Source organism: Panicum virgatum, chromosome 1N (genome assembly GCF_016808335.1).
Source record: "Panicum virgatum strain AP13 chromosome 1N, P.virgatum_v5, whole genome shotgun sequence".
NCBI lineage: Eukaryota > Viridiplantae > Streptophyta > Magnoliopsida > Poales > Poaceae > Panicum > Panicum virgatum.
In genome coordinates, this window is record NC_053145.1 from 52,458,993 (window position 1) to 52,598,023 (window position 139,031).

Sequence of the window (139,031 nt, forward strand, 5' to 3'; positions counted from 1 at the left end):
GGCGAAGGTGCAAGCTTAGGGTACGGAACCAACCTAAGCAGCTGCACGGACCTCGAACTGCCCAGGGAGCATGCACCACTTCCCTGTACCTGGCCCCAGGTGACCGTGGCGAGCGGTCTCCGCCGGAGCGGGCCACCGGAGTGGACTTGAGCCGACCGTGGCGAGCAGTCTCCGCCGGAGCGGGCCACTGGAGTGGACTTTGAGTCGACCGTGGCGAGCGGTCTCCGCCGGAGCCGGCCACTGGAGTGGACTTTGAGTCGACCGTGGCGAGCGGTCTCCGCCGGAGCGGGCCACCGGAGTGGACTTTGAGTCGACCGTGGCGAGCGGTCTCCGCCGGAGCGGGCCACCGGAGTGGACTTTGAGTGTTGCTGATGATCCCATGAATTACGCCACCGGGCCTTGCAGCAAGGTGTAGGAAACCAGACCTTATACTAGAAAGGAGCCCGGGACCTCTAGGGACAACAGTCTCGGATACTAGGGGACTCGTAACAGGGCAGTGAAGTACGTAGGCTTAGGGTACATTACCAAGCTAAGCTACGCGGGGCTTCTCTACCCCAAGATACGGGCACCACTTCTCCTGAGCAGGTCCCTAGGGGTCCGAAGTGCCTTCCAGCTAGAAGGGGTGTCCCCACCTGACCACAAGGCAGAAACTCAACTTGGATCGTTAGTAACTAAAGAAAAGACTCCGTTTGGGAGAAGGACACAATAAAACCAAAACGGATAAGAGTAATCACTGTAAAGTTTAGATAAGAATGAGAAAGCTATTCTCCTTTATTGCGGTTATCGTGGTGTACATCAGAGGTCGGGATTACGAGGCCGGACCTCTACCGCTCTGGACCACTTCCTGGTGTTGCCTGTTTGTGCGATGAAGCCAGAGGTCGGGTTTACAAGGGCGGACCTTTACCGCTCCGGACCACACGTAGGCACCATGTTATTACAAGGATGTACCCTCTTAGTCCTATCTAGGGGTAACCTTTGGCCGCCCTTCGTAAGGCATGCGCATTCCCTGCCGGAGTGGAATTGCCACCTTTGAGTTCTCCATAGTCATCGGAGGCGAAGGCATCCTGGACGTGCCTGAACTGCATCATCCAGTACCACCTCGGGAGCTCGGGGGGCCCTTCCCTGCCTAAGAACTGTCATATGCCTAGGTAGCATGGAGACGAATTCTTTGGCTTTGAATGGGAGTGGCCCAGCCGCCGCCGTTTGCCGCCGGAAGCCAGCCCGATGATCGCTCATCACGAGCTGGGTGCTCATTTGGATGAGCACGGAGCGTGGAGAAGGGCGGTCGTTCGCCGGCTCGACCTTGGTGCTGGCATTAGGCCCCCGCGCCTGGTGGTAGGATCCTGTCTGCAGCAGCACCGAGAGAGACTCGGTCCTGGCGAGGGAGGAGACGGCGGTAGACTTCCCCCGGGCCACAGCGGTCGGCTCCAGGCTTCACATTGAGAGAAAGCCTTGAGCCAACGCCATGTCACCACAGGGGAGTCCTGGTGGTTGCTTGATAGAAAACCTTGAGCCGACGCAGAGGTGTTGTAGGGTGACGTACAGCGGGCGTCTCCTCTGCTCGCCACCGTGCCGGCTCTGAGGTGTCGCAGTGGCGACGCACAGCAGGCACCGCTGCCTCGGCGCTGTGGCATGCGGCGTAGGTGCCGCCATGCCTCTCTTCTTCTTATCGTCGCCGTTGCAGATGATGAGCTCAGCCTCAGAAGCCTGGAGATCTAGCCAACGCTTGCACCTCCCCACGGACAGCGCCAAATGCCGTGGGCTTTTTGTGGGTACCCACAGCCGGGTGGCGGAAAGGACCCGCCTAATCCCAGAGGGAAAGTACTCGGGAAAGTGCTGAGCGATTAGGCCAATCTAGCTTGGGGGCAAGAACACAAGAACACTCAGGTTTTTGAGTGGTTCGGGCCGCCGGAGCGTAATACCCTACGTCCACTGTGAGGTGTATTGCTCTTGGTGTGAACGAGTCTATCATCTGCCCCGGGGGGGCCTTGAATTGCCCTTTCTCTAGCGAGCGTCTCCCTTTTATAGACCAAGGGGATGCGTACACAGGCATTCAGACCCTGACAGGTGGGTCAAACGTGGATGTATAGTATATTGCGCAGAAAGCTTTAATGGAGCTACAGCGGTTGAGAATCTCTTCTTGGATACGCTTCATCGCCCTGTCGACTATCTTGACCGAAGGGAGTCTTTATTTGTCCCATCAGATAGGCGCCCATTGAGGCAATGTAGCATGCGGCGTAGTCTGTCGAGGCTACCATGTAGGCGTCATAATAGGCGAAGTCGACCCGTCATGCCCAACTGGCATAGTAGACTGACATACGCGGCGTGGGCTTCGTCACCGACTGCATTGTGCGCCTTGGTAACACGCGACCAATAGTGCAACCTGGCAAAAGCCGCCTCGGACTCTGCTGTGGCAGTGCGCACTTCCGCCTACCGCTTAGAATGCGGTAGGTAGGCGTGGCTTCCAGTGGAAGCCACGCGGCTCCACGCGCGCGCCCATACCTGTGGACACGTGGCGGCTCCGGACCAGCCCATGCGGGGTGTCGGATAGTATATGGGGATCCGGGACCCGGCGGGGGTCCGGTACTCCTTAGGAGGTCCGGGGCTCCCAGCTGTTTTGGTTGAGGGCTACCTTCCCCGGTACACGCGGAGCCACCGGACCTTCACCAAGCAGGGAGCAGGTCTGGGCCATTTGCCAGGAGAGTAGGGCTCCGGACCACAGGGGTCTGGCTGCTCGGCCGTCAGTGCGTAGTTAACGATAACTACGAGACTCTTGCCTAGACACAGCAAGAGGGGGTATCCCAGTCCTGGGGTACCGACACCATCCACGGCAACTCCGGCGATCCCGCCGCCGCACGTCGCCGACTGCCGGCGCACCGCGCCACCCGCCCGCCCGGAGCCGCCCCTGAGCTACGCGCCGAGCCGCCCACTCGTGTCTAGAGCCGTCGAGCCGAACGCCCGCTAAGCCGCAGCCGCGCCTGAGCCGAGTCGATCAGCCTCAACCCTCGGATCTTGATCCAATGGCCTAGATCAGATTTAGACCGAGCCAACCAGAGTCGTCCCTGGTGCTTTTGCAAAAGAGACCCTATGTTTCTTTAGAATCAACCCGCAGTCCACACTAGTTCAAAAGTAATTCCAGGAAGGTCCTTTTCTTTCTGTTTTAGCCCCTGAGCTTTTTGAAAATAGAACCCGCCATCCAAGACCCTCCTTTTCGCTATCTAGCCCCTGGATCTAACCTTTATTTATGTTCTAGCCCCTCGTTTCTTCAGATCCAGCCCCTGGAAGCTCTGTTTTCTCACAATCAAGTCCCCAGAACCTTGTTTTAGCCATATCTTCCTTGTTTTAGCCCCGTTTAAGCTAGTTCTTGTTGCGTTAGTTTTGTTTTAGCGTAAGCCATCTTTTAGTAGTGCAGTTGTGTCATGGTTCCTGTTTTTAAAATTAAATATAGATTTAATTTGACTAATATTCTCTCATCTAGTTTTTCTAATTACAAGTTAATTAGATGTTTACTTTGGTTGTCATAACTAGTGTTAATATGCTTAATGCTAATTTAAATGTGTTGTCTAATACTTTGTCTAGTTCCTAACTATAGTTTTCTTTTATATTGTTAGGTAAATCCTTTTTCTGCATGTGCACTTTTCAGAAATATATTTTGTTCAGTTGTAGATTATTCCAACTCTGTTATGATCAGTTCGTAGGTTGCTTTTGTTGGGCTTGCTAAAGTTAATTGCTAATAAAATAAATTGTTCTATTTGTTCTTTCTTGCTTTATATCCTTGCTTAGCTTTTTCTAAGCAAGCTAGTAATGCTTTTTAGTAGGAAACACTTCAGGCTAAAATAAATTGAACCTGAACTCTCGTATTGTAGCAACAACTCCTTTGCCTTTTGAATTTGGTTGTTGTATTCACTCGATAAATGATTGCCCAGTCATGTCTTTCCTTTAATTGCATTGTATTTGCATCATTGCGTATCATTTAGGTACACTAGATGTGCGACACGTGGAACCGGAGGGCAATGTTGAAGCCGAGCTAGAAGATGTTGCACGGGTGGACCAATCCAGAAGACGGAAGGACCGACTGGAGTGCTTGCTTGGACTGGGATGATGTCAAACCGGTGCAAGACTACAAGCTAACTAACTGACTTTGTATCAAACCCAGGCAAGCCCCGGAGCATAACCCTTAATTTCGGTATTCAATGTTTATTATATAATTATTGTGCATTTCCATTTCTAGGAGTTGATTGAAATCATAGATGCATGATCCTTAGGTTTCCTCAGTTACTCTACTAGTGTGCAGATCGTTAGTACTGCCATGCTTAATTAGGAATCGGTAGAAGTCGAGTGATTCCTATCACTCGCGAGCTATAGGTCCTTGTTACTTATGGCAAAATGGTTTGAGAATGAATCTGTGAGAAAAGAAGAATGGAGACCAGGCGGAGAGGAATTGGATTATGGATATGGAATGTATGGAAAGTGGACCTCCGCCTGTGTCGATTGAGGACCGTACCGTTGTTGGCACATTGATCTAGGATTGAACAGTACTAATCACATGCCGGAAGTATGAGGTAGTCGAAACCGGTAAGCTGTAGACCTGAATTACAACGATAGCTCGAACTGCGACCTGCTACTCTGGGAGTGGAATGATGGCGGGTGTTGGAGTGTATGTCCTCTCCGGGTACTCCGGGAGTTCACCGAGATGGGCCCTTCACCTGGGTTTTGGCAGGCGTGGTTTAGGTGTCGTGGTAATAACGAGAACAGTTGACGCGTGTGGCCCGGCATGGTTTGCTTGTGTCGTGTGAGTTAGGTCCATCTTGCGAGGTTAAATCGGATCGATTCGCCGTGACTCGCGGTTATGAAAGCCTTCATCTCTCTATCACATCGTAGTAAACCAGTGGAACGAAAATGACAATGTGATGAGATATGTTTGGGTTACTCTTGAGAAAAATATAAGGTGATACACCATGTTTGCTCTAATTGTTATACAAACCTAGTTGATATTTGTACATTAAATTTGAGCTAAAATATTGAAAGTAAGGATCCACTATTAGTAGCTTTCGAGCAAAAATAAACTCCAGAGCCAAAAAGCTTTGCATGTCTAGATAGTGGGCTAAGTATACCCGTGTTGGGTAAGTCTTGCTGAGTATTAGTATACTCAGGGTTTGTTGTTACCCTATTTTCAGGTAGCTGCTGCTGGTTGGAGCTAACCAGGGTTCACATTGGTGGGCTCGATGTGACATCCTCACGTCTTCGTAGTATCGTGATTTTTGAATCAAACTTCTATTTAAATTCCGTTGCTTTTTGAACTCTGATATTTTTAGATAAATTCATTTTTGTTAAGCTCTATTTTGTAATTTAAATTTGAGAAACATCTGTTTGCATGTAATCATCTGTGCTCGCGTTCGGGTGAGACTTCTGGTGTTTTTCGATCCTTAAACCGACAGACGTCCGGATTACACCGTTTTAAGTGCACAATAACTTGATTAACCATTAAGATGATAGATAGCGCACTTAAACCAGTTTAATTTGGGCAGTTCTGCTACAGTTAGTTGCAAAAGGCTTCAGCCAGATTTCTGGTGTTGATTATAATGATGTGTTCTCTCCAGTTGTGAAGTATAGTTCAATTCGAACTTTCTTTAATATTGTTGCTATGCATGATCTTGAATTTGAGCAGTTAGATGTGAAGACTGCATTTTTGCATGGAGAGCTTGAGGAGAAAATATACATGGATCAGCCAGAAGGATTCATAGTGCCAGACAAGGAGAATTATGTTTGTTAATTGAAGAAGTCCTTATATGGTTTGAAACAGTCTCCTCGTTAGTGGTATAAAAGGTTTGATTCATTTATGTTGTTATATGGTTTTAAAAGATCTGAATATGATAGTTGTGTCGGGTACCACGATTAGGGACACCCTAATCGGGGTACTAAGATCATTCTAAAAAATGCAAACACGTGTTAAGGCAACTGGGCCCACGAAAGCCCACGACCTCCTTCCAACCTGGAAGAAAGGAAAAGACTCAAAGAAGCCCAGCATACGGCCCATTCGCACCCCTCTCGGGCCCGCGGGACGATCTCCGCCTCGCTCGAGGGCTCCTATCGGGACCCTCGACTGCGCCCTGCATCTCTGCCTCGCTCGAGGGTAGCGAATCTACCCTCGAGCGGGCAAATCATCTCCGCCTTGCTCGAGGGCAGCGAACCTCCCTCGAGCAGGTAACACATCTCCGCCTCACTCGAGGCCACCCCTCGGCGTAAAGGACAAGCGGCCCCACTGCTCAACCGCCCGCCGTACGGAGGCATTGAATGCCAACCACTCCTCCCCAGTGCTCAGGACAGACGGCGTCAGGCCTCCATTCCCCACAGTGGCCGTGGCCGGAGTCCCATCCGCCAACTCCGGTCACTGCTCCACCATCCCGGATGCTGTGGCAGTACTGTGAGACCTGCGACGCGGGACGCAGCGTGCTCGGTACTGCTCCCGTACCATTCTGCCAACTCCGGCCGTCCGGACTCCGCTCATCACACGTATGGTCCCGGACTCGCCTCCTGCTTGGGAAGGGGTCCGGCGACGCCACGTGCCCCTCCAGGAGGGACACTCAGCACATGCAGTTGTGGTCCCGGACCTGCCCCTCGAAGGGGTCCGGGACCTCCACGCAACCCTCCGACCTCCTTAGTGCGCGTATCGGCACTTTATCCAGGGAGGTCCGGGACCGCCGCGTGCCCCGCCACCATTGGAGCACGCAGGACCCTGACCTGCAGGGCCCACGGAATGCCACATCCGGGGGACTGAACATCCTACAGCGATGACCACGCCGCCTGTTGGGGTTGGCAGGATGCCGGCGCGATCTCCGCAAGACCACGGACGACATCCAGGACGACTGCCACGCCCGACGCCATGCCCTACAGTGTACTTTGTACAGTATTCGACCACTGCACCCCCGCGATTCGGGGGAGGACGACGACTTCCACATTCCCCCACTCGTGTACACCGCTCCTCCTTATGACTATAAAAGGAGGAGGCGGGCTTCCTTTAAGGGGGATGATCATCCACACTCGCGATCATCGTCACAATTTTAGCACCACTGAGCACTCAACTCAACCGACTCCTCTTCTAGCAGAGACTTGGGAGCCTCCCTCCCTCTCTCGCCTCGCTTGTATCCCCTACTACAAGCACTCCGGGTGCAAGATAATACAGTGGCCTCGCACACCCCTTTGCTGGACGTACGGCACCGTGGCCGGAACCAGGATAAACCCGTGCGGTACTGTGTTGCCTCTCGCATCAACATCTGGGACGAGGAAACACGCAGCATTTACTAGTTGGAACCCGGACCCCCGGGTGAGGGCACCGACAAGTTGTGTTTACATTAAGATTGTTGATGGATCACATATATACTTGTTGTTATATGTTGATGACATGATTATTGCAGCCAAGAGCAGAAAAGAAATCACTACACTAAAGAAATTATTGAGTAGTGAATTTGATATGAAGGATCTTAGTGCTGTTAAGAAAAATTTTTGGTACGGAGATTACTAGAAACAGAAAATCTGGTTTACTATTTTTTAGTCAGCATAATTACATTAACGAGATTCTTCAGTGTTTCAATATGCATGATGCAAAACTAGTTAGTACTCCTATTGCATCTCACTTTAAATTGTCAGCCGCTCAGTTTCCTAGTTTTGATGAGGATGTTGAATACATGTCAAAAGTCATATATTCTAGTGTTGTTGGTTTTTTGAAGTATGTCATGGTTTACTCTCGCCTAGATTTATCATATGCTATGAGTTTGGTTAGCAGATACATGTCTAATCCTGGAAAAAAAACACAGGAAGACAGTTCAGTGGATCTTCAGATACCTCAGAGGGACAGCCGATTCTTGTTTGAAGTTTGGGAGAACTGATCAGGGACTCATTGGTTATGTGGATTCAGATTATGCTGCTGATTTGGATAGGCGCAGGTCACTCACAGGATATGTGTTCACAGTTGGCAGTTATACTGTGAGTTTGAAGGCTACTTTGCAGCCTGTTGTTGCTATGCCTACCACAGAAGCAGAATATATAGCTATTCCTGAAGCGTGCAAGGAGTCAGTTTGGCTGAAAGGTTTGTTTGCTGAGCTGTGTGGAGTTGATTCTTGCATTGATATATTCTGTGATAGTCAAAGTGCTATTTGCCTCACAAAAGATCAGATATTTCATGAGAGGACAAAATATATTGATGTCAAGTACCATTATGTTCGTGATGTTATTTCACAAGATAAACTAAAAACATGCAAGATCAGTACTCATAATAATCCAGCTGATATGATGACTAAAACAGTTCCTGTAGCTAAGTTTGAGTTATGCTCAAGCTTAGTTGGTTTGACAGCATAGCCCAAGAGACTATTTGGCGCTGGAAGTTCTGTTCTTTATTGTGTTCAGACGATGATGTGATATGCTACAAAATGAAATTTGTCTCAAGGTAGAATATATTATATTGTGATCCAAATTTTGTACAAGAAAAAAACCAACTTCTAATAAAACGGAGGCCCATCGCTAGGAGGCTTGAGCCAGATTAGAATTTGCTCCACAGTTTATTATTTCTCTTATAAGCCGCCGCTTGATGTTGTAAATACACACCCGATATAGTGAAGTTTCGTCGTCGCTTCTAACATCCGCTGCAGCTCATCCAGGCCGCCGGCGCTCACCAGGCCGCCGCCAGGCTCGAGCCCCCGTGGCCGCAGCGCCCTACCTCGCGCTGCTTGCTCCTCCTTCCTGGTTCGAGCTGCACGTGCGTCCTTCCTGGTTCGAGCTTGCTCCATCTCGGGACGCTCCGTGGAAGCACATGATTCAAACATCAAGCAAACGTCAAACTTTCTAACAAATAATACTCTCTCAATACTCCACCGATTCAAACAAAATTTGAGCCATAGATGCACTGTCACAAGATCTAATAGATCCAGGAAAAAGATCGCGAAACAATCAAGAAACCAATGTGAATCGAGTGAAATTCCGAACGTCTATTCTAAGAACGTGATTTGGGGAAAACTCAAAATCCAAGCCGATTTGTGAGAGATTCGAGGTGGGATTAAATCAAAGATGCACACAAGAATCCTAGCAACAAAAGCCCTCAAAAAATTTCATGAATCCGCACTGAAATCACCAGCTTCAGCGTGCTCAGCGCAGCCACGCACTCACCGGCGACCCAGGCAAGCTCACAGCGGGGTCGCGCGTGCCTGTACCCACCCGCCGCCGTTGAAGCTCCGCGCGGGCCGGGCCCCCTGCCTCCTGCATGTGGCCGCCGGCTCACAGGAGAGGAGAGTTCGGGAGAGAGAGAGTTTCGGTGAAAGGAGACGCAGATATTTCGAGAGTAAGGTGAGAAGATAAAGGCCAGCTCTGACAAGGCGCGTGTGCTGGGTTCGAAATTTTTAATGCGCGCCGACTGAGTTTTCCCGGGCCGGCCGGTGGCATCACCCGTCCCTGAAAATCAGTTCTTTAGAGACGGATGGAGGCATCACTCGCTCCTGAAAATAAGTTCTATTTTCGGGGGGCGGGTGGTGCTGTCACCTTCCCCTGAAGATGCATTTTCAGGGGCGGACGATATGCTACAGTATCCAGATTTTTTTGTAGGAACAGGGTACATTTGCACCCATTCTTGGAAAAAAAATGAGACATCTCTAGAAATCGTTTCTGTAGTAGTGTGGTAAATGTCTAAAGGTTCAAAACATATATGATTAAGTTATATATCTGTTTGGCAAAATATATTTAGGGTCTGTTTAGATGAAACGCAAAAACTTTTTGTGTTAGAATCTTGTTAATTTGAAGTACTAAATGAAGTCTATTTACAAAACTTTTTACACAGATGGGTTGTAAATCGCGAGACGAATCTAATGATGCTAATTAATCCATAATTAATCAATAATTAACGGATGGTTACTGTAGCACTACTGTTGCAAAACATGGATTAAGTAAGCTCATTAGATTCGTCTCGCGATTTACAGCCCATCTATACAAAAAGTTTTGTAAATAGACTTCATTTTGTACTCCATGCATGTGTCGAAACATTCGATGTGACGGCTTTTTTGTGTTTACGGGGTTTATGGGGTGGGAACTAAACAGGGCCTTAGGTGGGTGTGGGTTCGATTGTTGGGTTTGGCTATCAGTGCCCTTAATTGTCCGTGGGCCAAGTAGACAGAGTCGATGTCAGTGGGTAATTTTCCAACAAGTTTTGTGAGTAGTTGTGTAGAGGTAAATGTGATCATGATACAATGAACTGGGTAGCGTTGAGCTTCTTCAGAACGCCGCTGCTCCAGTTTCGTTTCTTCGTGGCACGACGCTTGGCTATATATCACTCGCAGATCAAACCATCAAACCTTACGTTAGGGAGCTTGAGATAAACAACCATCAGGCCCATTGTGAGGGCGTGCGAGGTGAGGCTGTCTGCACTCATCATACTCTGAATCTATCCTCTAAAAGTAATATTATATCCTGGTCATCAATATTCTCTTCTCTATATTTAGTTTCCCTGCATACATTCATCATCTATATTCATCATCTATACCAACTACTATCTGCGGGGTCCACACGACATAATTATTTTCTCTTTTCTCTCCCTCCCACCCCAATCTCTCTCCTCACTCCCGGCCTCCTCTCTCTCCCACCCGCCCCCTCCCCTGTTGCGGCCTGCGGCCGTCCTCCAGCGGAGGCGCCCCCCCCCCCCCGGCGACTCCGCTCCCCTCCCGGTGCCGGGCAGTGAGGCTCCGCGGCGACGGGCGAGCGGGCGGCCGGCACGGATGGCCGACCCTCCTTGCGGCTCGGCGGCCTGCGCGCGCGCCATGGCGGCCGGCGAGCGCGAGGCGAATGCACCATGGCGGCCGGCTACCCTCCTCCCTCCCCATCGCCTCCCTCCCTCTTCTCCATGCCGGCAAGCTCGGCCACGATGGTGAAGACCATGGCCGCAGCGGTGGAGGCCGCGCGAGATCCGGCCTCCCTATCGCGCCGGCCGTGCTGAGAGGAACGGCCACGGCGGGCCGACCGCGGCGCGGCGCAGCGGAGAGGAGCGGCCGCGGTTGGCCGACCACGGTACGGCGCGGCGGAAAGGAGCGGCCTCGGCGGGCCAAGCGCGACGATGGGCGGAGCACGCGGCGGCCAAGCGCGACGGCAGGCGGAGCACGCGGCGGCCAAGCGCGACGGCAGGCGGAGTGCACGGCAGGCCAAGCGGCGGCGAGGCAGGACGCAGAGGTGCGCGCACGGGCGGCCGGCCGGAGCGCCGCGGGCGTTGCGGAGGTGATGGCGGCTCGCCCTTGTAAGGAACATGGCACCATTTATGCCATTTTGAGTGATTTTGGTGATCGAATGACAACACAACACTTAGACTAAAATGATTGTTAAGATGACCATTCTCAGGCTTTTAGGTTCAAGTGATGACAAAGAGAAAGAAAAGATAGGCACAACAAGCTCTTCGGTCTGAAGCACCGGAAGAACCGACGCATGAAGCATCGGTGCATCCGATGGTTGTCGGAAGAACCGACGCCATGGCAGAAGGGAATCAAAGCCAAGTCAGCTTATGGGCACCGGATGAACCGACGGGTCAAAAAGGGGCATCGGTGCATTGGGCGTCCTATGTTCCAGAGACGATGTCAAGAGCCCAGGAGAAGATTCTTCATCACCGGTTCAACCGACAGTGCATCAGAGTATTGCGTCGGTGCAATGACGTCAGCGCCCAGGAGAAGATTCTTAAGCACCAGATGAACCGGTGATGCATCGGTACAAAGCATCGGTTCAACCGGTGATCACTGCGTCAGTTGTTAGGAGTTCAACGGCTACTTCGGGTTATGAGTGACCGGAAGAACCGACGCTACATCAGCCAGAGGCATCGGTTCATCCGATGATACACAGATTTTCAGCTAACCGTTGGTGCAACGGCTACAAGACTTGGTGGCCTATATATACGCCTCACCCCGGCCATTTGAAGATTGTTGGAGAGTGCTGGAGACCAAGGAAGTATACAAGAGCCAAAGATCATCTCCAACCACCATAGAGCTTCATTGTACATCATATAGGCTTAAGCACACTTGTGAGAGTGCTTAGTGCTTGTAATAGGGATTAGTTCTTGCGAGAGCTCCCTTGAGAGAAGTCTTGCTGCGGCAAGCAACTTGTGATCCGTCGTGTGACCCTACGTCTTGGTGTGGAGTGGCAACGACACTTTGTGCGGGGGAAGAGGAGGCCCCCTCCTTGGTGGAGAAGCTCCGTAGTGGATTACGGCCGGGTGACCGAGAGAGACGGTGGCGGTGCACGAGACTCGGTGTCTTAGGGGCACTTGCCTTTGCTTGCCGGCATCGCCTTGGTGGCGTAGTGCAAGACGGTGATCTTTAGAGCCTCGGTGTCCCGTGGACGTAGGCGTTTGTGCCGAACCACGTTACATGACCGTGTCTACTCGGGAGTTTGCATCCCTCTTGCACTTACCTCTTTACTTACCGTATTACGCTTCCACGTTTACTCTATCTTGCATGCCTTTACCTTCCTAGTTAGTTTGATTAGGATTGGCTATAGGTTGCAAGTTTTTAGGGGTAAGTAGAGAGTAGCATAGATAAACCTTAGTCATAACTAGCATGTGTAGGACGTGTTAGGTTTATCTTATGCAAGTAGTTTGAGCCCTAGGTTAAAAAGCGATTAGCGACCCTATTCACCCCCTCCCCCTCTAGGGTTGGACACCCCGGTGATCCTTACAGCCCTTCCCCTGCTTCAGCGGTGTCGACGTCGGGCGCGCGACGGGCGGTGCGACGCGTGGAGCTCGTGCTCACACGCGCGGCGTGCGTCGGCGGCGGTGGCCGCGGCGGCAGCAGACGCGGATGCCATGGCCGCAGCTCTACACCGGGCGAGGAGCTCGCGGGCGCGGATGAGGACGGCGGGGCGGCCGTCCAGCGGCATCCGGGCGTGGGAAGAGGCAGGGAGGAACTGCCGTAGGCGGGCCCCTCCTCCCTCACCGGCGCCGGCCTCGTCCCTCGTTGAGCTCCGCCGGCCTCGTCCCTCTTCCTCCGTCGGGCTCCGGCGGGGCCTCCTCCCTCACGCGCGGCGGAGGCCATGGTTGAAGCTTGGGCTCGGATCTGCGCACGCCGGCCGAGCTCCGCAGAGGCCTCGAGCGCGGTTCCATGGCGGCGGCCTCGAGCGCGTGGACCATGGCGGTGGCCTCCTCGAGCTACGGCGCGAGGCGGGGCGGGGCGGAGGAGTGCAGGTGCGGCGGTTGGGGAGGGCGCGGGAAGGACGAAGGGACCCGCCTCTAGCAGGATACCGGGTCGTCCGTATTGCGCTCTATTCCCCGTTCGAGCGGCCGTCCGAGACGAGTTGTGAAATTTTCAGTGATATAAATTGCTCTTAGATTTACTATATGAATGACGTCTTTTAGTAGAACACTAGAAAAACTCGCGGCTTTGCCGCGCGGGACCCGTATTCCGTGACGTAGTATAGTAGTTGATGCAAACTATAGTTGATGCATCTAGCAGTTCCCGTCGCTTTGTTATTTTCGTATAGATGTTGCGGTATATATTTTAGGCATTTTGTATTTATTGTGGTAAAAGAAGGGGTGAAATAATTAAATACGGAGGGCGGTGGTGCGGAGCATATGTAGTTGTGAAAACATGACCTAATTAATAGGTGTGATGTTTTTTGAAGATTTTGTGGTTATATTAAAATATATTGCGCTATTATAGAGGTCGCATGAGAAGCTATAGAGAAACAGTAGTATAATATTATATTTTAATAAAATAAGATATTATGTTGATCAAATTATGAAAGTAATTGTGGTGAAAGGAGTGGTAAGATAATTTATTAGGGTGGGCGGAGCACAATTAGTCAGATACTTAATGTATTATTCAAATCATTTTGCAATTAATACTGTGTTATTTTAATAATGAAGCGGTGGATATACTAACTATATGCGTTATTGTAGAGTTAGCATGAAAAGCTATAGAACAACGGTGGCAATATTATATTATTAGCAATTTAAAATGTTATGTTTGGGTCGACCATTGCATAACTTCGCTTCAACTACCATCTCCTATCTTCTCATTTTTTTATTTTTTCTATGTGCGCCATTCTTTGTCTGTCTTCTTTTTTTATTTTTTCCCATCTATTTTTTCCTTTACTTTTTTCTTTTTCCATGTTTTCTTTTATTCCTCTCTCTATTTTCCTCTTTTCCCCACCATCGGCGCCTCCGGCTCTCTCTCGATCTCTCTCGCAGCTCCTCTCTCTCTCTCCCCTACTCCCGCGCCGCCCTTTCCGCTGGCCCGCCTCCCCTATTGCCGCCGCCGACCTCGGCTCCCCTACTCCCGCCTCCTCTGCGCGAGGGCGCGGCGGCGTTGGGCGCGAGGGCGAGGACGAGCAGGCGGCGTTGGGCCATCTCGGCGGCGGGATCGGGCCCTCCGGCTCCCTCCATCGCAAACCCCTGCGCGGCGGTCTGGCGGCCGGCAGGAGGGGAGGCAGCGGCGGCGGCGCGCGCACGGCGGGGCTTGGGCGGTGTCGGAGCGGGTCCGCGGGCCGCGCGGCGGCGGCCGGCGCGGTCGAGGGCTGCGTGCGCTGCCATTGTGCCATGCGCCCCTCCCTTCCCTCGGACCCTCCCCGTTCTCCCCCCCCCCCCCCCCCTCCCGGGCTCGGCCGCGGCGGCAGTGGCCGCGAGGGCGAGGACGGCGAGGATGAGTAGGCAGCGGCGGGCCATCTCGCTGCCTTGTTGGGTCCTCCTGCTCCCTCCACCCCAATCCCCTGCGCGGTGGGCGGAGCGAAGGCAGAAGCAGCGGCACGCGCACGTCGGGTCTCTGGCGGCAGCCCTCGGCCTCGCCGCGTCCAGCCGCGTTCCCATCTCTGCTCTCTATTTCCAGCCGGAGGCTGCGCGCAGCCGCTGCCTCCTTCTCTAGGGGCGCGAGAAGGCTCGGGCCGGCGCTGCGAGGAGCTGGCAGGGAGGAGGGGCTCGGCCAGCCACCGACTGTTGATCGCCGGATCAACGGCGACGATTTTTTTCGATGGCGTGGCCTGCTTCTCCGCTCACCTTTTGGTCCAGGAATCGTAGTTAGAGATGAGATCGGTACAATATTTATTTTTCTTAACTTTAATATCATATATACTTATAAATATAGTATGGAATAATATAAATTGAAGTTACGTAATTATCTTGATAAAATTATTTTAGGGCCTATTTTAATTTCGCACTGGGCTCAAATTTCTAGAGACGGCCCTGACACCCATCAACGGGAGCCAACGTAGCTAAATATCTCCTCCAAATCCTTATAAGCAATCAAGTACATGGTAATAACATAATTATATCTCCTCAAAATCTTAATGAGCAATTACTGGTAATAACACAATTAACTAGAGTACTTAATCAGCCATTATCCCATGCTTACATAAAGAGTGAGGTCAGTTGGCAACTGGCCCTTTCATTTCATGGGCTCGTCGCTCTCCGCCGGCGCCGAAACTTGTTTCTCCGTCCGACGTGTCCGCCTTCCCCGAACTTACAATGCTGGTTGACCGCGGCACGGAACAGACCGTACGCTTGGCTCGTTGCATGTCTGGCGGAGCCACGGAGGGGAGGGTACTGAAAAAGGCTTGCGCTCAGCCATTCTATGCAGCATATGACTGATAAATTACAAAGGTAAAATACACCTGAACTCCGATCAAGTAAAGAATGGCGGGCTTGCCTAGTAAAGAATTGCGGGCTTGCGTCTCTATAGAGAAGTTACCAATTCCAAGCATCGTTGCTCACGACACCACGATTCTATGCACGGGACTAGCTCAGACAGACGTTGCTCACTCCCTACCTATAAATAGGCAGGATCTCAGGATCAATGCCCACAGCTCACACACAAGTCACAACAATACAATCACAAAAATGACTTCAACAGCCAGCCTCCTTGTGCTTGCTCTCGCAGGCCTCCTGCTCGTCACCTTCCCAAGCCTCTGCGCCGGCACCGTCGCAGCTCATCACCGCTTCACCAAGTGCCACCCGAGCGGCTCGTTGGAGGGGCCGAGCACGGGCCACATCTGCGGGGAGTGTTGCAAGCCCAGGCACGTCTACCCAACGTACCAGTGCTCGCCGCCGGTCAACAGAAACACTAAAGCCGTCATGACGCTCAACAACTTTGAGGAGGGTGGTGATGGTGGTGGCCCGTCGGAGTGCGACAACAAGTACCACCTGAACACAGCACGTGGTGGCGCTCTCCACGGGGTGGTACGCCAAGGGCAAGCGTTGCGGCAAAAACATACGGATCAGCGCCAAGGGCAGATCCGTGCTCGCCAAGGTAGTAGACGAGTGTGACAGCCTGCACGGCTGCGACAAGCCGCACGCCTTCCAACCGCCGTGTGAGCCCAACATTGTCGACGCATCCCAGTCCGTGTGGGACGCGCTGGACATCGCAGCCGCACGCCTTCCAACCGCCGTGTGAGCCCAACATTGTCGACGCATCCCAGTCCGTGTGGGACGCGCTGGACATCACAGGTGATGAGGTTGGCGACTACCCTATCACTTGGTCGGATGTATGATGAGTACTTGGTCTCTGGCTAGATTGCATCCTGGCTTTCTATGAAGTACCGTGTATGGCGGTTTTTCTCAGTTCTTCACGAGTGTTTTGAGTGTTCTGTGTCTCCTGAATGTTGTGTCGTCCCAAATTTGTTTTAATGAGTAAACAAAGCGATGGGAAAAACTATTGTTGGCGCAGAACTAGGGCCAACACACGAAAACGCTTGAACGCGCAGCGAGCGACGGCACAATGCAGCGCCGATGCTCAGACCGGTCGGATATACCGGTCAGACCGGTTGTCGCCGAGCAGGCCGGCGGTGAGACCAACGAACGTCGCCCGGGAAGGACCCGTCGGGGCAGGCGCACGTAGGGTTGTTCTAGGATCGGCAGGCCACCTAGAATGCCCTCAATCGACGTAGAGACGACAGAGGAACAGCAAATAGTAGATTGGAAAATCTAGGGCAAGAGAAAAGTAAAAAGATAAAAGTTGTATTGATTTTATCGATTGGATACCCTAATCGGCCGTGACCCTTTATATTTATAGGGTGGGGTGGACTTATCCCGCAAGAAATCCTATTACAAGATCTAAATCTATTAAAATCCCTAGTTGTACTCGGATTCCACTTAGACCGGTCAGACCGGTCGACCCTACCGGTCAGACCGGTCGGCTGCTGTCGGACGGACTACAGCGTCGGACCGGTCAGACCGCTAGAGCGTACCGGTCAGATCGGTCGGTATTGTCGAATGCCAATTTTGGTTGTCAACATATGCCCCCCAGCGGAGTCGCCAAAAATATGTTGGCGCAAAACTAGGGCCAACACACGAAAATGCTTGAACGCGCAGCGAGCGACGGCACAATGCAGCGCCGATGCTCAGACCGGTCAGACCGGTCGGGTATACCGGTCAGACCAGTTGTCGCCGAGCAGGCCGGTGGTGAGACCAACGAACGTCGCCCGGGAAGGACCCGTCGGGGCAGGCGCACGTAGGGTTGTTCTAGGATCGGCAGGCCACCTAGAACGCCCTCAATCGACGTAGAGACGACGGAGGAACAGCAAATAGTAGATTGGAAAAGCTAGGGCAAGAGAAAAGTAAAAAAGATAAAAGTTGTATTGATTTGATCGATTGGATACCCTAATCGGCCGTGACCCTTTATATTTATAGGGTGGGGTGGACTTATCCCGCAAGAAATCCTATTACAAGATCTAAATCTATTAAAATCTCTAGTTGTACTCGGATTCCACTTAGACCGGTCAGACCGGTCGACCCTACCTGTCAGACCGCTAGAGCGTACCGGTCAGACCGGCCGGTATTGTCGAATGCCAATTTTGGTTGTCAACATATGCCCCCCTGTTCTTTGGTAAAACTTGCGTGCCAAAGAACACTCTTCTGAACCAAAATTGTCTAAGGGCGATAACGATTTATCGGCCGTATCTTGCTTCTTCCTCAAGTTGATGATGAAACAACTTGCTTGGGCTTCCATACCTGCTTCATGGTCGCCGACCTTGTTGGTATAACCTCTGCTTGCTGTTCCATGGACTCTTTCTTGCGCATCCTTTGCAGCCTCCTCTTTTGGGTGTGAGACAAACCTGAAGGACACCACTCCGGCTGTAGATATTTTGAATCTTGTTTTATGTTCTTCTTACACTCCTTGCTGCAATCAATGTTCTTTTTAACCAGATTATCGCTAATCGGTCTTTGTGAAGCAAAGCTCGGATATATAGGAGGATAATGAATATAATATGACTGCATGTGCATACTACTGTAATCCAAAGGCATATAACAAGGATACCAGCAATACCATGGAGCAATCGGTCCATTAAATGAATTACCTTGGCTCAAACTCGATTGCTCTTGAGACGATGACGGATTTGTATCCTTGACTTTGTCCGGCCATTCCCTCTGCCTCTGGACGACTCCTTTCTTCTCATATTTGGCCAAGAGTTCTTTAAAACTCGGTCTTTCTTTTTCTTTCTTGTTTCTGGAATTCTTTCCAGAAATTCCAGATCGACCGGTCAGACCGGTCTCCAGATCGATCAGACCGGTCTGAGCAGACCTGGCGCCCTTCTTCTGTTCTTGCCCCCCGAGCGTTGAATTCTTCAATGAATCTTCAGGGACCTTCTTTGCTGGAGCTTCCTGATAAGATTTCGAAGGCTCAGACCTTTCTTCACCAATGATTATATTTTTCCCTTTTATTGATTCGGCTTGATTTGGCCGAATTAACACTTTAGGATTACTCAATTCAAGCACATGTGTATGTGCAGGGAAAGGATTCTGATCCACCTTCATTTGTGGAACAATTATTCGGCCTTCATTAACAATCGATTGAATTTGTCTCCGAAGCACATTACAATCATTAGTCGCATGAGAGAAAGTATTATGAAATTTGCAATAAGCTCGCCGCTTTAATTCTTCAAGCGGCGGTATGACATACGACATCTTGATGTAACCATTCTTATTTAATTCATCAAATATCCTCTCACATTTGGATACATCAAAAGTAAATCTTTCTTGCCGATCTTTAGGAATCGGCTTAAGAGAACCGCAAGCGCAAGGTTTATCATTAGAGGACCAAACAAATTCAGCGGTATAAACATCTTTACCTTCATCGTCCGAACAATTGGAATCACACCCGAGCACATAAACAGGACGATTAGGTTTTTCATTGGACTTCTGAGAATCTCTAGCTTCTTTAGCTCGGTTTTCATTAGCCAGAGCCTTTTGTAAGGCTTGACTAACATCTAGAAATTCTTGTCCCTCTAGCTTTGCTTTATGAAAATCAAGTAAACCAGCAAAAGCTAGATCAGCTAAATCTCTATCAGAAATTGTCAAACTATAACATCGGTTTCTAGTATATCTAAATCTTCTAATATACTCAGAAACACCTTCATGTATCTTTTGCTTAACCGATGTGAGATGTGAAAATTTCAATTCAGTTTCACCACTAAAGAAATAATCATGAAATTTTTGCTCTAAATCAGCAAAAGTGAAAACTGAATTAGGTGGCAATGAAATAAACCATGTAAATGCAGCACCCGATAGAGACAAAGGAAATAACCTCAATTTGTAAATATCATTAGTGCTAGCTTCACCACATTGTATAATAAATTGACATATATGCTCCAATGTAGTTCTACTATCATCACCAGTGAATTTAACAAACTCAGGAATTTTAAACCCTTGAGGATATGCAACATAATCGTAATTCTCAGGGTATGGCCTTTGATAAGATCGGCATTTGGCTTTAGGCTCTATACCAAAAGTTTGCCGAAATATCTTAATCACCTCCTCTTTGATACTACCTGATCCAACATCATCGGCGTTAAGCCGATTTGTAATCGGTGTACTACCAAGTTGAGCAAAGTTCGGCGGTCTGGAATGTCGCAACGAACTTGCTGCCCCATATGGCACATTGGCATGAGGTGATGCATTATAATTAATTCGGCTTTGCTGATTATCCGAATTAGTCACAACAGCATTATTAGTTGGAATTGCCGAACCACGAATTGCCTTATCGGTATTAGATGTAGATGCATTATTACCGACAGACTTCATACCAAGATGTATTTCAATTCGGCTAAAGCGATCATCAAACATATCATGCATATTTTGACCAATAAATTCCAACTTATTATTCACATGAGAAGAAACAGCATCATCTATAGCATTAGCTATTTCAGAATTAAGAACGGGCTATTCGCTCTCATCGAATTTTACCTCAAACTGTGAAGCATCAAAGCCGGCATCCGTCATGACCTTCCCTTGTCGGTCGATGGAGAAGTGTGAGATGTACTGCTTCATGGCTTCTTCCTCCAGTTTCTGGATCTCCTTCTCCTTCTCCTCTCTGATCTTCTTCTGGATGTCATCAAGAGCCTTCTGTTGTTCGGCCGAAAGTTGCTAAACAGTCGGCCTTTGGATGTTGGCGGCATCAACATTACTAGGTTTAGGAATTTTACCGGCCATGGCAGCCGATTGATTCTTTTCCCCAGCGGAGTCGCCAAAAATATGTTGGCGCAGAACTAGGGCCAACACACGAAAACGCTTGAACGCGCAGCGAGCGACGGCACAATGCAGCACCGATGCTCAGACCGGTCAGACCGGTCGGGTATACCGGTCAGACCGGTTGTCGCCGAGCAGGCCGGCGGTGAGACCAACGAACGTCGCCCGGGAAGGACCCGTCGGGGCAGGCGCACGTAGGGTTGTTCTAGGATCGGCAGGCCACCTAGAACTCCCTCAATCGACGCAGAGACGACGGAGAAACAGCAAATAGTAGATTGGAAAAGCTAGGGCAAGAGAAAAGTAAAAAGATAAAAGTTGTATTGATTTGATCGATTGGATACCCTAATCGGTCGTGACCCTTTATATTTATAGGGTGGGGTGGACTTATCCCGCAAGAAATCCTATTACAAGATCTAAATCTATTAAAATCCCTAGTTGTACTCGGATTCCACTTAGACCGGTCAGACCGGTCGACCCTACCGGTCAGACCGGTCGGCTGCTGCCGGACGGACTACAGCGTCTGACCGGTCAGACCGCTAGAGCGTACCGGTCAGACCGGTCGGTATTGTCGAATGCCAATTTTGGTTGTCAACAACTATGTTCACTGAACTTGATAAACTGTGAGATTCTTCTTCTTGATGCTTTTTTAGTTGGCACCGTATCCTATGAAAACCAAGGTACTTATGCAAACTTTCGAAACTCCAACGAAGGCTACCGGATTCCCATCCGAGGGCGCTGGATAGAGGTGGGTAAAATTTACATCCAGGCGCCCGCCCTCACCCCACCGGTGCCTGGTTCTTTTGCACGTGCCCCCTCCATTCCGTTCCGTCTCCGTTTCCTCCACGCGACTAGGCGAGCGCATCTGCCCGGCCTAGGTCTTGCGCCAGCGGACTCGACAGCATCTCCGGCCTCCAACGCCTCCCTCGGCTCGCCGCCTCCCTCGGCTCGCCGCCTCCCTCGGGCCACCGCCGCCTCCTCCCTTGAGCCGCCGCCGCCGGCGTCGGGCCGCAGCGCGCCTTCTCTCTCGAGTCGCCGCCTCCCTCGAGCCGACGCCGTGTCTGCTTTTCTTGGTCGAAGCGAACCTCAACGCAAGGTGTACTAGCAATTATTTCCAACGGGAAGGTGTACTAGCAATTGAACAGCATCAGATGTCTCCACCAAATGTGTTCTGCCATTTGAAATAATTTAAATTGAATTGTGTTCAGTCCATTTGTAAAAGAAGAATTGATGAGATTTAATTGTGTTGTGTCATTTGAAGTGATTTGGATTGAATTGTATTCTGTCTTCCAACGCTCACCTTCAGCTTCCAAATTCTTCAGAGAAGTCTAATGTCTATCTGCAGTTCTGCACTACTTGCACTACGCATCATCTAATCAGCTCAGCTTAACATAAGATTTTGGAGGAAACAAGTCTTGCCTCGCTTTCGCAAACAAGATTTGGTTCCATCCAATTCTCAAATTCAACCGCCCAAGTTTTGGCTCTGAATACCGATGCTACCTACGCTAAGTCACCGTACCAATTTGATTCTGCAATGGCCCATGCCTACTGATAGAGGCACTGGAGATAAAGATGTTGGAGAAAACTGAACTGCTCAAACTGTCTGTCGTAGACAAAGGAAGAGTTCAGTTTCCTATAAGCTCATGCCCTGCCCTTTTATACACGTAGTTCAACCTGAGGATTATGTTCTGCACCATTATGATATTCCCTGTCATGAGTAGTGCATGTCCAGAAAAAAGCTCTTAAAGCAGTTCGGCACATTATAGTGCATGTCCAGAATAATAAATAGAGATAGAGACAAATTAGCAGGACAAATAAAGAATGAGTGTGCATGTGTATTCTGCATCCACAGGTGGTATTGTTATTGCAGAATCATATAGTCATCGTCAGAGAGTTGTATGGCAATGGCCTGTATGAATTGCTTAAAAAGCAGCAACGAACTGCAATGACCAGTGATTACATTCAGTATGACATTTTTTCTGAATCTTTACATGTCCATGTTTGCAGTGAGTTGTATGGCAATAGCCTGATCGGTCCAATACCAGCAATACTAGGCAACCTGACTAGTCTAAAAGTACACACGAGTGATGTTTATTATTCTCTAGGGCAGTTTGGACTTTTGACTCTTCTTTGCACAGGAAGTTGAACGAGAATATGCTGACTAGCACTGTTCCAATCGAAGTCCTCTCCCTTGCCATTGTTGGGAACTTGACAGAGCTGTGAGTAATAAAGCAATTTGAACACATCATTATCACTTCAGCATGGGTACATTGTATCACGGTATTATGTTCCAGTTCCATTAACTTGCACTGACACAAGAACAATTACCTGCATTTAGAAATATTGCAAGCAACAACCTGGATGGCACAGTGAGATCATCAGAACTAAGAGGTACTTTGTATAGTGTGCGTTTCTGTCAGCTCAATTGTAAATCTATTTAAGAAATCAATTGTCAGCTCTGCAGATTAGACAAAATATTGGTTCTACCAGAAGTCACATATTTATTTCCTTAAAGGATAAATGGTTGATTAGTACTGAATATTTTGAACATTTTGCACTGAACATTTTGCACTGAACATTCTGAACACTTCTGTACATCCCAAAAAGAAGAATTGAGCAAAGCAAAACCATTTGAATCATTTGATCTCAAGTCTGAATCAGGGGCACAGCAGAATCGAACTACACAACAGAGAGGTTCAGGGGCACAGCAGAATCGGCCGGGGGGCGGCCAGAGCAGGCAGCGCCAAATCACGGCCGGGGGCGCCAGGGCCATGGCCTCGAAGACGGCCCCGTTCTCCATGGCGGACGCCTGGTCCATGGCGGCGGCGCTGTAGGGCAATCGGAGGGCGGCGCCGTTGATGGAGATGGAGACCGGCGGCGCTTGTGTTGTTGCTGGAGGCCGGCGGATCCCTAGGGCCGGCATCTAGGGGGCGAGACCTCCTGGGCATCGATGGGGGCCGACGGGGGCGAGAAGCAAAGGACGTGACGAATGGAGGGGCTGACGGACGGAACGGAGGGGCTGACGGCGCCGTGGGGTAGCGGATGGAGGGATTTTTTTTGCAAAAAAAACGCAGGCCAGGTGGGGGTGAGGCGGGCGCCTAGATGTAAATTTACCCCAGATCTATCTAGCGCCTTTGGATGGGAATCCAGCGATCTGCGTTGGAGTTTCCAAAGTTTACACAAGGACCCTGGTTTTCATAGGATACTGTGCCTTTTTAGTTATGTCATCTAGAGGTTTAGTCATCAGCCCTAGCGTTGTTCAACGCTGTTTGATTATTTCCTTTTTAGTTTATGTCATGAGCCCTAGCACTGTTCATTTCATCAATTTGGACCATTGGTCCAATCGAAGCATATCAACTTTTTCAAAAAAAATCGAAGCATATCGGACTCGCGGGACTGAGGCATAATGGTCAAATGGACTTTCTTGAAGAAAAAAAACAAAGCAAATTGGTGGATTGCCAGCCCACGAATTTCCTCTCTAGCTGTTGGCCCATTCACCTCCGACCCATTATCTATCATTGTCATGCTCAAAAACTCAAATCCTTATTTTGGCTTCAGCTTCACCTATTTCGCGGAAATCAAGATAATATAGTGTGAAATCATTTTATATGTCTGTGCTAAAATGAAATAGAAGCCTGGTGTGACTAGGATTTTTTTTTGTACTTCACCAGTGAACCTGTTTTGGTATAAGCCACGCTAAGCAACCCCTTTGTCATACCCTCCTGCAAAAGCTTCACGAGTCTCTCGCATGTGTTATAATCAATCATTGTATATATGTATCTGCTCGCGCTAATCTACTTCATTAGTAACAATAAATTATTGCGTCTGAAACGCCTATCCATGTTTTGATTCTTTAGTCCCAACCATTTCTATTTGGAATCAGATATTAAAAGGGATTAAAAATCATTAAATAAATAGTATAAAAAACCATGTTACTTTTACATGAGTGAGGGTGGAGATGGTGGGGTAGCCGTTGGAAAAGTAGACCTTCCGTAGGTTTTTAGTCCAAATAAGCACCTCCAAAAGGGACATTTAGATTTTAGTCCCAACTTGCACTTTTAATCCCTTTTATTTTCTTCTGTTTGGATTCTTAGGGACTAAAGTGCAGAAACTTATGCATAAGTCCCATGAACCAAAAAAAAACTTAACGCTCTCCATTAGAAAAAGAAAAGAATCCGGTGATAGCTCAACACCGTCGCTTTTGGCTTTGGACGAAAAGAATCTACTTCCACTGGACTGGACACTGGACCACACCTGATGCCTCCTCCCGCCTGATGGCTGGGTCTCCTCAGTCCTCACTTTCTCTGCAACTAACAACTGCGCGTCCTGTCCTACTCCCTCTTCTTCCTTGCTTCCAAGGAATTGCGTCTGCTCCTGCTTTTATATATCATAAAAGAAGAAACTCGAAAGATGTGAATCGTGACGCGTCAGTCATCACCCTATCAACTTCCGCTCTCATGTGAAAACTGGAAAACCATCGGCTCATTTCAGACCAGCTTTGCTTTACCGATCTTCATTCCCATCTCCGTGACTGCATTTGTCGCGTTCTCCTCCCATTCCAGGATTGCCCGCTCTAACAGACTAGGGATTACCTTTTGCTTGTTCCTAACAAATGCTTGATCCTTCGCACACAAGTTCTCTTCTTTTTGGACGCAAAACAAACTCGCCCGAGAAAAGAAAAAAAGTAGTGCAAGTGTACCCGTGTGAGTTCTAAATCTGGTTCTAACTAGACTGCCAGTAACCTAAATGATCCAAAACGTTTTTCTTTTCTTTTCACCAAATGCGGTTCTAACCATCCTCTGGAGCAGAGTGAAGGTCACCAAGCAATTGTTTTCCTTTCTTCCACTGATAACAGTTCAATTCAGGCACTGCAGACACATCTAGCTTCAACGCGATTGCTGTTGCTCAGCTGAAAGAAACCTTCATGCATAGCGCGATCATCTTAACAATTGTAGCATGAACCGCAAGATGAAAAAAGGATCAGATAGCACAAGCAAGAAATCGAGCAAAGAAGCACCCTGAAAATCATGGTGTTAGAACTTGGAAGTACTAGGAAGAACGCTCCGCATCGCGGAGGCAATGGAGGATTTGCTTTCCCAACCCAACCACCGAAAGCCGCAGCATCTCCTAACAGTTAGTAGGCAACAAGATTCAAGAATCGCAGAACGCGAGGCCACACCATCCCCTACCATCTTCCACTACACAATCCTCTAGCAAGAAGCAAAACCGCAGGAGAGCCGCGCGCGGCGTCCGAACCCCCGCAGCAAGAAGCCCATGGGTTCCCGGCGAAATCGATCACCGGAGCGCGTCGCTGGGGGCGAGGACGAGGTCGGCGGCGGAGGCGGCAAGGCCGTCGTCGAAGTTGAGCGCGTAGCTGAGCGCGTCGTAGTGGAAGCTGAACCTCCGGCCGCGCCTGGCCCGCTCCGAGCGCAGGCGCCGCAGCACCGCGCGCAGGCGCCAGTAGAGGCCCCGCACCAGGCGGGAGCTGCAGCCCCTCCCGCTGGCCACCGCCACCACCCCCGCCTCCACCGCCGCCACCACGGCCGCCATCTCCCCCTCCCTCTCGCCTCTTTTCCCTCCTGTCCGCGCGCGCGCTCTCGCCTAGGGCTCTACTCCTCGGCTCCGCTCTGTACGGCTGCTGCTGCTGCTGCTGATGCTACTACTGTGCAGTGACCAGGGGTAGCCCGGCTGGCGCACGGGGCGAGGAGGAAGATGGCAAAGCGGGGAAAGCGTGGTCCTATATAACGACGTCTCGGCGCGTCGCCTTTTTCAACGCCTCCGCTGTCCGCTCGGCTCCGGTGACTAGGAATGACAACGGGTACCCGAAACCCGATGGATTTTTACTCTATTAGGGCAAGGATTTGGATCAATTTCTTGACCCGCGGGTCTGCTAATGGGCAAAATGTTAGACCCATCGGGTTTGCGGGCATGGGTCTGGGAATAGAAAACCCGAACCCGCGAACCCATGGGTTTATTATACCCGGTCCAATAGATAAATTGGCCCATGCCTCACCCCAAACCAATCCAGTTGGCCCAGCCCAATTAATTGAAACAAGTATAAAGCCCGAAAGCCAGCCCCAAACCCTAACCTCAACACCTCGTCCATTCACACTCGACCACTCCCTACCCTTGGCGGCGGCGCATCTAGGCGCTGCGCCCCTCCCTTGCCGCTCCGTCGCTCCGAGGCCCGACTCCGAGCAGCGCCCACCTCCGTCCGCCGCTGTCTGCCCCTCACCATCGCGCAGCTCCACCAGTAGCCGCCTGGCCCTCGCCATCGCACCTTCAGTCCTCTCCTCCGCCCAGCTCACCCGCCCTAGCAGTAGCGGCCGAGTGCCCCCTTCCTAGTCGCAGGTTCGCGGCATGGCACTGCTGCTGCCTGCCACGTTTTTGTCTCTGGCTCCAATGCCGATGACCGGTGAGAAGAACGAGCAGCCTGCTGCCTGCTACTTTTTGTCTCATCTCCTGCTACTCATGGTGGAACTAAGCAGGTTTAGGAATTCATTTCTTCAAGAAGTCCAATACTGAACACCGAACCTGGTAGTGCTATCTATTGTGCTTGATTATCACCCTGTTCGGCTGGTGGACAGCCTCCAGCCTCTACAGTATTTTCCTCTCACACAACTCCAGCTCCAGCCTCCAGCCACCAGCCAGACAACAGTGTTTTTCTCTCACACAACTCCAGCTCCAGCCTCCAGCTCCAACCTGCCGAACGGGGTGTATGTGTGCCATGAATGATCTGTATATGTATTGAACTGTTGAACTATTGACTTGTCTGTTGAGCTTTTGTGCAATACCGCACTGTATGTGTTGACGGGCACGGGCGACCCGTGGGTGCCCGTTAACCCGACGGGCACGGGTTTGGGAAAGATATTAAACCCGTGACGGGTCATGGGTTTTTTAACGGGCGGGTTTTTTATTCGCGGGCACGGGTTTGGACAGTCAAAACCCAGCGGGTTTGTGCCCGTTGCCAACCCTACCGGTGACCCTGCCGCGAGCCCGCGAGCCACACTCCCACTCCACTCTCCCGTGAGGCAAGCTGTGCCGTTGCACGGCGCGTAGGCTGGGCGCAGGAACATGCCTAGGGTGGGGCCGTGAGACGGGCGGGCGGCGAGGCTGTGGGTGGGTCACATGGGCGCGCAGCCGCTGCGCTCCGGCGGGGAGGGACAGAGCGTGGCTGGCCGGCCGCTGTGGATTGGCGAGAATTTCTTAGGCTGTCCACAATGGCAAGAGCAAGAGCAAATTTGCTCTTGCCTCGTTTCCCACGCCCTCTCTGTCTACAGTGCCAAACAGTACATCTATAGTGCCAAACAGTAGATTTACTCCTCCATTTCCTCCTATCGCTGTGGACGGTCTTAAGCTCCGCGGCGTGGATCCTCGGGCCAGGGCGCTTGGATTTTCATGTCCCCTCCAGGCAGGCTCCAGGCCCGGCGCAGTGCAGAGTGGACTCGCGATTTTCATGTCCCCTCCAGGCAGGCTCCAGGCCCGGCGCAGTGCAGAGTGGACTCGCGTGTCGTGCCCCTCGTCTCGTCGGCATCCGGCGCGGTACCAGGAAAAGGGGACTTTTACCGGAACCAACCAGGGCCGCCAGCGATGGCGACGGAGGCCCGCCTCGGTGAACACTGTAGCCTCTCGTGTCTCTCGGGAGCGGCGGGACCCCGGGGGCGCAGCGCACGGCAGGGTTGGCCGGTTGGGTTGGCAGCTGCGGTCTGCCGTCTGCGTCTGCGCCTGCACGGCGAATTGGGGATTAGGGGAGGGCCAGGAAGGAACAGTTACCGAATTCAAGGACGGGCAGAGAAATGGAATGGTGTGTGTCCTCCGCAGAAGCACCTGCCCCGTGCATTCACTCGCGGGGCAGCCTTGCCCGCGCTCCGGCAATTGGTGGGGTGGTGGTGGGATCAGCGACGCCTGACGCGGTCACGGGGCGCAGTTGTTGCGCTTGCGCTGCCCGGTGAGGTTTCAACGCCAGATCGACCGAGAACTTGAGGCGCCAGGGACACCACAAAATGAGTAGGGAATTGCGGTAAAAACAATGGTAGAAAGTGGAAACCGGCGACGGCGCTAGCAGCCAACGGTGCTCCCTGGGCAGTGTCGTGTCCGCTTACGCCCTGTTTAGTTCCCACTCTATAAACCCCTCAACGCAAAAAAACAGTCACATCAAATATTTCGACACATGCATGAAGTATTAAATGAAATTTATTTATAAAACTTTTTGCATAGATGGGGTGTAAATCGCGAGACGAATCTAATGAGCCTACTTAATTCATGATTTGCAACATTGATGCTACAGTAACCATCCGCTAATTATTAATTAATCATAGATTAATTAGTATTATTAGATTCGTCTCGCGATTTACAACTCATCTGTGCAAAAAGTTTTGTAAATAGACTTCATTTAGTACTTCAAATTAGTAAGATTCCAATAACAAAAAAAATTGCGCTGAACAAACAGGGCATTAATCTGTGGGGCGCTGAGATCAGGCACCGACAGGCAACCTCGATCGTGTGATCCTGCTTGACGGAACCCTGCCTCTCTCCTTTTTTCTTTTTTTTTTGACCCAACGCAATGCATGGATTTTCCGTTGGATCGACCCTCCAAAGGAATTTAGAAGTTATTGGGAGCTGCTGAATTGAAAATCAGACCGAGGCTGTGTTTAGATACACCAAAAACCCCCACAAAAACATCATTTTCTATCACATATCCATTACATCGAAACATTAAATGTAGCAAATGACCCATGCATGGAGTACTAAATGTAGGTAAATAAAAAAACTAATTGCATAGTTTTGATGTACGTTGCGAGATGAATTTTTTGAGCCTAGGTCATGGTAGGATAATATCTACCATAAACAAACGAAAAGTGCTACAGTGCGCTGCAGTGTTTTTCCCTAGCGCTACAGTGAATTTCAAGGGACTAAACACACCCCGAGACGTCGACTGTAGCCTGTCGTGATCACAAGTTCAACACCTTCCCTGGCTCCTTGAGTGGACAGGTGAGGTTGACGTTTCAGTGGTGTCAACTCGAGCGAATGGTCTGACCTCTGTGTAATACTCCGAGAACCGATGGCTGAAAGTGTGAAGTACGAACGAGAAATGGATAGTAGATATCTAAATTATTTGATATCTATATTTCTTTAAATATCAATATAGATATTCGTATTTGTATTCGAATTTAATGTTGTAGTAAAATGAATATATCTTAATTCAATTTTTATTGATTTTCTCTATTCGATTCTACGTCCATATTCGACAATATCCGATACTATTTGTATTTGTTTTCATTTAAAAACTATTTAGAAAATTATATTTATTTATCACCACCCATATTATTAATTTTTATAATAAAGGTGTAAAAAAGATTAAATTTACTTAATAAAGATATAAAAAATTTAAATTTACTTTTAAATATTCTTGTTTTATCTTAAAATTACTTCTATATTTTTTATTTATATTAATAAAAATTATTTATATGTTTGTTGCAATATATTTTTATTTCTAATTTTATTTTTATTTATTTATCAACATATTTATTGATAAAAAAGTTATTTTTAACTAGCTATCTTTATTACTTTAGTTACATGTATAACGATTTTATAATCTAAAACTACTAATAAAGAAAATAGCTAAACATTAGCTCATATATCAAATTAATATCTGAATTAGAATCTGAATCCGAGATATTCATTTTGCATTCGTATCCGAGAATATCTGAATCCATATCCGTATTCGATTTAAAATATAATAAATTGTGTTATCCGACTCCGATTACATACAAATCCGATCCGTTTCTATTAGTCTGAGGCATCCAACGTTCCATCGGGAGGCCCATCACGACTGTTGCAAAGCCAACACCGCGAGCGTATGTAAAATAACTACTGCATCGGGAAGCCACATGAAAATTATCTAGTACAAGTACTATCAAATGAATCACACCAAAAAGCAACAAGAGCAGTCGAATGAATCACATCAAATGTAGCGAAAATATCTTCGGATAAACAGAAAATCAGTCGAAAGATCTGCCAAATCAACAAGATCAAAAGCAAGTTGAGCACAAAAGCAGCAATGGCTTCCCGAGTAGACTTCACTAGTCGATTCGGATCAACTCCAGCGGAAATTTTTTATTTTATTCTGACTGCAAATTGAGGGGGGAATGTTCTTCACCTCCCACGCACGGGAAGAAGATTCTCACATCTATGGGCCAAATCTCTCGACCTGCACTGCTATTTACGCATGCCAAGCAACTGTACGCAAGTGGGCTGCTGCTATATGCTTTCTCAGGTCATTACGAGGTCGCACAGCGCGTACCTTTCTTCACCATGTTTTTTTTTTTGCCCCCGCATAGGCCTGACCTTTTTCCTTTTGAGCTCGGTCGTTTGGAAAATAAAAAGGGCACTGATCAATGGATGTGCTTTTTCGGGAAACACGTACATGAACATGATGATCTTATCCTGGTGGGATCGAAACTTTAGGTGGTGGAACGTAGGATCGGTTCATGTCCTCCAGATGGGATAAGGTGTGGGTGGACTCGAGAAAAGAAATGAAAAAAAGAAGAATATATCGGCAATGAAAAAGAAATGAAAGCATGAACGATGCAGCTAGTTGGACCACGAGAAAGAGAAAGCAGCAACAGAAATTGCTTTTGTTACAAACTCAACAGTGGTCAGTGGAAATCTGAAACAACGGTATTAGGTTTAGGCTAGATCAAACACCGCAAAACCCTTTTCTAAACAGCGTGGCATTTATCGCCAACCGCCCAAATAAAAAGTTCTGCGCCTCTGCTGGAGCCCAGGAGCTTTGATGGAGGAAGGACATGCACCGGTGGAGGTCAGATCAGCAGCAGGTGGAACACGACGACGCTCGCCTGGCACCGGATGGAGGATGGGTGTCAGGCTCCGGCAACGGCAACAGCCAACCTGAAAGAAGCCACGCCTTTTGAGGGCGGGGCGTGGGGCTGCCCGTGACACTGTGTGCTGTTGTGCTGCGCTGTGTGGTGGGCGCGCCCCCGGCCGGCGGCGAGGCGACGGCCACTTCGGCGTGCCGGAAGCCGGGCCCGACGGATGCATGGCGCCACCGTCCAGATCCTGCTCTAGATCTGTCCCCGTCCCTCCCCAACACGCCCAAACATGCCTCTACCGCGATGTACGCTACAGCCTGTGCGGGTCTCTACCGTAGCAGGATACGTTCAGACTGAAACTTTGTGCAGAACTACGCCGAGAGCCCGAGACCGGGCGACCTAAAAACCCAGCTCATTCGGTCCTTTTTTTTTCTAGGACGGAAAAGATTCAGGAAAGGAACGTTCTGTTTTCAGGACGGACAGGTAAGGTGATATAGCAAAGGTTAGCGTACGTGACAGCGATGTGCCCGAGCGAGAAGAGGTCCCGTGGTCCGGTCGGGACGTACGCGGGTAGGCGCGTAGCGTAACCAGCTTATTCTTCTCGTCGTCGTTCTCCCTTTTGTCATCTCCAGACTTCAGACTGTTCTACCTGGGCTCACGTTCTCGAAAAAAAGAAAGGGAGAACATGCTTGTTCCCAGCAACGTGACAAATGCTCGTGTGATCGTGTCTCGTTTTCTTTTTCTTCCTTTTTTGTTCCTCGTGTCGTGTTCGTGTCTCGGTGCGTTTGCCTGGCTCCCGTGGCTCCACGGTTCCACCGTTCATACTCATCTTCTACCTGAAAGGTGTGCGATTCCACGGGCAGGACCCGATTCACGTCGCACGTTAACCCGCCAGCCGTTGGATCTGGCCATGGAGCAATATCGGGCGTCGCATTGGGTACAATTTAACGGGCCGAGTGGATCGGGTCCGGCTTAACGGGCTGGTTGGATCGGGCGTCCCACCCGGGCACCATACGGCAGGAAGGTTCGAGAAGTACCGGCCCGTGCCGCCGAGATGCCCACCACCGCAGAGAGGAAGAGGAGCTGCAGCGACGCCGTGGAAGAGGAGCCGCCGCAACGCCGCGGAAGAGCTGCCGCGCACGGCCTGTGCCATCGTGAGCCGGTCCGCCCGAGCCCGCCATGCCTTGCCGTCGCGTCGCGCCGATCTGGCTGCCGGGCCACCGCGGGGGAAGGAGCCGCCACATCACGTTGCCGCGGAGGCGGAGTCCTCCGCCGGATGCCGCACCGCTGACGGGGTGTCAGCCCACCCCCGCGCGGCTGGCCGCCGGGGCCGGCCGCACCCGCCTGGCCACCCTGCGCTGCCACCGGAGCCGGACGCGCCGCCGCGAGCCGGAATCAATCCATCAAGCGCAGCATCCGGGGCCACCCGCGCCCTCTAGGCCTTGCCACCGCGTCAGGCATCACCCGTGTCGGGAGAGAGAGGGCTCTCGAGAGTGAGCGAGAGAGAGAACGCACTGCGATGGGATAGGGAAAGGAGATGAGGAGAGGAAGAGATAAGATACGACCGGCTGTGACCTTTCCGATTTTTTTAAGCATTGCAGTAAAAGGATCTGACCAGCTGCAGCTGCAGCTCCTCATCGTGGTGAAAAAGAGAGAGTGGACACTAGCCTTGTTTGGTTTCAAAGCGCTAGCTAGCGCTGTAAAGAGAATCTCGCATGTATGGTGTGCTAAATGAAGTCTATTTATAAAACTTTTTTAAACATGGGTTTAACTTTTCGCTACTGTGATGCTACAGTAACCATCCTCTAATCGTGTGTCAAATGCCTCATTAGATTCTTCAGGGTCATTAGCGCGGAGGTTCTGAAGTTGGTTTTGTAAACTGACTTTGTTTGACATCGTAATAAGCGGTTAAAATATCACTATTCACTAGCACGCTACAAACCAAACGGTGCCACTATGTGCACCACAGTATTTAACTTATTTCTTTCCGCTGAGTGAAATGTTATGTAGGGGCTGAACAAATTTGTGCAGGTAATAAAAAAAGAAATATAGGTTCATTATTATGATATTGACATCGTCTACAATATATAATTTAAACTAATCATATTTTACATAAATTATTCTGATCATATTTTTTATAATATTTTATCTGTGAATGTGACTACTCTAATTTTGTTTTCAATCTATATAATTCCTTCTTACGATTCCAGACGAGATCTAAGGCCAGCAAAGCAGGCCACGTAGCGGGCAACCCCTGTCCATTGGATGGGAAGACGGCTTAGATCGTGCGAACCCTTGTTTTCTGAAAAAAGAAAGCACTCGAACTTTAATCAAATCAACTCGCACTGCGAAGACTATTTCATATTAACATTTTTAAAAAAGAACCTCAATCTGTACCAAAATGAATCCGGCATCCAAACCTCCTCTCAGAAATTTTTCCGAAATTTCCCCTACATTTATCAAAATTAACCCACACTCCATTCTGTCTCAGCCCTTTTTTTTCTATAATAACCTCATAGTTTTATAGAATATAAACACAATATGTTGGATCAATTATATCATATAGGATCTGTTGAATTTAGAACTTGAACATCGAAGCAACTTCAAATTAAAATGTATCGAATATAAAAGATGATTAAAATTTCTAAAACTATAACCTCACTACATAACAAAAATTTGAAATTCAAAACTCTTTTATATTCACTTGCATAAAATTTTACATTAAAACAGAATATACACTTACAACTAGAACACCAAAATATCTTTAATTAGAATATAAATTATTTTAATCATATTTATAATAATGTTTTATCTATGAATGTGACTACTCTAATTTTGTTTTCAATCTATATAATTCCTTCTTATGATTCTAGGCGAGATCTAAAGCCAGCAAAGCAGGCCACGTAGCGGGCAACCCCTGGCCATTGGACGGGATGATGACTTAGATCGTGCAAGCCCCTGTATTTTGAAAAAAGAAAGGACTCAAATTTTAGTCAAATCAGCTTGCACTTTGAAGACTATTTCATATTAACAGTTAAAAAAACTCAATCTTTACCAAAATGAATCCAGCATCCAAGCCTCCTCTTCGAAAATTTTCGAAAATCCCCCCATATTTACCAAAATTAACCCACTTTCTATTCTCTCTTAGTTTATAGGCTCAATAATATCATATAGGATCTGTTGAACCTAGAACTCGAACACCGAAACAATTTCAAATTAAAATGTACCGAATATAAAAGTTGATTAAAATATCTAAAACTATAGTTTCACTACATAACTAAATTTGAAATTCAAAGCTCTTTTATAATTCACTTGCATAAAATTTTACATTAGAACAGAATATACACTTATAATTAGAACACCAAAATATCATCATATTAAAAAAAACGTTGCAAACGAAAGCTGCGGAATATTTCTAAATCTAAAACTTTTTAGTGGACAAAGCTTTCATATATATATATATATATATATATATATATATATATATATATATATATATATATATATATATATATATATATATATATATATATAACTACAACATGTTATTCTAGCAGGGAAATAGCAAAGGCAACAATAACTTGGGAATAAAACAAACTATACAGATTTCTAAATCTAAAACTTTTTAGTGGAGACAGCTTTCATATATATATATATATATATATATATATATATATATATATATATATATATATATATAGTAGGTCTATTGGGTACCTGGGTATGAAATAAGATACTACATGCCCGACCCAGCCAGCACCACCCAGGCGCACCGAGCATCCGATTGCCCCCGCGTTGCCCTGTTTTTCCCTCACGGTTTTGTTCCGCGTCAGCCCCATCCCCACCCGGCCACCCCACGACCCCCCGAAGCGGTTTCTCCTCCCAGCTCGTGGTTAGTTTTCCCGACACTACTCCACCGGCCTGCTCGCGATCTGTCCGCCCTTCCTCCCGGAGATGACCCCGGGACTGGCACCGCCGGTGAATCTCTGCGTACCCCCGCGGTCAAGGCGATGCCCTCCCGTTCCCGTCGCTGCTCACTCCTCCCATCGCCAGTTTTCCCGACGCCACTCCGCCGCCCAGCTCACGGTACGTCTGCTGTTCCTCCCATCGCCGATCCGGGGACTGGCGCCGCCAGCCAGCTCCTGTATGTCCCCGCAGCCAAGGCGATGCCCTCTCTTTCCGACGCGGCTCACTCCTCCCGTTGTTGTTCCGTGAGACCGCTCAATTCTCTGCATCGGCGGCGACGGCAACAGAAGCGTTGGACGGACAGTAGGGATCCAATCTTCTCCGCGACAGCTTGATATTCCTCCCGTGTAGATGCTCCAGCGAGTCATGTGCCCCATCGAGCTCCTCGCCCTGCGCAAGTTGCTCCTTGATCTACCTCACCCTGAATCCCCAAGGTGCGCAGATCAATCCAAGTATGCCCTGCGAGCATGTTTTCCATTCTAATTTCCTCTTTGCGAGCAGATAAAAGATTCTTGGAGAGGAGGATCTTAACTAGTTCTAGTTTATTTGGACCATGGCGGATGTGATTTCTGGATGGATATTGGTTGAGATTTTTTTTTTTCAATCGGCTGCTGTTTTACTCCCCGCTTGGTGCGATGGTGCCACCGCTGCCTGCTGGGATGACTGGATCTACCCTGGTGCCAACGACTATTCGACAATATGCTGAATGCCAAGACCTCCTTGCGAAACTATCAGGTGATGCTTGCCAGTGCTGGTTCAGTCTCGTTCCCCATTGTCATCAGTTTGTACTTCAGCTCCTGCATATTTTGTTCTGGCTCCTGCATGAGATGGGTCCAGGAAACTTCAGTCTTCTCTGCATTTATGTTTTTTGTTAATAGTTCAAGTTATGCAGTAAAGGTTAGATCAGGGTGCCAATTACATGATTTTCTTACAGAAATACCTTTTTGTTTCCTGAAATCCTATCAGTATGTCTTCTTAGATTGCACTGCACCTATTAAACTTTGGGCATAATATGCAGTATCGATCAATCTATACTTATCTATATATAGGTGTTGATCGTTCAGATTTGTGGTTTCTGATTGTTACACTTTATGGCATGCTTAGTAGAACTTCTTGTGTGACAAAGAGGTGCTCATATGCTCATAAATCTTATATCTAATGAACATTGTTGTCCATATGCATGCTTATGTATTCTCAACGGGTATTATATTTGGACAACCTACATCAGACACTCTCCCAGATGATTGGATTTCCACACTCCGTGTGAGATTCTATCATAAGTCCCTGATTGAGTGGCTAACAAATGCTGACCGAATTAGGTGCAGGGATTGAACCGATGCGTACAGTTTCCTACCAGTGAGTTGTTCTTCAAATTTGGTTGCTGGTCCAAATATTTAGATTTTTTTCCATTGTAGCTGATGAACTCATCTTGAATTGTGAATTGCAGTTTAAGCTGGGCAAGCACTTATCACGCTGCAGCTGGCAGTGCACCGGATGAATTTTGCACATGGACATGAAGTGCATCAGAGAAGGTAAGGTACATTCCACCAATTGCAAGTGCCTGCATTATCTTACTAAGGTTCATTAATATTTGTTATACTTTGTATGATTACAGAATCCCTGTTATGTCATATCACGAGCTCCCTAACTAATTGACCGTAAATAAGGTAGTATAGTATAGATAAAAGAACATGTTGTCTCTGTTATTTCAGCTGGCCTGATATTATCGATTAGTTCAGATAAAGTCCCTTGCTAGTGATGACATCCTAATAAATTTCCTTTTCCTCACACAATTGACACAAAGGTTAGTGCATATTGATTTGCTGACTGCAGTCTTAATTGAACCTGTCCACCTGGATTATCGATAATTAGTTCATCCTGAGTCTTAGATTCACATAGACTTCTCTGCAATTCTGCAGTTCATTGATGAGGTGACCTGCTGTTCTGAGCTTAGCCGCGAGCTAGATGTCATGTATAGCAGACTACAAAGTTTTGATTGGATGTACGGGCACCATAGGGTGTCCTGGTGCTGATTCTTGTGGCGACGAGCTGCCATATACTCGTTTAGCACATGTCTTTGCAATACCAACGGATGTTTCACCTGATACTGAATTTTTCTTTAGGGAAACTATTCAACTGAAACTGATTAGGATTTGCCATTTTTGGTTTATTATCCCATCATGTGTAGACCAATGTTAGATCATAGATTTACCCATCATCAACAACATCCACTAGTGAAACTGTATCCAAATGAACCATGCCATGAGATTAGGAGGCCGTGAGCATACGAACTATAGCAGATTGTGCAAATAGAGTCAATGAAAAATTAACTTGTGCTCTGTGTTTAGGAATGCAATCATGTACCAATCTTTAGCAAAATATACTCAATTTTGTTATTAAATTTTGGATGAATCAACCATATGTGTCGCTGCCCCTCCTCTTTCCTGAACGGTTGCTCTTTAGTTGGCAGCACGCCCACTCAGTCTGTAACTCTGCATCTCCCATCCAATTTGGGTGCACTAATACTTGATTTAATTCCACCTTAAATAAATCTAAGCAGACCATTTGAGATCTGATTGGTCTATATTGCTTCATGATGTAATTACATACCATTTTGCTGTTGATTGTCTCCTAGACCAAGCAATTTATTACCAATCATCGCTTTCCTGTAAAGTTTGACTGTTGAGTACCTGTTGTGAAGATGAGTGCCTGTTGAGAATTCAGATATACAACATGCTTTTGTTCAGAGACGGAGATGTCCAGATGCGCATTGTTGCAGCAAACTTATATTTGATAAGGTTTCTTTCTAGAGAAACTACATTTATTCAGACTCCTTAGATGCATACTGATGACTATCTACATAAGTGATAATTTTTTGGATAATAATATAGATTAATCAATAGAATGCACCTCGGGTACCCAGACCTATCCAGTTCAACTTCTATGCAATCATTTGGCAATGCTGATGTTATTAATGGCAAATATAGTCTGAATTTGATGGTACAGTCCTAATGTTTATTGCTGTCTATTCAATCATTTTGTGCAGCAAGTTGGACACCAGGACTGCTTGCTGTAAATTGCACATGCTGGAGTTGCTTGCTTGATGGAGATGGCGCGTGCACAGACTTTTTTTAGGGAGAATAGAGCTTCGTGCACAGATATTCGTTTGCCAATCTCAAACAATCATTTTCTGTACATAAATCAATCAGCCGTATGAGGGGCACCAGAACATGGAGTACAAACAACGGAATTAGTTTGCTTTGGATCGTAAATACTGAATTTCACAACATCGATGAATGACTGGAGCATGTGCATGCGATATTTGTGTTTTGGTGACTTTTTTTAAGATTTTGGTGACTTTTTTTTAAGAAAAAGGAAGAACGTTGGTAGCTACCTACCTGGTAGTATATGTCCCTAATCGGCTACTGACGTATTGATCACTACGGGTGAGAAATCATCGCACGCCATCAGCTTTTAATTTAAATTAGTCCAGCTGGTTCTAATTGCTTCGCAAGAGGAAACATCCATTGCACATCCCAGATAAAAACACGTCTCCGTGAATTCCTTCGAATAAAAAAAGTATTTAGTACTAGCACTCGTTGGAAAACCAGACAGGAAAAAGGAACATGTGAAAAACCGGTGCTCGGTGGAAAACCAGACGTGCGAAGGCAGGAAAGAAAAAAAACTGCGAACGTAGGCAGGAAAGAAAAAACTGCGAACGTAGGCAGGAAAGAAAAAAACTGCAAACGTGGACGCGGAACGTGGGGCGGGGGCGTCAGGTTGGGGACGGGCGGACCATCCTACAGCCGGACGGAACGGCGCACAGCAGGCTGGCTCGGGTATGGAATAACTATTCCATACCCAGGGTAGAGATTAGCCCTGGCCTATATATATATATATATATATATATATATATATATATATATATATATATATATATATATATATATATATATATATATATATATATATATACAACATGTTATTCTAGTAGGGAAATAGCAAAGGCAATATATATACAACATGTTATTCTAGTAGGGAAATAGCAAAGGCAACAATAACTTGGGAATAAAACAAACTATAACGAATTGACATATTCTTGCCAACTATATTGAAGTCGTTAACAAAATAGTGTATCAAGCTAAGTACGCTCTTATTCCATGCATGAAATAAAGCGATTTACCCACCTTACAATCCTTTAAAAAATCTATTCGCCTACACAAAAATAGTACCCGCATATGAAATAATAGTCCATCAAATATAGTAATGTAGTGTAAAACACAGGCACAATTAACGAACCCATGCTGCAACAAGTTTACCGAACCTAACCTTTTGCACATAATTCAGTTTATAAATTAAAATAATATACTTGCTCTACCACATCTTTGTTACATGCTCCCACTGGGGAATAATTTGGTCACCCAAAATTGAATACTAGGAGCTATTGCATACAATATATAATCAGTTGCACGATACTGGAATGACCACTTTATCAAATGTTGGCTTTTTCAGACAAGTAAACAGTACTTATATCAAAATTCTACTCAAATTAATTGTCAATTAGGTAAATCTATTAAATAAAATGGTCCCATATTGGTCTTGCGCGGCAAGGCCGCGTGCATTTTCTAGTTGGATCCGATCCGCCAGTACACAACCACGGCCACGGGCATGGGCGCATGGCGCGATGTGCTTCGTAGGACAAATGACGATGGGCCCTCCACTCATGTGGGCTGCTCCGCACACCCTGTTGAGTTCAGGCCCACTCGCACATTGTCATGTGAAGTAAATTGGGCCTAATAACAAATACTGGCTGTAGCCCTAAAAAAACAAATACTGCCTGCGGCTGTGCGGGCATTAGGCGTGACCAGTCCAACGATGTAATAGCACCACACCCCACACGAGATGGTATAGTAGGTGAAAAAGTTTGTATTTTGACACCGTAGAATATTTTGTTATTATTTAACAAATAATATTTAATTATAGACTAATCGATCGAAAACAATTGAAAACATTTTTTACTCGGAACGGATCCGCTGTACCCTTCACGCTAAGCCCACCGGTCAGAGTCGAGGAAGGTGAGAGAAGATAGAGACCCATAAAAATTGATAGCTAAGAGATGTTTCTGTCCAAAAACAAATTCTTTTCTCACCGTCCCGCATCCCGCATGTTACCCGCCCGCACCAGACACCCTTGCCTCGCCTCCGCTCAACCTCACCACCCACTGCCACGCGTGGGCCAAGGCGTCCGACACGAGCCAAAACACGTATCGGTTGCCGCGCGTCGGTGACCCCGCCGCCATGCGGGCACGACGCCTGCTCGCCCGCCAAGTGCCCCGAGCATCGGGGAGTCCGAGTACGGCATCACGCTCTCAGACGTCGCCGAGTACTGTCCTGAGCTCCTCCACGCAGTTAACGCGGGACGCCATGGAGACCTGCTCCGAACGTTTTACCTCTGGAACGTCTCCAGCGCCGGCGCCGGTGCTGAAGAGGTCAATGTTAAACGGCTTGCTGTCTTCACCGATCACCGTTTAGCAGGTCGTCTCATAAGCAGCCGCTGCCGAGCATGCCGGCGAGCTCGTTCAGGAGGACGACGAGCCCATCCACAGGCTGGCGTTCCTCTTCCTGCCCGATTATGAATGTGATGACGAGAAGATAGTTGTCAGAGTGGATGAATCATTTGTTAATTATTTATCATGATTGGTTTGCAAACGCAATTAAATTATTTGTCTTTCCATTGTTTCAGTTCAGGGAATTGGTGATGGCATACCATTGGGGCTGTTGCAACAATTCCTGAGATCACAGCCTGTCGTCTCAAAAAATCCAGTTCACTATGCTGGTGGATTGGCTGTGCTTATAAAATTGCTTCAGATTTACATTCTCACTTCATTATCAGGTTTTGGTTGTAGGTGCTTTTGATTGCCCAGGACGAAATACATACATTAATTTGTAAAAAGGCAAGTCGTGGGTACCAATGAAATTATAAACAATTAATTTAATATTTTTAAAAATACGTGCGGGACCGCACGTACACTTTACTAGTTAGACTTAAAAGATTCAGTTCGTGTTAATCAGTTAGACTGTGTAATTAGTTATTTTATTCAACTACATTTAATACTCTATGTATATATCCGAAGATTCGATATGACAAGTACTGTACAAAATTTTTTGAGAGCTAAACAGGGCCGGAACTCCACCAGCAGCTATCATGTACCGTTGTGGTTCAGAGCGGAAAGGGTCCCGCCGCCGGCTGCAACGTTCATCTACGCCTGATGCACGAACCACCGGACCAATAATATATGACTCACTCATTCTATTTTTTCCTACAACTCAAAATTTATTTTGTGGTTTCCACAGCCGAAGAACATAGCTAACTTACGGCAGGCCGTAATTTAGTCCACCTATACGGCCTACTCTTTTATAGAAAGAGAACCAGTTTTACGGGACTATTTTTTCTTTCTTAGCAAAGAAATTGTTTTTTGCTCGGATTCCGATTGCTCGGATTCTGATGCACTTGCATGCATGTGACACCGGATAGAAATAAACAAAGCATGCATGTGAGAGGGAGAAACGAATTTTGGATGACATCAACGCACGTAAGCGATTTTAAAATTTTAAAAAGCCATAGCCTCACAATCGAGGGTTCAAATCAAAATCTGATTGCATCATAACGTTCGTGTCAAACAAGAGCTTCAAAACTAGACCCCACATCAATATATTTTAGTGATATTTTTCTTAATAAGAAAATACTTTTTATTATATTCTAATCTGCTCACGACTTTTAAAATAGTTGCTCATGATGTTTTAAAAAATTGCTTCACTCATCTTATTTCAATTAAGTGGATATTGATGAATATCGTGAAGATAGATTGTTTGGTGTTATTAGTACACGTGGGTAAACAACTTTGTTGGGTAGTAGGTGAAGGTATATAACATGATTAATAATAGGCAACTTTAGTAGATTAATTGAGCCTTTTAACTAATTTATTATGATATTTTTTCATTATACATAAAGCAATTTAGGTGTCTTCGAAAAGTATTATCGAAACATATATAAGTGGGGTCTTGTTTTGAAGGTCTTTTTGAAAAAGATATAATTATGCAATCCGAATTTGAATCTGATTGATGGTTTAAGAATTATAACTTTTTTAAAATTTTGAAATTGGTTACATGTGCTACGGCATGTGGGGGTTGATAGTAGTTTTAGCCTGCCGTGCAATGGCATAAAAGTACGGCTGGCCATAATTAAGTTATTACCTAATAGTATATGACTCCCTCACTCTATTTTTTTTCCTACAACTCAAGATTTACTTTATGATTTCCACACTCATAATCACTATGTAAAGCAAAAATCGTGTGCCGCGTCTTTCGGCGCACCACGCTCGGCGAGGCAAGCAAGCGTGCGCATGTGGAACTCTTCTTCTCTCCCCACACTTATAGATTGGAGAGGTGAAAACAATTTTCATATTTATGTTGGCCATACTCTACTTCAACTAGCAAGATGAAACTAAAAAGTTATACCACTAACTCACTTTCTCATGCACACACGAGTCTTTGAAATTTATTTGAAATTTCTGAAACCTTACATGGACCAAACCCAAAATTTCATGAAGTCTTGGGGAACCGCGCTGGGCTCTCGTCGACACGAGCAACCTCGAAGGCGGCCGGCACGGCCGACATCTCTTTCAGCTCGGCCCCGGCTGGTCTGGTGTACGTGGTCGGGAAGAGGTGGATACCATTACCACTATAGTTTTCCATCAGGCCCGTGGGCCGTGGGCCGGCCCGAAGCACGAGAATTGGGCCCGGTACACGACCCGGCCCGGCACGGGCGCCGTGCCGTGCCTGGGCCGCGCCGCAGGCACGTGGGCCGGCCCGGCCCGGCACGGTTAGCGTCCGGCCCGACTCGGCACGTGGGCCGGCCCGTGAGCACGAAGCCCACGAAGCCCGCCAGCCCGAGCCGGCCGGCCACATAAGGGGGAGGGGGCGGCCGCGGGCGCTGGTAACCCTAACCCCCCTCCATTCCCCGCCCTGGCTCCTCCGTAGCTCCGCGCCTCCGCCTCGTCTCCTCCGCGCTCCTCGCCAGATCCGCTCCACGCCTCCACCCCGAGTCCCCGACCTCCACCGTCCACACCACCGCTCCGGCGTAGATCCGTCGCTCTCCGACCCCCTCCTGTCGCGCGGATCGCCGGTAACCCTAGGCCCCTCCATTCCCCGCCCGCCTGGCCGCCGCCTCGTCTCCTCCTCCTCTCCGCCTCCCCCGCTCCTCGCCAGATCCGCTCCACCCCGACCTGCGCCCCACCTCTCCCGCGTAGATCCGCCGCTCTCCGACCTCCTCCGCCTCTCCTCGGACAGATCCGCCGCTCCAGTGGACCTCCTCCGACTCTGCTCGGTCAGATCCGCCGCTCCCCTCAGGCCCTCACCTCCTCCCCTCTCCTTTCTTCTACTTCTTCCTCACGAATCCTCCTCTCCCCTCTTTGCGAGTCTGTGTGGCCTGCAACTCCGGTGAGGGCGTCGACGGCAACTTCGGTCTTCGGTGCTCCGGCAAAAGGTAAGTCAGAACTCGCCTTTCTTCTCATTCTTCCTCACGAATCCCCCTCACAGTCTCTCCTCCTTGTGCAGGCCGTGAGGGACCGAAGACCGGCGATGGCCGCCGACGACTCCTACAACAATGAGTTGCGGTCGATGGGCTTTCGCGGAGATGATGATGATGACCTGTCTGCGGATGCCGCTGAGTTGTTTGGGAGCAATGCTGCCATCGACCTGGATCCAGAAGGCCTTCCTCAGGGGACGGCCGCTGGATCTGGCACTGGCAGCGCGAGCACCGCCGCTGCCACTGAGTCTGGCTCGACCAGGAAGAGGAGGGCGTCCACCTCCAAGGTCTGGAAAGACTTTGATGAGATCTATGAGGTAATTGATGGTAAGGAACGTCGAACTGGTGCTAGATGCAAGCATTGCAAGAAAAACCTCACTGGTAAATCAACCCATGGTACTGGTCACTTGAAGCGGCACATTCCTATATGCCCTGTTTTGAAATCTCGTAATGCCATGACTCAAACTCAACTTAAGTTTAATCCTGATGGCTCTGTGCACCTTTGGGAGTACAAACCAGAAGTAGCTCGTACTGAGTTGTGTAGGTTAATTGCTCGTCTTGACCTGCCTATTTGCATTGGTGAGTCTGATGCTTTTGAAGAGTACATTACTACTGCTCATAATCCTAAATTTGCTAAGGTGTCTAGGCAAACAACCACTAGAGATTTTGCCAAGTACTTCACTGAACGTCGTGCTCAGCTTGTTGAGTGCTTGACGTCTGTATCCTCTGTTGCTCTTACTTCTGATATCTGGTCTGGCAATGCTAAGGAGGATTACCTTAGTGTGGTCGCTCATTTTGTGAATGCTGATTGGCAAATAGAGAAAAGGATCTTAGGTCTCAGGTTGATTGATGTGTCTCACAATGCTGAGAATATTGCTGAGCGTATTACTTCTGTTATTGCTGATTATGGGTTAACTGATAAAATCTTTGCTGTTACACTGGACAATGCTGCTGCTAATACTAGGGCTATTAATCAACTTAATCCTGTTTTGTCTGGTTATGTTGGTAGCTTGTTCCTGCATCAAAGATGTGCTTGTCATATCATAAATCTTATTGTTAAGGCTGGTCTTGAAGTGTTTAAGCCAATGCTTGGTGCATTTAGATCTGCTATATCATTTCTAAACTCATCTAACCAGCGCATTGCTGCATACAAGTCATATTGCATTGCTGTTGGTGAAAGACCTCGCAAATTTGGCTTGGATATGGATGTGAGATGGAATTCTACCTATCTTATGTTAAAACATCTCCTGCCCCATAAGGCCACATTCTCTGTTTTCATCACTACTCAGCATCCTTTGGTTGATGGTCAGCCACTCCTGACAGACCAGCACTGGTATGTTGCTGAAAATTTTTTTGAATTCCTTGAACAGTTCTATGATTCCACTGTTGTTATGTCTGGTGTTTATTACCCCACATCTCCATTAATATTGCATCATGTTCTTGAGATAGCTAGCCATCTAAATAATTATGAAAATGATAGAGACTTAAGATCAGTTGTGGTTCCTATGAAAGATAAGTTCTTGCAATACTGGTGTGACATACCCATGCTCTACTCCTTTGCATTTATACTAGACCCTAGGGCTAAGCTGAAAGGTTTCACCAATGTTCTTAGACTTCTATCTCAGCTTAATGGTAATGATTACTCATGCTACTTGACTGAGGTAAGGGCTGAGTTGTCTGTTATTTTTGCTAAGTATGATGACAAGTTTGGTGGTGTAAGGTTGCAAAGGGCTGCCCAACCAGGCCCTACAGGTAAGAGAAAAACTGTTTGGGGAAGAATCTTTGGTGGTGAGTCTTCTTCTTCTGGTTCTAGTTTGTCTGGTACTACTCTTGGTTCTGTTACTAGTCTTGGTTCTGGTTCTACTTCCTCCTTGCATAGAAGAACCTCTGCTAGTGCTCTGTTGCAAGCTGCAACTTCTGGTGCTTCTCTATCATCTGGTTCTGAATTGTCTGCCTACCTGGACAGTGATACTGTTAACCAGTATGATGATGATTTCAATATCTTGAACTGGTGGCATGAGCATAAGCTATCATATCCTGTTCTTTCAATTCTAGCTAGAGATGTAATGACTGTTCCTGTTTCAACAATATCATCAGAATCTGCATTTAGTATGACTGGCAGGATTATCGAGGAGCGACGACGCCGTCTGGGCCCTGAGGTCGTGGAGATGTTGGCTCTGATCAAGGACTGGGAGCAAGCCGATGCAAGACTTCAGCATCTCATAGAGGATGAAGAACTTGAAGAATCATTTAAAAACTTATATCTAGATGTTGAATCTGTATAACTATGTAGTGTGGACTGTGGACTGTGGACTTGAACTTGTGATGAACATTTGAACATTTAGAGCTGGCTGTACTCTTTTCCTTTGTAGGGTTTTGTCCTCACGAGGTGTGGGGTTTTACCTACAAAGGTTTTTAACGAGGCAGCACCCAAAACAGCTCAATAAATTTGTTATCATGAAATGTGCTTCTGTTTTGTGATCTTTTGTGAATTTGAATTTTAGATTTGAAATCTTGAAATCATTCTGAGTTGAGAGAGTGGCAGCCTGGTGGCTGGTGCAGATGCCTAGCCGGGCTCGGGCTGGCACGGCCCACGAAGCCCGCCCGGCATATCGGGCCGGCCCGGCACGCCAAACAGGCCCCCGTGCCGTGCTCGTGCACAAAGCTAGGCACGTGGGCCGGCCCGGCCCGGCACGATTAGTTATCCGGGCTAATTGTGCCGGGCCGGATCGTGCCGGGTCGGGCCGGGCTCGGCCCGTTGGACAACTATAATTACCACCAACCCCTCTTTAGAGTTCTTTCTCGCCCCATCCAGCGACGAGTCAACGACCGCCACGGACCAGGATCGGGTGCAGTTGTAGCAGTGACTGCAACTTTAGCAGTCGCAGCACAGATGCCGTCCAAATATGATCCGATGTATCTTTGCAACAGAGCACTATTCATCTTCTTCCTTTCTCGCACGCTATTCTTCTTTCTCATCCCTATGCGCCCATGGCTGGCTCCTCGATCCCTCGAGTTGCGTGTAATGCCGCTTCAGCTCCGGCGTGTTGCACAGCTGTGCCGCCATCTTCGGCGCCGGGGCGTCGCCGTCGTCACAGGTGTTAGCGGATAACCTTCTTGATGGACTCCGATCCGGCACCCTGATGAGCTGCCGCCGTCGCCCTTGACGTACTCACCGGCGCTGGCGCCGGCGCAGCCGACAGGACGGCAAGCTTGGCGGCGGTGAGCACCTTGAGGGACGGGAACGTTCCCGCGGCGTGGAGCACGAAATAGGTCCGCCTCACTGCCTCGGCAGGAGCTCCTCGGCTGGGGACATGACAGGGATCGGGAGGCCCACGAAGAAGGCGATCGTAGGGTAGACAGCGTGGTCCATGGCCGGGGTCGGGAGTTCCACCGCAACGCCCCCGATCATGAGGCAGGCGTCACCGACGACCAGCCTCACCCGCCCCCCCCCCCCCCCCCCAAGTACACCAGACTCTCCGGCGTCTGCAGGTGTAGGCATGGGGTAGGGATTGTCCGTATGTAACAGGATCGGCACTAATGGACTTGAAGTGAGATTGCAAATGGATGGATGGACTGCTGAGAGAGAAAAGGAGAGGAGATCGAGCTTGGAAATTGAAAGCGGAGAAGCCTGCAGGTCGTGCAGTCTGAGAGAGAAGGGGGAAGAAGATGAATAGTGCTCTTTTGCAAGAAGACGTCGGATCACATTTGGACGGCATCTGTGCTGCGACTGCTAAAGTTGCAGTCACTACTACAACTGCACCCGATCCTGGTCTGACGGGCACCACCACGCTGCCGGGATCCTCATGGTGCGCGCCAGCAGAAACCGCCGAGGTCAAGGCGTTCGAGGTGGACGTGGACGGGCGAACTCTGGTCCCATGTCCCGGCGAGCACCGTCGGGGCTGGCGGCTGTCCTCGGCTCGGTTCGGGTGCTGTCCGTCTCCACCGAGCTGTTCCCATCCGTCGCCGCCGACGCAGTGTACTTGTGCACCGGAAGCAGCCAAGCAGGTCGATGAGCCGCCTGCTGTTTCGCCTTTCGCGTCTTCCGCATGGACTCGTCGGCGGGCGATGGACGTGGTGGGGTGGCGCACGGATGGCGTCTGTGGGCTGGAACGTTTGCTGGGCCCGTGCAGCCTCGACGTCTGTCTGGCTTTCTGCGTGGATTTACTCGATCGGCCCAAATCGAGCGGGCCTTCTTACCTTGCGGCCCAGTTAAATGCAACGAGCTGTGCGGCACCCTGCGGCCGACGGCACCGAGCCCGCACGAGCGTCCCCAAGTCCTAGACGCCGCTATCGGGCCGGCGGCTGGACGAGGAGGAGAGTTTTTTTATTTTTATTTTTATTTTTTTTTCGATTTTTCAAAATATATGTCTTGTTTTTTTTTCAAAAATGTCACCCAGCCGCCGGTTCGTCCGGCGGAAGGCTGTTACCGCCGGATGAACCGGCGGTAGGATGGGTCCGCTGTGGACCGTGGTGGGCCGAGACATACCGCCGGTTCAACCGGCGGTAGGTGGAACCTACCGTCGGATCATCCGGCGGTAAGGTCCGCCCCTTAAAACGCGCCCCGCTCCCCCAGCGCCGCTTTTCCGCGCCCTCCGCCCGCCCGCGACGCCCGGCCGCGCCGCTCCCTGTCCGGTTCGTCCCGCACGCGCACCGGCGCTCGCAGCGCTCCGCCCGCGACGCCGCCGCCCGCTCCAGGTATAATTTTAATTTTATTAATAATAGTTTGTATATTAGAATTAGAAATATTAGTGTTTTTTAATATACTTTTATGTGTAGAAATAGTTTTTAGCGTGTAATTATTTGAGTATAGTTTGACTTGTGGAAATTATTTTTTTATATGTAGAAATATTAGTTTATATGTAGAAATTATTAGTTTATAAAATCGTAGAACATGTAATTAAAAATATTAGTTTACATACAAATATAATTGAAAATATTAATGAGTTCAAACAGACATATTTGTCGCATAAAAACTAATATTATATTACAGAAAAATAGAAATTGTTGTCAGTAATAAAAATTGTAAAGAAATAATTAAGATATATGAAAAATAGCAGAATAATTTTTTAGCGTTAATTAAAATCTAAGGAAGAGTAATTATTGTCGTAAATATTGGCAGGCATGTCAGATGATTTGTATTTTCAAGTGTTCTATGGGTCTGGAGAAGTTAGATATGGTCCTGAAGGGGTAGATTTGTCAGAGTTTAGCTCGATCACAAAAAAATACCCCGAGCTAGAGAGAGGACTTGGATTTCAATATCCAATTGGCTATTTAAAGCTTTCGGCCTTAGTCGAGATGAACATGAGATCTCTGTCATGGCAGTGGTTAGTCGAAGGGAACCAGTATTTTGGGAGCTATTGCCGCTTGAAGGGACGCAAAACTGGAGGAACTATGTCAATATAAGTAGTAGCCGAGGCTTACCGCTTGTGTTGTTTGTTCAAGTATTCGAGAAGATTAGTTTAAGAACTGAAGCGGGCGGGGATCATGAAGGCCAGGGAGATATAGTTTCCGAAGAAACTGAGACGATGCATGAATCTCATGAAGAAGATGGTGAACTTGAGATTTTAGAAGATGATAGACATGCTGCACACGAACCTCGTCAAGCAACTGGTCAGGCTGATGAAGGGGAAAACATTCCAGAGATAGTTGAAGAGTTTCAGAGGGAGAGTGAAGAACAGCACAATGCAATGAATGATGACTCCTCGGATGATAATGATGATGACGACGAAGATTATCATGTCCCACACAATTGGTCCGGTTATGAATTTTCAAAATTAAGTGTAAATGAAGGTGAAGCGGTGTCTTGGGAGTACAGGTAAAATGAGGTATGCATCGGTTCGATGTATGCTAACAGTGACAACATGAAGGAAGCTATAAAACGTTGGTCGACTCTCTCTTTGCAAAGACAGTTCAAAGTTCTCAAGAGCAGTCCAAGAACATATGACGTGCGTTGTGTGAGAAGCAAATGTCCTTTCAGGGTGTATGCTTCTATGGGCAAGTGGCAGGATTTCTGGGAGGTTAAAAAAATTGTGGAGCACACATGCCTGCTTGAGCAATTAGAACCACAGCACCGCAACCTCAGTGCAGGTTTCATAGCTAACTACATGTACCCTTTGATCGTGGACAATCCTAGTTATGAACCTAAGTCAATCATTTGTGCTATTGAGGAGAAGTTTAAATATAAAATTAGCTACAACAAAGCTTACAGAGCGAAACAGAAAGCGCTGCAGATGAGGTGGGGGACGTATGAAGCTTCGTATCACAATATACCGGCATTGCTGCACACTATATGTCTTAGAAATCCTTGTAGCTACTATGACTTGAAAACGTATCCATGTGCCCAGAAGCCTGGAAAGCAGGTACTCCAACGGTCGTTCTTGGCCTTGGGCGCTTGCATTGAGGCGTTTCCGCACTGCCGGCCAGTCATTTGTATAGATGGGACATTTTTGACAGGAAGGTATAAAGGCACAATCCTCACAGCTGTTGCAGCTGATGGTAACAGACAATTGTTGCCTTTGTGGAGAAAGAATCAGGGGATACTTGGTATTGGTTTTTGCAGAGGGTGAAGCAGATGATTGTTAAAGATGTAGAGAACGTGTGTTTGATTCATGATCGGCACAAGGGAATATTACAAGCAATTGATGACATATAGAATGGTTCTACTGAGCGTAGTAGGACTGCACTTTGGCCGGACCTAAAGAGTAGGTGGTGCATGAGGCATATGGGGGCAAATTTTCATACCCAGTTCAAGAACAAAGGAAATTCAACTTCCTATGGAAAAAATTGGATGAGCTAACAAAAAAGCAAACGGCGGAGCTAGCGAGGAGATCTGTCAATACAGAGGACGACGACCAGGTCTCGCTTGAAGATGTGGGCTTGGACGGTCCGAATGTCAGGCGCAAAAGGAGAAAGGCAATTAAGACATTCTCTGAGTGGATTGAGCACGAACCAAAAGAGAAATGGGCTTTACTGTTTGATGAAGGAGGTGCTAGGTACGGTTTAATGACTACGAACCTAGCCGAGATATACAATTGGGTGCTGCGTGGTGTAAGATCATTGCCACTTGTTGGGATCGTGGAGTTCTTCTTGTATCGCACTTGCGAGTACTTTAGGGATCGTTACGCTGTGGCACAGAAAGATATGCTTGATAATCGCAAAGTTTACGGATACAAGGTTACGGAGCATATGGAGAAAACTTTCAAAAAGGCCCGTTTACATCGGGTGACTCCAGTTGGCTCTATGGAACGTCGGTACGAGGTGATGTGTAGGGACAAAGGCCGAATGGGGGGCCGGCGTGAGAAGCATGTGCAGGAGTGTGTTCTCCGTCCTGATGCTTGTATTTGCTCATGTCATAAGCCAAAGCTGCTGCACCTGCCGTGCACACATGTCATTGCTGCCTGTTTTGAAGCTGGTGGACTACAGGCTCGTATGTATGTCTCAAATTACTTCATGAAGGAAACTATTTGGATGACTTGGAGGCACGAGATATATGGGTTTCGCATTCTTGGAGACTTCATAACTGATCCTGGACACAATGCAACTTACATTCCAGATCCAGATCCAGAAATGTTTCAAGGGGTGGGCCGACGCAAGAAGAAACGCATTAGAAATAACATGGATCGCTCGGAGGCTGGTCGAGATGTCCGCCTCTGCTCGAAGTGCCATGAGACGGGTCATACGTACAAGTATTGTACAGCATTGAGTTATGGTGGCCGCACAGATGGAGCGGGCCCATCTGAAGCTGCTCAAAATCGTGGCCGCCGTCCTAACAACAATGGCCTTATTTGATCGATGACGATTGTCATTTGTGTCATTCGCTATTCAATAATGTTCGATGTTAAATTATGTAATATTAAGAACTAATATGTCGTAAACTGAGTGTCATTCGTACGAATATTTGTTGTAATATGTGCCCCAAATATATGTTCAACTTTATTGCTGTAATTGGAATTTAAAGTTATATAATATGTAATTTGTTGTGCACCATTTATAAGTTATTACGTTATGTTTTATTTAGTATTTTATTAAAAATTTGTTGTATTACTTAATTTATGTTCTGAAATTTTATTTAGTATTTTTTTACGTTAATGTTATTATGCTTAATATTGTTATTTGTGTTCTCATTATACAGGTATGGCGCACGAGGACGGAGCTACCCCTGAGTTGCTAGATGCTCTCGTCGACAAGCGCCACCGGTCGTACATGTCTGCGGTCCGTGGCATCAGCTTAGGGACGTTTCGGGCTCGTGTGCCCATGTCGACGATGCCGATACACCATCGCTGGGTTCTTAGGTACGGAATACATTTGTCACATATTTTAGTTGTTTCCTTAACCGTTTGTTCTAACTTAATTTTCATTTTCGCGATGCAGGTTACGCGCTTCAGGTCTTCTCCCGATTGCACGACTTGTGGAGGGAGATATGGCCGACCCTGCACGTCGACCTAGGGACAGGGCTCCACGGTTCCAGTTCGACATGTCCCTCCTCGCGGCACTTCTCGACCGTTGGCGTCCGGAGACGCACACGTTTCACCTACCGGTTGGTGAGATGACCCCTACTCTTCAGGACGTGGCGATGCTTCTAGGCTTGCCATGTGCTGGACGAGCTGTGGGTGCAGAGGACGTGGGACTCTCGTGGCGCGACGACCTTTTGGCTCGGTTCACCGGGGTTCAGCGCAACGAGCTAGCATTGCCGTACCGGCCCTTGCCTGCGAACCACGCACACGGACCGACAAAGAGGTGGCTTCTACAGTTCAGTGTGAGTACATAAATGTAAATTCTTTCCGTACTTATATTGATACGTATTTGCATTGACGACTCGTACCAATCTTGAAGGCGGACTACATGAGGGCAGACGCAGACGACTTTACGGTTGCCAGGCACTTCGAGGCGTACTTACTGTGGCTGTTCGGCTGGGTCATGTTCTGCAGCTCGCAGGGTGACTCGTGCCCCAAACAGCTCATTCCTTTGGCGAGGTCGATAGCTGACGCTCCACTTCACGAGATGCCATAGTTCAGCTGGGGTTCTGCTGTTTTGGCTGCGAGTTACAGGGGTCTTTGCATGGGCGTGACGAAGGTCTCAGCAGAGGAGCCCATTTTTGTTGGGTGTCCTCTACTGTTACAGCTCTGGTCTTACGAGCGCTTTCCCGTCGGTAGGCCAGAGATGAACTTCGAGGCGTACGTCCAGCTGTCCGCAGACCACGACGATGTCGACAGACCTACGATGGGTTCGTTGTGGTGCCTCAGGAGGGTACGTAACATCGTTTGTTTTACTTATTGTTACATGCGTGCACAAATGTACGATTTATTGGTTAACTTTTTTTTCATTGTACAGCCTTCTTGGGTCGGCGTGCAGACGAGGAAGTCGTACCACGACTTCGTTGGTCAGTTTGACGCTCTTGTGGACACGGACGTGAGGTGGACTCCGTACACTGCAGCCGACATTTACGCCCGGGCACCGAGCGGTCTTTCGTCCTTATGCCTGCGAGATCATGAGTACTGGATGACGAGGAAGCCGATCCTTTACGACATCCACGTCGAGGAGTACCACGTTGATCGGGTTATGAGGCAGTTCGGTCTCTACCAGCAGACCCCGGTCCCGATTGTGCACTCAGTGGAGGCCCACGTCCACAGGTACCGAATAAATAGTTTTGTTAATAATTATTCATTTTTTAACCTACCATATAGCATTAAATCGCTCAAACTTTCTATTATAGGTGGACACGGCAGGGTCAGCCACCAGGCTCGCGGTGGGCCGACAAGGTCCGTCCTTACGTCGACTCTTGGGCCGCTGCCCTCGACGACGTCGTTTTCGAGGATCGGCCGCACAGCGACGAGGCGTTCGCGGACTACCTACGGTGGTACCTGCCGAGGACGCGCACACGTGTTGTGCACGTTCCACCAGAGGCTCCGATCGAGGCCGCAAGGGTGTCGGAGACGTACCCCGTAGTTCGAGATCAGAACTTCGCCATAGCGGTACGTTTCTCTGATTGAATTTGCAGTAAAAAAACTGGTTGCATATGATGTTACTACTTTCTCTGTACAGTACGATGTCATACGGGCGATTGAATCCGAGGCTTCGTCGAGTATGGGCCAGTACCATGACATGACGCCCGCCCAGCACCAGAGCACACTGCAGAAGATCGTCGATATGTGCAAGCGATTTCGACGAGCCGTGACCTGTCGTGACGACGACACCTTCCTCCCACCTCGCAGTTCGGGGCCGGTTCCTGTGACCGATCCATCGTCACGATGGTCTACACCCGCGGCACAGTCAGGTCCACCGCCACCGCCACCTCAAACGATGACGACACTTTCGGGTTCTGCCGTTCGGCCCACGTACGTGCCGCGACCGGCACTTTTGTACTCGGCAGGTAAATCATACTCCAACCTCGTGTCACTTACAATACCATATCATGTAAAACTTTATTTATTAATTTGTACTTATTCGTGTAGCGCCCGGCTCGTCGCTGGATCCCTACGGCGCTGGATCTTCGTCTCTTCGTCGTCCAATACATGATTTAGGTACGTCTAAGACCAGTTGTTAATAGGCGGTAACAAGTGTATTTTTAATTGAATATTGATGGATTGAAGTTTGTGAATCAGATTACCGGCAGGTAGGAGGGACAGACGACGATGAGGAGATTGAGGAGGTAGACGACCTCTCGCAGATGGAGTGGGTGAACACGTTCTTCTCTTCTGCACCGACGCAGGAGGTCGTCGGCACTTCACAGCTGGGGGGTGCCCCACTCGCGACGCAGGACTACAGTCAGGTGGAACATACGCCTGTTCCTGAGCAGGGTCGTCGGTCCACTAGCCAGACCATCCCGCCGGAGCCACTGACGTACTCACAGCACCACACTAGGGCGGGTCAGGCTGCAGAGCGACGTGGCAGGAGGAGAGGGGGCAAGCGCGGACGCATCTAGTTTACAGGTTGTAGCTTGTTAATTAATTTATTCCGTCATACTATCTTATGTATGCCACCAGATTGCTATTGCCAAATGCGTTGTGTTCCGAACATATCTCGTGATTACGAGACTTTTGGCCAGAGATATTGGTGTTGCAAGAATATCGACGAAGTCCAAAAAAGAGGTGCAACATCACAGGTATAGATTAATTTGTAAATATGCTTTTATTATTTTTATTAATTTTGAATCGTTTTTTGTTTGCAAAAGTACGCTGTTGATGACACGCATACTCATTGGTGTCATTTCCATGAGTGGATTGACACGTGGATCACCCATCGTGATCAGCGATATATGGAGTGGTTAAAGAAGGTGAATGAAGATTTACGCAAAGGCGAGCGTGCAAAACCAGACATCGCGGGACGTGATAAGGGTACTGCCCGTGAATGATTGATGTTGTACTGCTCCGTCTGAATAAATAATGTAACGTTTGTTCGAATTACCTAAGGCATGTTAGTTTTAGTATTGGACCTCGTTACCGTAGTTTGCAACAGGTCCTGACATGCCATGTCATGTGTTCTGTGCGTTGAATTGTGTGGACCACTATTTAATTTGTGTTCAATGTTTGAACGGTGATTGTTTTAATTGTTTTTATTGTCTGTACTGGCCGATATATGCCAACGGAGTTGTTATCGCGTCGGTCTGAAAAGTTTATTTGTAGGGAAATGCTTCTGAATAATTTAATTGCAGCTAGTACAAATTACACAATGCCGATTAATTTGAGATTGAAATTACAATAACAATTGCACTGGCATGTACATGGAACACGCTAATGTCGTGTTCCATCTAGACCTAACATGCCTTAGGGAATATGAAATTCGAACATTACATGATAGTCAACTACTGAGTGCACCGAGGATACTTCCCCTTCCTAATAGCCTCGGGTCCCGCCTCCTTCGCACGGCGGGCCCTTTCTCGCTTCCTCTCCCTATCAGCTTCACGCTCCTCCGCCTGCCGACGTTCAACTTCTGCGAACCTCTTTTCGATCTCTTCTTTATCTTTCTTGCGCTTCTCCTCCATTTTTTCCTCTTGCAGCATTCGCTGCCACCTTTCCGCAGCCCACCTTGCTTGCCGCTCAACATGTTCCTTAGCTTCGGTCGATTGCTCCGTGTCTAGCCACTGTATGAAATCACAAAGAGGTGGTGGACTCTATTTCCAAGCCGAGTTAGAATTAACATACTGAACTCCGAAGGCGCAAACTAGATAGTGCGAGGTGATACCTTCGCTTTGTCCTTGCCGTAGCGCTTTGGCGGATCGAACTCGTAGTTCTCACACATGAAGAACCTCCTGCCGAAGTCATCGCCCAAAACTTTGGACTCCATCAGCTTGCAAAACGAACCGCAGAAGCATATTGGAACCTGCACTCCTTGAGGCACAGGTTCTCTAATTTTGTTCCACGGAATGTAGGTAGAACCAGAGGAAGACATGGTGGCCGTGCGTGGATGGCTAAAGACTCAGTATGAGATTGCTACTGACTTCATATGAGATGGGGCGATGTTTTATTTATAGATGGAGATATTTGGTCTATAGGCATGGTTCACGCATGTCTATCGCCGTTTGAAACGGCGGTAAGTACTCCCATATTTTTAATTATAGGGGGGTGCAGAAGAATCTGATGCAAGATGACAAGACATCGAAATAGTAATTGAAACTCATGAATATCTCATGAAAATATATTTTCACAGATTATTAGAGTTAAATCTAATTTGTATAAATTTTTAAAAAATATTTCCCCAACCTCCGCTATCTCTATTATTTTCTGAAATATCTCTAAATGTAAAGATAATAATTAATAATTTTTAAAATAATTATACAAATATTTATAGTAGTGAAAGCTTATAAAACGTTTAAAAAAAATATGGGACACCTACCGCCGTTTAAAACGGTGGTAGGGCGCACGGCTGTAGCAGCCGGCTATAGCCGGGCTACAGCGCGGCGGTAGTACTTACCGCCGGATCAATTGGCGGTAAGGAGGTACCGCCGTTTGATCCGGCGGTATCTTCCCTCGGCACACGGCCCATGGAAGGTACCGCCGGATCAAACGGCGGTACCTCCTTACCGCCAATTGATCCGGCGGCATGGTGACATTTTTGAAAAAAAAATATACCAACATATATTTTTGATAAATCGACGAAAAAAAATATAAAAATAAAAAAATTCCGAGGAGGACCAGGGCCGCCGCGCCACGTGGGGCGATGAGGCCGCTCCGGCGGAGGACGGCGATGCGGTTCCCCTCCCCATGGTTCGTGGCCTCGTGGGTGATGTCGACTGAACGAGCGAGAAGGACTCCATCAGCAATCCTTTTTATTTCGACTTCTTTTCAATTCAATCCAACAAACTTTCGGCACCTGCATCTGCATCCGCGGGACGTGCGCAGTCGTAATCTCGGTGTCGCTCGCGTGCAGGCAACTCCTGTTGCGTTTCGGGTAGGCAACGTACGTGTACTCTCGTGTGGCCGCCCCTTTGATTGATGCTACTACTATACTTGCACATTGCTCATTTATGTTGACAGTAATTTTTTTTGACACGTTGGCAGACAGCTTTTTTGTGATCCGAGAGTCTAGTGTTCGTTAAAAAAAACAAAAACGATCTCGGGAGCCTTACAGAATGGCCAGCTACGTTCCTCTTCGAAACAAAACTCTGATCTGACGTGATGCCGACAGAGAGAGCTGGCCGGCCGTGGCGGGTTCTGCTGGAGGTCTTTCCTTCACTTCTTCCGACGACGAGACTGCCGATGTTCTTTCAAAGGCTTAAATCCATTTCGGTTGGAGCTCTGGGATGGTGGATGATGCGGCTACACCAAGCTTTGGGGTCTGTCGGCGGAAGATCTGGAGGTTTTGGCTTCGTTTGTGCCCATGCTGGTTGCCTGGGTCGAGCGGAGTCGACGAAGAAGATGAACATGGCTTCTAGGGGCTTCTATGTAATTTTGTTTTTCTTTGAGGTCCTGTGTGTAAATTTGGGGAGATACACTGTGCTCCATTTTAATTAATATATCTTCTCTTTCGCAAAAAGAAAAAAAGGTCAATGCAGAAGCAGCTTCCACAGCCAGTTAATTCAGGCAGCAAATCCGATACTGAATTTTTGCTGGCCGTGTTTATCGTTCTAAAAAAATTTTGCCGGGCGTATTCATTAGTGGGAGGAGCGCCACTCCTACCTAACCGGCGATGGATTCCGCTGTCGCGAAAGCGGCCTGCGGGGCATTCTGAGCCGCTGGACGTGCCGCGGCTTTCGCTCTTGTTGGACCGCCTGCCTCTTTCGGCGAGAGGCCGGGGCTCTCCTATGCCACGGTCAAGAAAATTTTGGCTGGCTTCAAACTTTTTGAAACAAAACAAGCACGAGATAGTATCCCTTTCGTTTACAAAGAAGTGAGCCAGATGAGGAAGCTTTTGTTCTCCATCCATAGCACACGTACATGTACATCAAAAGAGACACTTGGGTACGTACAATGGATGAGGCAATTTGCCGTCTCCATCGAATACTCAAGACCCAGAAAAGGTACACGACGTAAGATGTTGGGAAAAGGAGTACGTTTATGAAAAAAATATGTAGGGATTGTTTCCGTCAGCATTTTGTTGCAAGGATTTTTTTTCATTAGAACTGGTGTTAATGGAATTGTCGTATGGGGTTTATTCGTCTTGTCGTGCCTGGCTGTTCCATTCCATCTTTCATGGCGACGCACGGACCTTAACCTTGTTCTACTCCAGCGGCCTCCAGCCAGTCAGCAGTGTTTTCCTCTCACACCACTCCAGCAGCAGCCTCCAGCACCAGCCAGCTAACAGTATTTTCCTCTCACACCACTCCAGCAGCAGCCTCCAGCACCAGCCAAGTGAACAGGGCTGACACGTCATGGCTAACACTGCCCCCCCCCCCCCCCCAACCCCTACCCAAACATCCGGTTCTAATTTCCCAGATCCGATTTCATTCCACCAAAATTGTTTAGTAGAACTCTAGAAGCATCAGCATCAAATATTCGTATTCAAATCTGATATCTTGGCAAAGACAAGGTAAGCTGATCTTATCCTTCTGAATTTCTTCTCCTCGAAAATAACCCTGAAAGAGTGCGGACTTCCATTGATTCTAGACTGATTGAACTAGTAAAAGAAACGCAAGTATCAGAATCATGCTACGCATCAGATGATGCACTACTTCTGTAGCAACAGTACACGTACATGCTTGTTAAATTTTAAGATAACCTCAACTTGCTATTGCTCTCTCATCTCAGTTGGCTTCCAACGGAGGAACTGCCAAATTGTACATAAATTTGGCCAAGTCGCTCCCTCCTGTTGATGTTGGTTTGGTTGGTCTGTCATAGAATAAACAATCTTCCTTTCGTCCTTCCACTCCACTACTTGCTTGCATAAACTTGAATGAGTGGCAGTAGTTTTGCAGAGAGCAAGCAGAGTTCAAGCTTCAGATTTTGATCTGTATATTGCGCATTTGTGCAAGTGACTGAAGGACGAACCAAAGGTAAGATTCTTTTAATCACCTTTCATGTTCTTGTTGCTGTGTCTTCTCTCTTTCTTTTTGAAAGAACAGTGACTTATCTTCAGGCTTTACCTTGGGAAAATTTTGATTCTTCGTCCTTACTGAATCCATAGTTTCATTTCACAAAGTTCCTTGCTATAAACTCCTTGTTAGCTCTTCACGACATCTTCATGCTGATCCTTCCTGCATCTGTATGGTTCTTGCCTTCTTGGCTTCTTCCAGATAGGAAGTATCCATGGGTAATGTTTTGACTTTGACGGTCTTGGCTTTCGGTTAAGACGGGGGGCCTGATCCCCTTAACCTCTAAAAAAAAGTATCCATGGGTTGTGGGGCATCGAAATGGAGGGATCCTGGTGTACACCAGAGAAGTCTGTCAAGTGTCGGCGATGTGGTTGTCTTCCTTCCGGGTCTCCGGGTACCAAGAAACATAGACTTCTCAAGAACACTCGGTGATCACCTGGATAAAAGCGTAGTGGAGAGGCTGACAGCTCTGAGGGAAAGAGTTGTGGTAATGGCAACGCAGGAATCAGCAACTGCCCTGAAGCCAAGGCGAAGGGTTGCGACGCGGCATGGTGAGTCGGGTCGTTGCAGCATCTGAAACCTGTCCAACTTGTTCCTGCTGAATGTGAATACCAGAATTTTTTGCTTTGACAGTAGTCTTTGGTTTTCAGGAGGGTCCAGCACTGCTAATCTCCTCCAGGCTCTAGAAGAGTACTTGCCAGCTCTGATAGGACTAGCAAAAGAAGGTGATTACCTTAGCCAATATTCCTAGAACTGTTGTTAATTAGCACCTTTCCTGATTTGTTGCGATTCATGCATAAATGTTGCAGGGAGTGAGCTGAGAAACAAAGTACAGTTTGTATGGGCTAACCAAGAAGATATGGCTGAGGTAAGGACGGGTCCCCATCTATATGCATCTATGCAAATCCTTCTGAAAGCTTCAGAGTGGTGTATTACGGAGCTGCAGGAGACATCCATGGCAGATCCTTGGTACGAGGTGCTGTCCGTGCTGCATTTGATGGCCATGGTGTGCTTCGTGCAGGCTAACACCCTCCTCCTTCCCAGGTCCTATGCTGACGGTCACGGACCGAGAGTTTCTGAAGGTTGGTATAGATCAGCATAAACATACACCTGAAACCTGAAACAACTTCAGACTACTGTTGACTTCATTTGATATTGTGCACTGTAATGACAACACAAACTCATGTGATCACGAGCAGAGAGCAGGCAAGCCACTGTTGATCTCTTCTTGAAGGCAGCTGGATATTTGGACTGTGCAATTCATCATGTACTTATACATATTCCACCTGAAAGAAGGTTTGACGCCAGAGGATCCGAGATTGTGAATATCAGAAGCCCAAATTGCCATATATATACTTAATTATGCTGTTTCATGTTTTAATTTCAGAAGAGAACTTCCAGTAGATCTAGCTGAGGACAATCTTAAAGCACTTAGCTTGCAAGGTCTTAGTCAGGTGCTGAACGAAACTCTCATATACGGTTTAAACAGATATTCCAAAGTAGCTATAATGTTTAACATAATGCTAGGTATGCTTTGATTGCAAGTAAATCTGGATATTCAGGGTTTAGCTGGAGCCATTATTCATCTTAAAATTCTACAGGGGGTAGATATGCAACTTGGACTGGCAATCGATAACCCAAAGGCAACATTAGCAGTAAAAAGACGCTTAGCTTGTGAGATGACCAAATGCTGGAAACAGGTATCTTTCTCAGATCTAATGTCAAGCCTCAAATCTATTCTTTTGTATCATAGTTTCCCTTTTATTTGTGCTTTTTAAATAATTACGTAACAAAATTGTTCACCTGTATATCTCAACTATTGTTCAACAGGTAAAAGATAGCATCCCAGAACTTCCTTTGTCAGATGGATGGGGGAAAAAGCATGCACTATTTGTAAAGTGGAAATATGTCGAAGCGAAAGTACGTAATCGAGCCCTCTTTCTTTTTCCAACTATTTTCCAAATTGCATTTATGATTGACTACTAGCAATCTTTATTAATGCTCTGAGTAGCACGAAATCATTTCTCCACTACAAAATTATCTCCAACCATCGTTTGTGTAAATTTAGATGATTCCGTTCTGATTTTTCCCCTTGCTAGGCTGCTGCTTACTACTTCCATGGATTCATTCTTGATGAGGGAGAGACTGAGAAAGCCCAAGAGATGGCCATAGCTTCTCTACAGGCATCAGAAGAGTTCCTCAATGAGAGCAAAAGAGCTTCTGAGGCCTTCCACACTGCTCCTCCAGCATCAAGGTCATTTAGCAGTTCCCTTCTCTTGCTTCCTATGCTTGAGGCACCTAAATTTGACTCCTAGACCACTTTTTTTTTAAAAAAAATGCTCCAAGTCTACTATTGTGCCATATATATCAGTGAAATATTTAAATGCATTTTGTTTACCAATTTACCATACTCTGCAGAAGCCCAGCTCCTTTTGGAACAACCAAATATCTCTTGGACATGATCTCAAAAGATGTACAAAGCAAGGTCCAGAGCTACCAGGACCTGTACACACAACAAGGGTAAGAATTAGACTCAAAGAATGAGGCAAAGAAATAGCTGTCACCGTATATGCTAATTTTTTTTCTTTCTTGCCTAAATTCAGAGCGTCGAACATAGGAGTCAGCAAGATCATCGCAACACCACCTCCATTGCCAGATTTTCCATTGGCCCTGAGCCCTGAAGACTATGAGCTCCCACAATTAGATCCGCTGTGGAAGGGAGCTAACCAAAGATAAAGTTCATTGCCAACCTCAGGCCTGTTAGAAAGCTTGTTCTGAAAAGAACTGAACTCAAGGCCTGCTGATAAAACAACAAAAGTTCTGGACATTGCAGAAGACTAGTACTAACAAAACCAAGGTGATTTTGGGAAGAGGAAATTGCTCTTATACCAGTGACCAGTTCAAATGAATTTGTTATCTAGTATAGTTCAATTGTAACCTCAAGAACATTTAGTCAGAAGACCTTACGAAAAGATAATTCAAATGCTTTCCATCATTTTGGTGCTTAACTAAAATACAGGCTGTATTTAATTTTGCGCACTTCTGCAGCATTTTTTTTCAGTAATGATAAAGATCCATAGCCTTTTCAAATGTGAGAAAAGCTAAAACCCCCAACATCTGTACAAGACACAAAGAATAACAATGAATTCCTTATGGTCCTCCAATATATGAATGCTGAGTATTTCAAAATCAAGTAATCTGTCATATCAGCGATTAATTTCACTCCGATTTTGTTATCATTCAATCTTACACAATGTTACAGATTTAAGGATCCTTCAAATCTCAAATCATCAAAACAAGCTCAAATAGAGGAACAATATTGGCTTGATGGCTTATACATGTTACATGAAAACATTACAGCTATTACAGGTTCCATCTCAGTAAGACAGGTTACAGGACAATTTCTGAGAATGAAGATCATTGTGATTCTCTTGAGAGTGCTGTACTTGGATTTACAACACCACAATTTACGATAAGCAAAAAAGGCCAAAAAGAGTGAGCTGTGATGTGCTATGGATAATTGAGCCACAAAGGTGATCAAGGGGAAAATAGCAGATATGCAGCAGTTGTTCAACCTTATCAGGCTGTCACTGTGACATGTGAATCACACACCGCAGGCACTTGTTTTCTAGCATCAGTTCAAGTGCATGGTTGATGTCACCGAATGGTATATCATGCGTGACTAGGCCATCAACTTGGATTTCCTGATAAGTGATGAGATATAATAGTCAATACAGGCTTATGCTTCCTAAATCATTTTTCAGCTAAAAGCATCCAACCCATACAAAGATGAAATAAAAAGAGTAAATTATTTTCTGGCATTCTATCCCAAGTGTCACAGCAATGGATAGTTTTCTACTTTTCTTGAATCAGTTGTGTGCACAAGGACGACCCATTATTTCAACATGTATATTGAATATAATTTTTCCGCTTGCCTCTCCACCTCACATCACTCTGAACAAGTGGCGGTATTACTATCATTATTTTTCTCCTTTTTAAAAAGTAGTTTCTATCGGGGAGAGTTTTCAAAGAAGTTATGTTCGAAATGCTCCTCCCCCCGCGGGAGGCGACGCCCATGGCGACAGCCACCCACCCTCAAGATCCACCGCTAACAGCTCAAACCCCACCCATCCCCCACCAGATCCAGAAGCGCATGAGGAAGGGCTTCAAGACCTTGGCTCCCCCATCCCAAATGGACCAGCGACGAGGGAGATCGAGTTGGAGCATGGGCGCTCAGAGAGTCTGGGATCCGATAGCCGGGATGCAATGGAGGCACGGCGGTCAGCAGCCAGAGGACCGCAGGTCAGATCAGAGACAGCCTTCGTCCTCCCGGATCTTGCAAAGGAAATCCAGCTGCAGGAAGAAAACAAGTCCAAGCGACGCGACACAGAGCTTGGGAATCAACACAGCGACGACCCTCTGCTTTTGGACCTCATTCAAAGATTCAACTACCCGGAGATCACACAAGATACACCAGCAAGGGGCGCATTCAAGTCCCCCCCAAGCAGAACCATCAGAGTTATGGAGGAAGAGAGGAGAAGATTCACCACCGCGGAGAAAGGAAAGAGCATTGAATCGACTACACCGCAGCACCAGCAGTCTTCTTCTTTCAGGCACAGAGAGGAAAGAGACACGGCGGAGCTTAGAGAGTTACTGCTGGACGAGAGCTCTCGGGCCGGCTCCAGGCCATGGGGCGGCGAGCGACGACCTCCTCGTCAGGTCTCAGCGGCGAGGGAGATCGAGTTGGAGCATGGGCGCTCAGAGAGTCTGGGATCCGAAGGCCGGGATGCAATGGAGGCACGGCGGTCAGCAGCCAGAGGACCGCAGGTCAGATCAGAGACAGCCTTCGTCCTCCCGGATCTTGCAAAGGAAATCCAGCTGCAGGAAGAAATCAAGTCCAAGCGACGCGACACAGAGCTTGGGAATCAGCACGGCGACGACCCTCTGCTTTTGGACCTCATTCAAAGATTCAACTACCCGGAGATCACACAAGATACACCAGCAAGGGGCGCCTTCAAGTCCCCCCCAAACCGAACCATCAGAGTTATGGAGGAAGAGAGGAGCAGATTCACTGCCGCGGAGAAAGGAAAGAGCATTGAATCGACTACACTGCAGCGCCAGCAGTCTTCTTCTTTCAGGCAGAGAGAGGAAAGAGACACAGCGGAGCATAGGGAGTTACTGCTGGACGAGAGCTCTCGGGTCGGCTCCAGGCCATGGGGCGGCGAGCGGCGACCTCCTCGTCAGGTCTCTCCCCCTGGAAGACGGCAAGATAACTTGCGACGGTCTGAGCAAATTGATGAGCAAGGCTACCAAGTGGTGAAACCTACATACTGGTGGCGCAAATTGGAGACGCATTCAAGGAGGGGGCAGCAAAGCCACCGATCAGAGGAAGACGAACAGAGAAAGAAACGATATCTAGCACATATTAAAGGAAAATGTCATAATTGTCTCTCAACACAGCACAAGGTGTCTGAATGCCGATACATCACTAAATGCTGGAAGTGTTTGAAATCGGGGCACAAGGCTCAAGCCTGTCCATCCTGGAGCAGCAAATTTATGAAGCCCGCTGGCGAGCAACAACAGCAACCCACGACATTTTATCCCAGAGCCACCACCACCGGCACACCACCTCCCAGAACTAATACCACTGGTTCAGCAGCTCTCACGGCCGGCCGTTCCTACCTCCAGGCAGCCAAAGGCGAGACGGCGACCATGGCGACCTACCCCGGCGACCCGCTTGCACGCCCCGACCAGGCTGTCTGCGCGATCTCCGCGACCGGCGCCATCAAGCGCAAGAGGGAGTCCATCATCGGCAAGGCGGCGGTCTGTTGGCTCAGCAGCAACAGCCACGATTCAGAGCCACACCACGTCGCCGACGCCCTCGACGAACAACTTCGCATCAGCCGCCACGAGATCAAGGTTGTCAAACACTACCCCGAGCAGTACCTGGTCTTCTTCACCGACAGTCAGGCCTTTCAGCGAGCCGTGAACCACCTTGGCGTCCGGAGCAGGGGTCGAACCTTCAACTTCGAGCCCTGGACTGAACGCCGCCACGCCGTGGAGAAGCAGCTTGAGTTCCGGGTGCGGCTGCGCATTGAGGGGCTGCCGGCTCATGCCTGGTCGGAGGAGGTTGCAGCAAAAATCATCGGGCAGCACTGTGCCATCCACTACGTCGAGAGACAGTCCCTCCGCCAAGACCGCACAAGAACTTACGATCTGTGGGCATGGTCTGCAAACCCCAGTAAGATCCCCAAAATTGTTCTTCTCACCCTCACTGACCCTGACAGGGAGCTTGCACATGGCGGCGACGTTGAGCTCTACCACGACCCTCCCCGAGGCTACAAGGGCGCCTACGACTACAAGCTACACCTCCATCTAGATGTGGTGGAGGACCTCTCCTTCTTTGGTGGTAGAGGTGGTGGTGACGGGCACAACAGAAAGCCTCGTCGCGAGTTCCTGTGGAACTATGGCATGCCGGACTACCTTGGCGAGAGACGCTCCAACCAGCAGCACGACAACTACGCCGGGCGCGAGTACCACCCTCGCCGCGATAGAGACGACCACGACGACAACTTCAACCGCGGAAGGCGTCGGCACAGGAGCCAGTCATCGTGGGGAAGGATGACCCGCTGCCGTGGGGTGGTGGAAGACTGCTATAGCTCCTCCCGCTATCGGGGAGGCAATCATGGGCACCGCAGCAGGCCGGTGGCACCCGGGGGAAGTCAGCTCACTTGGCGCAAGAAGATCAACTCTGCCAAGAAAGTCACCTTCGCCAACCCACTGTTCCAGGTTTTGGGTGAGTACTCACATGAGACTGATTTTTCCCTCAACCAAGTTGTTATTGCATCAACCACACCATCCAATTGGGAGGACTGGTTCGATCCCATGAGAGAAGAGTTGTTCATTCCTCCATGCTATTCAGGTCAACTATCCAAGGAGGAACGCATAAGAAACCTGCTGGTTTCGGCTCCAGGTTGGGCTCCAATCGCCTCACCAACGCACCATAGCGATTCTGCGGAGGAGGGCCTGCAGCTTGGCTGCACGGAGACACTGCAGGTTAGCTACATGCGTGCATTCCCTTCTAGTCCCTTACCACATACAGCCGTCTTGGAGAATGGTGAGCAGGAGCTAGAGCACACAACAACAGCACCCGGACAAAATTCTGATAACTCTAATACTCAGCCCTCATCAGTTTCTGCACACCGCCTTGTCGAAACAGCCCAGCAAACAGATGCTTACGAGCCTACTGAACAGGAACCAAGCATTGAACACTTCCCAGTTGAACAATCCCCACTCAACTTAGACACAGAGGGTTTGAATGATATGGAACAGAACCAACCCATCAATGGCCAACAAACGATAAACCAGCTTAGTGCAAATGAGCCTGTTCACCAACCGGGGTTAGCTGAACAAGACACAATTGATGATTTAGCCTCCTTTATCGACTTCATTTCTTGCACACCCCCAGCACCAATTCTGAATAGCCCACCAGCAACCAACCCTATACCTCAGCCTGAAACATTTGCAGAGCCACAAACAACACAGCGGAAGAGTAGTCGTTTAGCCAACAAAGCAAAGCTACACCCAGGAAAGGATAGTGTCCAATTAGCACAGAAAGTATTGATCAACAAGTTGGGGGAATTATCCCCTGGCGTGAAGGAACAAGCTAACTCTAACACTGATTTCAATAAACTTGCGCAGCATCTCCCACAGCCCCTGACGAGTGTAAAGATGGAAGCTATCAAGACTTTGGTGGAAAAGGGGAACCAGCCCAAGAACAAGAAGAAAAGCAGGGTCCTTCCGGCGCCGGAAACAACACTGGGGGCGCACGAAGTCTAAAGGACAGCGATGGCCTTTCCCCATCAGTTATCGAAGTTGTCTCTCTTTTTCTCCATGTTATGCCAGACTTTTCAGAACTTCTTAGAATTTGTACTAATTATTAGGCCGGCAATTTGGCCTTGCGACTTCAGCTATGCTCCGGCCAAGTTGTGCTTGTGCCCGGCATGGACGCTCACGAAGTACGCCGAACCAGATGCACATCGTTTCCCTAGCTTTGTACCTGGCCCTAGCGCCCAGCAAGGAAGCTCCAGTCAGCAGTTTCAACATTTTTTCTCTCTTCTAGTGCAAGTTGTTGTCCCTTTATTTATGTCACAGAAGGATTGTAATATGCTGAGTTGGAATGTCCGCGGGCTCAATGCAGCGGCACGGAGAGCGAGTGTTCGCAATACGGTCCAAACGTCAGGTGCAACCATTGTTTGCCTTCAAGAAACTAAAATTGCCCAATGGACGGCACGACTTGTATCGGAAACCCTCGGCCATGATTTTGCGACTAATTACGTGACACTGCCAGCAGATGGTACTAGAGGAGGGATTCTCATGGCAGCGACAGACAAGCATTTTAGTCTACAGGCCACGCACAACACTGATCACACAGTGTCCGCCACCATTACCATGAAAGCTGATGATATATCTTGGACACTAACAGGGGTGTATGGGCCGCAAAACATTCAGGACAAACTTTTGTTCCTAGATGAACTTAAAAGCTTAAAAGACCAAGTGCTCGAGAGGTGGCTTATAATTGGAGATTTCAATCTCATCTACAAGGCAGAAGACAAAAGTAATGACAGGATAGACAGACGCATGATGAACAAATTCAAGCAAGTGCTAGATGAAAATCAACTCATGGAAATTGATCTACGAGGAAGGCGCTTCACTTGGAGTAATGAACAAGATAACCCAACTTTTACAAGGATAGACCGATTCTTTGGTACACCCGAGTGGCTCACCATCTTCCCAAACCTCGACCTACACGCGCTTCCCACCATGGGATCAGACCACTGCCCGTTATTGTTAGTAGGGGACGTCACCAGGCAACATTACAGGGGCTTCCGTTTTGAGTCGTTTTGGGTAACAATGCCGGGTTTTATGGAAACCATTCAAGAGGTGTGGAGCCATCCGGTGAACACACAGGACGCCATACTACGATTCCACGTGAAACTCACCAGAGCAGCAAAGGCTCTTAAACTATGGAAGAGACAAAACCTTGGCAACCTAGCACTAAGATTAACCATAGCCAATGAGGTCCTGCTTTTCCTCGACACAGCACAGGAACAAAGAACGCTCACTCCTGAAGAACTGGAGTTTCGCCGTTTTTTGAAAACTAAAGCTGATGGCCTAGCTGCAATACAGCGTTCACGGGCAAGGCAACACTCCCGCCTCACATGGATCCGTAAAGGGGATGCTTGCACACGGCTGTTCATGCTACACGCCAATAACAGAAAAAGGAGACTGCACATTCCGTCACTAAATACCAGGAATGGTATTTCCACCAACCACCAACAAAAAGAAGAGGCAATTTATGAACATTTTGTCAACTTAATTGGACAGACACAAGAGCGTTCACTTGGTCTAAACTGGGAGCACTTGGGATACCACCCCCACGACCTACACGAACTAGAGGATCCTTTTGACGAAAGTGAGATTAAGCAAGTAATCATGCAATTACCTTCTGAAAAATCGCCAGGGCCTGATGGTTTTATTGGCTTGTTCTACAAAAAATGTTGGTCAATCATTGAACATGATCTAATTGCAGCATTACAAGCTTTCCACTCCCTGAGAACACGAAGAATCGAGTTGATTAATGAAGCGAACATCGTCCTTCTTCCGAAAAAAGAAGGAGCAACTAATCTATCGGACTTTCGCCCGATCAGCCTCATCAACAGCTTCGCAAAAATAATCACCAAATTATTGGCCGACCGATTGGCTCCACGGATGAATGAGCTGGTTTCTGGAAGCCAAAATGCTTTTATCAAAAAACGTTGTATACATGACAACTTTGTTTACGTACAAAGTGTGATCAAGGCTTTACATAAATCAGGGCGACCGGCCCTCTTTATAAAATTGGACATCTCCAAAGCATTTGATTCTTTGAGCTGGGTTTTCCTTCTCGAAGTGATGAGGGCATTGGGTTTTGGCCAAAAATGGAGGGACTGGATCACCACACTACTTGCAACTTCATCTTCAAAAGTATTGCTCAATGGGATACCCGGGAAAAAATTCAAACACGCTCGTGGAGTACGCCAAGGCGATCCACTGTCACCACTACTCTTTATCCTAGCCATTGACCCCCTTCAAAAAATAATAGAGCTAGCAGCCCAAAGAAACATAATTCACCAGGTCCTCCCAAAGGCGGCAAAATTAAGATGTTCCCTATATGCAGATGATGCAGCCCTCTTTGCAAACCCGGACCATGAAGAATTGAGTCGCATTGGCCAACTGTTACAAGTCTTTGCGAGATGTTCGGGACTAAAGGTCAACATGAACAAAACAGAAATATTTCCGATTCGATGCACCGAGGACATGATATCCAACACTTTGATAGATTTCCCAGGGAAAGTTTCCTCATTCCCCGGCAAATATCTGGGCTTACCACTACACACTCGCAAGCTCCGGAGGGTAGATGTGCAGCCGCTCCTTGACAAGATTGGGAAGAGATTACCAGGGTGGAAAGGGAAAATGTTATCAACGGCAGGAAGAGAAACGCTAGTCAAAAGCGTGCTTACATCGCAGCCAATCTATCATCTAACAGTGTTCCCAACCCAAAAATGGTTGATCAAACAAATCGATCGGATGAGAAGAAGTTTCCTTTGGAGAGGAGATGAACCAGAGAAAGTGAACGGAGGTCATTGCCTAGTGAGATGGCCTTCAGTGTGCACACCAAAAGACTTGGGGGGACTTGGGATACTCGACCTTGATCGGCTAGCAAGGGCACTCAGACTTAGATGGCTTTGGTTCCAATGGAAAAACGAAGAACGGCCATGGACAGGACTAGCGACCCCTTGTGACAAAACAGACAAAGATTTGTTCCATACCTCCACGATTGTCAAAGTGGGCAAGGGTAACAAAGCACTTTTCTGGCATTCGAGTTGGTTGAATGGTTCATCACCAAAGAATTTAGCACCACATCTATTTCAAAAATCAAGAAGAAAAAATATTTCGGTACAAAAGGCGCTGCATGGAAATCACTGGATAGACCTAGTCCGCCCATTGACGACGGGAGTGGAAATCAGAGAATACGCAGAGTTGTGGGAGGTGATTCAGCTGCAAGCAAGAGACACCAATGCAGATGATGAGATTACTTGGCGATGGACACCTAATGGAGAATACACAACAAAAAGTGCATATCGTATTCAGTTCATTGGCCGCACCAGAACGTCATTGTTCCACCCAATTTGGAAGGCCAAAACCGAACCAAAATGCCGTTTTTTCGCTTGGCTCCTACTCCAAAAAAAGATTTTGACAGCAGACAATTTGGCGAAAAGGGGCTGGCCACAAGACACGCTATGCAAGCTATGTAATAGTGAACCAGAAACGCCGACACACTTATGCAAAGATTGCAGTTTCACGAGAGCGAGCTGGGATAGACTCATAAGTTGGCTACAAGTTGGGAGTCTACCACCAACCACGGTTACGACCACTCTGAAGGGGTGGTGGAAAAAATGCAGAGCTGGTTTTGACAAGCATAACAAACCTTTCGTCGATGGCATTATCATTTATTTTTGGTGGAATATTTGGAAAGAACGCAACAGAAGAACCTTCAATCAAGTATCAAAGTCAGAAGAGGAAGTGGCCCTCCTAACAAAAGAAGATTTCCAGCAGTTCAGTTTAGTTTAGTTTAGATTTTTCTTAGTTGTTGCCCCCGGCGCCCCTATTAGTTGATTTGTTTGTTTGGTTGTTAACCCCCCACGGTTTCTTTATTTTTTTTTTTCCTTTGTTGCAGTGAGTTGCTTTCCTGGGGGTTTTTGTTTTGTTTGAGGGGGCTCTTTGCTCTCTCTTTGCTCTCATCTTCTAATAAAAATTCGGCAAAACTCTTGCCGTCCGTTCAAAAAAAAAAAAAAAAAAAGTAGTTTCTTGAGAAGTTTTTGTTGGAATATAAGTGAATTGCCTACCTCTCCCCATCAGCTTAAGCTTTTGGGTTGAACTGGTTGGTGCATACAACTCAATATGGTATCAAAGCCAGAGGTCTCGAGTTCGAATCCTGGTTAGCGCAATTAAATAAAATAATTGTTGCTCGCTCCTATTCCACGTCTGAGGCCTGAGGAAGCCTCCACGTGAGGGGGAGTGTTGGAATATAAGCTTTTGGGTTGAACTGGTTGGTGCATGCAACTCAATAGTTTTCATAAGTACCTTGTCTGCATACTTATCTACCAATGAAGGTAGGTCAGATTTAGGTCTCCATCCTCCAAACAAAGATCCCTTCAGTGTCCTTCCAGAGAGAAGAAATGCATAATGAGCAGACACCTCTGGCTTTGCTTTTGGTACACCAAGAGTTACGGTTACTCCCCAACCCTGGCAAGTGGGAAATGCATATGAATAGACGGGAATAGAATATGTGAACTGTGATATGTATGCAAACAAATGTGAGAAGAGAAATATAAGTGAACTGTGATATGTATGCAAAGAAATGTGAGAAGGGAAATTACATCAGAACATGATTGAAGCGCAGTGGAAACTACGCCGGTATCACCCACACATTCAAAGGAGTAATCTGCCCCTCCATCAGTCATTCTTTTGATTACCTGCAAACATGAAAGAACATTATACTTAAATCATTATTTTGCATAAGCTTCAGCCTAAATGGCACATGATTCGTGAAGCACATCGCTTTTAGATTGTGCATTTGAAAACTTTAGCTTTGAAAACATTGCCCTGTCTTGAGTCTGAATGATAACTCAGCATTTTGTTCATGTAAGCAGTCAAGAAGAATGGCATAATCCCAAATGGAGAGTGATGAGCAGGTGCCCAATTGTGTGCTGTAAAATACCTGCTGAACAGGCTCGCTCAGTTCATTCGGGTTAATAAAATCTGTGACACCAAAAGCTTTCCCTGTACCATGAATGAAATAAGTAGCAGGAGGAGTGCTCATAGGAGAAGTGTATAACTTGACAGTGCAACATACCCTTTTCCTGCTTCTCAGGATTAGTATCAACTCCTATGATCTTGGATGCCCCCCGAAGCTTAGCAGCTTGAGCAACCTAACCCAGCAAACGTAGGTCTTGTAACTCCAGTTCTTGACGTATGCTAATGAACTTATAATGGAAGCTTATGTGGATACTCACAGAAAGTCCTACAGTTCCAAGACCGAAAATAACTACGCTTGAGCCCTCGGATACATCTGCAACATTCCAAGCTGCGCCGAGTCCTAGAGAACAGAACAATGAGGGGATGATCAGATAAATATGTGAAACGATTCGAGGTACCTAAGGCACCAATCCCTCCAACCAGAAAAATCAAACACAGCTACTCTCAGATCATCTGAAGTTCTGAGCCTTAGGATTTACCTGCAGACACACCGCAGCTAAGCAGGCACACCCTGTCCATTGGCACTGTCAGGCCGACCTTCACAGCACATCCTGAATGAACAACGGTGTACTCGCTGAAGCTTGACACTGCACAGTAGTGGTACACGGGTTTCCCCTTGATAGAGAAGCGGGTCTTCTGATCGCTGTGCATGACGCCCTTCCTCTCCAGACCGAGCTTCTGGCACATGTTACTCTTCCCCGAGATGCAGTGTTTGCAGCTCTTGCATTCCCCGATGAAGACGGTCAGCACGTGATCTCCCACTTGGAACTCGGTCACCTCTTCACCCACACCCTCTACCACTCTAGTGATCATTGGTATTCAAATGTCAGTTTCACAAGCAATTCGCAAGGCTCAGCAGTATGGAGGGAGTCAGGGAGATCAGGGAGCGCACCCGGATGCCTCGTGGCCAAAGATTCTGGGGAACAGATCAGGTTGCGCCTGCGTAATGGAATCGAAACAGAAAACAGATAATGAGAAAAGCACATCCACATTCACAGAGATCGTTTGTCTCCTCATGCTCCCAGCGGAGGAAGGGAAATTAAGAGACCGGACATTTCAATCCACCCGTAGCAAACGCAACAGAAGCTGCTGCTGCTGCCGTGGTGCGTACCTTGGACTGCCACGCGCTGACGTCGCTGCGGCAGACGGAGGTGGAGACGACCTTGACGCGGATCTCCAGGGGCCCCGGCGGGGCCACCTCCACCTCCTCCATCACCAGCGGCTGCCCCGGCCCCCACGCCACCGCCGCTGCGCGCAAGCCATACACTTTTACGCCGCGCTACAAGCAGCTGGTATACAGAGCAAGGGCAATTCGGCAGAAAAACAAGTCGCCGCGAGAAGTCGGGCAGGGTGGGCTCGTACCTCGGCAGGTGATGGCGGCCGGAGGCGACGAAAATGCAGCGTCAGCGGCCATTCCGGTAGATCCTCGGCGGGGGAGCGGCTCCTCTCCTGAGCGAGGTTGGTATGCAGACGGCAGATGGCCAAGACTGTAGCGCCCGCTCTGGAGAAGGGTTAGGTGGCAGAACTACCCCTACCTACCACTGTTGGAACCCACCGCCAACGCTGCACAAATATGAACTTGATTACTACTAAAAAAAAGAGATGAACTTGATTACTTGAAGAGGTGTTGATGCCTTTTCAGAAGCAGGGGCAGAGCGCTCGAACAAAGAGATTCCAGTATTTCACTGGATTAGTGACTATTCCCTCTGTTTTCAAATACACGAACGTGCATGGCAAAACTAAATAGCTTGTCGTAAACCGTCATAGGTTTTAAAACAAGACAGAAGTGCTGAGTGATATGATCAACCACCTCAGTCCAAATTGTTCAATGCAGGTTAACCAATGAATCAGAGCTCGAGAACCTTATCATGCTAACTTCACGGAACTAGGCTGTTCGGCTGATCTGATGAATAGTGTTCAATTGGTAGAATGAATAGTATTATGTGAGAGGAAATAAGCCAAAACAAGTCGAGACAAGCCGAGAACCGATCAGCCGAACAGGCTCAATATCTTACAATCAAGGAGGGGATCCGCTTTTTACAGTTGGACGTCCATGGCAATGCCTCTGTACACGTTGGTTATCTGGGTCAGTCGGTAGCTGTTTGACTACAACGCCGAGCAATCAGGATTAAAATCTGGATAGGTTAGCTGGTCAGGTTGAAACGGGAATTTTGTGGACTCCTTTTCCCTTTCGAGAGCCCGTGGTCACCTCTTTTTCTTTGTTTCGTTAGGTCTGATCATCTTCACAGGTGCAGCTGGAACGCGAGCCCACCACTCTCTAATTCGCCTGCGGAACTTCTCAGTGTTCTGTTTCCTTAGTGGCATCTCCCTCGTGTACAACTCCAGGGCTACCATAAGTAGCAGATGCCTGGAAGGTACGACGACAAGAAATATAGCTGCGGCAATAAGTATCGCCGCAACCACTTCAGTTGCCTGCATTGGCAAAAGACAGACATTAGCATTTGCCGAGATGGAAATCTCTTGTACAGAAGACTATTGTTTTATAATTCTGCGCAATAAATCATATGTAATGTTGCAAAGGCAATTCATGTTGGGCTAGAGTTTCAGAACCAAATATTTGAAAAGTTCTAAACAATGATTCATCACCAAGTTGTCTGAGCTTGTAAAACAAATATTGGGTTAGGCATGTCAGGAGATTGTTTATGATAGGTATATATATTGATGTGCAAGGAGCTTGCTAGCCTGTGTGTGCCAAAATGGACTGACTACTGAGAGTTCCTACCAAGATATGGGAAGCCAAATATGTCAAACAACAAGCATCCAAAGACAAACCTTAGGAACAGAGGCAAACAAGACAGATCTGAACTTCAGAAGAGCAATATTTACAGCCTGTAGAGAATCTTCTAACTTGGATATACCCTCCTGCAATGTCAAGATTTGCTCAACAGCATTTTTACTTGGAGGAGGTTTTACTTCAAGCACTTCCAACAGTTTTCTGCCTCCAATATACTTATGCCAAAGCATGACAGCAGCAAAAGTTAAGAAAACAAAGGGCACGACATAATTGACAAGACCCCTGTGAAACCAAAAGTGAAAAGTTAAATTAATGTGTATAAGCATACTTGATAAGATCTGAAGACCACAATGAAATTACCTTTGAATAACATACAACATAAAAGCTAAGAAAAGAAGTGATTTCAAAGGATCTTCCCACTGACTGAGAGAGTAAACAATCTTGCCTACTTGAATGAAAGGGAAGAGTAACTCCTGCAATATAATGTGATCTGTCAGAATGCAAATCATGGTTTGACAAACAGGCTTGGCAATGTGAAAAAGAAAGGAATTCCATCAAAGAACTAAGATGAAGTATAAAAGTATTTCATCCAAATCAACATGTTTTATGATTGAATCCACGGCAACAAAGAAGCTTAGTTCCTTCCCATTGCATGTGCCGAAAAGGCAAATATTAAGATGACCGAGCCAGGTAGAAATTTAAACTAATTTATAATACACACCTGCATGAGAGCAAGATTTGCATCAATGCCTTCCACCTTTACTTGGTCTATTGTAGCGCGAGCTGACTCTATTCTCTCAGAGTAACAAATCGACTCTTTCAGAGCAGCCTCTAGAGATTTTGTTACACCAAAGCAAACAGCACAAAAGCTTATTTCCTTTTCAGTTTCATCTTTTCTCTTCAGCAGAAGAAAACCCATTCTAGAGAGAGCATACAAGGAAAATGGTACAGAATGGTTTTCTGACATTTTATCAACTGCAGAATCAGTTGCTAAATGGCTCAGTGAAGGGTCCAAGAGTTGGAAGTAGTTATTATACAACGATTCTAAGACCATGTCTCCTTTTGGAAGCTTTTCTGCCAAGCTAAAAGTAAGTGTTGTCTTGAAGTGGGAAGGAGCAATATGAAAAGCTTCTTTGACAGCAGAGTATCTCAAGATGCCCAGGATAGCTTTTGAGAGTGCTTCAGCTCTCTGAACATCTCCAAGATTGAACTTCCTGATAAATCTGTTTACCTGCAATACTTCACGGGTGATTGCTAACCAATAGTCTCTTCGTGAAGGGCCTCCAAATTCAGGGAAATCAAAATAAATTGGTTCTGTCCTGTAAAATAAGGTGTTTTAGTTTTGAAGGCAACCCACCCAATGATAACTGCAGAGTCCAAGAAAATGGGTATTGGAGAATGCCTTGCCCTTTCAATACTTACAGAATGCTTGATTTGTACATCACAGCTTTATCAAAGAGGCGTACACCCAGTGGTCCAGTCAAATCACGCTTTATTACTTGATTTGAATCCGTAGCTAAGTCATATTTAACAATATTGTCACAATAACCCACTCTGATACTCTGAAAATAAAGAGCATGTGTTGTGAGGACCAATTTTCCTGCCAAAAAGAATGAAAATATTAATGGCTTTCCAAAGTGAAGCTGTGCCTGTCAATTGAGAAATTGTATGGCAATTAATTAATTCACCTGGCCATGCTGATATCCCGATATGTTGCAGTACAGGATGAATAGGCTTGTCTCCATCAATAGCTAATATACACTCTCCAGCATCAAGATGAAAACTCGAAACAAGTGGAGATTGCATGATACCTTTCACGGACCTCAGTTCCCTACAAATAACATCGCTAATGCTCTTAGTACCTCTTATTGGATCAATCATAGCATCATGCACTATTAAAGTTCCACAGCCCCTAAATCCCCTCTTTTGCTCTATCAAATAAATATCCTGAATTCGAGATCCAAGTGCAACCATCAGAACCTAAGCACAGTAGTACAACAATGAAATGTCTTTCGCAACTTCAGGCACAAAGAGGGTTAACTAGGTTTCTTACCTGGAATCATCATTTCAATTTTCAATCGTGAGGATTTCAGATGCATATACATAAACACAATACATGCATTAACCAAAGACAGGCAAGACATCTTAAAATCTCAACAATCTAAGTAGTTTATTCATTACCTCTCTAGACTCCTGAGATACTTGTCATAAACGAGAAAGTGCAATCGGCCTCCAGATGAACTTGTAAGTGCATCAAACAGATTGTGTACAGTGACCAAGTCAGCTATTATTGGGCATGAAGGTGCTATTTGTGCAAAAGCATTTAGCCCGACAGTCTTCTTGTCATCAACCTAAAATGAACACCAGTAGATTGTCATTTGTATTGCCACAGAACAAATATTTGCGAGTATAGAAAAAAGAGAGAGATGCGGATTCAAAAAAGAACTAACTTGAACAGCCAATCTTGTGGAATTTGCATAAAAAATTGACCCCTCATCCACATCTTCAATATCAAGGGAATCACGCACAATAGAACCCTGACCATCACAAAAGTAAGAGAGAATAACAAATTTTATCAAGTAAACTAGTAGAACACTGTGAAAGCTATCTAAGGAAAATGAAGACATAATCACGGATTTATTAATCTATTTTGCTTTCAAAGGTGTCCATATGATGAAGAAGGCACCGAAAAATGGTTGCTAACAGAAGAATGGAGCCTTGAAGATTTCTCACATTTTCTACTGATGCATCCTCAGAGCCTGGGGTTTCCCATGCAAGCATCATATCAAACATCAAGCGGCGAAGATTCTTATCAGCCAAATAGTCTGGACGTGTAGTAACTTCATGAAGAGCTTTGTGGCAGCAATACTCTAAAAGCTCTCTTGCATATGTATTGGGCTCATTACAATTATGTGGGAAATCAGTCTCAAAGCTTTGCTGTAAGCTTTCAGTTGAAAGAGCAAGAATCCTGAAATTTTTAAAGTTAGGAAACTAAGCACTTCACTTCATAACTGAGCAATTTGACAGGATGTGGAAAAAAGAGCTTGTCAACAACAACATTATGGTTAAATGTGAGTTTGAGGAGACATAGGATCACATGTTGTTTTAAATATTACTGTTAATTACGACATCCATCATAACATATAATTTGGTTTGTTAAAAGAAGGGCGGGCCTGGTGCAGCGGTAGAGCCTACCGTCTGTAACCGGAAGGTCCCGGGTTCGAGCCCCAGCCTCTGCACATTTGTGTGGGTAAGGCTTGGGGCTTAAAAACAACCCTTCCCCAGACCCCGCACAGTGCGGGAAGCCTACGGCACTGGGTACGCTCTTTTTAATTGTGGCTACTTCGTGTTGCTTGCTACCCCCATTCACAATACGCCCAAACTTAGTGAGGGTACACCATCTAGAAATTAAGTGTGAACTCTAGCAAAAGTATTGAAATTGAAGCGTGAAATACACATGTGCAGCAATAGATACTGTCACTCTTATTAGATTGCTGTAAGGGCTAATTCAAAATGACTGGTGTAACTATGTTGTGTGCTCCATTCCTTTCGCCAATTCACCAGAAGAATAAACCTTGCCAGAGGAGCAATATATCAAATTACGAGCAAAACGTCCACAAGGGTTCTATGTAGTTCAAGTACCAATTCAAGTTTGGGGACAAAAGCAACCTCCTGCATTTGGGCGTAGTTCTAGTGCGATCCTGCGGGTTTGCGGTAACTACCCCAATCAGGATCGCAATAATCGTCCGTGCGTAGCCTTGGGTAATCAATCGGTGGGTGGTAGCTTAGATCAAACTTCTATGCCCAGCCCATAGCGGAGCAGACTCGCGAACGCGTACCTCGAGCAGCGGGAGACGACGGAGTTGGCGATGGCGGAGAGCTGCGGGATGCTCTCCTCGCCGCCCCCCTCGCCGTCGAGGGCCGCGGTGGCGGTGGCGGAGTCGAGGAAGGCGGCCGCCGCCGCCCCCCGGCGCTGGGCGAGGCGGGCGAGGAAGGTGCGGATGGGCTTCTCCCGCACCCACGCCTCCACGATCCCCATGCCGGCCGCTGCTGCCGGCTCTCCCGGTCTCTCCCCGCTTGCGGCCTTGCTTGCTTGGACTGGAAGCCTCGCGTCCGTGCCTTCGTTTACTCTTGCAAGCGCAAGAGGCAACTCGGCGTTCCCGGCTCCGCCGCGCCGTAACGGCACAGACGCACGGTGCACTTCGCGTGCTTGCGGCTTCGTGTCGAGCACGGGCTTCCGCCGCCCTCGGCTGGCTCTGCACGAAAGCTGAACCGCCGGCAGGTGCGGTCGATGCTTGGATGGATGGCCAGTCGGATCCTGGCTTTTCTGATGCTTCCACCGACCACCGTGCACGCTGTTTTTTTTTTTAAATTAAACGTGCACGCTGTTCTTCCTGCAATCCTGCTGGATTAGGACGCCTTTCCACAGATAATAAAAGTCGTGTTGCTGTTCTTGATGCTGCCGCTGACAAATACTCCCTCCATTCAGTTTTAATTTGTATATTTTCATAGTATAGCACAATGTCTAAAGTCACCAAGTGTGCTTATCAATCTAATAAATACAACATATATTTTTTTTCTTGGTTCTCCAATATTCTAACTAGGAATTCCTCATTACTAATGTTATTTATTGTCAAATTCATGTCAATAGCAAATATAGCTATTATTTTTGAACAATTTGAGTTCTTGATATATATAACTATCAAAATTGAATGGAGAGAGTAGCAGAGATACAGGCATTACGCATTAGATACATGATTGCAACACGAGCTTATTGGTGTATAAAACGAAAATAACTAAATACTCCGAATTCCCTAGGCCAGCTTTATTGACTGTCTGGAGTACATCCAAATTCCCTAGGCCAGCTTTATTGACTGTCTGGATTGTGTCCTCAAAAATTTGCTTTTTCACTCTATGATTTCTTCTGGAGCAGATCCATGTTTTATACGGAGCTGCCTTAACTGATAACATGCTTTCGCTTTTCGATCTCTTGATATTTTGGGCATGACAGGATGAAGAAATAAGAATGGAAAATGCACGAGCACATAAAAGAAGTGGAGAGAAAGGGGTGTGGCTATGGTTCCAAACAAGACGATTTTGTACGAAACCTGCTAGTGAAAACGATAATTGCCAAAAAAAAAAATGTTGTCCACATCAAACATCGAGCCTAATTGTTTGATTTCAAAATATGCGGTGCCAAAATATAGGTAGGCTCATAAATTTTGATGTTCGTCTGATTGAATTCAAATGCTTAAATTTATTAACAAATCGGCATTGTTCAACTCGTCCTTATTTTGGCTGCTCGTGCCACACCTCCTCTTAGGTATTTGTATTTTGGCATCAAACCAATCGATGATAACAACTTTAGCTATCCACATCTTGGCACCCAACTAATTACTATTCTTGCTTACATTTTGGTAAATAAATTTGGCATGTCCATATTTTAGCTTGCCCATATTTTGTGGGGCAAATTTTAAAACCCAACCAATAAAGCTTATCATCCATATCCATGACAGCGTCCCACGTGTACGATCAAAGGAGTCAAGGAAATATGTGACCACGCGCAGTTCGAAAGGGGAAGGAAGGAAAATAGTTATTGCATTTAGTGCCAGCTTATTTTGATGCTTAAAGTTGCCTAAGTTTATCCTAATGAAGTGTACCACTTTCTATTGGATTTTATTATTGATTGGATCCCTCCAAAAAAATTACATGAGACAATAAACTCTAATTACACTTAATGTTTAGGAATTCGCAGCTGCACCTTCATCCTCCACCAAATCTCGAGGCCCTCGAGCTAGAGCTAAGTAAGGTCCGTCTTTAGTTGAGAAAAAACTTGTTGGTCAGGGTGGCCCAATGTGAGCGACCAAATTCAAAAGGAAGTAAACCGAAGAAGTAAATAAAATAGTTTAGCGTAAAACTTGCTAACTAAAAGATTAAATAAAAATATCCTAAAGAAAACAAACATCAGAAAAATAAATATTTATATATTCTTTCTTAAATATGAAAATAGTTATACAGCTATAACGGGAAAAAGAGAAAGAAATAGGAAAAAAACTGAATTAGGCAGCCCATCACTTTATCTGGGCCGATGGTGAATTCTGGTAGACAAAAAAAAAGCTGAACGAGCATGCTACTTTTTTGTGGGTCGCTGAAACGAGGTCCAACTTTCTTCCAGCCCAGACGACCCGCCGCCCCCAAAGTCTCCAACTCGTCAACTCGAACGCCAAGTTCTCCAATCTCCACGCCCCCCAGCCGCTGGTCGATGCAAGATCAAGACTCCCCCCCGTCCCCCGTCTCGGCTACTCCGGTGCTGGCAGTGGCAGACATCTGTTCACCTTCGCCTTCGCAACCGGTACGGCCTCCTCACCGCCTATCCTGCCGCATGGACCAAGACGGAAGCCGTGCTGCCAGCGGAGAAGGGCCACCGGCGGCGGCAGCCGGGCCAACCCCTTCATCTCGCTCTCCTCCGTCGCCCGGCATTGAGGCTTTGGCCGCAGGTGATTCTATTTCTGTTCCTACTTCTTGTGATTCCCCACTTTATCATCCTTTTTCTCTCCCGACTATTTTTACTTGTTTCCTATGCAAAGAATCAGACGCCCGGTGCATTGCGTCTCTCCTAGATTCGTCATTCATAACTACAGTTTTAAAAAAACTCGGCCTGCGGAGGAAGAAACCACCGAGTATTCACGCAGTCCGAGAAAATCCTTGAACCCTGCACTACCTTTATGCACCACCTGGGGCGCCGTTACCTGTGTGAGTCCGGGCCGGGATCTTCCTTTCGTGTTTTGGCATGACGGCGGGCGAGGGGATTTTTTTAAACCCAGTCTGAAATTCGCTTCAGCTGGAAGTCAAATCTAGGACTGGAAGAGTGCTACCGAGGTCACCTAACCAATCCGGCTAGGCACCCATTCACAACTCCAGTTTAATATAACTACAAATATACTGATTAGCATATAAAAATGTGTATATCATACATTATATGCATTTTATGATAATGCAGTACGTGTTGGTTGAGGATTTCAATATCTTTCTATTTTACTCATCGAACGCTAATTTTAAATGGTTTTGGACCCTTAACTCGGGCACCCGGATTCCGATTGGGACTCCGATTGACGGACCAAAGAATCATTTCTTGCTAGATTTAGATATAGAGATTTAGTGCAGTATGGGTATCACGGTATTGTAGCACTGCATTGAGCCATCCCAAAATGCAATCCTTGGCCACAAGGCTATGGAACTGTGCCTTACGACATGAGATTTGTCTGAGCTGCCTAGGTAGCTCCTTCTAAAGCTCTCACGGCTTTTCGATTTGTTGCTACATAATTGTTTGCTGATGTTTTATTAAAAATTCACATTATCAGTCATCAAACTTGAATACATGATACATGTAGCTTTACACTTATTCGTGTCATCTAACTAGCCTAATCACATGAACGCCTAGTTACATGAATGCTTCAACACTTAATTTAACTGACCCCTGCTCATACTTATTCTCATGTGAGTTGTTTTGCTCTATGGATGAGCTGCAACGTACTATCCGTTAATTTTATGTGCTAGTTGAAAACAGGATTTACGCATTATTACTGAACCAATAAAACAAATAGATAGATGGTTTATTCTGTTCAGCATAGTTGTCTTATAGACAATTTTCAGTGAGTTCCGCAGGTAGTTCACTGAAGAACAGTCAGTTTTCTGCTCAGTAGTTTGAGTTTATTTCGAGTTCAGGACCCATGAACAAAATCCGAGTTTGGGTAATGGAAAACTGCTAAATCCCTTCATATTCTTTTTAGATAAAGGAATAACATTATCCCAGACAATGTCTCAGCCAAGGTTATCCCTTCATAATTGTGAACCTGTATAGAATATCTTACTTGGCTTGGACATTTGGAGTGTGCAATAGCATTCATAGCACTAATTCATATTTTAAATGCAGAAGCTTTGGCTTTTGATGGACAAAGCAATGAGGAGGTAAGAACTCTTATATTGATTTTAGGTTGATGTGCACGTGGTCATCTTTAGAAAATATGGAGACAAAACTGTATTTGAAATTGTTTCATTGCCTTTGCAGTCAATTGATGTCAAAGTGGAGAAAGCTCTGGAGTGTCCATGTTTAGATGACTTGAAAAGAGGTCCTTGTGGAAGCCAATTTATTGATGCATTTTCATGCTATCTCAAGAGTACCAAAGAAGAGAAGGTTGAATATTTTAAATTTCAGAAACCTTTCTGACTTACACAGGGTGAAAGTCGTAGATGAAATCCTAGTAATTCTGCATTTTAGTAAGCTGCTTGTTTTCTATACTTGTCAAAAGAATTTGTTGTTTTAAGTTCTGATATCCTAGTTACAATGGATTGATGGTACATTAGAAAAATCTTTTGAAGCTGATTCTCATATGTAAAAGATTATTGGAGTAGTGATATTAATTTAACTTTCCTGGAAAAGGGAAGCTTGTTGTATTTTTACTTCCATCATCTTCAAAACTTGCATAATTTTATTACTAGGCTTACTCTCGTATCCAAATTGTGGGTGGCTATCCACTTTGTTGTAGCTGTTCATTTCTGCTAGATTTCTCCTTGATAGAAACAACTTGCTTGTTCTTGCTCTGCAGGGATCAGACTGTGTCGACCCCTTCATTGCCTTACAGAACTGCATTGGAGAAAACAAAGAGGCGTTCATCAAGGAAATTCTAGAAGAAGAGGAAAATGATGAAGCTGAGAAGTCTAACCTCAAAGTTCTGCCTCCAGCATGGTCCAGAGAACCAAAATCAAAGACACGAGGTCGTTCGAAATAAGAGGGGTACTCTAAGCGAAGTGACATTCCCATAGTCTGAGATACTTTTCGCCACAGTTCTTCTGCAGTTCTCCAATTTGGTCAGTTTCAGGGAAACCGGAGCAAGTGATCTCGTATCATACACGGAAAGAAATAGGAGCAGACGTAGCCAAAATATTACACGCGTCAAATATAATGACATATTGTATTACGTCGGAATCATTGTCTGGCAATTATAGATTACGCTGATGGATTGTATCAACTGAAGACCAGATGAAAATGTTGCTCCTTGAGACAACGGACCTTTTATTGAACAAGCAGATTCCTAAGGTTGTGGTTTTATCACATCGACGCTACATGTTGTTGCATTTACAAATGGTTGCACTAATGATACAAGCTGTTACATTACATGAACTTATATACTGTTGGTCGTAGGATAGGATTAATCTGCAAGTACTGAAGAATATGTGGCAATCAACTGAACTGCCACGGATCGGTCCAGTTTTGGGCCTCAGGCCCAGGGCCCAGTCCTCGACAGAGTCACTTGCGCAGTTGCCACAACAGTACAACACCGCGCGCGGGTCAAGTCAGACCACCTCTTGTCCTCTTTGTTCCCCTTCTCTATCCTCAGACGGAGGCGCCCGCGCGACTAATCTCGAAGCTTCCGCTCGGAGCCAGGGTTAGGGTTTCATCCCCGCTCGTCGTGAGACCAAGCCATGTCCGGGCGCGAGGTCCGCGAGTACACCAATCTTAGCGACCCCAAAGGTGTGCGCCTCCTTTCGCGCCCACCAATTCATCGAGTTACCCTAACCCCTACTTTTTTTCCCCCTTTCCGATTTTCTCATCGAATTCCTGAGTGAGGTTTTGGGCCCTGTGCATGTGCAGATAGGAAGTTTGGGAAGGGGAAGGATAAGATCGACGATGAGGACATTACCTTCCAGCGCATGGTTGCAAAGGTTAGACCGAATCGTCTTACCGCTGCAGCGGCATTACCCTTTTGCTGTGCTGTATATATCTGTATGTTCATTTTAGGATTTTCTGGCTTAAATGTAGGCATGCTAAACTATGTGGCATCATTTTTGTTAGGCGTTTAGTTTTCTATTTCTGTTGAATGATACTCTCCGGGCAGGTTTGCTTTAGAAGTACAGGCAATTCTTGTTGTTGGTTGCTGATAACTAAGTTATGCAAGTATCACGGTGAACAACTGAACATGCCAATTTCGTGTGTTTGTTGTGTCTTGGTGTGGCCTTGGTTTTTTACATGGATTGGTGGAGAAGTAGATAAGGCAGGACATGAGGACACTACACTACATTTTGACTTGTTTTTACTGAGCCAAATATGTATCAAATGAGGGTTAAAAATCAATTTTGAATTGTAACAGAAAATTGTAGCTTGCCAATGTAGTTCGCTTGTTGACACCTATAATTGGAAATAAGCATAGGCCTTCAGTTTTTATATCTAGAAAACATTGTTGTGTCTCAGTCAACCTTCTATGTATTTGAGCTGTTTGTGACTTCTGAGTGCTTTGTAGATGCTTCTGTGTTGCATCTGCATCCTTGAGGTATAACTGGGTTGGCTTCTCCATTGTGAAAAAGGTAAAATTAAAGGTCTTAGAGTCAGCAGCATGCATTATCTGCTCAAACCAATGCTAGTGTTAGTAATAACAATATCACATTTCAATCATTTGTTGGTCATGGGTACATGAGGACATGGTTCTCATGGCGTCGCCTAGGCGTCAAGGCACTCCCCTTATTTTGGGCTTAGGCATCATGGGCGGCGGTGATTCACCACACCTCGCCTTACCGCCGTAAGAACCATGCATGAGGATATCTTGCCTTTTCTTGAAATATTGATTCCATCATCACTATGCACTTCCATTAGGCATCAAAGTACAATGTTCTTATAACATGCCCTGACAGGGATTTTGGCTCTCTACTCCGCGGTTGATACCAACAGATGCAAGAGGTTGCTGGTGAAAGAGGAGGCTATCTTCATGGACGAGGAGGTATTTCATGCTTCTTTTATTGGAAAATTCATGTAGGCTCATTGTTAACCTTGTCGTCTGTACCATTGTGTTCTTCAGCATTGGATAGTGATGATCTGCTTTACCTGAAAGAGCAAATGGAAGCTGAGGAAGATGCAGAGCGTCTTCTCCGTCGTACGGAGAAGCGGGCATTTGCTGCTTTTAAGATATCCCTTATTGAATATTGTAACTTCACTTTTCTGGTTATACACTTAAGATAAGAATATAATATGATCAATATCATTCAATTAGTTGTCTACATGAGCGTGAAACTTTGCACATATCGTTTGATTGGAACACTGCAATAGAAATAACATGATGTATAAGATCCTTTCTGTCCTTGCTTTCCTTAACTCTAACATTACAAAGCAGCAATCTTAGCTGATTCTACACCTGCTGTCCCTGTGGCCCTCCGTGTTGAACCAAAACCCAAAAGTGATATAAGGTAAACTGCCTGCAACACAACCTCTACTTCCATTTACAATTACCCTTTTTGTTCTTATTATGGGGTGCTTGCTTTTTGGACAGGCAACAGGACCTCTTGAAGAACATTGTTGGGATCAAACCAAAGCGGCCAAAATTTAGCAGCCCCTCACAGCCAGCAGATAGCAATAATATGAAGCAATGTGAAGAAGATTCTGTCAGCAAGTTATCTTCAGTGCAGAATCAATTGGAACCACCTGTGGGTGAGAAGGGATCATCTCATGGGACTGTCAATGCTGAGCACACAGTGCCAAGGCCAGATGAGCTAACGGCGGAGAAGCAAAATGCTGCTGGAAGCTTGCTTGGCTTAGCTTACGAGAGTTCTGATGAAGAATAGTCTCATGAATGCCCTGTTTAGGATGTGTAAAATTTCCAAGATTTCTGTGGGGTCTGAACTGTTTTCCTGTGAGATTTCTTCATTTGAAACAAATCACAGAAGGAATCTCTAACGCCACCTGTAGATTGTATATTAGGTTTTATTATGCTATGTTTTGAACCAGGATTTGTTGAAAAAGCTGCTGTTATGTCGCTGCTTCCATAGAACCTGTTTTTTTTTTTTTGTAACAGCACAGGTGAACGCTAAATTCGTTTTACAATCCATCAATGTTTTTTTTTATCAGATTGATACCGGCTGCCCAAAGAATGCTCTTCACGTTTCCGTGTGTTACTTCAAGAATGAAATTCAAGGAAAAGAATTACTGTACCTGAAGATGGTACAAACTCAGTTCGGAGGCAAAAGAAAAAAAAGGCAGCCCAAGCGTTCAATTGGCATGGCAAACAAGTATCACCAGCATTTGGATACCATGTGAACTATGCAGTACTAACACTCCTATCTAGCTTTATCAAAGCATCATAGCGGGGGCTACCATCGTGTACCATAAAAAAGAACTTTACAAACTACTCCAGTATCACAAACGCTAAACCAGGGGGGTAAGGTTATTAATTCTGTAGCCTTCAGAAAATTTACAATTTGGTCCAGTGGCTTAGAAATCGATGAAGCCAAGAGGGGGGGCTCCATGCATGTTAGATTGCAGCTGAAACGACGACAGATTTACAGCTTTTTCCAGAAGTTCCTTAAGCCATAAGCAAAAGATTTCAAACTGCCAAAAAGACCTGTGCTTGTGGATTCCTCAGGCTCATGCTTTGGGTTGTGTTCCCTGCATAACACCAAAAAAGAAAATACAGAAAAAGTTACCATGCCATCTAACATCAAAATATAAAAAGCAACAGGTTGTATCAAACAAACTGAGGCTACTCCACAAAGCTTCCCTGTTATGCATCGAACAATATGAAATATATGAAGTTTCACAATCTCTTTGACACTGAGAATAAGAAATTAAATATGCCCTGTCCTAACTATGAACTGGCCAGGATGTGTTTAACTAGCCTAGAGACTCGACAGCTCAACAAAATAATATTAGCTATGCGTTCCGACCCAAGGTTTTTAAAGCTATGCAAAACCTAGTTCCTGGTCTGGGTCACCTCCATGATGTTCAGGCAGTGAAGTGCCCCTGACCCATTGAAAAACTGGAAGTCTGGGTCAAGTCAATCAGAAACCAACTGATTCAGCCTTTCTGGGACAAACTACTGACTCACAACTTCTTGATAATCCATAAATGAACTCCTCTCTCAAATATCAGAATTGATGTGAATCCGCAATGACTTGGAATAAATTGGTGGAACCAGTCATTGATATAAATCCATGGAATCCAGGAAATATACAATCACCAGCTAGTTTACAATTTTTTACCTGAGTCCAACGGAAGATTCATCTTCCATCATCTGAATTAGCTATCTGAATGCACTAAATGACTGAAACAGTCCTCTTGCCAAGTCCAAGTAGTTGATCATACCAAAAGAACTAAACTACACAGGCATGGCATATCATATCCTACTAATGCTTGGCAAATTACTTGTTGTCTCGTTGATGTGTTGGTTCTAATGGCATTGAAGAAAAGACGATCTTGTGTAATAAGCTAATAGGGTAATAATACCTGTCATGTATGTTTGCCTTGAGCACATTGTCACTTCCACTTTGATCTGACACAATTGATTCACTTGCCTTCAGGATTTTTTCTGTATTCTCCAGAGCTAAGTTTTTAGCTTCTGTTTCCCTTTGCTGGTTTCCAAGGTCTGGTTTAGCCTCCACTCCCAAATATATGGAAGATTTGTCCTGCGCATGTATGATGATTTTGAGAGAAATGTCAACAAAAATCTTTGTTACACAAATTCATGTTCTCCAGAGGATATTTCAACTTCATACCTTTATGACCTTCATGCCCTCACTTTCTGTTTGATCGGATAAAGTTGGGCCATCTGCGGTCTTAAAAGTTTCTGAAGTGTTCAAATCATGCTTACCAGCTTCTGTTTCTACATTGTGATGAGAAGAGCCCACAGATTCCCAAGTTTCAGTCTGCATAGCAACATAACATTACCATTTAAAACATAAGGCTATTGGCGACAGGGGAACATAACTAGACATACTGAACCATGAATTCAATTGTACAATAGAATGTTTAACAAATGCCAAATGAGACTGCCAACAGAATGTTTTGAGGATAAATACAACAAAGAAGGGCAAACCTTTTCCACAATTCCAGTGCTTGTAGCAGCATCTTTTGGGGATATTAGCACATCATCTACATCTTCAATCTCCTGACCACTTTTGGAGCTGTCACAATTGTATGGATTCTTTACACAGTCATCATTAGGTCTTGAGTGCTCAGAAAATTCAGGTGTTCCTTCAAGTTGAGCCACCAAAGCTTCATCCTTAGGCCTGGCGTGCTCAGCAACTTCAACAGTTCCTTGAAGTGGAGCTGCCTTAGCATTACCCAGTGGTAATTTTGTACAATTATACTTCAATTCTTGAAGTACCTCACGCACCGTGTAGTGGGAGCCTCCAACTTGCTGACAGACATTTATTATACTAGGAAACTTCTCATCATTTGAAGCCCTAAACCTGCACTAAACAGACCACATAGAAACATGCGGTTTAAGAGTTCTGAGGCATAACTGAACCAGCTAATGAAACAAGGATAAACAATACGGGAATGCCAATCCTTAATGCACAAATAGCCGAAGTGTCCATTAGCCAGCTTAAATTTAAACCAAGTTGAAATCAGAAATGCTAATGAGCCGAGAGCTACACACTTGCTGCTTTTGGACTAAAAGAAAGGCTAAAACCAGAAACGAGGGTGAGAAAAGGTCACATACTTGTCAACAAATTCCACTATCCTGACCTTCCTCTCCTGCTTGCTAATCCTCTTCCGCCCCTTCGGTGGCGGCTCCTGCGCAGACAGCGGCACCGCATGCGCCTTCCCCCGGGTGGTCCGGTAGCACGACCGTGTGATCGCGCTAGAGATACCAGCTATAACTGGAAAAAGGGGGGGAATCAGACCGAACTTATCATTATGCAGCGGCTCAAACCTCAGAGCTTCGATTGAATATGGGGGGGGAGGGGGGCGGGCAAGCCACTCACCCTTCTTGGAGGCGGCGGAGGACGAGAGGCGCGCGGACGCCTGCATCGGGCGGGCAATGGCGGATCGCGCGGACGAGAGGCGGGGGGGGGGGGGGGGGGGGGGGCACCTAGGGTTTTACGGCGAAGGCGAGGCCGATGCGGACGGACGGCCGCCAGGCGGTGGCTTCTGGGTGTTGGGGCCGTGGTCCAACCTCGTTTGTATACTCGGCCCATCCAGTCAACTTCGGCCTCGTACAACCTTTCGAAAAAAAAACTTCGGCCTCGTACGTTTGGAACCCAACGCAGCGGGCCAGCGGCCGACAAAGAGTTGCGTGGCCAATCGGTTGAAGAAGGTGCTCCCGGATATCATCTCTGAGTAGCAATCAGCGTTTGTCTCTGGAAGAATCATCACTGATAATGTCCTTGTTGCGTATGAATGTCTACATTATATGCGCACAAATCGATCTAAAAGTAATGCTTTTTGTGCTCTCAAGTTGGACATGACAAAAGCATATGATAGAGTGGAGTGGAAATATCTTGAGGCTGTAATGCTTAAGTTGGGCTTTAACCAAGCCTGGGTGAATAAGATTATGAAGTGTGTCACAACAGTGTCTTTCTCGGTGCTATTTAATGGTGAAAAACTTCAAGAGTTCAAGCCAACTCGAGGAATCAGACAAGGGGACCCTATTTCTCCATATTTGTTCTTACTTTGTGCAGAAGGTATTTCATGTATGCTCAAGGCAGAAGGAAAGAAGGGAAATATTCAAGGTATCCAAGTCTCACAGACAGCTCCAAAGATAGACCATCTTCTGTTTGCTGATGATAGCATTTTGTTCTTCAAAGCAATAAAGAAGAATGCTATTCCTCAATGAGGCTGTTCGGCTGATTTGATCTACAGTGCGGCTTGGCTTATTTCGGCTTATTTCCTCTCACACAATACTATTCATTCTACCAGCCGAGCACTATTCATTTTATCAGCCGAACAGGTATATTGGGATAAGGCTGACCGGATTTTTTGTTTAAAGATCTATGATGTCTTATATTTGGGTACAAATTTTAAACCCGTTAATACCTTATATTTTAGTACGGTGGGAGTTGCGGCTTGATGGGCAAGAACTTAACTCAGGTTTCTTAGCCTCAACATAGTAACTTCTGGAACCAATTCTAAGGTTACTATGGAGTCAGCACTCAACAGTCAACCCCTCATAGAAAATGTCTCAATATGGAGAGACACTTGAAACAACCAACCAACAAAGTGCTAGTTTCCTCTGCTAGACGACCTATATCGATTAGGAGAGGACTTCTGGAGGGAGAGGACTATCTGGAGAATTTGTTGGCTGTTGAATTTTAAACAGCTTAGCGACTGCGAAAAGATCATTTCCTTTCTCGTAAAGTAGCAACTGATTGAAGAAAATGATAAGCATTGCGATTAAAAGCAAGTATTATGATGGACGAGGAAGTGACGAGATGCTATGTGGAGGAGAGAGTAGGCGAGAGAGTGGAGCGAGTGACTAGCCAAACACCGGCAGAAAACGGGTAAAGAGCACTCTTCTCGATTCTACTGGCTGCTGCCACTGGCGCGCTGCATCAAATGCGGTGTCCACGCTGGATTTTATTTCGCGCGCAACCATTAACCCTGCTCTAATGATCTTCTGCGGTGGTCGAAGCTGATAAATATCAACGGTCATAAACGGTGCACAAGAGATTTTAGGCAGACTTTCAGCCCTAACAGAGTATTGCCAATGTCACACCATGAAGCAGCAATCCATCTGAACAATGCTTCGCTAGTAAAGAAACACGAACACATATGTGAAGCAGCAATCCATCTTGCCACTACCAGCAGAACACCATCACCATGCTGCAACGACGCAGCAACATGCCTGATCTAAGAAGCAAGCCTCATCCACTACGAGGCCGCCGAGACGACTCGAACACCGGACCGGCCGCTCGCCACGCTGCTACTGCTGCGATGTGCGCTGCGTCCACGGTGCAAGGTGCTGCCGCCGTTGCCGGAGCCGGCGCGCGACCCCCGGCCGCTGGTCTCGGGCCGCGACGGCCGCTGCTTGCTCTGCTGGGGCCTGTTCATCGGGCTGCAGCGCCCTCCGTGGCTGCCGGGCTGCTCGACAACCTCGTCGCCGGTGCTCCACGTCCGGTCCGTGGACTCCACCGAGGTTGGCTCCCAGGAGGGCGTCCACGGGTGGCCGGAGACGCTGTTGCTCCCGGCTGACTCCTGAGGCTCGGTCTCCGCGCGGATGTCCCGCACCGGCTGCACCGGCTGGCGCGCGGCGCTCGGCTCGACGCTGCCCAGCGGCGCGTTGACGGAGCCCTTGTCGTCGGCGGAGAGGCCGGGCTCGTATTCGTAGGTGCGGTTCTCCGACGAGGAGTTGAGGTCGGCCACGGCCTCGACGATGGAGCACGCCTTGGCGACGCACGCCGGGAGCGAGAAGGACGGCGTGGCGGGGACAGCAACAGAGGTGGATTGCTGGTGGTAGCTCTGGATGTCCTCGAGGAGCTGGGTGGTGTACGAACCGGAGTTCTGGTTGTCGAAGTCGCGCGACGCCCGCCGCGACCTGCTGCTGCCTGGCTGCCCCACGGGTCTCTGGCTCAGGCTATCGGCCAAGATGATGCTCGCCGTGCGCGTCGCGGTCGTATTCGACGAGGGCGCTCTCGTCATCTCTGCTGCGGTGGCAACGGTGGCTCCGTCCTCTGCGATCTCCGGCTTCGCCATCCCAGAACGGCAACTTGCTGCAACCGTCGGCTCCTTCCCGCGCTCCATGGCTTTCTTCTTGGGCGTGGCGGCGACGGCGTTCTCAATGGATTTCTGGAGTCACGGCAAGACTTTGAGCGAATTGACCGAAAAGAATTGCAAGAAATAAAAAAATCGAGCTTTATGTGATCACATCTTTACCTTCTGCGGCTTGGCACTGTGGTTGCTGTTGTTACGGAGCGAGTTCTCGTCGAGCTCGGCCATGGGGTTGCGCCTGTACGGGGACTGCTCCGCCTTCCTGGACGAGCTCCAGCTCAGCGCTGGCGTCGGCCCCGCCGCCGGCCCGCAGCCAGCATTCTCATTCGCCGGTACCATCCTCGCGGGAGAACTCGACCTCGGAGACGCGCACCTCTTCGCTGACGCCGCTGCGGGCGAGGGCGCGCGCCCCTTCTCCCTCGCGGGCACGGACACCATCTTCCCGGGCTGCTGCCTCGCGCGCTCCCCGCCGCCGGACGAGCCCGCCGTCGCCGCAGAGGCCGCGGCGCCATCCGTGCGCCGCCCCGGCGACCGGCTGGCCCTCCGGCTCCCGCTCCCGCCGCCGCCGCTCCTCTCCCGGCTCCCCGACCGCTTCCGCTGCGGCGAGCCCCGGTGCGGCGACGGCCTCGACACCGCCGCCGCCCCCTGCCTCTCCCGATCCTCGTCCGCGCCACCGCCGGACCGCGCGTCCTGGTCGAAGTCGTAGCTGCGCTTGGACTCGGAGCACCTCCTGCGATGTCCGCCCGCCGCCTCGCTCGACGCCGCCCTCCCGGCCCCCGACGAGCTCCTGCTGAGGCGGCCGCACTGGATGAGGATCGCGTCCACCTCCTCCTTGGTGCAGCTCGACGTGCGCACCGGCGCCGAGGGCACCACCACCACGGGCAGCGGCTTCTCGGCCGCCGCCGGCTCCTGCGATCCCGGCCGCTTCTTCCTCTCCTCCCCTCCCGGCGCAGCGTCCTTGGCCCTCACGACGAGCACCGCGGCCTTGCCTGCCGCGTCCGGCTCCCCCGCCGGCTTGGCCGCCCTCTTGGGCTGCTGCGCCGTCTTCTTGGCCTTGTCGTCGGCGATCTTGCCGGGCTTCTTGGCGCCACCGGCCGGCGTGGCCGGTGGCTTCTTCTTGCTGAAGCAGAGGCCCATGGCGGGGCTTCCGGTGGTGCACACTCGACTCTTGAGAGGAACGAGCTGCTCGGACCTTCGATCGAGCTGGTCGGCTGGAGCTGAGGGGAAAGAGTGACCCGGGACTGTGACGTGGTGGTATTTAAGCAGCGCGTGGGGGAGGTGCGATTAGCGAATTGAGGGTGTGTTTAATTCACTTTGTATTTTGTATTTTTATGTTTTTAGAAGAAAAAAATTTAATATTAGACTAATCATAAAACTAATTATAGGTCTCGTCTGTAAACTACGAGACAAATTTAATGAGTCTAATTAATTCATCATTAGAGCTTGTTTACTGTAGTATTATTGTAATAATTTAGTGTCTAATCATATCCTAATTAAGCTCATTAGATTCGTCTCGCGATTTACAGTCCATTTGTGTAATGCGATTTATTTTTTGACTACATTAAATACATCATACAAGCAATTATAAAAATTTTACATTTTGCCTTTTGAAACCTAAACAAAGCCTGATTACGTGTTAGCGTGCGTGGTGCTCCGTGCTAGTCCCCTCCTACCGTGCGCCCGATGAGCAAAGCTGACGCGATGAGAGGCAGAGATTTCAAATCGCCCTCCTCCTCTCGGGAACGAGATCCGCTGCAATTGAGTGCCCTGAAGTGGTGTCCCTGACACGTGAGTTCTACACATACAGGCCCATCTATCAGTGGTCCAACTGCATGCTGCCGAACTGCAGCCTCCTCTCGCGGTCGCGGATCGCGTCGAGGCTCGTGCGCGCACGCACGCACGTGGGGAGGCGTGAGGGGGGGCGTCGTTGGCTGGACACGGTGCGGTGGATCGACGGGGCCTCGGTCGCAGGAGGACCGGACGCTCGGTGGACGGGTGCACGAGGAACGGGTCCATGGGGCCTGCTGGCGGTTTGGTGGGGACGCTATCCGTTAGAACCTCGCGCGGGCCCTGGATCTTGATCCTTGATCACCTCATCATCTCGCCTTCAAAAATGCTCCGCGGCTGTACCACAGCCCGGCCCCGCCAGCGTACTGGTAGTACTACTCTGCTGATATGTAATGGGAAATGAACGGGGGGAAGCGATAGCTTGCGAGTTTGCGAGCAAGCTTTGTAAGACGGAAATAAAATTTCTTTCCAGGTCACCAGAAAAGTTCGTTTCCATTCCGTGGCCGTTACACTTTTTCTTTCTCGTTTCCATGCCTGCTGCCCCACAGGGTTTACGTTACCAACCGGTCCGACCAAACCGGTGGGGTCCGGTACTGGTATACCGGACTGATTTGGCCGGAAACCGGTCTAAATTGGTCGAAATCAAATTTAAATTTAAAATTCTCTGTGCAAACGGTTCGTACCGGTATACCGGCCGGTTTGACCGGTTTACCGGTCGGTTTGACTGATAATCCGCCAAATTCAAATTTTTTTAGTTTAAATTCAAATGCTCACAAAGTATGTTAAATGAATATTTGTATAACATGTTTTAGCCTAAATGAACCCTCTAACCCTCTTTTGTACTACTTTTACATTGTATTTGTATATTTTTATGCACGCTTTTTTGTTTAACTTCAAATCCCCGCAAACTATACTAAATGAACGAATTTTTGAGAAAATTTGACACCATTAAATTTGTCGCACCTTGAAGTATTTTTAGGAATTTTTTTTGGAAATTTTTCGTTTTTTTGAATTTAAATTTGAATTTTGAATTTGGGCCGGTTTGATACCGGCCCAAACCGGAACCAGCCCGGACCGGTTTGACCGGTAACCGGTCAAACCGAACCGGTTCCCAACGGTTTTGTGAACCCTGGTGCCCCATGGGCCCCCGGTGTCAGGAATTAGCCGCTCTACGGCATCTGAATGGTTAGTTGGCGACCAACCACACACCACGGCGATTCAAACGGCGGACGTTCCAAACGGGCGTCACCTGCGAGCAGCAGAGCCTCACCTCACCTAACGGCCAAACGAGCGATCGAGTCGCATCGCAGCCCCTGGTGCCCGGCCCTGGCGGATCCAGGGATTCCTTTTGCCGCGCGAGCTGCAAGCAGCGGAGGCCGACCGTTGCGGTTACCCTAAAATACTCCTCTCTCTTTTTTTTTTTTTGCGGGTAAAATACTCCTCTCTTTTGAACGAGAGCCGACCGTTGGAGAGCGCAGCGCGTGCGTGCAGTGCGTCACCTGCCGATCCGCGGCATCTCCCGTCGGTTGCGGCGGCGGCATCCACCGGAAGGGGATCGGGCTCGCCTGATCTCTCACGTGACGGCCCGGTTACCTGATGCCTTCTTAATTAACCGGATCCACCAGCTGTGGCTGGCCACAGAAAACAACCAGATCCAATGCCGCTGCAGCTACTACCACTATGCAATGCAATTGCATGATTACGTACGAGCGGCCACCAGTAAGTATTGGGCCCGATGGATGGCCCAGGTGGCGCCGTAATTCCTACACGGCCCCAGCAGCAGACACGAATTGAAGAGCTGCGCACGACATGAAATGAAGAACTGCGCATAAATGGTCCCGGATCCGATGAAACTCGGACGGATGAAGGCAGGTCGTTGTAAATTCCGTGCACAGGATGCCAAAGCCGCGACCTGAGATTCGCAGAAATGCATACGCCCGAAATTCTGGCGAGGAGTATGTGGAAGATTCGAACGGAGGTCGTCCTCGGTGCTGCGACATGATCCAATTCGACTTCAATTCCCCGCGCCCGCTGCGCCTAAAGTCGGAGGACATTTCGGTGCCCAGTCAGAGCACTCTGTTCCGCAAAGGCTGAAAACGTGAGACGAAAAGGAGGCGGGCTGTTTTTCTTTTCTTTTACAGGCCAACCAGCGAGGTAAAAAAAAAAGCTGGCTTCGTGACCTCTCACTCCAGTCTCCACTGCTTTCGATGCCTTCGACGCAATTCGTTGGAATATGAGCGGATCCAACTGGAGCTGAAACATTTCCTACCGCCAGAGAAGCCAGATAGTGCACACGTACGCCATTCCCATACGCTAGGAGCACAGGCCTGCAGCCTAAAAAAGAGGAAGAAAAAAATCAGAGAGATGCGAAAACTGAACGAGCATTTTGTGTTGTAGAGAGCTTAAGCAGCTCCAGCTTATAATCCTATCAAAACATATGAAGATGGACACATCATCCAGGTGCTATTTATTTAGAACAAAATGCTCCAGCGTACAGTTGAATAAGCCATCTGCTATTCCATAGAAAAATAATGCTTACCAACTTTCCCCCACCAATAGCATCATACTCTTGTGAAGATGATAGATGAAAAATACTACTTTAATTGAAGCTCCCGGTGCAAAATGAAACACCCAAGCTAAGGTGGTGCTTCCCAGCACCACTTCCTCTAGCGTGTAGCTTTGGAGAATCTTTCTCTGACACCACATAGAAGTGGTGCTTAGAGCAACTCTAGTGTATAATCTTTTTCCATGGTGCTAGTCTAAATATGACATGAGGTGCTACCTTAGCTTCAAATGCTCCAAAGTTTAGTTCCCTCAGATTTTGTAATGGTGGAACCCACAAGGAATAAAATAGATTTTCTTCTCCATGGAGTTTCATGACATTAAATATCATCAATTTTGCTGACATGGCAATGAAAAAGAAGAATGAAGTTTCATGGTATATGAGGAGAGTTTCATCACCATGAAACTCATCTGATATAGTTACATAGTTTCTGGTCTAGATAATTATGCCCATAAAACTTCCACAGAGACTGGCCTAATGTTCGTGTGAGCTCAAATGGTGGACATGAGAGCAACACGTAAACGAGAAAGAAAATAAGCATTTTTTATTTAGGGCACCCGGTGCAAATTCTGGCTTCGGGTGCTAGCATTTTCTTCATAGCTCTACCTGTTCCAGTGTATCGCACCTTATAGTTCTCTCTCCTCGGAGCACCCCATAAAACATCACACTGGAGCTGCCCTCATGGGCCAAACATTCAGTAGGCCTGCAAAAACAATGCGGCCTGGGCTGGAATGCAGCACTGTTTCGATTCTGTCTAGTAAATGCTAAGCTTTGTGCATCTCGAAAGAGAGGCTAAGTTTTGTTCTGGTTGTCAGATTGTTCCCGGCATCCTTCTCGATCTGTTTGTACATCAATTGCCGTACGCTGGAATTAGATGGCGCTGAAAATGTTTAAGATCATTTGCTGCCACCAGATCGGTTTCACGGTTCTGTTAAAGTTGCTCGTATGAGAAACACTTTTTTTTCTCGAGCATATTTTCTTTTTGGCAAATACTCGAATATAATACCAGAAACCAGCACGGGATATTTCATCCATTCCAAATCAAATCAGTAATCTGAGAGGAATGGCGGATTTTGTTTTTTAGCGCGCCCAACTGTCGCCGCTGATCAAAGAGGACAAGAACATGCGCAAGATGGCTTGTCGCCTCTCCTAGTATAGTTTTTCCTGTCTTCCCGTTCAAAGAGGACTAGAGGAGCCCCATAGTTCCTTACTAATTTGTAGCACTTCATTTCATCTTCAATAAAATGAAAATTAATTGAAAGATCAGTGTTCCTGCTCACCCCATTTTGTTCCAATTCCACATGCCATCTGATCTCATATTTCTCAACTTTAAGGTCATCACAGACTGCAGCCGGTAAGTACAGCGTACTTTCTACTTATTATTAGGTTAGAGAACAAAGCAGGGTTTTCTGACGGATCAGTAGCTCGGTACGCAAGAGGCATGTCATCCGCAGGCATTATATGGAAGAGGCCGGCGTGAGCTAGTATAAGGCAAGTTATAAAATCACACTGTAAGTCAAACTCTACACTGTAACAACAATAAACATTGTTGGAGACTACCAATTGGTACTTGCAGGGCGGAATAAATTTTGTGGAAATTCCACTGCTTTGTGGTGAACAAAAGGAATTCATAAAGCCTATAGATTGTTCATTCTTGCAAGTGTCCAATGAGTAATCAGAGAACTTAGCATATAAACATTTATCTATTATATTATTAAAGGAGTGTTAAAGGAAGCCACCACGTTCGCCGAGAGGGTCTAGAAATTTCCATGTTAATCTAAAAACGAGAAGAATTTGTACCGTTGGATTTTATGAACATCCGACGGTCCAAAATACTCAAGGGTCCATATCAAATACATGAGTTTTGCTCCGGGTCATAGAAACATACAACAGGTGATTTGCTTATTAGAACATGTAGTTTCTTCATTAATTGCTAGAACCAAACAACTTTGGCATTACTATCCACGACAGATGGAGGATGCAAGGCATCCCCATCCCTAAAGCCATGTAGATGCAACACGCTATAATCAATCACAAACAGATCGCATCTATCATCGCCATCCCGAACCTTCATTTGGAGTATGATGGAGATGAGCCGTACAAGTCAACGAAATCAGTAGCCGGACCTGAACACTGCAAAACGATAGGCAAAAAATGATGTGCATTCGTGTAGATCAAAGCGGTGGCCAGACGTTGCTCGTAGTCGACCTGGATGCTGGCTGGAAGTCGACTGGCCGCCGCCGTCGCCTGCGTCCAGACTCAGCACGAAAATAGGTCGAAGATGAGTGCGGATTCGGGAAACAGTATGGGAAGAGATTGGATTCACCTGCGTACGGGCTGGGCACGAGTAGGGCCAGACCCAGATAAAACCCAGACGAAAATAATTTAGAAAATAATTAATTGATGATTTTTTGCTTTAAGATTTGTATAACTTTTATGGAAGGGACCATGAGAGTAAATACCTACACTACATTCGCTGAGAGGGTTTATAAATTCCCACGTTAATCTAAAAGAGAAGGATTTACACCGTTGGATTTTATGAACATCCGACGGTCCAAAGTACTCAAAAGTCCATATCAAATACAATTAGTAAATAGCTAATTTCATATTTAAAAAATAAGGAAATTAGGACATGACTAAAGAGTCCTTCCCAAAATAAGAAATAAGAAGCTAATTTTAGTCTAGGCTAACCTAGAGAGTCCACGTTCGACAAAAGAAATAAGAAATTGTCTTATCAATCGGATAAGGAAAACGCTAGAATTTATGAGAAAAATTGCTCCGTTGTTTCAACTCGGGCACTCATCCAACTCAAATACCTGCACGCATCCCAGGTCAAAACACTGAGCAAGGCACCAAGACAAGCACCTCTTGCATCAGCCGCAGTCCATCTCACCAATAATCCTCAGCAGTCATGAACCCATGAAGAAGCTATCCTCACCATCCTTGTTCTGCACACGCAGCCACGGATGCAGGGTGCATGAGTTGGCACGCGAAGCTATATCGCCATATTGACAATCGTGAGCACGCCATCATGGACAAAAGCGAGCGCGGCCTGGTCTGAAAGGTGCACAGCAAGGCCCACTGTCGGCCTTATAGCGCGGGAATGCACGGAGCATGACAAGGCGCGCAAATCCATTAGCATCGTCGAGGAGCCACTATCACAAGTGGTAAGAAAGTTGCATGGCACAAGACCAAGGAGCAGAAGGTGAGCACAGATATGGTAAAAATGGGGTCGAGGAGCAGACCGAGGTCAACTACGGTGCGGAAGTCGGCAGACGAAGTTGTACACGGTGCCGGAGCTCGAAAAGCCTGGATGAAATGCTTATAGGGTCAGTGATTAGGTAAGTGTGTGGGCTTTTCTCTTTTCTCGAAGTTAATGTGGAATGGTAGGTGCAAATAATAAGTAACATTTCTTTCAATAGTATTTTTCTAATAATTAGATTTTTTATGGATCCAATTTTTCAAAGATTAAAATATTAATCTAGAAAAAGAAAAGGATATATGAAGTTGGATTTTATTATTCTACAATAACTTAAAGAGTCCATGTAAATAATAAAACAGCTCGATACCCTTATCTATCTACTCCCTCCATTTTTATTTGCATACCATATTAGGTTTATCCTAAGTCAAACTTAACTAACTTTGACCAAATTTATAGAAAAATATAGCAACAACTATATTATCTAACATATACACTATCAACCTATACTTTATGGTGGATTCAATAAAACAAATTTGGTATTGTAAATGTTATTATTTCTTTCTATAAATTTGGTCAAAGTTTGCCAAGTTTGATTTAGGGCAAACATAATACGACACAAAAATAAAAATAGAGAGAGTACTTAGTATAAAAATTGTTGTATAAAAATATTAACTACCATTTTAATGTTGTGGAATAATAAATTATCAATTAAAAGGTGGTAAACACAAGCATTTTAGACCCTGCTCGAACTTATTCGGTCTTGCCCTGCCCACACCATTGTAGGGTCATGATTGTCAGAGGAAACCAGATTTGAGAATCAGCCTCATGAGAGCATGACCCGATATTATAATTTAATGATTTTTCAACCAAAAAATAGTGGAAAGCTCGAGCTTGGTTGGAAAGTTGGCCATAGGATGGAACTATATGCGAAGTTTGGACCGAATTTAGTTGCATACATTTTGGGCCTGACTTGAATAATGCTCAGATGTAATCGGTGGAAACTAGGGAAACTATATATTGTTGGTAAGAATATATGCAAGTTACAACCGATAGATGTATTAGAAGAATATATAAAAAGAAAAAAAGAAAAAGATTAGATTTATTGTAGTCGTATATGGATTACTATGACTTAGATTCTATATGGAAATTAAAATTTGCGATGAAATAGGATAGAAGGAACTCTTCATTGTAAGGAAACAAAAGAAAAAAAAGGCATAAACCGATGTGATCTATCTATTATCACAATCACATTGTTACATAAGGAGCTTGCAACGATGAAACCCTCAACTTCTATGATGTCGTCACCTACATCGGTGGCTACCGCGGCATGAGGCACCATGGATGCAGTTATGGCAAACACATCCTTCAGCAAAGTATGTCTCTTGACACCAAAATTGAAGACCCAATGTTGCTATGACTACAAGGCCGATGAATGCATCCGCCACCGCCAATACAAGATTGAATAGAGAAGTCAAATATAGGCACCCTAGCTAGATATAAGAATTTGGTTGAGTGAGGCCAGACTACATTCACAAGCTTTTATTCTATACGCACTACACAAAACTACTAACACATTTATACTTCTAACCTTAAGAATAGCTATCACCGTACCTAAAACTCTCTACTAGGAATTCACATTATAAGACCAAAATTACAATACTTTCAGTAAGAATAAAAGATATATTTCTGCATAATGTATTACTTTTACTAAGAATTCATCTTCCACCAAAAATATGAAGATAAAAAAATGTGACTCCATGGTCCGTGCTATTTGAACAAAAGAATAACAATGAAATCAATAATATTTGGACAAAATATTTTGAAGTAAAAGACTTAAATGTTAAAATGAAAAAAAACTAGTTACCCGCGCTATTTGCGCGGGGCACCTTGCTAGTTATCAGATGATTTGACAGTTTCAAGGATTCAAAGGACCAACTGATGAAGCAGGCAAGCATATCCTGAATTTTCTACGCTGAACAGAGAACAACTGGTCAGCAAAATCTGTATGCTCTTAAACTATAAGATGATAAAACACTGCACTAGTCTGCACTAGTCTGATGTTAAGTGAAACAGAACTGAGTTTCACTTTTCATTATAGCATGAGGCTCCAAATGTTCTAGCAAGTAGCATCGGCAATAAGTTTTGCTTGCTTAACCAAATTCCTAGCTCCTGCTAAGTAGAATATGACATCCTAAATATAAAATAAGGGCCAAAGATTGTACAGCATCCTAAATATAAAGTAACCAACGATCTGTCCAAGCCAAGGATGCAATTAGTTGCAATGCATAATTGCATATTGTACCAATCAGACAAACAGATTTCTTGGAACAATCAACAAAATAACTAAGAACAAAGTATAGCCAACAAGCAGCAACAAAAATTGTCACTATTATAACTATCGATCATCATCAACATCCGAATAATTCCCCACATCTGAAAGATAGACGTCGAACCGAAGGAGGAAGAAACAGCACAACAGCAGGCAAGCAAAAAACTTACATGCCTTCCAAGTTCCTACCCTCTTGCATCCCTGTCACCGCACGCCGTCAACAATATACACAAGCCACCGCCGCGGCCATGGTTATTATTCTATAAGAACGGCGCTACCGCTTACACGTCCACAGGCGCGAGAACCGCACCTCGAGGCCGTTACTCCTCGTCGACGAACTCGAACTCGTCCTCCCGGAGGTGGGCGAAGAAGCGGACGGGCTTGGGCTGCCCCTCGACAGCGATCTGGAACTCGACCTTGAAGGGGAGGTTGGCCGTGATGCGCTTGCCCTTCCAGACGCCGACGTACTGCTTGACGACGCCCTCCATGCCCTGGATGTCCAGGTCGGGCGCCTTGACGATGTGGTGGACGCGGAGCGGCGCCGTGACGCGCACCCGCCGGCCGATCTTGGGCGCCGCCGCGGCCTCCTCGGCCGCCACGTCATCCGAGGATACCTCGCTGGTGAGCGCGACCTGGAGGAGCAGGCGCGCGCGGCGGGGCTGCTGGGCGGGGCGGCGGCCGGAGGCGGGGGACGGGGACGGGAAGCGGCGGAGCAAGAACACCGAGGATGCGGTGGAGGTGGAGGGCGGCGCCACGGACGCGGCGGCGGGCGGCGCCATTGGGAGCGGCGGGCGGGAGGGCTGACAGGTGGAGGATGGGGAGTCGGGTCGAACAGGTGGTGCGCGCGGGAGAGGCCAGGAGAGCCGGCTGGGGAGGATAGAAGCGGGGGGAAACGAAAGGTGGAGGAGCGGGTAAAGAGAGGCGCGCGACGCTGCAAGCTGCGTAGCAATGCTTCGCCGCGGCGAGCGCGAGGTGGATGGATGCTTTGCTTCTTCCGTGTGGTTTGCTTGCGCGCTGGCCCCGGGGAAATGCTCGGAATTTGGCGAGTTGTGCGCTGCGTCTAGCGCGGACTCAGCTGGATAAGGCGGGAGCGCACGCCTGGCTGTGGTTGCTCGCCGTGGCCGACCCAGGCAGGCAAGAGCGAGGGCGACCTGGCTTTGGGCCGCCGCGTCGTCGTTCGCCGTCCGTTTTCGCCGCTTGCCGCCGGGGGCTTGCCCAGCCCGTGCTACCGAGAGTTGACAACGCACACGCCAATCTGTTCGCCGTTTCTCCCGCGAGATCGAAACGGGCGCGCTGGTTTGTTGTCCAGCGCGGCCCGACGACAACGACGCTCGACGCAGGTAGACCAGATATTTGCGCAGATACTACCCGGTGACTGGTCAACAGCTCTGAATATCGACGGCGCAGGGGTACATTGCTACGATGAAACAGTAGCAAGAAAGCTAAGCTATTTAAGTAGTTTTTGCCGAAGAACATAGTGCACAACACATCTTGCTTAAAAGATTAACAGCAAAAGCGGATGGCTGGTCCAAGAGCAAGAAGAAAAAACTCCTACTGTTCCAAACTATAAATCATTTTGACTTTTCTAGATATATATATACATATATATTATATCTAGATACATTGGAAAAACTATATATATATATATATATATATATATATATATATATATATATATATATATATATATATATCTCTGAAAACTCAAAACGACATAATTGGAACGGAGGAAGGGAGTACTAGGTCCACAAACATGTATAACATATCATGAACACGCAAATCTTAATTGCACCTCCACATATATAACTAGTTACCAGTACAAAATTCTGCACCCATTTAGACAACTATGAATAAAATAATACTAATAATAAACATTATCGACCCTCCAAAATTTTGCAGCGACGATAGCCTTTACATCCAAATGGAAAAGGTAGTGAGCGTGACCTATAATTTCACAATCTCAAAGCATCCATTTATGGAGATTGAGTGAGATTTTCTGACTTTACCTCTAAGATCTCACTCAGGGATGCAGAACGGACAAGGGAAGCTGCTGGTAGAGAAGCTAATGATGCGGCAGCCGGGATACGGAAAAGATAGACCCGCGAATTCTCTTTTTTTGCTGTCTCTAAGCTCTTGTTCATATCCTGTTCTAGTATGGAAGCATAATCATACAGAGGTCCAGGGGCTCCTCTTGCAGTTCTCTTTGTATCCACAATTGCATTAATTCCGACCTGCAATCGAGCTACCTCCTCACCAATTTTTGTCTTTTCATGGAGATCAATAGCGTGCCTATAGCAAGCTTCTGCATTGAACAGAGCAGCCTTCAATTGGACCTGAGATACCCATGATCTTTCAAAGTGGTTCTGAAGTGGAGGAGCGACAAGTGCAGCATAAGCTTCTTCGTAGTACAGGGCAGCCTGCATATAGCAAGACACGTAATGGTTTAGCTTTTTCCAAAGGTGGATATTTTCCAACACAAGAAACAATATAGTAATTTTGAACACTGAGCAATCTATATATATGTATTCATTTTGCCACTTCAATAAATGACAAAGTAGTCATGCACAACCACTACAAAAGGCACAACTTGAGACGGTAGTATCATCAATATATGAATTAGGATCCTTCATTTATTTCTTTCAATGTGTTATTACACTTCAAATTTCACGTTAGCCTTTTAATGATGAAGCAAAACTGAATTAATTCAAACTCTATGGTTTCTCTTCCTTTCCAAGTGAGTTTTCCCCTTACCGTAGCCGTGCACTTTCTGTTTCATTACCCTCAAATTTCTAAGGTGTTCATAGAAGACTTTACCTTTCAGTTTAGCGCTTCATTTTCACAACATCTGCCTAAGGATACTATTGTTTGAATCTTGCACCATGCAAATGTAATCTTAACTAATGATCAAAATCTCACTTAGCCAGCTAACCTTTCTGCTTTGCTCTGTGACATGTGTTGTAGTGATTATAGAACTAATATATTGTATCCTAACAAGATAAAGTGAGCAGCATATAGCTGAAGGGTCAACAACAAGCAGCTCAAAGACAGAAATAACAACAAATCACATAGCATTCATTTTCATTTTGAACATATCATGAATCTTTGAAATTTCTTATTAAATCTTCCTATTCGATTAGATGATTACTTGGTTTTGAATTTTAATTGTTTAAAAAGTATTAAAAATGGACCATGCTGAGACACGAAAGTAATTTTCATGACAGTCGTTCTAATTTTACAGTGTATATCTTTGGAGCAGCTTGTGAACTTTCCTCGTCAACTATGTGTTTGGAAATTAATTTGTATTTCGTAAAATGTGTCAAGTTCCAATAAAATTAGTAACAATAAATCTTGGGCATCTCACTATACTAGTATAGTGCCTTGCATTCCTTGCATGAAGCAAAAATCCGGAGAAGAAATATACTAATCGATGATCGGTGTGACATGGGAGATGAAAAATGGGCGGATGGTGTATAGAAATGCTAGAGAATTACTACAGGCTATACATTAATTACCACAACTCAACAAAAATAAAGCAGTTTAATCAATTCCTAATTTGGTGGACGTATTATCCAAACTTTACACTTTTCTATACATATTTCATAAATCATTGGTGGAAGGAGTTCAGAATCCAGGTTGCTTCACAATCACCAGAAATGAAACTCAAGCAGTCAGGTCTTGTCTCTATAGATACATATCAGGGACTATAATTTGGATACTGCAGTTGGCACATACTCAAAATTAATGGCTTGTTCCAAAAAATAATTTTAAGCCCTCCATCACCTTAGAATGCACATGGTTCACTTAAAACACAAAATGTTTATTTCGAATTGAAATTCTTTGACCTCCTTTACGAACCTTACATTTAGAAGGCATTCCTAGCTTTTGATTACTACTCACTCATACAGCTTTTGCTTACTCTTTCAAACTATGTCCCTTCATAATAGCAAATACAAAGTTTTCTGCATATTATAACAACAACGAATTTTCTTCTTTTGATAGAATAAAGAGACAATTTTGACACTACGACATGGGTTAGAGCTTAATAGACTATGTATAACCCATTTTTCCATTTTGCAGAAGTTCCGATTTTTGCAGTTGGGCTAACCGCAGTGCAGTCAAACCCCAACAGGGACATAACAATCGGGATGCATCTAGGAAAGATATGGAAGGGTGGGTAGTCAGTCAATCTCACCTGCCTGGCCACCTTGGAGCACACCGCCGGCGACTTACCCCCTGCGAGAGCGCGCTCGAAACAGCACTCCTGCGCCTGCGCGAGCATAAGCCGCTCCAGCATCGCCGAGGCCTGCGAGCTCATATCCACAGTCGTCGCCGCCTCCTCTTCCATCATCTCTCCTACCGCGCGGAACGCCCCCGCGGCGCGCTGAAACTCCCAGCACGCCGCCCTGACCCCTTCCTCCGTGACCCGGCTGTGGGCCGCCGCGATCCTCGAGGCGGCCGCGCCGATGTTGAACACGAGGGCGGCCTTCTCGAAGCGGAGGGACGCAGCAGCGTGCTTCAGGTGGGCCCGGAAGGCATCATGCCAGGTGAAGGAGAGGTTCTCGTCGAAGGCGCAGGGATCGTCGCGCGCGGAGAAGAGGAGTCGGTGGTAGCGGAGGATCAGGGCCCGGCGGGAGGCCGGGGGCTGGGCCTGCGGGTTCGGGACGGCGACGGCGGCGCGGGCATCGCGGATGTCGGAGAAGGTGGTGGCACCGAAGAAGTGGCGGTCGCGGAAGAGCTCGGCGGCGGCGGTCTTCTTCTCCGGCACGCACAGCATCGGAGGCGGCGGCCGGGACATGATTGGACCCGCAATGATGAACGGGTTGGAGTCCTTAAAAGAAGCACATGTATATCGAGCCGGACTGAACTTTCCGAAACCACTATAATCCTACCCCGAAGTTTTACATATTTAGACCGTTCACAGTGGAGAGAGCAAATGTACTGTTTGGCACTGTAGATACACTGTAGACAGTAAATATGTGAGCGGGCGTGGGAAACGAGGAGGAGGAGGAGCAAATTTGGTCTTGCCGTTGTGGATAGCCTTAGGCCCAAAGTCAGGCGCGCTAATCTAAAGTCCGGATGCAACTTTATTACAATTTTAGCGAGGAGGTGTTCCTGTGAGTATGTGACAACCGTGTATCCTACCGTAATTTTTTTCTTACACACCTTCCCGTGTTTGAGATTCGTGCAATCAATCTCAGTTATTAGCCCTGGGCGTTCAGGTAATTCGGGTCGGGTAATGAAAATTCGGGTATCTAAAAATGCTACCCGAAATTGACCAAAAAAACAATACCCAAAATTTCGGGAGAAATACCCGATCAATTGCCAAATCATTGTCTCTCCCATTAGGCAACAAGTAAAAAAGAGTGAAATACAAAAGTAAGATCAACATATCGCTATTATTGCACAAATCAAATAAACAAGCAATCAATAAATATAACAATTAAATTTTTTATTGGGTTTTTGGGTCAAGTCAGTGGATTAGGCCATAATCTATGGGGTTTTAAAAGAGTTCGGGTAATTCGAGTTTCGGGAGTCAAAACTCAAATTACCCGAATTAAATTCGGGTTTCTCAAGTTCCTACCCAAAATAGTGATCGGGTAATTTGGGTTGGCGTAATTTGAGTTCGGATTCAGGAAATTGTGCCCACCCCTATCAGTCATTCATCCCTTCCCTCAACCCTAACTCTACCCCACGCACTCTTTCTTCCTACTCACGTGTGCGCCGCCACTGCCCGCCGCGCCCCCCTCTGCTTCGCCACCACCGCGCACCCCTACGCCGCTGCACCACGTGCCCTTGCGCCCGCCAGAGCTACCGCCAATGTCGGAGAAGAAGGTGAGAAAAATGTTGAGGTTAAACATTTTCAAAATATTGGTTCAACATTTTTCAAAATCCCAATTTAACATTTTCAAAATATTAATTCAACATTTTTGAAATGTAATTCAACATTTTTCAGCAAATGGATGGATTTTAATGGACTTTATAGACGATCTACTTAACCGTCCTCCACAAGATCTATACGACCCTCTCAAAAAAAAATGCATAGGCGCCCCAACCACTAAATAGATATGGTGGTTTGATAATAGGGAGAAAGCGGTGACGCTGAAGAAGTGGTGGTGGCGAAAGAGCTCGGCGGCGGCAGATGCCGCCTTCTTCCGCGGGACGGCGAGCACTGGCGACGGTGGCCACGACATGATTGGCCACGCAATGAACGGGTTGGACTCGTCAAGATACTAGACTAGTTCAGTTGAGATTCGCCGAAGTATGTGTATTACCGGGCCGGGCTGATCATTTTGACAAGCAATGTTGCCTTACAATCTGGCCCAATGTTTTGCATATTTGGGTCCAAATTCAGACGCTCTTAATCTGAAGCCCCGATGCAACTTTGTTACACTCTTAGAGGGAGGAACTTTTTTCTTTTTTATATTTAAAAAAAATTAAAATTTCAAAAATATATGTCCGTTTTCAAAAATTTCAAAAATATACCCCGGTCGCCCTCCCATAGGGCGACAGGCCCAATGTGTAATTTTTTTTTCAAATTTGCAACGAAGTCCCTGGAGAAAAAAAAACAAGCCCTGTCGCCCGTTGGGGGGGCGACAGGGGCCTGTCGCCCGGCCCACGGGCGACCGCCGCTGGGCCCGGCCCACAGTCGCGGCAGGGGGCCTGTCGCCCCCCCCCCCCCCCCCCCCGCGGGCGACCGGGGTCTCCCCCCTTATAAAAGCCCCAGTCCTCCCCTTCCCTCCTCATTTGAGCCCGAAAATTCCACCAAAAATCCAGAAAAAAAAGAGAGGAGTGAGGAGAAGGAAAGCGGCGAAGCCCTGCCGGATTCAGCACTTGTGATCTGCAGGTTAGTACATTTAGTTTAAATATTGTTATATTTAAGTACTACGTATTTAAATATGAGTAATTTAATTTAATTAGTGTTATAGTAGATCCATTTAAGTAGGAGTTCAATGATACTTTAGTTTGTAGTTACGTAGTAGTAAATTAGTTTAGAAAATTAGTTCTACGCATTTATTATTACAATTGCAGTGCTATTAGAGACATGTTTATAAATTAATTATGATTTAGAATAGAATTTGGCATATGCAGTATAGAATTCGAGAGTCATCACGTAGTTATGAATACTTATACGTTATAGTTGAATTCCATACTTAGTTTTTACGGATTATTGAATAAGGTAGTGAAGTAAAGAGTATAACTCGATAAGTATTATGTGATATACAGATATGTCGAGCAAAATGCAGTTTCAAGTATTTTATGGTGAATACAATGTTATGTATGGGCCAAATGGAGTAGATCTTTCTGCCTTTAAGCGCACATCTAGCAGCATAGATAAACCTCTGGAAAGGAGTTTTGGTTCCATATGTAAGTGGCTGCAGCGTGGGTTCCATGTTGATCCGTTGACACATGTGATCACTGTCCAGTCTCTTGTTAATTGGGAGGTAGAAAGTGAATTATGGGAATTAATGATGAGGCGATCTCTATACACCCGGCGAGGCGATCTCTATACACAACGATTGGTGTGACCGGTATGTAATGAAATATTATTGTTTATGACTTATGTATTCGCCGGTATTCCTTTGTTTCGACATTTTTTGTTTTTTTCCAGGTTACGTGAGGCCGGCCTACTGACTCTGAGCCGTCTTGTCGAGGTTGGGCCTATTCAGCTCGACCGATCCCTCCTGACGGCGCTCGTTGACAGATGGAGGCCGGAGACACACACGTTCCACCTCCCGTGTGGGGAGATGACTCCTACGCTGCAGGACGTGGCCTACCTCCTCGGCCTCCCTATCGTCGGGGAGGCTGTAGGTCCGCGTGTGGTGGCGGCCTCATGGAAGGATGAGCTGGAGGCCCGTTTTGCTCTGGTTGACCGCGTGGATGAAGCAGGTCCGATCAACCCGCACCCGCGAGCAGCAGGTCCTTCGAAGACCTGGTTCCTACAGTTTACAGTACGTATTCATTCCAAATATAAATTTAATTGTTACAATTCACATGTTCCATTGATAGTTGAAACTATTTATCTTAATTGTTTATGCAGCCTGCCCTTTTGGCTGCGGATGCCGACGAGTACAGTGTGACCAGATCGCTGGAGGCGTACCTACTTTGGTTGTTTGGTTACATCATGTTCAACAACACTCATGGCAACTCGGTCGATAGGATTCTCCTTCCGTATGCACGGGAGATTGCGGATGGGGACGAGGACGTACCGCCCTACAGCTGGGGTGAGGCGGTACTTGCAGCCACTTACCGTGGACTCTACGATGGGTGCGTGAAGACACATGGGAACGCTATCCTGTCAGGGTGCCCACTACTGCTATAGCTTTGGTCGTACGAGAGGCTAGCCGTTGGTCGCCCCTTGGTCAGCCACGAGCCTTACCACGGGGGCATGTACGGCGACGAGGAGGACGAGAGGCCCACTATGGGAACTATCTGGATCTGGCGTCAGGTATGTTCGCAACAAACCTAATTTTGTTATTCATTGTTACATGATGTATTAGCGCACTTTTAATTTTACTTATTCGGAATGCAGAGGTCCTGGGCACATGCGCGGGTTAAACACGCATATCCTGAGTTTGTTTCGGAGCTCGACATGCTGACGCCCGAGGACGTTGTCTGGGAGCCTTACAGCCCAGAGGCTGTGGCTACCCGTGCACCAGCAGGCCTGTCTTCGCACTGCTCCGCGAATGCGAGCCTGTGGCTTACTTCCGCCGTCCTGGTTTATGACATCGCGGTTGAGGCATATTGCCCCTGGAGAGTCAGGAGACAGTTTGGGCAGCGCCAGGAGTTTCCGGTGCCCACCACGTTGGAGCGTGTCAGTCGCCAGGACCACAGGTAATTATGAATGAACTTGGCTCATACATTCGTGTCGATTCTAACGATTCTTCGTGGTCCACTTTGTAGGTTGTCAAGGAGTGGCTTGCCGTGCTCTGATGATTGGCTCACCAAGATCCAGCCGTGGGTGGACCAATGGGAACAGGCAGACGAGCACTTGGTCCATCCAACAGGACCACACACAGATAGCTCCTTTAGGGCTTACCTCACCTGGTACTTACCCCGGACTCGGGCTCATCTGGTTTTTGTTGACACTCACCCGCAGCCACACCAGGCGAGGCCTCAGGATGGCTATGCCCGGCACCACGTGGAGGCACTAGCTGGCGCGGTGAGTCTCTTGATCATATTTGCATATATATATATATATATATATATAATCATATTCATAAGATAATTCATGTGTTTGTAACTTTACTGAATTGATGCAGTTTCGCCTTTGCAACATGATGGAGACGGACTGCTCGACTTACCTGACGAGGGTACGTGCCGGATCCCCAATGACCTAGTTTGAGCAGATAGAGGCATGGTCGAGGCAGCGTGATCAGTTGCGTCAGATAACGCACAACTTCGGAAGCCGTGTGCAGTACGAAGACAGCCACGGGTCGTCTCAGGCGTCGTCGTCGTTCCCGTGTCCGTCGACCATACACGGGCCGACGTCGCAGTTCTTCCCTAGTACAGGTAACGTACATATCTCTTTAAAATTACATCAAGTGTTCCTACATATTTACTAATATCACATACAGGATACGATCCAGCTACTACGTTCGGCCATACTGAAATGTTTAGAGGGACAGCACCAGTTGGCGGACCGTATCCAGGGATGGTACCGGGGCCACAGATACCGGCGTGCACAGGTTAATTTATGTTTCGTATTTCGGTTTCTACATGTCATTACGAAATATACGAGCGTACGCTAATATCCATATTTTTTGCGTAGGATTCTACCCCGATGCGGGCGCCGGACCTTCTTCTTCCTCCTTTCGACCAGATAACGAGACATTCACCTTAGACGACTTCGACAGCTTGAGTCCAGAAGAGCCTGCCGCGCAAGGTGACCCCGATGTCTTGGGGTATTCACAGCTAGGAGGAGCACCACTTGGGATCTCTCAGCAGCAGACACCGCAGCCCCTTGCGCGTCCTGAGCGACAGGTGAGGTCTCCGGATGTTCTCACCTACTCTGAGGGACATGTCCGTGCCCAGCAGAGGGCTAAGAGGGTCCGACGCCCTAGGGGTGGTTAGATGTATATGATGTTTATTTGTAATGAGATAGCTGTGGACCGCTTATTTGTATCCGATGTTTATGATTGTGGTAGGTTACTTGTCATTTATTTTTATAGATATTATTTATGTGAACTTATTATGTTTGTGGGTTCCATAATGCTCGTGAAATAAGGGAAGTTCTTGCGATTTTTTTTCCGTGATTTAATGAAGGACAAGTAACGTGCGGTAGGAGTTAGCGGCCGAGATCTTGCCGACGATGATGACGAATACACGCTCGAATAGCTCAAAATAGGTCCCTGCAAAAATAAAAGTCCGAGAGAAAAAGGGGGGCTGTCGCCCCCCCAATGGGCGACAGGGGAGGGCGACAGGCCCCTGTCGCCCGTTGGGGGGGGCGACAGGTCCCCCGCCTTTTTTTTTCTCTCCAGGGACTTCGTTGCAAATTTGAAAAAAAAATTACACATTGGGCCTGTCGCCCTATGGGAGGGCGACCGGGGTATATTTTTGAAATATTTGAAAACGGACATATATTTTTGAAATTTTAATTTTTAAAAAATATAAAAAAGAAAAAACGGCTAGAGGGAGCTGCTCGTGTGAGTATGTGACCACAAAGATTTGAACATGGTGATTCGGTAATAGGGAGAAGACGATGGCGCTGAAGTAGTGGCTGTCGTGGAAGGGCTCAGCGGCAGTAGTCTTCTTCTCTGGGACGGAGGGCATCAGGGCAGTGGCCGCAACCTGATTGGCCACGCAACAAGCGGGTAGGACTCATCAAGGTAGTAGACTAGTTCAGGTGGGTCCAACATAAAGCATTTCCAAGAGTACCCAAGCTTTTTACTTCGAATAATATTATATTGGGACCTTCTTAAAACATTTTCGATACAGAGAAAATACCTCCCTAGTTCCAACTGAAGTTGCAAACAAGCTGCAGCCATACGGTGCGAGCTCTTTCACTTCAATTCTATATAACTAAAATGGCCGATGTTCCTTTTCTCTGGCGGACAATTTCAACCTCAGTCACTGGTTTTTTTCCACATGGATTGGAGCTTAAACGTGATTCATAACACATGCTTAAGATCTCAAGGTATTTGGAAAAGGCAAGGCAGCACGAGCAATTCTTCAGGCTAAAGTTCAATATTGGGCCGATAAGGCAATACCTATTTCAGATGATGATGGATGCAAGGATCAAAACAGCACCTCTATGAGAGCATTGTATCGATCACTCTCACTCATGGTCATGGATACGCAAAGTTCTAGTAATAATGAAAGATGATTGTAGAATCTTTGTGGTGCTTCTTCAGTAAGTATGTACAACATGATCTGCGCAAGCTTCAGCAATATAATTGACTCTTTAAAGTGAGCAAAGTGCACAACAAAAGTTTAAATTCAGAAAGACAGTTGTTTTATTACCGCAACAGTAGCCCTGTTAGTAAAGGTACCAAGGAGAAGAGGGGCAGTGAAAGGCAGTATCCAAATGAAAATTTTGAATAGCCACGCTGAGTGCAAACCATAGGGAAAACAGTCTGCATAATAAGGATAGTTAAAACACATCAGACTTTGAAAAATATCTACTACTATTTGCAGTAGAATTGTCAAATGTAGAACTATCAAATTAAACATAATGTTCTCTACTCAGAACAAAATTGTAATATGATAAGTGATATGCTGATAATCAGTTACATGGTCACATGGTTTCCTTTCCTATACAATTTGAACGAACTGATGAGCTCAGTAGGGCTTGCATCTGTGCCCAGGGAAATATCTTGCATCTTTTTTAATCAAGCATATCCCTTTTTTATGATTTGTTTCCATTATAAAGCACACACTAGCAAAAAAAATGAATTTGACATCAGTAGCCCATTTGTATGTATTCTCTCATTCTCTGGTATCATATTCAAACTCCCAGATTCCTCAGGTTCTTATGACCACATTGTAATTTATTCAAGTATTAGAATATACACAAAGAAATTTTGGGCTCCAAAGATGAATAGTAGTAGCCCTCAACTGATTGATCATTGCTAGGTTGTAATATTGTAGTCCACTTGTTATTGAGCTAGTTACAGTTACTCAGGCATTTAAGCTACTGAAAGGATTTTTTTTCAGATATGTAAAAACAAATTTGCAACCGTAAGGATTTTTTGCAGAGATGTAAAAACAAATTTGTAACTGAAAGGATTTTTTGCAGAGATGTAAAAACAAATTTAATTATAATGACAAAGATTTGGTGCAGTGTAACATGGAATAATTGAATTTCTCAAAATGTGAGCTTGCTGCTTGCCTGGTCAACATAGAGTGCAGTAAGGGTGTTTGTAATAAACTATGTGAATATGCTATTCTCGACTGTTTCATGGATAGAGGTGTCTGCATCTCACAAACTAACAAAAAAAAATATGAAGATTTTGACGGGCCCTTTCTTTCTCGCACCTCTTGCCTCTTGGTGCTTGCTTTCCCTTTCTTCCACCCGTATCAGGAAGCCATTCATTTCCTACTGTTATGAATGCAATCTCAGGCTTGCATTACGATCTCTCAAAAGATTTGCCTATAAAAGGATCCAAGCTGCAAATTGCTGCTTAAATTCTTTCCAACAATTCCAACCTTTCAGTTGCGTCTTCCGTGAGACGGCTACCTCTGCACCAGATTGAAACATCATCGTCAAGCCAATTCCATTATGCCCAGCAAATCACTTCAGTTCATGTCAGAAACGGCGCCGCGGTGCTCCATAGGAAACACATGCCATAATCGGAGTTATGGACACAAGCACCCCCATTTCAGACGCTCTGAATCTCAAGCTTCCTGATGCAACTTATTGTTACACATTCCTCCCAGCAGAGAGCTGCTCATGTGGTCACTTAAAACTGGTGGACATGATGCGTCTGGTGATACGGAGAAAAGAGCACTTCAACAATTCTTAAGCAACTGCAAATTCATCAAACATGAAACTGACACAGCATAAAAGTACTTTGGCTGATGACTTACATATTCCAAATCAAGACACACAAACACTGATCCTCATACAAGTACTAGTACTATGCAGTACGTGCAGAAAGCATGGACCTCAACTAAAGAGCAGGGGAGAGCATAAAACTCGTCTCCTCCTTCCATGCCTTTAGGAATCACTAAAGGCAGAAACACTACTTCATGCAGCTATGCAACTACAAATCCTGCAGCAAGCGAGCAAGCTAGAAATACCTAAATAAAGATCATGTGCGAATCATGAATCGTCATGGAAATATCAACAAGGGTGGCGATTGAAATAGAGGCCACCCTTGTCCCGGCCTCAAAAATGCAGCCGGGATTCCTTGTGGTGTTTCAGGAGAGGAAAGTGGTCAGAGAGAAAGGTCCAGGTAAAAATGGTGGTCCTTCAGATGCTCCTGCTTTGTGAAATGGTGATAGTGATCGTGCTGCGCGATGCCACAAGCTGTCTCTTAAAACCTGCAGCCTGTGCGCATCCCGCATCCTGGTTACTTCCTCTGTGTGAGGATCGTGTGCGATGCTCAGTCCTTCCACGTGTAGGCTGGACTGCGGGGAGGGGGAGGAAGAGAAATGGAGGCAGCAGAGGCCATGGCAGTCCCTGCCACCGGTGTAGCCGGGGCAACCGGCGCGCTGGACTCGTAGTCCATGCTGGCCGCCTCACCGGCGAAGCGAGACTGGAGGAAGAGGCCGTGGGCGTTGTCCATGTCGTAGTCCCAGACAGAGCTGCCCGGGCCCCAGGCGCTCAACCACGCCTCATCGGCCGGACCCCACACGCCGCCGGACGTCACCGACGGCTGCAACATGGCCGCGTTGCAGTCACCGCCCTGATGATCGACCGGTTGGAGCTGAGGATTCGACTCGGGCTCCGAGTTGTTCGCCTGCTCTGTTTCGGGGAGCAGAGGCTTGGCTTCACAGCTGGACGGCTGTTCCCCGTGATGCTGCTGAGCTGGATTCGTGTTCGTGTCGTCCGGCGTCGGCGGGGCGGAGGACGAGGAGGATGAGCAGGACGCCGCCGCGCTGGCGCTGGTGCGCCCGCTCCCGCCGACGCGGCCCTTGCCGAGGAACAGGTCGGGGAAGTTGAGCTTGGCGTTCTCGCCGCGGAGCTTGAAGGCCTCGCGGTCGTACGCCATGGCGGCGTCCTCGGCGGTGTCGAAGGTGCCGAGCCACAGCCGCGTGCGGTTCCGCGGGAGGCGGATCTCCGCCACCCACTTCCCCCAGTGGCGCTGCCGCACGCCGCGGTAGAGCTTGGGCGGCCCCGCCGAGCGCCGCAGCTGCTGGTACAGCGCCGGCGGCACGGCCCCGCCGCGGAAGCCGCGCGGGCTCAGGTTCAGCGCCTCGCTCCAGTAGCGCAGCAGCATTTGCTGCTGCACCTCCGGCGCCACGAGCTGCGGCGGGAACGGAGGGCTCGCCGGCGCCCCGAACGGTGGCTGCTGCTGATGCTGCTGGCTGCCGCCGAAGGAAATCATCTGCTGGTGCTGCAACGGCTGCTGTTGCTGCGGGGGCAGGGGCTGGTGGTACACGCTGGAGTACTGCAGCAGCGGCAAGAGCCTCGGTGCCGCCGGCGCCGCCGGAGCCGGATCGTACGCGAACGGAAATACGTGTCGCGTGGACGGCAACGTCGTGGCCGGCGGCGACACGGGGTTGGAAAGAGAGGACGACGAGTCGGGGGACGCGGGAGCCGGCGAGGAGAGCGTGGACAGGGAGCGGTGGAGGCTGCGGATCTTCTTCAGGGGCCGGAGCAATGCGGCCGCCGGCGCGTCTTCTAAAACGGGCGCCAGCTGCCTCCCCGCGGCGGGGCCGCCCGAGGTCACGGCTTTCCCCTTCCACCCCCTCCCGCGCCCTCCACAGCCCCTGTCCGCCGGCTCCATCCCACCGCGGCGAGCTGCGAGGAAACTATGTTGCGTGTCGTGTGGGTGTGCGTGGGTGTCCCGGCCGACCGCTGCAAAGTGTGCACCGAGGAGCCGCCGCGCGTGGAAAACGGGGAGAGAGCGAGGCTCTGCCAGTGCCAAGGAAGCGGGGCGGGCGACCCCGTGCGAGGCGCGCGCTTATAAAGGTCGGGCGCGCCAAAAAGGCAGGCCGATTTTTTTGCTGGTCGCCGGGGCGTTCCACGGGGGAGAGCCGGAGTGGAGGAGATCAGGAGAGAGGGAAAAAAGGAGGGCGCGACGTCTCTGTGTGGCCGGAACGGGATCGTGGTCGGTGGTCCGGGCCCCACGCGCATTGACCCCCCTCGCCGGCTCGCCGCCGCACGCCTCGCGCCACGCCGGACGCCGCGGATGCGTGCGCGGGCGGAGAGGCGCCGCCGCACGGATCGCCAGGCGTGCGCTGGGCCGGGGAACGAGTAGTAGCTTTCGGCTGCTGTCGCTCGCTCGCGCCGCGGCAACATGGGCTGTGGACGGCACCGATCGAGAAAGAACCCGTGGAATCACACCGCGCTCCCGTGGTCCCGTTCGTCCTCCGGAAGTCGCCTCCGGTTTTGTTCTTGCTCTCTCTCTCTCAGTCTCAGTAAGCGAATGCTACGTCCTGGGCTGGGATAGACTTCTGTGGACACCTATGCGACACGGATACGGATACGTGTATCGGTATCGAAAGGATATGGATACGCGGATACGGAATTTTCCCAAAAAACCCGATACGGATACGTTTTGAATTTTTATGTAAAATAAATAAATAATATGCATATTAACTAAAAAAATAGCAAATTAGTGAATTGCCTTGCGATGGTATTGTCAATGTCCACCACAATACAATGCTCCTTCTCCAAGTCCGCAACCGGCCAACCGCATCTTTTACATGCAAACTTGCAAAAGCAATATAAATGTATAAGAACTAGAGAAGTGTAATTTCACAATTTGGAGACTTAGAGTATATCAGTACATCACCTTTGTAGTTCCAGGCTTTCAGCAGCCTTCCTCTTTCATAATAAGTGATTGAGTGAAGAGAAAGAGAAGTACAACTAACTCATGAACTCAACATACAACAAGGCAGTACACTGATCACACATCACAACAACATGATATTACAGGAAGCACATCACAGAACACACTGAGCACAGCCACATGATATTACAATAGTACATAGTCCAAGTTTAACATATGCAATAGTTCACAAAACATAGAACATGATAGTGATAGTCTGATAGATAGCAGTCCACATAACAAACATAGAAAATCATGATAGCAGTCTCTAATTTAGGAAATAGATAAAATCAAGTGTGGCTGCTAGGCATAGGCTCAAGCTTCTTGGTCTTCCTCAATTGTTTCACTCTCCTCCACACCTTCAACCTCGGCATCATCCAATCCAAATGATACAGCATCCAAGTGCTTGCGGTCTTCCAATGCCCGAGATTTTTCCAATATAGAAGCAGGTCCCCTCTTCTTCTTGCTGTTATTGACTGAAGGAGCTACAGGCAAAGAAACTGTGCGTTGCTTCGCTCTTTCCACTAGCTCCTGGCACCTTTCCACGTCCATCCTCATCTGACTCAGCATTTCATATGTAACCTTTGGACATTTGTCAATCCCCTTCCCTGATTTCTGCAGCAAATGAGCTTCAACTCTAGTGTAGCTGGTGCATTTTTCCAATCCACAATAGTTGCATCTCCATGAAGCATTTCCTCCACCAGCTTTAGGCCTCTCTAGAATGGTGACATGATCCCACAGCGGAGCCTTGATATCAGTTGTTCTTGTGGCCCCAGATCCCACACTACCACTAGCACTAGCAGTACCACTTCCAGCACTACTCAAATTTGGAGATGCCATACTGGACAATGAGCATTGGACAAAATCAATAAGGCAGGGCGCACTGGTTCATATCTAAATTGGATTGGGGAGGGAGAGGAACTCACCTAGTCACCTAAGCAGGGGGCACGAGGCAGGGTGCACTCACGGAATCGCCGTCGAGCGGGGCCGCGGTGACGGGGAATGAATCGAGAGCGGGCTTCGTGGGCGGCGGCTGCGTGGAGGCGAATCGGGGATGGCGAGGCGCTCCCCTCCCGGTTTGAGCAGGACGTTGACCGGGACGGGGAGGCGGGGAACTTCCGGCTCGAGGATGACGGCGACGCGACGACGAGAGCGAGGAGGAGTAGGACGGCGGAAGCAGGACGACGGTGGGGGGGGGGGGCGCCTCGTCTTGAGCAGGTCGTCGGCTTCGATCTGAGGGCGACCGAGGAGGGTCGCCGCCTTGGCTGCCCCGATCTGGGAGTCGAAGGGCGACTCGGGGAGGGCGACGCCGCCGCGAGGAGGACGGCGGCGCGAGGAGGAGCGCGAGTCGGCGGCCGAGGAGGGGGCCCAATCTAGGAGGCGAAGGGCGACGCGAGCGCCGGCTTGTCCGCGTCGATCTGGGAGGCGAAGGGCGACGCGGGAGCGGCGGCGTCGATCTGGGACGCGAACGGCGAGGCGAGGCGAAGGGCGACGGGGAGGAGGACGGCGGCGCGAGGAGGAGCGCGAGACGGGGAACTGCCGATGCCGTCCGGCCCTTTTGCCTGTGTGTGAGGCAGAGGCGGCCGCGTGAGATCGGGACTCGGGAGTAGGTCACGAGAGAAAGAAAGGAACGGTGCAAACTCGCGACTGGGCCGCTGGGCCGTATTGACTGGGCCGAGACGTCTCCATTCTTAAGTTTCCGACCCACATAACCTGGGATACGCGGACACACCGCGGATACATATCCCGGCCGTATCCTAGGCGTATCCGTATCGGATACGTCTCCGACACGGGATACGGGACTGCAGTGATGTATCCGTGTTTCTGAGGTGGACACGCACTAATTTGACGGTACGTCGTCGACCGAATCAACCGATCGATCGTTTCTCATGTCGCGACGAAGTGTGTGTGACCGATGAGAAGCGACCAAGTGTGTAGTTCGCACATTCACGTCGCGACGGATTGCTGCGTTTGTTTTTTTTTCAAGGGCAGATCAGATTGTTGCGTTTGTTATGGGGGTGATCGATCAGTGTGTGCATGATTTGGGTTTATCTGAGAGCGCTGCATGCCGAAAGGGGAGTGGACCGGCAGCTCGATCAGCTTATCAACTGGATTGTTTACGGAAAGCTGTGGCTCTAATTGGCATTCAGAAGGCTGAACCTGCTTGTAAGTTTCTCCACGCCAGTAGTTTACGACCTCCTGTCCCGTCCTGCTTATAGTACTTGATCGTTCGGCCATACGCGTGACGCCCCTTGATCCATTCGTTCCTTCTTCCTACGCATTGAGTTCGTGGGGTGCTTGTGTAAGCCCATGCGTAATCCTTCGATCGAACTGATCAAAAATAGAAGAAATATAATAATGCATCCCAATGTTCATTCCTCCTCCAAAAGCTAATGGCGCGTAGCTTTTAATTAACTCTACTGCAGTGATCGAGCTAGGCACTCCTGCTAAGGAAGCAAGCTAATAAGGATGGATAACCATGAGCTGCACTGACAATTACGGCTTTGCTAGATGAACAATTTTTTTTTTGAAGCCATCTGGCGCCCTTTATTGATCTTCAAAAAGCATTACATCGTTCACCAGACTTGCTAGAATAAAGCTAGGGGGTTCATCGACCCAATTACAAGATAATTTTGATTGAAAAGCTACTCTCGCTATTTCATGAGCTACTTTGTTAATCTCTCTATTACAATGCTCAATTGAAATACTTGTGAACTCTTGCCATAACTGAACACATTCTTCGTATATTGCAGCACTCGCTGTTGCAGAGAAACCCCCTTGTTTCATTGTTTCAACCACTTCCGAGCAATCTGACTATATCAAGAGTTTACTGCATCCAATCTGCTGTGCCAAGATGATCCCCTCCCTGAGTGCCAATGTCTTGGCCATAGGAGCATCCAGAATATTTTCAAAGAATCTAGCACCAGCAATCACAAAAGATCCAGTATGGTATCTGATTACAGCTCCCGTACTTCCCATTCCTCTATCAGGGTTGTAGCTTGCATCCACATTCAGCATTAATAAATTCTCAGGAGGCTTCTTCCACCCCACCCTCACTTTTGTCGAGGCAATTGCCTTCTGATAATTCATAGTAAGCGTGACAATTGACATGGCCGATCTTGTCGGACTTTGAACAGTGTTCTCATGAACCATCATCCGGCGCTCCCACCATAGATACCAGCTACCAGTTAGGATTAGTTCTGCAAGATCAACTTTATTCAGATGTGCCAACTTCTTTGGATATCTTATAACTTCAGCTAAAATTACTAATCCTGATCGATCCACCTGCAACAGTCTATGTACTTCATCTGAAATTCCCAGTAATCGCCATATTTCTTTTGCTCTGTTACAAGAGAATAAGAGGTGTTTAATATCTTCACACCCTTCCTGGCAGACTGGACAACTACTCACGTTGCCAATGTGTCGATTTGCCAAAATCCCTCTGCAAGGCAACAGGCCGTGCAGCACCCTCCACCCAAATATTTTGATTTTTGCAGGTACTTTTAACTTCCATAAATTCGCCCATACTCTTTCATCTCCCGCACTCCCAGCTTGCTGAATCAATTTGTTGGCTCCAAATTTATGTAGCCATTGGGTGTGATAAGCTGATCCCACCGAAAAATACCCATTTCGGTTATAATGCCAAGCTACCACATCTTCTCTTCCTTGCACAAGTGGGATCTGCAGAATCCTATGAACATCCACTGACCAGAATATATCCTTTATCAAATCTTCATCCCATCTTCCTGTGATTGGATTAATAAGCTCATCCACGGTTGAAAGTAAATTATGCCCCCTTGGTGTTAGTATCTTCAAGTTGTGGCTCGCTGGGATCCACTTGTCCTCCCAAATGTTAATCTGTGAACCATCACCCACACGCCAAATATAACCTTTTTTAAAACATTCCAACCCTGCTAATATACTTTGCCAAGTGTACGAACTACCACTTTTTTGCTTCGCGTTCAAGAGTTTCCCATCAGGGTAGTATCTTGCACGTAACACTCTCGCGCATAGAGATTCTGGTTCGAGCAGCAACCTCCACACTTGCTTTGCTAGCAAGGCTCGATTAAAACTTTCCAAATCTCTAAAACCCATTCCTCCTCTATTCTTTGGAATACACAATTTCCACCAAGCCTTCCAATGTATTCGTTTATGGTCATCGTCATCACCCCACCAGAATTGTGATATGGCATCTGTCATCCCTTTGCAAATGTTTTTTTTTTGTTTTTGAATACCATCATCGCAAATACCGGAACGGCCTGAGCAATAGCCTTAATTAGAATTTCCTTTCCTCCCATACTTAGCAGCTTCTCTTTCCACCCTTTTGTTTTAGCTCGAACTCTATCAATCAAGTGTTGAAAACAATCACTTTGGTCTATCCCCACCAAGGCTGGTAGACCTAAATATTTATCACTTAAAGATTCCGTGATAATATTCAAAGCCTCGCAAATCTCTGCCTTTACTGTAACATTTGTGTTTTGACTGAAGAAAATGCTGCATTTCTCTTCGCTCACTTTTTGTCCAGAATTTGCACAATATCTATCGAGTATACTCTTCAATTTCACTGCATTCTCTCTTGTCGACTCCATCAATATCAGAGAGTCATCTGCAAATAGTAAATGGGATATCGCCGGTGCGTCTCTACAGATTCGCACTCCCTTCAACTCCTCTCTAATTTCAGCTCCTTTCAATAAGCTTGACAAGCCTTCAGCTACCAACAGAAAGAGATAGGGAGATAAGGGGTCTCCCTGTCGAATTCCCCTTGTTGGTGTAAAAGTTTCAGTCTCCATGGAATTTACTCTGACCTTGTATTTAACAGTCTTGACACATGCCATAACAAGATCAACCCATCTCTGAGCAAAACCCATTTTTAACACGATTTTCTCCAGAAAATTCCATTCCACTCTATCGTAAGCCTTGTGCATATCCAATTTAACTGCACATAAGCCTCTCTTTCCACGTTTCTTTTTGATAGTGTGAATACTCTCATAAGCCAATAATATATTATCAGTAATAAGTCTTCTCGGGACAAAAGCGCTCTGGTTATCACTAATGACTTCAGGCAAGATAGATCTTAGTCTATTTGCTAGCATTTTAGATATGACTTTGTACACAACATTGCACAAGCTGATAGGCCTGAATTGTGACACCAAAGTAGGATTTGTTACCTTGGGAATTAAAACAATTGTAGTCTCATTCCACCCTTCTGGAATTTGTGCCAAATTCACCGCCTCCAACACCTCCTTTATCAAATCATCACCCAAAAGACCCCAAAATCTTTTATAGAATTTTGCATGCATACCATCTGGGCCTGGAGCTTTAAGATCGCCTATATGAAATAATGCTTTCTTCACATCTTCCCCACTAAATGGGGCTGTCAACTCCACATTCATCTCAGGTGTAACTTTTCGGCATACATCTGCCAAAATATTATTGTCCATCTCCCCTACCTCTGTTGAGAACAGGTTCTCAAAATAGTTCTGAACAATATTACACATAACCTCCCCATTCTCCTGCATGATCCCGTTGTGATCAATTAGCCCCTTTGTGGTATTTTTCTTTCTTCTTTTCGAAGCATAATTATGAAAGAACTCTGTGTTCCTATCGCCCTTCTTTAGCCAATTTACCTTAGCTTCTTTAGCCAATTTACCTTAGCTCTTTGCATCCAATATATTTCTTCCTGCTCCAGCATTAGTTCAAGTCGCACCATCAGTTCCTTCTGTGATTCAGAATTTGCCTCTGTCATTGGTCCTCTTCTTAATCTCTCTAATTCTCTCTTAAGTTCAGCCATTCTCTTTTCAGGTCTCTTCAACACTTCCTTATCCCAGACATGTAGTTCCTCATGGACATCATTAACCTTCTCTAAGAAAGTCAGCCCCTCCCCTCGGGCTTTTGCTCTTGCCCATGCTACCTTAATCATCTCCTCTACTGTATCTTCTTGCAACCAACGGGCTTCAAATTGCTTCTTTCTTCTTCCCCCTTGGGCCGGTGCCAGATACTGAGTGTCCATCAGAATAGGACGATGATCAGAACAAGTCATCTCACTATTTATCAATGTTGACAGTGGGAAACAATTAGACCACTGTACATTTACCACTGCTCTATCAAGTCTCTCCCTGATTTGGCCCCTCTGCCAAGTATACATATCGTAGTTTTCATCCTCCGTCCAAATACCGCGACCCCCACTTCTACCTCTTCCCCTACCTCCTCTACCTCTCGCTCTTCCTCCACGATCATCCCTTGCTGTTGCCGGCGCCATGAATGGAACTCTCAACCAGTCCCCCCAATCACAAGTTTCTTTTGGGTGGACTCCATCCCCACATTCAGTCACCTCATGTCCCAAGCAGACGCAAAAGAAACAAAAGCTGGGTAATTTTTCATATTGGACCAAGCACATGGTCCTCTCCTTTAGCGTGATTGGAACAACATGCACCAGGGGCTTCTTGAGTTCCAACCAGATTCTCACCCGCAAAAATGGCGTAGAATTAATTTTCCCTTCATTCACAACCACTTGTATGATTTCACCCACCTTCATCGCAACTTTCTCAGCCAATTCCTTTTTTCTCACCAACAATTCTGGAACCCCATGAATTCTTGCCCAGATTGGAATCCTGTCCAGCTTGTACGATTTGAAGTTCGAATAGCCATCATATTCTTCCATCACTACAGCCGCACCTCGAAATAGCCATGGCTGTCCCTCCATGATTCTCGACCAATCTCCCAGACAATGAAGCTGGACCTCAAAAAGATTCGAATCCAGCACTTTGAATGTTACCTCTTTTGCTGTGGCCCATGCGTTCCTCAACGCGTTGAAGAGAGCCGCATGGCTGAAGGGCTTTGTCGTATGAACCCTAAAAAGGGCTAGCCAGCGAATCTCCTTCACAAGGTCCTCTAGTTCTCCTGAGAAATCAAGGTCTTCTTCCTCTTCTCCATGCAGTTTCATCCCTTGAAGGTGCTTCTCCAGACTCGTCATCCCACGTAGGTCTTCCTTTTCCTTTTCCTTTTCCTTTTCCTTCCCCTTCCTCTTCTCCTGCCCTCCTTTGTCCGCCATGCACAAAAGCTACGATGGCACTCCCCCTCCAGAGAGGGAAGTCCCCGTCGTTTGTCGAGAGGATCACGTCGGGATCGACGTGAGATGGATTGACTCCGGCGTCGCCGCCGAAGGATAGAGAAACCCTAATTTAGGGGATAATTGCTAGCACATCTTGCTAGACGAACAATTAACTGTCCATTTCCTCGTCCCCTTGCTGATCCAAACATGAGGCCGAGGTGCATCCAGTGGCGTACCTAGGATTTAGAGAAGGATATGCCATAACAAATTTTTTATATATAATTTGCTATAATCTTTATATTTTACTTTAGTAATAAGATCTTAATTGTATGACTAATGAGCTTAGATTAGATTTTTAGGTATGCCATGGCATATGTGGCAACCCACTAAGTACGCCACTGGGTGCATCCCTTGAGCCGTCCAACAACTCGCGCAGAATAATGCACTGGACCGAGTTGGACCACTCATTAGCACCGATTATTAGTTTTTTTTTGGCTCGGCATGATCTGCTGCATCCCTTCAACGAAAGTGTCGGTACTGTTTCTTATTCCATCACCCCAAACCAAACATCCTAGGTTGCTCGTGCCGTCCATGGCTGGACAGCAACCCTTCGCTTAGAATTCTCGAGGATCTGAGGACACACGGCACTGTTTCTAACCCGCCTGCCCGTCAAATAAACATCAGCTCGATCGGGTTGCGCGTGTCATCGGTCACCGAAACTGCTGTTGATGATGAGCTACCTAAAGCAACGGTGATGCTACATGAACATCCGTTGTTCCTGTGGTTAACTTTCCGGGTGGCCGAGACACGCTACTAGATGATCGATCGAGCTTGATGGCTACCGGCGGGGCCAGATGATGCAGGTGCGGACGGGGACGCAACGCCAAGAAATCGGAATCCCAGCAGATCTGCAACGCCGCCGCAACCTTACGCACGCGCGCACAGCGTACCTTCGCGAGATCTCCATATTCTTTTTATATATACATTGAAAAGGACCCCACAAAAAATTTACCAAATTGCACAAAACTTAAGCAGTTACAAAAGACTCTCTATATCTTTCCTTATTATTAGGAATAGAGATATTGATAGAAAAATACTCTCCAATAGCTTCTCTAAGTGGTTATCCAAATATAGCCATCCTCCATTCTGCATTTCTCGCTAACTAAAATTAATAATAAAATAGCTTTCTAGAGTGTACACAAGATATACAAATGAAAAAGTCCGGTCTACACCCTTGAATTATCACAAAACTTTGATTTTCAACCTTAAACTACAAAACTGGATAAGACATGACATTCAACTATCGAAACCGGGCAAATTTGGCCCTCGGGGTGGTTTTGAAGGCGGTTTTGTATTTTAAGAAAAATAAAAAATTCTAATGAGATCTATAAAATCAAATCTAATTTATTTTAAAATAGAAAAAAATATGAAACTAGTATCAATTTTTTTTCTAAAAATGTAATCTATATTATTGTTCTATTTGAATCTTATTTATTAAAAAGTAATACGCATAACTACAAACAACCAAATACTATGAACATAAAAAATGGATTCAAATAAATGACAAGTACAGTGACAATAGATAGGTTACATTTTTAGGAAAATTTTGATACCCATTTCATATTTTTTATGTAAAATAAATTAATTATAATTTATTAGTTTAAATTTGAATATTTTTAATTTTCTTCAAGTGTGTAAACTAGGATTTTCCCTAAAAAAATTGTTAGAGTGAAAACAAATAGAAAATAAATTTTACGCAGAAGGGTCTCCAAATGTTAACTAAAATTTAGAAAGCACTCTCTTGGAGATGATCGTAATAAGTGCTGGTACTATGTAAGACTCCCCTTTCTATACGAGTGAGGTATGTCCAGCATTTTTCGTTTCCGAGGAGAAAAATGTAAGACTCCCCTTTAACTGAAATCTTTTTGTGCAAGAGCCTAAACAAAATGCCGAGATCCATAATAAACAGGAGCAAAATAGAAAACGATGCGCGAAAATGCTAGATCATCCGCCGTGGCGTGTTTAGTTCCCAAAATTTTTTGGGACAAACTACTGTAGCAATTTTCAGCTAAAGATTAAGAGGACTAAACATGATCTAATTGTAAATCTAACTACACGAATGTACGAGAAATCACGAGACGAATCTATTAAGCTTAATTAATCCGTCATTAAAAATTGATTGCTGTAGCTTGACATTGTCTAATCATTGCATAATTAGGTTTATTAGATTTGTCTCGCGATTTTGTCCAAGGGTTGTGGAATAAGTTTTGGCAGCTATTCACATTTTTTTAGGGACTAAACGGGACCTAGGATGTTTCCCGAAAATGCGACACGAACAGTTGGGCATGCACTGCTCCACCACCGCCTTTTGGGCACCTCAATGCGCCGCGGCAGGCGGCACGCCGGGTGAGTGGTGACAAAAAACTCCCGGCAGGGCCCTCGGTCGTCCGTCCCGGCACGCCCCCGACCCCGCGCGCACCTTACTTTCGGCACGCACGATCTGGGAACCGGTACCGCGCGCCATGCATTTATTCCTGTAGCCCCCAAGTCCACGCCAGCAGGCCCGCCACCGCCGCCCGGCGACCACCACGTGACGGAGGACCGCCGCCCAGCCCCACCCACCCACCACCGAACCCCTCCAAACTCCCCCCGATCGCGACGAGCCTGCCTGGCCGCGGGGGGAGTCTCGCGTGTGGCTGCCGCGCGGGACGGGGGTCCTCCGGCCCCGGGTCTCAGTTGGTTCTCGGCCACGTGGCGTGGACCGGCGGCCGGGTCGCGCTCGCGCGAGCGGAGCTGGGCTGACTTGCGCGCGACGCACCTGCGCGCTAATCATGCCGATCCCCGCCGTGCCAATCGGCATCGGCATGACAGTGTCAGTGGTGGTAATGGATCATGATTCAAATGCTTTCTTCACGATTCTAATTAGTTTTTATTTTTTTAGCTTAAAATTAAATAAAATTAGAGTCCGATTTTTTTAGAATCGGACTCTTAAATTATCTAAACAAAAAATTAAAACCTTTTACCACCCCTAGGCAGTGTGTTTCAAACCCTAGGAGGAGTTCGGAGGCTTGCTGCACCGTTGGTGAGCTGGCTGATGTTCACGGGGCACGTACCATGCCTCCAGCAAGTCCTTGATGGATGGGTACCGGCCAGCTGCTAGTGCGCGAACTATCCGGGTTCCAGAAAGTTCCGTGCCGATGGCCGAAAGGGACGCGGATAATCCCGTCGCTGGGCCGTTCCCCACACTATTCTGGTCAAAAGTTACAGAATTCAGATCTCGGGCGCGTGTTGGTGCGTCCCGTAAAGAAATTTAGCAAATCCATGGATGCGCCATTAAAATTTGTTGAGCTGGGCCAAGTCATCACTTCACCGATGCGAAGTCGATCACTAGATTCGAGAAAATCAAGATTAGTTTTATTTTGAAAGAAGTCAAATTTTGCATATTTTGACTAAGGCTTAATGGTTGATTAATAATATGTTTCATGTAAAAAATCTTATACAGCAAAAATCATATCTTAAATCCATTCCGCACTGTATTGGTTTCGAAGCTGCTAGCGAGGGACTGTACTTCTATTTCGATAGTTGTGTTCTTATTACAACGTTGCTCTGTGGAGCGATATCGATCTCGATGGTGTCAATCCAGCATACATTTTTATTTTTATTTGGCGAAGAGCATACATAAACTAACATACTAGTACTACATAGACACAGACACGACAAAAAAAAGGAATGCTTCGCTTGCCCTCAAACCTAACTCCGGCAGACCTATCAGACCTTTCTAAGACACTCGCAAACACACCAAATAAGGATGGATCTAGACATCCGAATTCTTAGAATAAATTTAATATTTTAAAATAGATATGCTTAAAATTTTATGCTAATCTTTTTTTATATTATCAAGCATATTATTACACATAAGAATAAAATTTTGTATAGATTTTTTATGTATTATTTGCTCCCTACAATTAAAAAGGTGAAAAAAAGATTCGAATCCGTATCCGATCCGTATTCGAATTTTTATATTTATTATTTGAGAATATATATGATAAATTTGAGGTTTAGTTTTTATGAATCTTTACAAGATTAATGTTAAATACAAGACTACGAATTTACATAGTAAATTCTATATCTTATTTGTCCATAATCGAAGAAAAATAACCAAAAATCTGACATTCGAATAAACATCCGAATCCATCCTTACACACCAATAATCATTTCAAAACACACACACACCAATAATCACTACGAGTAGTTGGGGAAACTTACTCTCTCCATCACGGACAAATTAAACACATAGTTTAATCGGCGCATCCTGATCGAACAATCCGGATTACGCAACGCATAATCATGCACATACCAGTAGTAGCGATAAGTCAATACTCTCGCACGAATAGCACCACTACGAGCGCGCAATGATTATGCGCTAAGTGTGCCGCTTTCCATTGTTTAGCGCCTTAATCCGCCATCACGGCACACAACGAGCCTTATCTGCAAGTACTAGCTTAGGTACCTGCAGGTGAGCTCGTTTATTTGGCCTCGTTTGGTTCGCGTTAGGATTTTAGCGTGCTAATAAATAGTGATATTTTGACCGTTAATTACGATGTCAAACAAAATTAGTTTACAAAAGCAACTCCAGAACCCCCGCGCTAGTGACCTTGAAGAATCTAATAAGACCTTTGACCGCGCGATTAGAGGATGGTTACTGTAGTATCACTGTAGCCAATCATCGATTAATTACTGTCATTAGATTCGTCGCGAAAAGTTACACCTATCTATAAAAAAATTTTACAAATAAACTTCATTTAGTACTTCATGCATGCGAGATTCTCTTTTCGAGAAACGTGCGCGCTATTTTTGTAGAATGACAAACAAAACCTTTATTTTTGAGCTGAGCTCACTGACAGGGAAGATCAGCTCGAACTATTAGGATATTTTTTTTACCTCAGAACACAGGACGAAGCACGCATCTATCTGGAGTTCTGGACAAGTCTCTGGCGCGTTCCGGCGCCGGGCCGAACGGATTAGCATCGGAGTGCTTTGTTTAATGCGGGTGGTGGTGTGATCTGATAAAGCCATCGCGTTTCAGTTTGCGTTGTTAATTGTTACGCAAGTCAACCCCGGTCCTTTGATCCCACCTTTTTTTTTCTCTATATAAAGAGGTTAGTGCTTGGGGTGGCAGTCTGGAAGAGATGGCGTCACTATGTTTGTAAGGACTTGCTCGACTTCTTTCTCAAGCAACAACAAAATACAACCTTGCAAAAGCAAAACAGCTGCTCGCATGTCGTCATGTCCGCTCGCAGATATTTAGAGTGGCAGCTGACCATACAGTATGACACGGGCTGCTGAAGTTTAGGGTACTTTCGAGACAAGTCTCCCTGAATGAATAGGCAAAAAAAAAAGCGTCAATTAGGGAGTGTTGCACAACGTCCCAATTCGTGTGTGTGTTTTCTCTCACGAGGATACCAATTCTAGTTAGTCTGACCTGAAACTTGTAGCAAGATAAGATCCCACGATCGCTTACTGGAACCCGTGGCGTCGCAATTTTTTTTTCTTTTTCTTTCAGAGGATGATCGGCATTGCGATCGCAACTGCAATTTCAGTTTCTACAGAAACTGTCCGTGAAAGGCCAACCAATCCGGGGGAGCATATTAAAGACCTCTCTCGCTACTCCGCCAGAGGCCCTGTCAAGTTGGAACAAATCCTTGGCTTCGACGCAAAAAGAAGTGCTACACGGACATCGACACAACGACGGTAGACGAGCGAGAACGTGAGACACTGGAACGCCAATGTCACGCAGTCGTTTGCTAGTCGTCAGACCCAGATCCAAGCGTGCTGACTGGGTTGAAAATATCTGCCAGCGAGTCCCCGGGAACGGACAAGAGATGGGCGGCAACGGCAACTGGGCGCGCTGATTTTACAAATCGCTCCGTTTTCGAACAGTACAATGTTGGATGACACCTGACCTAACCACACTGGCGACATTTGAAATTTTGAATGGTTCGGTATTTGTATTAGGAGGTGGTGGGATGATGCGGCCGGCGGAGCCGAAAAGAACATCGGAGGGGAGATATTTTACCTAACACAGCCTTTCTTCAGGTTCAGGTTGAAGCATCGCCTTGCAAATTTTTTTATATTCGATCGTGCTGCGCATCTTCGTATTTAATCAAACGGATTAGTATGGCTCGGTGATCGTCTTTGATTATGGCGGAGTGTTGCGGGCATTCTGCATTCAGGAATATATATATATATACACACACTAGGCTGCCTTTAGCTTTTCTCCATAAGCACAGCTTGATCTGCTGGTGCCTACCTCAAGAGTCAAGAGACAGGGCAGGAAGGAAGGAGCCATTCAGATTCAGTTCAGCAGGGCTTGCTTGCTGGCGTCTGGGCCGGGCAAACAAAAGCCTGCGCATTCTTTAGCGGGCTTCACTTGCTGCAGACGGCATCACGCCACTGCGGGCTTTGACTATCCTACGAATTTCATGCAGTTTGCCAGCATGCATTTCGTTCAGACTACAGTTCCAGTTGCGAGGTTTCATGGAAAGAAGTTAAACAACTTCACAGAGAAATTGGAGATACAGTACCAATTTTTTTTTCATTTCGTAGCCCCATTTTGAGCGTAGATTTTTCAGCTAATCAAAGATTTGGGGGAAAAGTTGGACCCAAAAGAGAGAGAGATGCGGAATGGTCTGATTTCGCGCCAGTGTGTAGTCGCCGGCGTGGCGGCTCAGGCGCTCAGCTCGTCCGAGAGCCACACGAGCCCCCACCCTGCCAAGGTCCATGCCGGGCCACCTCCACATCTCGGCGTTGCACAGGACGTCAGCATCTTTTGAACGCTCTCGTTAGCACCAACTAGCAAGTGCTCCGCGCTAATAGTACGGGCAGCTAGTTTTTTATTTAATTTTTTAAAAATATTTACTTGTACAAAAGAAATATATTTGGTAATTTATTTACCTCTCGTTTGCTCTTGTTGAATTCTACTTGCAGCTTTGTATATATAGGAGTTCATATCAATCATCAGTTTCTATGTTGCTTTGTTCTATATTATAGTTGCATATTTTAGTATTTAAATCTGCAAAATCTAAATTTGAGGATTGAATTCAATTTTGGGTCACCTTGAATATAGATGCATATTTGAAGCGTCCCCTCATAAGAGAAGACTTAAATGTGATACAATATTAGTCCCAGGAGGCTGATAACACATTTATTATATCAGATGGTACATCATCGTACAACTCTACGCGGTAACGAGCAGTGAAACGCCACTAACGCGAGGACAATAACTACAACCCAAACAAAAACGTGAAGCACGAAGAAGTCATCAGAGTCCTGCGCCATACGGAGCTCCTGCGGGTGACCCTATCCACAGGCAAAGTTGGGTGCAGAACGGAACCCCCTACTCAACGTCCTCGGGAACAAAGTTTGAATCTTCCTCTGTAAAAATTAAGTAAGGGGTGAGTACAAACGTACTCAGCAAGTCCAACCACACCCACGGAGGGGGTATAGACAGAATACATGCACAGAATGGATCAAGGATAAGACTAGGGTTTAATTTACGGAAAGCTAGTTTTTATGCATGGGTTTATTTGAATTTTTTTTCTTAAAGCAATTCTTTTGTAACCGGGTGAGGTTGATCCACACAGGATCCCAGTTTATAAGTTGCTACCGGACTCCTCATCCGCCATAGCACACGGCACAACTGCCGGATACTTTTCCAAAACAACTCACGCCAACCCATCCATTCCCAGAAGAAATACTAGTTGTGTGACCAAATCATAACTCGCCCAGTACCGTGGGCACGGCTATTCGAATAGATTTTAACTCTGCAGAGGTGTGCAACTTTACCCACAAGCAGGGTACCACAGCACGATCACCTTAGTGTCGGTGCAGATCCCAACAAAGCCATTACTCACCTTAGCTAGACCTGACTAGCCACCATGGGATCCACCAAGGGGCCATTGACCTATCTCCCAGGTTTAACCGGGGCATAAGTCACACAGAGCTTATCCCTTCTCCTTAGTCACCCGTTGCTCTCAGCTCTCCTGATGGCTATCAGACTAACTAGTGGGGTTTATGCTAAGCCATTGCCACATACAACGGTCGAGTGGTTTGCACGATAGTAGAGTTAGGCAAGATGACACATCAACTCGGTCCTTAGTTGTGACAAGATGGATATCTCTCAACTTTGCTCAACCACACAGGTACGAGCACACCTTTTGGCAATTCACACAGAAGTGCCATCCATCTCGTCTGTACTCATCTTTCTTTTGGTTTCCAAAAATTCCACATTTTCCCTTCCCACACACTCACACATTTTCCTTTTATAAAACAAGTTGTACCGCGTTTAAGGTCCTAAACGTTCTAGCAGCGATTAATGTCCAAATAGAACAGATCACATTTAGACATTAATCTAGGTGGTCAAGGAAGGGTTATAACAAAACAAGGGGTGGCTATCCAACTATGTTTTCAGCGGTCAAAGCATATGCAGTTTTGTAAAACAGGCCAGTAGGTTGTGTTTACAAAACTGGGACAAAACATGCATCAAATGATGAGATTGAACTTGCCGTTCTCAAAGCCTTTGGGGATGTCCTGATCGAGGTACTATCCTTCGGGTTCGGGATCGCGGTACTGGTCTTCGCACACTTGCTCACGGTACTACTCGTCGACGGGTTCTCCCTCGTTCACACCGTGATCTACGACGCACACAACAATCACACAATAAAGAAAAAGAAATAAAGAGTTTATCGTAAAGCTCGAATCGTAAACAATTAAGATATGGAGATAGGAGTAATATTTTTGGGTGGTTTTCTAATGGCACGGCCGAAATTATGTTAGGAATGGTGTGGTCGAATTTCGGAATATTTGGAGGATTCTTGGTGCATGGAATGATGAGTTAACGAGAGGTTTATGGACTAAATAAGGATCTAAGGGCCTATCTGTAATTACTTTTGGGAGGAACAGGACTCGATTAGAATTCTAGGAATTATGGGGGTTATTCTAAAAATAGGTAGGGGTCTATTTATAATTATTTCTATATAGTGGAGGGACTAATCCTTGAAACGGAATAGAAGAGGGGCTTCTTTGGAAATGGATTAGAGAGGTGGAGGGGTTCTTCAAAGAAAAGAAAGAAGGGGAGGGGCTTTTGGTCAAATCTGCCCCTTTCTTCTTCCTCTCGACAGGAAGCAGGGGAGGGGAACAGGAGGTGCGGCGCACTTGGGATGCAGCCCTCCGGGGCACGGCGGCGGCTGGGGAGGAGGGGAAAACGGAGAGGAGAGCGTGGGGATTCGATTCCCGTGCTCACCTTGGACTGGGCCGGCTTGTGGAGGCCGGGTCGCTAGGACCAGCAGCGGCGGGCAGAGGAGCTCTGGGCGGCGGCGCTGTGCAGCTTGGGAGGGGGCCAGGGGCAGTGGTGTTGTGCTGGTCGACGGGTGGCGCGGCGAGCTTAGAGCGATGGGATGGGTCGGGCAGCGGCGAACGGCGCGGCGAGCATCCCGGCACGTGGAGCGCGTGGGAGCGGCCGGGAGCAGGGACACGCGCGTGCGGTGTGTGGGGCTCAGGGCGTGAGCAGGCAGAGCAGGAAGAATAAAGGAGAAAGGAGGAGGGAAAAAAAGAAATGAAGAAAAAGAAAAAGGGGAAAAAGAGAAGAAGAAAAGAAGAGAGAGGAAAAAGAGAGAGAGCGGCGGTCGGCGGGATTCGCGGCGACGGTCAGGAGCATGCGACGGCTTCAGCGAGATGCGACGTACGCGGAACAAGGAGAATAGAGAGATGAGACAGTGATTGGTGTGGGTGTCGGGACGGCGGATCGCTGGAAAGGATTTCGAAGGATTAGGGGCTCCGATGGAAAAGGGGTTTAGGAATGATTTGAGCTCAGCGATGAAAGGAAATTTTGAATATTATTTTTAGCGTGTGATTTATCTTGGTAAATTTTTAGGATGTTACAAACCTACCCCACTTAAAATGAATCTCGTCCTCGAGAATTGGCTGGTCCCTAAAGAGATGGGAAAACTCCTTCTTTAGCGCATCTTCGCGTTCCCATGTAGCTTCTTCCATTCAATGCTTACTCCATTGGACTCTGCAAATCCGTACTTCTGAGTTCCTTGTCCTTTTTGTGACAATGTCCAGAATTTTGACCGGTACTTCCTGGTATCGCAGGCCTGGCTGCAAATCTGTTGCTTCCACTGGCACGTGTTCTGTCTCGGGTACCCTCAAACACCTTCTTAATTGTGAGACATGGAACACCGGGTGTATGTCTGACATTCCTTCTGGTAGTTAGAGTCGATAGGCTACTTTTCCGACTTTCTTTAGCACTTGGTACGGTCCAATGTACCGAGGGGCTAACTTTCCGTGCACTTGAAACCTTCGGGTCCCTCGAATAGGTGAAACCTTAAGATAGACGAAGTCTCCTGGATTGAAATTTATTTCTCGTCTCTTCTTGTCCGTGTAGCTCTTTTGTCTGGACTGGGCTACTTTCAACTTTTCACGGATTTCTGCTACTCTTTCTTCGGCTTCCTTTATGAGGGCTGGTCCAACTAACAAACGCTCTCCCACTTCTAACCACATCAGAGGGGTTCTGCACTTTCTCCCATAGAGAGCCTCAAATGGCGACATGCCTAAGCTGGCCTGATAACTGTTGTTGTATGAGAATTTTGCATAGGGTAAACTTTGTTCCCAATCTTTACCATAGGTAAGGACACATGCCCTTAACATGTCCTCCATAATTTGGTTTACCCTTTCAGTCTATCCATCAGTTTGCGGGTGGTAGGCCGAACTAAAATTCAGTTTGGTCCCCATGGCCTTATGCAGACTTTTCCAAAACTTGGAGGTGAATTGGGTTCCTCGATCTGAAATGATTCTACTAGGTACACCATGCAGCTTTACTATATTATCCACATAGAGCTGGGCTAGCTTTTCTCCTCCATAGTTGGTCCGTACGGGTAGGAAGTGAGCGACCTTGGTGAGCCGGTCCACTATTACCCAAATGGAGTCATACCCTTTCTGGATCTTGGGCAATCCTACCACAAAATCCATTCCTATCTCATCCTATTTTCAGACTGGGATAGGTAGGGGTTGTAGCAATCCTGCTGGCTTCTGGTGCTCAGCCTTGATCCTTTGGCTTGTATCGCACTGGGCAACGAACTGGGCAATGTCCGACTTCATTCCATTCCACCAATACTTTGGTTTTAAATCCAAATATATTTTGGTGGATCCTGGGTGAATGGAATATGCCGAGTTATGAGCCTCATCTATGATCATTTGCCGGAAGTCCCCTTCTTTGGGCACACAAATCCTATCTTTATACCACAAGGTTCCCTTATCGTCCACTCGAAAATCCGGTGCTTTGTTCTCTCCGGTATGTTTGCGGATTTTCATTAAATCCTCGTCCGAACCTTGGGCCTCTCTGATTCTGTCCTCTAGTATGGGTTGGACGTCCAGTGTGTGACTGGAGCCTCGAGGGATGATGTGCACATTCAATCGTGCTATTTTCTCTCGCAGATGGGCATCCTTGGGTCCATAAGATTTCCGGCTTAAGGCATCGGCTACCACGTTAGCTTTGCCAGGGTGGTAGTGAATTTCCACATTGTAATCCTTGACCAGTTCTAACCATCTTCTTTGCCTGAGGTTTAGATCTGGTTGGGTAAAGATATACTTCAGGCTCTTATGATCCGTGTATATCTCACACTTATTTCCAATCAGATAGTGCCTCCAAATCTTGAGGGCATGCACTACGGCTGCAAACTCCAAGTCATGTGTTGGGTAGTTCTGCTCATGAGGCCTGAGCTGTCGGGAAGCATATGCAACTACCTTCCCGTCTTGCATAAGGACACACCCTAAACCTTATCGAGATGCATCACAATAGATGACAAAGTCCTAATGAATATCCGGTAGGGTCAGCACTGGAGCGGTCATCAATCTACTCTTCAATTCTTGAAAACTTTTTTCACATGACTCTATCCAGGTGAATTTCTTATCCTTCTTGAGCAGTTCTGTCATGGGCCGGGCTATCTTGGAAAATCCTTCAATGAACCTCCGATAATACCCAGCTAATCCAAGAAAGCTTTTGATTTCACTAACATTGGTCGGTTGCTGCCAGTTGAAAACTGCTGCGACCTTCTCAGGGTCCACTGCTACTCCTTCTGCAGTCAGAATATGACCAAGGAAGGCTACTTTCTCAAGCCAGAATTCACACTTGCTGAATTTGGCATATAGCTTATGTGCTCTTAGTTTTTCCAAAAGCACTCTTTGATGTTGTTCATGCTCTTGAGCACTTTTGGAGTAGATGAGTATGTCGTCAATAAAGACAATGACAAACTTATCTAACTCGTCCATAAACACCTTGTTCATGAGATTCATGAAATAAGCAGGTGCATTGGTGAGTCCAAAAGACATCACCGTAAACTCAAACTGCCCGTAACGGGTGACAAAAGCTGTCTTTGGGATGTCACTTTCTCTAATCTTGAGCTGATAATATCCTTACCTCAGATCAATCTTGGAGAAGTACTTGGCTCCTTTTAGTTGATCAAAAAGGTCATCAATCCTGGGGAGGGGGTACTTATTCTTGATGGTGACTTCGTTCAATGCCTGGTAATCTACACACAATCTCAAACTCCCATCCTTCTTCTTGACAAATAGGACTGGGGCTCCCCAAGGCGACGAGCTTGGTCTGATGAAGCCACTTCGTTGTAGTTCTTCCAGTTGCTTCTTTAATTCCGCCATTTCAGAGGCTGCCATCTTATAGGGTCTCTTGGCTATTGGAGAGGTTCTAGGGACAAGGTCGATGACAAACTCTATATTCGTATCTGGTGGCATTCCGGGAAGTTCTTCAGGGAAAACATCTGGGTACTCATTTACTATTGGAACTTCTTCCAAGGACTTAGCTTTCATGCTAAAAACCATTGGGTCTGGTCCATTTCCCCGAGTATGGCAGGTCACTTGCTTCCCATCTGAGTTGGTTAGGTGTACTACCTTGTCAGCACAATCTATGAGGCCATTGTGTAGGCTTAACCAGTCCATTCTAAGGATCACGTCTATTCTCTTAGACTTAAATACTACTAGGTCCGCTAGGAATTCTACCACACTTAAATTAATTCTTACCCGTAAACAACCTAGTTGACACTTGACGTCACCTCCAGGCGTCCGGTTTAATAGGGGTATTTTTAGCAGTACCGTAGGTATTTTATGCTTATCCACAAAGCTTGACGATATGAATGAGTGTGATGCTCCAGAATCAAATAATACCATTGCTAGAGTTGAGCTGACTAGGAACTCACCTAGTACCACTCCTTGTGCCCTTTGAGCCTCCTGCGCGTTGATGTGGTTGACGCGGGCTCGTCCATAAGGTTGCTGATTGTTGTTGTTGCCCTTGTTGTTGCTGCCATCGGGAACACGGTTGGCTCCGGATGCAGGTGGCCTAGGCCCATTCACCGAGTTGGAGAAGGCTGATGCAGCAGGCTTGTTCTTGGTATATGGGCAGTTGGCAATGTAATGCCCTATCCCACGACAGTTGAAACAGGCCCTAGCATTATTGTTGTTGGTGGTGACTTGGCTGGCGTTGCTCTGCGGGGCTTTCATGGTGTTTTGGCTCCTGAACTGTGTGTTAGGGGCCTGGGAGCCTGTCACTTGTGACTGGGTCCTATACTGCATTGGGCCCTGAGATCTTGGTGCAGTATAGCTGGAGCTCCTTGGTTTCTGGAAGCAGTCCTGCTGGCGGGCCTTGCTTTCCAGGAACTTACGCTTATTTTCCCTCCTTTCTTCAGCTT

The 139,031-nt window shown here is 46.9% G+C and overlaps 13 protein-coding genes, 1 long non-coding RNA gene and 2 pseudogenes across 33 annotated transcripts; 7 read left to right on the forward strand and 9 right to left on the reverse strand.

The window, feature by feature from the left end:
- Positions 1–15,828: 15,828 nt before the first annotated feature.
- On the forward strand, positions 15,829–16,601 carry LOC120654167 (annotated as a pseudogene).
- An 8,817-nt stretch (positions 16,602–25,418) lies between these two features.
- On the reverse strand, positions 25,419–26,237 carry LOC120656572. Its single transcript, XM_039934697.1, has one exon. The coding sequence runs from the start codon at positions 26,009–26,011 to the stop codon at positions 25,757–25,759; it is 255 nt and encodes an 84-aa protein (XP_039790631.1). The 5' UTR covers positions 26,012–26,237; the 3' UTR covers positions 25,419–25,756.
- Positions 26,238–35,039: 8,802 nt separating this feature from the next.
- On the forward strand, positions 35,040–38,580 carry LOC120656573. 4 transcript variants are annotated; one of them, XR_005667952.1, is made up of 5 exons: positions 35,040–35,693; positions 35,761–36,615; positions 36,707–36,791; positions 37,961–38,057; positions 38,306–38,580. It is a non-coding gene; the product is annotated as an uncharacterized LOC120656573 (long non-coding RNA). The 4 variants fall into 4 exon arrangements; XR_005667953.1 differs by having other exon boundaries at positions 35,041–35,693; positions 38,007–38,057; XR_005667951.1 differs by lacking the exon at positions 37,961–38,057 and having other exon boundaries at positions 35,043–35,693; positions 36,707–36,796.
- An 8,227-nt stretch (positions 38,581–46,807) lies between these two features.
- LOC120653654 lies at positions 46,808–47,218 on the reverse strand (annotated as a pseudogene).
- A 4,788-nt stretch (positions 47,219–52,006) lies between these two features.
- Positions 52,007–52,913, forward strand: LOC120654169 (protein MAIN-LIKE 1-like). The gene is made up of 2 exons (XM_039931715.1): positions 52,007–52,603; positions 52,681–52,913. Exons 1-2 carry the CDS (start codon positions 52,268–52,270, stop codon positions 52,855–52,857), a joined length of 513 nt encoding a protein of 170 aa, XP_039787649.1. The 5' UTR covers positions 52,007–52,267; the 3' UTR covers positions 52,858–52,913.
- LOC120654168 (serine/threonine-protein phosphatase 7 long form homolog) lies at positions 52,893–53,872 on the forward strand. Its single transcript, XM_039931714.1, has 3 exons — positions 52,893–53,094; positions 53,179–53,477; positions 53,561–53,872. Exons 1-3 carry the CDS (start codon positions 52,906–52,908, stop codon positions 53,835–53,837), a joined length of 765 nt encoding a protein of 254 aa, XP_039787648.1. The 5' UTR covers positions 52,893–52,905; the 3' UTR covers positions 53,838–53,872.
- A 4,791-nt stretch (positions 53,873–58,663) lies between these two features.
- On the forward strand, positions 58,664–62,328 carry LOC120656576. Of its 11 annotated transcripts, none has more exons than XM_039934708.1 (14): positions 58,664–58,812; positions 59,031–59,275; positions 59,516–59,865; positions 59,965–60,039; positions 60,124–60,182; positions 60,261–60,283; positions 60,359–60,396; positions 60,514–60,610; positions 60,702–60,768; positions 60,916–61,014; positions 61,145–61,234; positions 61,414–61,568; positions 61,733–61,834; positions 61,918–62,328. In XM_039934708.1, exons 3-14 carry the CDS (start codon positions 59,613–59,615, stop codon positions 62,048–62,050), a joined length of 1,191 nt encoding a protein of 396 aa, XP_039790642.1. In that variant the 5' UTR covers positions 58,664–58,812; positions 59,031–59,275; positions 59,516–59,612; the 3' UTR covers positions 62,051–62,328. The 11 variants fall into 11 exon arrangements, with proteins under 11 accessions (XP_039790642.1, XP_039790634.1, XP_039790636.1 ...); XM_039934700.1 differs by having other exon boundaries at positions 58,665–58,812; positions 59,031–59,109; positions 59,190–59,275; positions 60,261–60,396; XM_039934702.1 differs by having other exon boundaries at positions 58,665–58,812; positions 59,031–59,109; positions 59,198–59,275; positions 60,261–60,396.
- Positions 62,329–62,495: 167 nt separating this feature from the next.
- On the reverse strand, positions 62,496–73,726 carry LOC120656577 (alcohol dehydrogenase-like 6). Its single transcript, XM_039934711.1, has 10 exons — positions 73,538–73,726; positions 73,287–73,423; positions 73,068–73,114; positions 72,655–72,977; positions 72,433–72,515; positions 72,273–72,348; positions 72,138–72,199; positions 71,797–71,892; positions 71,501–71,662; positions 62,496–63,018 (listed from the first exon to the last, which is right to left on the reverse strand). Exons 1-10 carry the CDS (start codon positions 73,587–73,589, stop codon positions 62,902–62,904), a joined length of 1,155 nt encoding a protein of 384 aa, XP_039790645.1. The 5' UTR covers positions 73,590–73,726; the 3' UTR covers positions 62,496–62,901.
- Positions 73,727–74,024: 298 nt separating this feature from the next.
- Positions 74,025–79,201, reverse strand: LOC120656575. Its single transcript, XM_039934698.1, has 10 exons — positions 78,770–79,201; positions 77,664–77,898; positions 77,381–77,467; positions 77,112–77,281; positions 76,619–76,761; positions 76,353–76,530; positions 75,652–76,249; positions 75,291–75,403; positions 74,969–75,212; positions 74,025–74,608 (listed from the first exon to the last, which is right to left on the reverse strand). The coding sequence occupies exons 1-10, from the start codon at positions 78,967–78,969 to the stop codon at positions 74,381–74,383; spliced, it is 2,196 nt and encodes a 731-aa protein (XP_039790632.1). The 5' UTR covers positions 78,970–79,201; the 3' UTR covers positions 74,025–74,380.
- Positions 79,202–81,132: 1,931 nt separating this feature from the next.
- On the forward strand, positions 81,133–84,042 carry LOC120656581 (mitochondrial intermembrane space import and assembly protein 40 homolog). Its single transcript, XM_039934721.1, has 4 exons — positions 81,133–81,427; positions 82,864–82,898; positions 82,999–83,124; positions 83,537–84,042. Exons 1-4 carry the CDS (start codon positions 81,193–81,195, stop codon positions 83,717–83,719), a joined length of 579 nt encoding a protein of 192 aa, XP_039790655.1. The 5' UTR covers positions 81,133–81,192; the 3' UTR covers positions 83,720–84,042.
- A 229-nt stretch (positions 84,043–84,271) lies between these two features.
- LOC120656580 lies at positions 84,272–86,817 on the forward strand. 6 transcript variants are annotated; one of them, XM_039934718.1, is made up of 7 exons: positions 84,287–84,462; positions 84,583–84,653; positions 85,229–85,504; positions 85,617–85,702; positions 85,781–85,887; positions 86,086–86,165; positions 86,249–86,817. In XM_039934718.1, exons 4-7 carry the CDS (start codon positions 85,654–85,656, stop codon positions 86,538–86,540), a joined length of 528 nt encoding a protein of 175 aa, XP_039790652.1. In that variant the 5' UTR covers positions 84,287–84,462; positions 84,583–84,653; positions 85,229–85,504; positions 85,617–85,653; the 3' UTR covers positions 86,541–86,817. The 6 variants fall into 6 exon arrangements, with proteins under 6 accessions (XP_039790648.1, XP_039790649.1, XP_039790651.1 ...); XM_039934720.1 differs by having other exon boundaries at positions 84,352–84,462; positions 85,229–85,292; XM_039934715.1 differs by lacking the exon at positions 85,229–85,504 and having other exon boundaries at positions 84,274–84,462; positions 85,654–85,702.
- A 125-nt stretch (positions 86,818–86,942) lies between these two features.
- On the reverse strand, positions 86,943–89,788 carry LOC120656579. Of its 2 annotated transcripts, none has more exons than XM_039934712.1 (6): positions 89,682–89,788; positions 89,417–89,576; positions 88,787–89,162; positions 88,467–88,616; positions 88,198–88,376; positions 86,943–87,360 (listed from the first exon to the last, which is right to left on the reverse strand). In XM_039934712.1, exons 1-6 carry the CDS (start codon positions 89,725–89,727, stop codon positions 87,255–87,257), a joined length of 1,017 nt encoding a protein of 338 aa, XP_039790646.1. In that variant the 5' UTR covers positions 89,728–89,788; the 3' UTR covers positions 86,943–87,254. The 2 variants fall into 2 exon arrangements, with proteins under 2 accessions (XP_039790646.1, XP_039790647.1); XM_039934713.1 differs by having other exon boundaries at positions 89,417–89,570; positions 89,682–89,781.
- Positions 89,789–91,353: 1,565 nt separating this feature from the next.
- Positions 91,354–93,643, reverse strand: LOC120656582 (uncharacterized protein At1g65710-like). The gene is made up of 2 exons (XM_039934722.1): positions 92,569–93,643; positions 91,354–92,481 (listed from the first exon to the last, which is right to left on the reverse strand). The coding sequence occupies exons 1-2, from the start codon at positions 93,538–93,540 to the stop codon at positions 91,567–91,569; spliced, it is 1,887 nt and encodes a 628-aa protein (XP_039790656.1). The 5' UTR covers positions 93,541–93,643; the 3' UTR covers positions 91,354–91,566.
- Positions 93,644–102,296: 8,653 nt separating this feature from the next.
- Positions 102,297–103,324, reverse strand: LOC120656584 (ferredoxin-thioredoxin reductase, variable chain). The gene has a single exon (XM_039934724.1). The coding sequence runs from the start codon at positions 103,062–103,064 to the stop codon at positions 102,606–102,608; it is 459 nt and encodes a 152-aa protein (XP_039790658.1). The 5' UTR covers positions 103,065–103,324; the 3' UTR covers positions 102,297–102,605.
- A 698-nt stretch (positions 103,325–104,022) lies between these two features.
- LOC120656583 (vacuolar-sorting protein BRO1-like) lies at positions 104,023–107,139 on the reverse strand. The gene is made up of 2 exons (XM_039934723.1): positions 106,478–107,139; positions 104,023–104,702 (listed from the first exon to the last, which is right to left on the reverse strand). The coding sequence occupies exons 1-2, from the start codon at positions 107,078–107,080 to the stop codon at positions 104,259–104,261; spliced, it is 1,047 nt and encodes a 348-aa protein (XP_039790657.1). The 5' UTR covers positions 107,081–107,139; the 3' UTR covers positions 104,023–104,258.
- An 8,125-nt stretch (positions 107,140–115,264) lies between these two features.
- On the reverse strand, positions 115,265–117,454 carry LOC120656586 (ethylene-responsive transcription factor ERF054-like). The gene has a single exon (XM_039934725.1). The coding sequence runs from the start codon at positions 117,174–117,176 to the stop codon at positions 115,830–115,832; it is 1,347 nt and encodes a 448-aa protein (XP_039790659.1). The 5' UTR covers positions 117,177–117,454; the 3' UTR covers positions 115,265–115,829.
- Between the last annotated feature and the right edge of the window lie 21,577 nt (positions 117,455–139,031).

Coding starts and splice junctions, on each gene's coding strand:
- LOC120656586 (XM_039934725.1), bottom strand. CDS start 117,176: ATGGAGCCGGCGGACAGGGGCTGTGGAGGGCGCGGGAGGGGGTGGAAG.
- LOC120656583 (XM_039934723.1), bottom strand. CDS start 107,080: ATGTCCCGGCCGCCGCCTCCGATGCTGTGCGTGCCGGAGAAGAAGACC. Junction 104,703..106,477: donor GCTCCAAGGTGGCCAGGCAG/GTGAGATTGACT, acceptor TGCTATATGCAG/GCTGCCCTGTACTACGAAGA.
- LOC120654168 (XM_039931714.1), top strand. CDS start 52,906: ATGGGCGTGACGAAGGTCTCAGCAGAGGAGCCCATTTTTGTTGGGTGT. Junction 53,095..53,178: donor CGTTGTGGTGCCTCAGGAGG/GTACGTAACATC, acceptor TTCATTGTACAG/CCTTCTTGGGTCGGCGTGCA. Junction 53,478..53,560: donor GTGGAGGCCCACGTCCACAG/GTACCGAATAAA, acceptor TTTCTATTATAG/GTGGACACGGCAGGGTCAGC.
- LOC120656581 (XM_039934721.1), top strand. CDS start 81,193: ATGCAAGATCAAGACTCCCCCCCGTCCCCCGTCTCGGCTACTCCGGTG. Junction 81,428..82,863: donor CATTGAGGCTTTGGCCGCAG/GTGATTCTATTT, acceptor TTTTAAATGCAG/AAGCTTTGGCTTTTGATGGA. Junction 83,125..83,536: donor AGAGTACCAAAGAAGAGAAG/GTTGAATATTTT, acceptor CTTGCTCTGCAG/GGATCAGACTGTGTCGACCC.
- LOC120656572 (XM_039934697.1), bottom strand. CDS start 26,011: ATGGCGGCCGTGGTGGCGGCGGTGGAGGCGGGGGTGGTGGCGGTGGCC.
- LOC120656584 (XM_039934724.1), bottom strand. CDS start 103,064: ATGGCGCCGCCCGCCGCCGCGTCCGTGGCGCCGCCCTCCACCTCCACC.
- LOC120656577 (XM_039934711.1), bottom strand. CDS start 73,589: ATGGCCGCTGACGCTGCATTTTCGTCGCCTCCGGCCGCCATCACCTGC. Junction 73,115..73,286: donor TCAGCGCGTGGCAGTCCAAG/GTACGCACCACG, acceptor TCCATTACGCAG/GCGCAACCTGATCTGTTCCC. Junction 72,200..72,272: donor TCCTGAGAAGCAGGAAAAGG/GTATGTTGCACT, acceptor TTCATGGTACAG/GGAAAGCTTTTGGTGTCACA.
- LOC120656575 (XM_039934698.1), bottom strand. CDS start 78,969: ATGGGGATCGTGGAGGCGTGGGTGCGGGAGAAGCCCATCCGCACCTTC. Junction 76,762..77,111: donor TATCTCAGGAGTCTAGAGAG/GTAATGAATAAA, acceptor TGTTATTTGTAG/GGAACTGAGGTCCGTGAAAG. Junction 76,250..76,352: donor ATGTACAAATCAAGCATTCT/GTAAGTATTGAA, acceptor CTTATTTTACAG/GACAGAACCAATTTATTTTG.
- LOC120656576 (XM_039934699.1), top strand. CDS start 59,613: ATGGGTTGTGGGGCATCGAAATGGAGGGATCCTGGTGTACACCAGAGA. Junction 59,866..59,964: donor AAGGGTTGCGACGCGGCATG/GTGAGTCGGGTC, acceptor TTTGGTTTTCAG/GAGGGTCCAGCACTGCTAAT. Junction 60,769..60,915: donor GCTTGCAAGGTCTTAGTCAG/GTGCTGAACGAA, acceptor AAAATTCTACAG/GGGGTAGATATGCAACTTGG.
- LOC120656582 (XM_039934722.1), bottom strand. CDS start 93,540: ATGGGCCTCTGCTTCAGCAAGAAGAAGCCACCGGCCACGCCGGCCGGT. Junction 92,482..92,568: donor ACAGTGCCAAGCCGCAGAAG/GTAAAGATGTGA, acceptor CCGTGACTCCAG/AAATCCATTGAGAACGCCGT.
- LOC120654169 (XM_039931715.1), top strand. CDS start 52,268: ATGGCCGACCCTGCACGTCGACCTAGGGACAGGGCTCCACGGTTCCAG. Junction 52,604..52,680: donor GGTGGCTTCTACAGTTCAGT/GTGAGTACATAA, acceptor CCAATCTTGAAG/GCGGACTACATGAGGGCAGA.
- LOC120656580 (XM_039934714.1), top strand. CDS start 84,414: ATGTCCGGGCGCGAGGTCCGCGAGTACACCAATCTTAGCGACCCCAAA. Junction 85,888..86,085: donor GGGCATTTGCTGCTTTTAAG/ATATCCCTTATT, acceptor CTCTAACATTAC/AAAGCAGCAATCTTAGCTGA. Junction 86,166..86,248: donor AAACCCAAAAGTGATATAAG/GTAAACTGCCTG, acceptor CTTTTTGGACAG/GCAACAGGACCTCTTGAAGA.
- LOC120656579 (XM_039934712.1), bottom strand. CDS start 89,727: ATGCAGGCGTCCGCGCGCCTCTCGTCCTCCGCCGCCTCCAAGAAGG. Junction 88,617..88,786: donor GCACTGGAATTGTGGAAAAG/GTTTGCCCTTCT, acceptor GTTGCTATGCAG/ACTGAAACTTGGGAATCTGT. Junction 88,377..88,466: donor AGGGCATGAAGGTCATAAAG/GTATGAAGTTGA, acceptor ATACATGCGCAG/GACAAATCTTCCATATATTT.